This window comes from Aquarana catesbeiana, linkage group LG01, assembly GCF_042186555.1.
Source record: "Aquarana catesbeiana isolate 2022-GZ linkage group LG01, ASM4218655v1, whole genome shotgun sequence".
Taxonomy (NCBI): Eukaryota; Metazoa; Chordata; class Amphibia; order Anura; family Ranidae; genus Aquarana; species Aquarana catesbeiana.
The window spans coordinates 288,856,582-289,000,760 of NC_133324.1; the positions used below are offsets into that span (position 1 = coordinate 288,856,582).

A 144,179-nucleotide genomic window follows, 5' to 3' on the forward strand; every position below is an offset into this window, starting at 1 on the left:
GGAAACGCCGCCTTGTCATACATCAAAGACTGTAATGTTGTGACTACTATAGTTTACAGGTGTCTAGTCTCAGCTCTGGGCAGTAATTTATGTACTCACCTTTTATATGTGTTTTACATATGCTATTTTTAACGCGTATAATACATTTTTTTGTTTCTCTATCCTTTTTTTCTTTGCAAGTAAAGGATGTGGTACAGTGGTAGTCTAAGGAAAGTAATTTTTTTTTTTTTGTGAGTCAGAGTAAGCTACCCATCAATGCAAGAAAGCACTATACTGGCCTTCATTGTAAGGGTGCCCTTGTCCCACTGACCATCAATGTAAGATGGTGCCTTTCCACTGACTAGCAATGTAATGGGGTGCTTTTCCACTGACCAGCAATGTAATGGGGTGCTTTTCCACTGACCATCAATGTAATGGGGTGCTTTTCCACTGACCATCAATGTAATGGGGTGCTTTTCCACTGACCATCAATGTAATGGGGTGCTTTTCCACTGACCATCAATGTAATGGGGTGCTTTTCCACTGACCAACAATGTAATGGGGTGCTTTTCCACTGACCAACAATGTAATGGGGGTAAATTTCCACTGACCAGAAATGTAATAGGTTACGTTTCCACTAACCAGCAATGTAAGAGTGTACTCTTTCACTGACCAGCAATGTAATAGGGTCAGGGTGAATTTCCACTGACCAGAAATGTAAAGGGGTACACATTTCCACTATCCAGAAATGTAATGGGGTGCGTTTCCACTGACCTGCAATGTAATAGGATGTGTTTCCACTGACCAGCTGTGTTATCAGGTGCTTTTGCACTGATAAATGTAAAGGGGCACTATTATTTTTATTGTCTGTATTTGTTTTCTGGCTATTATTTTACAGTACATTGAAATGATTACTGAAAATAGTTTTGTCAGGTAAAGCAGAGGGTGTTAAAAATAATCACTTGTGGTTGTCAAATATGCTAGGAGTGCCACATTCCTTATATCTCACTATAGAACTGTATATTTTTATACTTAAGCGTAATCAATGGTATATTGATTATGTTTCTTACTTTGTCCAGTACAAGGCCTCATGCCTACTGGACGTTTAGGCCTGGTGCAGGAGACTTTGGGTTTAGGTACGGCGGAAGGCACAGGTCTTTGCCAGACAGTCCCTGGGAGCATACTGCCCTAAATGTGTTTGTAGCATTCAGTGCATCATTCTACAGCAGCTTTCAGCCTCTCATAGGAGTATTTACAGGTTGCTGGCAGCAGTGCGCCTGTGCCTTCCGCCCACACCTAAACACCGGAGTTTCATGCACCAGGGACAAAAAAAATATGGAGGAAGCATCTGTTGTGTAGATAAATGTTAAACTGCGCAGGGTAACTTGTTGAAGTTAGTGCCCCTAATGGTTAAAAAGTATAATATCAGAGAACAATGGCTTTTTTTTTTTTTTTTTTTTTTTTTTAAACCAAGTATCAACTAGTAGGCTTGAGCACAGCGGCAGCAATATCTGAAATATTGGTTTTGGGTTGACTTGTCCTTTACAAAAGGATCATGTATACTTTGTTATCCCCAACACAAGCCCCATTTGTAAGCCTAAATCCTTCAATAAAGCATTTTTGGTCACTGCATGACTGAAATATCTGATATCCAGCAGTTACACAGTGAAAGGTTATCTGGCAAGTTATACTATAGAAAAGATGCAGGCTTTATCATGTGAAATGCAGCAGGTGTGTCAGGAGTCATGGTTCTTTGCGAGCTGTGTGCGTAGTTAACCATGAGTCATGGTTCTTGAGACTTTTATTGTATTGCTTCCCAAGTTTGAGATTGACAGGCTTTTTGCACAGCTAGGATATAGATGGCTGAAGGGGCTTTTCAAGGTAAAAAAAAAAAAAAAAAAAAAAAAAAAAAACACCCAAGATTCAAAGTTTATGTCTGACAATGGCAAAGCACTCTGGCTCCCATTTATTAAATTGATGTGCTGTTCAGAGCAATAAAACAGATTCTCCAAATTTGGTAGAGGCAAACAAAAGAATAAGGCTGGGTTCACACCATTGCGAATTGGATGCAGGTTTTCCACATCCAATTCTGAATAGCAGGAGATTTTGACCGGATCTCTATGGAGCCGGTTCACACGTCTCCGGTGCGAATTAGCACAAGAGCCCTGTGGTCTTTAGGTCTGTTTCAGGTCTGACTTCAGCCAAAAATATGGGCTGAAATCGGACCTGAAACGGTGAACCAGGACGCACCGGACCCCTGCTGGGAGACGCATTCGGCGATGGTATGAACCCAGTCTTAATCTAATTGCTTGCTATATACAATACAGTTCAACAAATGGGTCGAATATCTATCATGTTTGTCATATTTAAGGACGTATGGCCAAAGCCTTTTTGGCCATACTTTTCCTATGGATCACAGGAGTGCAGCTCGTTCTGCACTCCTGTGACCCGTTTTCAGTCAACAGTGGGTAAAAGCCCTCTGCCGGCTGATGTCACTCAGCCGGTTTAGGTTGAGGAAAGATTCGGACTTTACAGTCGGGATTCACCCACATGCCTAGATCAGCAGCTGGCGCAGCCTCAGCGGTGCCGCTGGGAGACTGACCTGGCCGCTCCCTCCCCAGCCCAGTGCTCCAGTGAGTGTTGGAAGGGCAGAGCAGAGAGTTGTTGACTGACAGTCAAGAGACAGAGTGGAGGAGGAGAACTGAGCGATCAGCGGTCTTTGATCATTCAGTTTCCACTGCAGAGGCAGCGGGGGACAGATGCGGTATCAGATGGATGCTGCATGCACCTGAGTGAGTACAAGGTATTTTTTTTTTTTTTTTTTAAAAACACACAAATACTTCGCTTTTAAAATATACATTTGTTTAACAACCAGGAGATTATTTTTTGTAAAATGTAACATTAAAATAAAAATTCAATCACGAAAATCTTAAAATTAACATTTAATCACAGTATAGATTTAAAATCTCATAAAATTGAGGAATCAAAACCTTCCCATTCAACCCAAAGTTCAAAGCACAGAGAGAATATATACATATAGCCAAGATAGCATGGCATATCCAGTCCTCTGTGCACGTTCTCCAAAAATAATAATTCTCTCTGTACCCCAGCTTCTTGGCCCTTTGTCTTTACACATTTCTCTGGTGCCTTGGTGCTCCCTGGAACCCTAGGCATTTGGGATTTTATCTCTCAAGCTTCTTTAATCAAACAATGTAGATTTTTTTGCACTCTTGTGCCTAGCGTCATTTCATCGGTGCATTATGCACTGCTCTCAGCTCCCAGAACTCTTCTGTTGTGTCAAATGTTGGCAATTATCTGCAGTGCATTCTGCTTATAAGGTCCTTTCTTTGCATTCCCTACATATCATGTGCTTTTGATTCTTATTTTTCTGACCACATTGCTCATGTATCCAGTAAGTTCAGACAGCTCCCATTTAATCGTGCTACAATCACATTTATCAGGGCCAAATAAATGAATGCTTGCAATCATTTCTTGCGCTGGAACTGCTCCTCCATAGCCAATAATACTATTGTGCTTCTTATTCTGAGTTTTAAAACAGCCAACAGCTAGAAGACTATGACTGTAGAGTAGCACATCAGAGGCCAGAGGAGAATAGGGGATAAAGTCCAGGATAAGATATGTCAGGGATTGGGGTATATGTCATGAACGGCACCCAGTCTTAGTGCCACCCACCGGATGTTAAGAGATTTTCAAGCGATCAGAAGCCAAAACATTATGACCAAGGCAACAAAAAGGAAAAGCCGTGATAGGAATTGCTCATCAACGTACTGTGGTGTTCCAGGGACTGCTGTAAAACACAAAAAAAAAAAAAAGAGTTATACTTATAAAGACAAGATTAGCAAATGTAAGTTAGAGCCCTTGCACACTGGGGCGGTTTGCAGGCGCTATTGCGCCAATAATAGCGCCTGCAAACCGACCTGAAAGTGCCGCTGCTGTGTATCCAGTGTGAAAGCCCCGAGGGCTTTCACACTGGAGCGGTGCGCTGGCAGGACGGTAAAAAAAGTCCTGCCAGCAGCATCTTCGGAGCGGTGAAGGAGCGGAGTGTATACCGCTCCTTTACCGCTCCTGCCCATTGAAATCAATGGGACGGCGCGGCTATACCGCCGGCAAAGCGCCTCTGCAGCGGCCGAATACCGACGGTAAAACGCCGCTAATAATAGCGGCGTTTTACCGCCGACGCCGCCCCGGCCCCAGTGTGCAAGGGCTCTTACAGCATCAACTGGACTTACCAGTTTGTAGCAAACAAAACCTATTACAGTATATCCAAAATTGACTACTGTTTAGTAAACAAATACATTTGTTTACCCCTCCCCACCCCAAACAACTGCAAAATTCAGAAGGTATCTGGTAGGGCCATTTAACACTGCCACGCATCAAAAACATGCTATGCATTTTAAAAAAAACATATAGAGCAGTTTAAATGCGCTGTGTTAAATTTTAACTCAACGCCTATGTAGTAAATAGCTGGTTCTTAAAGAGGAACTGCAGTCTGCTCACATATTTTGTAATAAAAACATATTTGCCATTCTGAAGCTTCCCTCCAACCACTTTGCATATTTTTTTTTACATATACTGCGATTCTGTACTTGCCAAATATGCTGCAGAAATCTCCCTCCATGGAGTCTGGCTGCAGCCATTTTAACTGTGGGAAGCTGAAGCTGCTGCCTGTTCACTCCTGGATTTACACAGACACACCTCCAGCTCTGCAGCTCTCACTGGCCCTCTTATGACTCACACCCCTCTCCCTTCCTGGCAAACTCTCATGAGAGCAGAGGGAGCTGTGCATGATGTCATAAGCCTAGGCTAATGACCAGACAAGAAACAGAAAGTGTTTAAGGTATAAGGCTGTATGAGGTATTTACTGGCAGATAAAAAAAGGTTTTACTATCCAAAGTTAAAACAACAAGGGCAGAAGATTTAATAGATGGAAAGTTGAAAAAAATGACCGAAGGTCCACTTTAAGGATGCTGTTAGGTGCCGGTTCCTTAACAACCAGTAATTCGCTAGTTAAGCTAGTGCCAACTCTGCTATTCACTGGTTGTTAAGTAGCCAGCACCCACCGGCGTTCAGATAGCTCCACATACACTATATTACAATAAGTAATATTGTGTATTACACCTGCCTTTACAAGCACAAATTTTAATGGCACTCCAGTCTTAGTCTGTAGGATTCAATATTGAGTTGGCCCACCCTTTGCAGCTATAACAGCTTCAGTTTTTCTGGGAAGGCTGTTCACAAGGTTTAGGAGTGTGTCTATGGGAATGTTTGACCATTCTTCCAGAAGTGCTTTTGTGAGGTCAGGCACTGATGATGGACGACAAGGCCTGGCTTGCAGCCTCCTCTCCAATTCATCCCAAAGGTGGGGCTGAGGTCAGGATTCTGTGCAGGCCATTCAAGTTCCTCCACCCCAAACTCACTCATCCATGTCTTTATGAACCTTGCTTTGTGCACTGGTCCAAATCATTTGGTTGAAGGGGGGGGGGGGGGGGGGGTTATGATGCGGGGCTTGGCCCCTTAGTTCCAGTGAAGGGAACGCTTAAGGCATTAGCATGCCAAAAAACATTTTGGGCAATTCCAAGCTCCCAACTTTGTGGGAAGAGTGTGGGGATGGCCCCTTCCTGTTCCAACATGACTGCGCACAAGTGCATAAAGCAAGGTCCATAAGGACATGGATGAGCGAGTTTGGGGTTTGTGGCCTGAGTCCTGACATCAACCCGATAGAACACCTTTGGGATGAATTAGAGCGGAGACTGCGAGCGAGGCCTTCTCGTCCACATCAGTGCCTGACCTCAAATGCGCTTCTGGAAGAATGGTCAAATATTGCCACACACACTCCTAAACCTTGTGGACAGCCTTCCCAGAAATAACAGAAGAGGTTATAGCTGCAAAGGGTGGGCCAACTCAATATTGAACCCTACAGACCAAGACTGGGATGGCATTAAAGTTTGTGTGTGTAAAGGCAGGCGCCCCAATACTTTTGGTAATATAGTGTACATTGCTATCCCCCTCCAGTACCTCCATAGTGGTCACCAACTCAGTCTCTTGTGCAGGAACCGGTCTGGTCAGAGGTGCAGAGCTTGGACAGGCAGAGGGGTGAGGAGCCAGGAAGAATGGGTTTGGACAGATGGGAACAGCTCCAGCTACTTTGTAAATGTGATGGGAGGAGAAGGGGGCAGAGGGACCAACTTTCTCCACATGAAGCGACTAAGCAGAAAGGAGCTGGGGGTGACCACCAAGAAGGTAAAGGGGGGGGCAATGTGTCGGCTTCTTAACAACCAGCTATTCACTAGTGGGTGCTGGCTTACTAGCATCTTTAGAAAAAAAAAAAAACGCTCCTAAATGTGCAGTAGGAAACCAGCTGTGAAGCCACAAGGCTTTACTGCCAGTTCCCCTTAGCTAAGATGGCGGCGCCAGCACCTGAGAGCCGATTCAAGACTTGGCTCAGGTGAGGACACCATTGGATCCCTGGACAGGTACGTGCTCTAATAGTAAAAGTCAGCAGTTACAGTATTTGTAGCTGCTGACTTAATTTTTGGGGGGGAGGGGCTGGAACTCCTCTTTAAAGAGGAATCATTTTGATGCACTTTTGTCATGCTGGAAAGGTGCTTCCTAGCGCAGCAAAAGCACGTAAGTGTGGAAGTACCCGTAAACTACAAAATCATACTTACTAAAATTAAGTAAAAAGTTATAAATTATATTTTAACGTAAAAAAAAAAAAAAAAAAAAAAAAAAAAAAAAAAAAAAAAAATCGCAGTTACTAAGATTATATATGGATTTCAAGAGACTACCAAGAAAGTGTATATGATACTACTTTGAAGAACCATGCATCACAGCTTGGTGGAAAAGTAGTACCATGGGCAAAGCAAAAACACAAGTGGGGTAAGACCTGTGTCCCACCAATAGAATCCAATAAATAGATCTTAAAATAAGCACAAAATCTTTCCCTTTCTCGTCCTTTAAGGGACACATGAATCTGGATGGGAGACTGGCGTGTAGACCTATAAAAGAAGGGGTTGGGAACCATCTGCAACTCAGGACTACCTAAAGGATCAAAGCCCTTATCTGACCAACATGAGGTAAAAATCCCTGCAAGACAGGGAATACTGCCAATGACCAAGGAAAGGCAATAGAGGATTAAGCTGATGCTCAAAGACAAGGACAGAAGAGATCACCATCATGGGGAATGACTCTCCCTGAAGGAACACTAAGCCTGAACCAGCAAGAGGCTGCAAAACCAAAAACCCACCAAAACAGGTGGTCAAGGGAAAAAAAACAGTGAGACAAGTCTCCAGCAGAACAGGTCCCCAGAGGCTACCTTGGACAAAAACAGTTTTTAAACAACCTTCTATAAATATGCGTTAACGGCAGGAGATAGATTCAGGGTCTCAACAGTATGAGTCAGAGATAGTGACAGGGGCCACAGGCCTGGCTTGGTTTAGGGTTTCAGAGGGTCAGAGAATGACACCAGAGCACACTTAGTGCTTCTTCAAGCAGAGTGTGCCAATAACTGAGGATAAACAGCTAAAAAGTCTTAAGTGGACATGGAGTTCCCCATAGACATGGGGGAGGACTCTCCTGAGGAACACTCAGATGATGACAACCCTGTGGCAAAAGGGGTCTCAAGTTTCATTTTGCAGGTGTCAGTTTCCTCTGGGGATACTAACTAAATGCCCCCAGGATGAACTGAGGGAGCATGGGCTGACACCACCAAGTGCAGAGTGAGTACACGTTACTCCATCCAATGCATGATATCAGTGCTCAATCCTTCAGCCGTAAAGTGGTCGTAAATGCTCAGTGGCCCATCTCGATACAGCGATGTGCACCAGATCAGCAGCTCTCCTGGGTCTCTTGCTCCTGATTGGTTGAGATAATAGTGGGAGCCCTGTCAATCACAGCCAGTCAGCCATTGAGGAAGTCCCTCAATGGAAGAGAAAGAAATTATGCTTACCGAACTGGGCCATTAAAAAAACAAAAAAAAAAAAACCATAACTTGCCCATTTAAGTTTGTTTTATGTCCTGTTCCCCAGCAAAAAATAACTTCACTACTCCACTCTGCACAGCTACCAATAAAAAGAAGCTCCCATGTGACAGCAATGGGCCAATCATCAAGCATCGTGCTAACCCATACCCAGAAGAACCACCATTTATGCAATTCACTCCTAGTAGCTGTAACAGGGGATCAAGTGAAAGATATGTTGTTGCTGGGGAGTGGGGGCATTAAAGCAGACCTATCAATTTGCCATAAATAGGCAAAGCACAAGATTACCTTTTTTTTTTTTTTTTTACATAAAAAAGCAGGAAAGGAGGGATTCATTTTCTGGTAAACTTTCTTAGTTCTAGGACAAAACGGATACACCCTTGGGCACTCAAGAGATGGCTTGCAACTGTATCTCACAAACAATATCTGTGTTTCTTTTAGCCAACTTGGATCTGAGCATGTGCAGCTCCTAAAACACACTAACTGCACAGTCAAAGGGGGGAGAAATATGTGATACCTGGTGGGGGACGACCATCATTGATGTTGAACGCTGTGGCAAACATTCCAAAGGGAAATGCTCCTATTCCAAAAGACATCTGGAATCCACCATCTCCAAATCCAAAGCCTTGAAAACCCTGCAAAGTTTGAAACAGAACCAATTCAATTAAATGAACCCTCTAAATTGAGAGCTTAAAGGATAAGATCATTAGGTAAAAAAAAAATGTGCATTTATTATTTTTTGTGGTAGGAGCCTGTAAAGCATTGCACAAGTGATCAGCAGATCACTTGTGCAACGCAGGTCTCACGTACACTGTCAGTGTATCTGCTTACCCATACATTCTGTACGGGGAAGCTGATACTTTGCCGACAGGAAGACTCAATGAACTACAAGCCGACGGCCGCTAAGGATGTTGGGGCTTGTAGTTCATTCAGACACACAGGGCGCTGTTTTTTTTAAACAATGACAGCTGGTACAGAAGACCTCCCCCCATACTGCTGCCAGGGTTGGGGGGGGGGGGGATGCATGTTACATGTTCCAGCTAAAATTGGGTGGAACATGTAACATTTGTCCAAAGGTGAACTTATCCTTCAACAAAAAAAACCCAAATTCAAGTTCTAGAGACAGAGACATCAGTGTTTTCAAAACAGTCAAACAAGCATTCAAAGGATGCACGGGGAGCACTAATTTGTGGTGCCTGCTCAGGAACACTTTTTTTTTTACAGGGTTAAAATGTCTTCTAAGTTCATATGTATGATTTAAATGAGAAATATGGCCGACGTTTTCTTGGCTAAACTTCTCTTGCGGGTCACTGTAGTACCTTTACTTTTGTCCTCCCGTGACCCAGAGCCAGCCCATAGTGGCCTGCTGCTTGCCATCAGCTGATGCAGAGCCGTGCCAGGCTTGGAAAAGATTATTGTTGGGATCCACCCTGCTGCCTGATTGACAGCGGTCTCCACCTTTCAGCGTGTGGCTGACAGCCAGAGCCAGCAGCACCCGACACCTTGAGAAACGGTACTCTGGTTGCTTGCAGCCCATATAATTTAAATGCGGAATTCTGTGAGAATAAACTATTTTAAACCATTTGCTGTGTAAAAATAAATAACCTCTTTTGATGCTTGTGCCACATTTGACTGCTACTCTGTTCAGGAAAACTGACACTTTCATTTAGCTCCCACAGTACTGTAAGTGCTGAACCTCCAGAGCTGGAACGTGGTTCTGGTAGTAGTACACATTGGGATGCTGATTGTAAACTTTCTTATTTCAGAAAAAGAGTTATTCTTTTCAGCGAATTCAATGCTTTCTGTTATTAGAGTAGGGGAGATCATAATGTCCATCCATGCCTTGAATGAAAAGTAAAAGTTTTACAGCACGGAGCAGCAGCCAAACATGGGACAGGCATCATTAGAGGTCATTTATTTTTACAAAGCAAATGCCTCAAAACTTCCATAAGTTTCCCACTTTCCCAAAGCCTGTCAGGTTTTTACTGCAGTCTGCGATCCCATTATAGAAGTATTTCCCCTCCGTTGCTGGATTATGACTTGAAAATCTTTAGGTAAAGGTTTAAAAGAAGAAAAAAAAAAAAAAAAAAAAAACAAGAACAAAAATAACTGTAAAAAAGTTTAGTGTGTAAAATGTAGCAACTAGAGAAAGTTTTGTCTACCTGCATTAAACGAATGAAATGTGATCGGCATGACTGCATCTACTGAATATGATTTTCCTTACTACTTTTATTAATTAGGGTAAATTTGCAGCTGCTGGAGCACTTTACCTCTCTGGCAGCTGTTTGTTCCCACCTGCGGTAGGGGGCAGGATGGTGCGCAAATCAGCTATTTTGTACAAACGTACACTTTATTCATGGTGCTGCTGTACAGTGCACTGCGACAAAATGCAGTATGTCTGCATTGCAGCACAGCTCCAGGCTGTGTTGCAGTGTGAATGGGACACACAGAAAACAATTGTTGTTGTGTGTCCTTCCAGTGACAGGTGTTTTACAATGCAGTACCATATATGTGCTCCTACTATGGAGGCTCTCAAAATTTATATAAAGTTAGGACTGCAGATAATACTGGGTTGCCTTGTCATGACCTCTGCAACTTACGCATGTGTCCAAACTAAACTCCCGTTTTTAACGTGAACTGTTAGAACAATTTGGTTTGTTGCAGGCTGGTAAGTTGAGCTGTTAATTATTCTTTGTTTTTGTCTGACATGCGTTGCCCTTCCATATGCTCCTTGCTGTTAAGGCCAATTATAGGTTGGGGCAGTTGCCGTTTGTTTATACTGTTGGCTATTTGGTGAGGGGGGCACATTGGACACCTTCATTGCCATTGTGCCATTTGCTGGGTGTCCAGTGCACCCCTTGTGCCTTTATGGAGGAGTGGGTTCCCTCCAGGCAAACCTGCCCTCAATCTATCCATTACTACTCTAAACAGTATGTGCTCCTACTATGGAGGCTCTCAAAATGTATAGAGTTAGAACTGCAGATAATACTAGGGTGCCTTGTCGCAGCCTCTGCAACTTACGGCTGTATTTGCAAATATGTGCAAACTAAACCCCATGAACTGTTAGACAGGACAATTTTGGTTTGTTGCAGGCCGCTTGGTAAGCTGGGAATTTATTTTTTGTCATACAATGCAGTAAAATGCCTGTCACTGCACGTGTTAATTCGCCCTTAAAGCGATAGTAAACCGTGGCATTAGAAAAAAAAAAAAATCCTGGCATTAGAAAAAAAAAAAAATCCTGCTAAGCAATTACATGACGTGCTTGTTTGTATCACTTACTAGCATATTATGAAATACTTACCTTAGAATGAAGCCCTCCAGCGGTGCACTGGCACTGCTGACAGGGCTTCCATCTTCACCTGGTCTTCTTTCCGGGTTCGCGGGCTCCAACAGCTTGAATGGCCAAGCTGTGATGATCTCTCTCCCGCACATGCGCACGGGAGTCATGGCCACTGCACGGCGCTCTGAAGGAACAGCACGAGTATGCTGTTTCTTCGGAGCGCATTCGCCAGTGATGTCACCACCTGCCAGAAGAGCAAATAAACGTGCACCGTTTAGGAGATATTTATTTTACCTACAGGTAAGCTATGACAAGTTTACCTGTAGGTAAAAATCACAATGCAGACTTAACTATCACTTTACACTTGACATTTTTGCTAAAGAAACAAGAAGGTCTATATGAATTCTGCTTTCAAATTAAAAGACATTACAAATTATTTTATCTCAGATTTTTATATCAAACCTATGCAAAAGCAGAAAGTGACCAATCACAAATTTAAAAACATAACCGGAATGCCAGGAAGTGCTGTGTGGCCTGTGTCAGCTTGTTATTGTTAATTAGTTTTTCTCTTGGGAAGCGTGTTATGTGATAACTAGCAACCCTCGGGAGACCACAAAGAATTACAGGTCAGAAGCAATCGTTTCATCATGTGATGCATGCTGTACAGCCGTTATACCCTCATTCTCAACTCACTCCTCTGTTCTCTGGCTCTGGTCTCTGTCCTTGAGGTCGTGGGGGCGTTTTCTCACTATGGGGAAAATCGTATCACATTAGACTAGTGCCAGCTGAAATGCACCACCATATTAAATATACTCATGTGTATATTCATGCACCCTCCACACAAATATGGACAGCAAACCCCAACTTTAAAGTATGCTTACCGAGGGTCTTCTTGCCCCGTACTTCCTCTTCCATACAAAGGTATTACTTTATCACGGCTGATTCCAGCTTTACACACAGGACACACCTGACGATTAGGCCGAGTTTCCAACCACTATGGAGAAAACCACAAGGTGAACGTTATTTTACCTATAGCGCGGTCTACACTGAAAATCCCAAAACACATAGCTTGGCTTATTTATAAAAATAGAAACAGTGAGTCAGTCTCTTGAGAGTCTGTATGGCTACTGTATAGGGCAAAAAAAAAAAAAAAAAAAGAGCAAAGTTTGACTGACTAGTCGTGATTTTTCAGCTTGCTATGATGTAAAATTTGCACTAATTTCAACCAATGAAATGTAATTTACTGCTGGGGGGGTAAGAAAAATTTTTTTTTTGGCTGTAAACCAACTCCAGCATGTGTACAAGTACAGTCAACAACTCTGTGGTACGTAAAATTCATGCACTTATCCATTTATAGACCAATCATGAAAAGATCACCTACCTGATGTAAGCACGGCCAGCTAAAGAACAAAAGAGAAAATTACATATAAGAGTGCAAAATGTCACTTTACTTCCTTTATTTGCATACTGTCGGCATCAAACGTCAAATACATGACTCGAGGCTCATTTCTATACTGTCCGATGGTAAATGTGCATTTTAAAAATACTAAACCACTTCCATTTATAATTATTTGCAACAAGCAGGAAATGGATATTCTACTGGTATATAAACCTAACAGAATTAAAAAGCTAATTAGTTGTATAAACCCCAGCCACAATACTTCCAATATCTTCCTTTTTCATTTATTGAAAGTAAAAGCTCTGAAAACACATTAGCTGCTTATTTTTTTTTTTTTTTTAACTCGAATATGAAAAATCTGTAAGCCGCCATTGCTGACCTGCTGTTGAAAATGCTAGTTGCCTCAGACGTCTACACATTTCTGAATTACTGACCTGGAATAAGCAAGCAGCTTATAGAAGTGAAAATGAAGTTGGAACACTTGATAAGCAGGCATGTTCTATATATATATATATATATATATATATATATATATATATATATATATATATATATATATATATATATATATATATTTTAGAATAAAGAATTGTCAGCAACTGAAGCCTATGCCACTTAATACCATTTTGTTAGCTGTAGCAGGGATCCAGAGTTTTCTGACTCAAAATTCTCAGACTTCACTGGATGCATACTTGTTCTGGGTCAGCAATAGCATCTCCTGTACTTCACTTTCAATATTTTTTATTAGGTTTGAGCAAAGTTACAGAGGACATCATAAGTATATATTCAACTGCAAACTATAGACAGTAAAATGAGCATCTTGCATATTTCTCACATGCTTTATGATGTGTGCTGAAAAGGTTTTAAGCCAACTATACACTGGGGTTTACTTACTAAAACTGGAGAGTGCAAAATCTGGTGCAGCTCTGCATGGTAGCCAATTAACTTCAGCTTGTTCAATTAAGCTTTGACCACAAGCCCTCATTCCCACTGGAGCGAGAGGTCAAATCCCATAACAAGACGCACCCCTATTGTCGGCAATGGCCATGTTCAAATCGGTGCGACGCTGACTTTGCGGTGCCGCATCAATTTGCACTACCTGCACTACTTTTGGTGATTTCGGGTGCGACTTGCATAGACATTTGTGCACGAAGACGCACAGATGTCTTCAAAGTTGCACTGACATACAGCTTTGAAATCATGCGATTTCAAATGAAGATGCACGATTTTAAAGCCGCATTCAATGTGAACGAGGGCTAAGACCTAGAAGCCGATTGGTTTCTATGCACAGCTGCACCAGATTTTGCACTCTCCAGTTTTCTTAAATCAACTCTACAGTTTGAATTTTGTCAAAGGGCCGGTTTACACTGATGCAGTGCAGGAATCGCACCGCATTCCCGTTCAAATCACATGTGAATTCATTCTGTTTGGCGCAAATTGCACCGCATTCACACCAAAATAATGCAGGAACCTTTTTTTTGCCACACCAGAATCGGATCACATAGGTGTGAACACCCATGCGATCCGATTCTGCAAAACCCACTGCGTTTTGTGAACTGATTTCAGGGTGTCCTTAACATACACACCCACAGCGGTTCGCATGAACGGGTGCAATTTTGATGCAGTGTGGAAACCGCACAAAATTTGCTGCAGATTTTGCACTGCATCAGTGTGAACCGGGCCTGAATCCTACTGAATTGGACAAAACTGGATCTCTAGTTAGCCCTGTTGGCACCACAAGGCTCAATAAAAATGACATTTCAAAATTGACTGGCCCAGGTGAAACTCATCAGCCAAACAATGACTGTATTCTATCAGCTGTTTAGCTTTAAATTAATTTGATTTCTGTTATTCAGCCCGCAGGGCTGAATGAGAGAGATTTACACATGCATGACTAGCCTTTCTTATGTCAAGCAACAGGGAATGGCAAATTACATGTTGCAGAGTACACTACAGTATTATTCTGTTCTGTTCATTACTTACCAGAAAAGGTGGCCACACAAGCTTATTACTGCATCCTTGGCTGTATCCAGGCAGATGTTACATTCAAACGTGCTGTCCTGGCTGCTTCCCTCTCCATTGCTGCTTCCACTGGCTCCAGGGCTTGAATTCTCCGCAGCCGTAGAAGTAGCTGGACCTGCGCTTGCCATCTTACCCAAATAAAGGCGATCGCTAATCCAAAACAACAGACCTACCAAAAGGGAAAGATATAGTTATTGCAACAAACCACATTATCCCACCGATCACATGAATACCATAATCCTTGCAGACTCACCAATACCCTGTCTCTATTTGCTACTTTCAAGGTACTTGCCGCAAGGAGAGTCTCAGTCACTTAGTGTCAGAGGAAGAGCAGACTAAGCTATAAGTGTGCATTGCTTTTTCACTCCGTTACATCATGTCCCCAAAGAATAAACTGATGACACGAAAAAAAAAAAACAAGACGACACTGGGAATGACGCAAACAGTGAGTGGAGCCCAAATGGGCCTATAGAAGTGGGAAGAGGTGAGGCAGACACTAATTAAACAAGAGAAACCTGAGAATGCAGCAGAGAGTAGTACAGACAGGCAATCCCTGCTGTCAGTATAATCCCTCTCACCTGTCTGGACTGCCCCCCTGTGTCTACAGGTTACCCAACGAATCCCCAGTCCTTAGGGACCACCTATCCAGATGTCACATGAGTTCTCATTTAGAGGCAGCACACCGGTGGCATGGCTTTGGCACAAAAATGAGAAATACCAGTTTAACAAGTAAACATATGACACCAACATCTTGCCTCTGATTCAGGTCAAGCAGAACTATTTACATTGCGTGTTAAACACTGAACACCTGAAAGCGAATGGTGGATTAAAATGTGCATCTGAAAGAGCTAGCAGTTTTTTTTTTTTTTTTTCTGCAGGCAAATCTATTACTGTGTCCCTGGAAACTATGACGACATACCAGCTCAGGCAAATTGTGGATGGACTACCTATTGTGCTCAGTGTCCTGCTGTTCTGTACCATTAATATTGGGGCCATGCACTGTTAACCACTTGACCTCCGGGAAGATTTACCCCCCCTTATGACCAGGCCATTTTTTGAGCTACAGTACTGCGTTATTTTAATTGACAATTGCGCGGTCGAGCGACCTTGTACCCAAATAAAATTTTTGTCCCCCCCCCCCCCCCACAAATAGAGCTTTCTTTTGCCGGTATTTGATTACCTCTGTGGTTTTTATTTTTTGCGCTATAAAACAAAAAAAAAAAAAAAAAAAAAAAAAAAAAAAGACCGTCAATTTAAAAAAAAAAAAAAAAAAAACACCACACACACACACACACACACACACACACCAAAAAAATATTTTTTTACTTTCCGCTATAAAACGTATCCAATAAAAAAAAAATTGAAAAAAAAAAATCTAAAATTTCTTCATCAATTTAGGCCAATATGTATTCTGCTACATATTTTTGGTTTAAAAAAAAAAAAAAAATCCCAATAAGGGTATATTGGATTGGTTTGCGCAAAAGTTATCGCATCTACAAACTATGTTTTTTTTGGTTTTTTTTTAACTAGCTATGGCACCGATCAGCGACTCATAGCGGGACTGCGATATTGCGGCGGACAATTTGGACACTGACACTTTATGGGGACCAGTGACACTAATCAGTGCTAAAAATATGCACTGTCACTGTACTAATGACAGGGGCAAACATCAGGGGCAATCAGGGTACTGTGTGGGAGGTGCTTTTACTAGGGGAAGGCATTGATCCATGTTCCTGCTTTGCAGGAACACAGGATCAATGCCGTCCCTCCAGACAGAACGGAGATCTTCCTTGTTTACATAGGCAGACCGGTGTTCTGCCTGTGTGCCAAAGGATCGGTGGGTGCTACAATGTTAATAAGGATGGAGGCGCGGAGCTCAGCATGCCATGTGCCGCAATAAAGTCCCAAACCTCCCTCCTTTTTTCATTGGGTTCTCGCAGACATCGAGTCTGCGTTACCCACGGATCACCTCCCACTGTGTATAATCACAGCAGGAGTGGGCCAGCGGCGGCAGGGCGCCCCAGACCCGGAAGTGTTGGATCACATATTAGGTACATGATCCGGCACAGCAGTGCCACCTTGCCGCCGTATAAGTTATACTGGCGGCAAGTGGTTTAAAGAGAAGTATGGAAAAACAAAAAAAACATTCATTTATGCTCCCCTAGGTAGATGCAGCATTGATCCGATGCTGCATCTGTTCCCTGCCAGCATTGCAGTGAGAACGGAACGATCAAACATTACACCGCTGCTCCCTCAGATCTCCCCCTCTGCTCCGAGCAGAGAGCCGTGACTGTCAGTCACCAGCTCTGTGCTCTCACCTCCAGGACTCACTGGAGCGCTAGGCTGTGGAGGGGGTGGGAGGGTCTAGTTCAAGCTCTCAGTGGATCGCCGAGAGGCTGAGCCAGTTGCCAGTCCAGGAATCTAGGTGGATCTTTCCTGAGCCTGGACCGACTGTCGGCTGAAAACGGGTCACATAGGAGAATATGGGATCCATAGGAGAAGTTTGGGTAAAAAAAGCTTTGGCCATACTTCTCCTTTGACTTATTTTTTGTTCAAAATGTTTTTTTTCTTCCCCAAACAAACCGAACAGATTCCTCTGTTCACAAAAACAAGTTAAATGGAGGAATCCCCCCTGCCGAAACACTGTGTTCTGACACCAGTACCCACCACTGTCAGAGTACACCAATCAGTGGCTGCAGTCTCTGATGGAGGAAAATGTTCCAATATGTCTATCAAATGATCAGATTTCGATCAGTGTATGGTCAGTTTAACACTATTCATTTCTTTCTGAAAACACCATCTGCCTAAAGTCATGCTCATCTTCTGACTTTAATATTTTCAGTCAGTCTCTGGCTTCAGTACTCTGTGAGTAACCAATCTAGTACAAGCACTTAGCAAGTGAAGTCAGAATTCCTACTGTGCTTTCCCGGTTCAGCTCAAAGTCTCAAAGCTCTAAAGCCAATAGGTCAGCATGACAGCTACATGGACAGCACTTTTTAGAAAGAGAAGTAAGCAAAGGTAGTCTCCACCTCTATTTTCATCCAGGTTTCAGTTAAAAAAAAAAAAAAAAAAATTAAAAAAAAATTTGTGGAGCTACCAGTACAATCCAATAAACACAACAACCATGTTAAAGAGTAACTCCTTTTCTGTTGTGATAAAAACATTCCCCTCTGGGTGATCTAAGAGCATTGCATGGATTTGAACACACTTTGTTGCAGATTCCAAACAGTTTCTGCTCCAAAGAAAAATCTGTTTGATGTCTGCAGAGTGAATGGGACTGACTTGTATCTTAGTGCAGACTTCTGGGAAAATCATTGAGCCAATCACACAAGCATGACATTTCTGGGAGTTTCCCGAATGCCTCCAGGTTGCCACATTGCATTGAATTTTACAGAGCTGCAGATTGAAAAGGAAAATTGACAGTTACTTACCGGTAAGGCCCCTTTCACACTGAGGCGCTTCTAAACTGCCAGTAAAACATTTGAGTGCTTTTGAAGAGCTTTCCATTAATATCAATAGAGAGGGGCGTTTTTTCACCGCCCTGCCATCCCAGTGCCCCAGTGTGAAAGCATTCATTGATTTTAATGGAAATAGGCTTTTGTGAGCTTTTCAGTCGCTTTTTTTAACGTGAAAGCGCCTGAAAAGCACCTCAGTGTGAAAGGGGTCTGACTGCTTTTCTAGGATATCTTCCAGGACGGCACAACCTGAGAGATGACTGGTCCACCTGACAGGAAACAACCAACACACAAGGTTAAAAGACCCCTCCCTTCCCCCTGCACCTCAGTCCCCCCAAAGTAATAGGTTATCCGGGTGCCAGAGAGAAACTCTTCCCGTAGTACTTAAACCAGGGGTGGGAAGCAGGCCTGCCGTTCTGGAAAATATCCTAGAAAAGCAGTTACTGGTAAGTAACTGTCAATTTTCTCCAGTCATCTTCCAGGATGGTACAACCTGAGGAGGATGGACAAGGCGTTTAAGGCCTACCTTAGGGCGGGACCACCGCTTGTAAGACCTTTCTTCCAAATGTCAGATCCTGAGGAGACAGCAGTTCCACTCTATAATGCTTCAAGAAGGTGTCCTGCTTCGCCCATGTGGCTGTTCGACAGATCTATTCTATTGAGGCCCCAGCTCTTTCTGCCCAAGAGTCCACCAAAGATCTCGTTGAACGGACTTTAAGGTTAACTGGTACTGGGGAACCTGTCTGTTCATAGGCCATTCCTATTGTCTGTCTAATCCATCTAGCCACAGTAGGATCTAGATGCCTGCCCTCCCTTTCTAGGGCCGCTAAATAGAACCAAAAGGTGATTCGACTTCCTGAAGTCCTTCACTCTAAGTAGGTCAGCAAACACTTCCTGACATCTAATAAATTAAATTTTTCCTCTCTCTCATTTTTCGGGTTTTCACAAAAGGAGGGCAAAATGATTTCCTGAGATCTATGAAATTGTGATGCGACCTTGGGAAGATATAATGGGTCTTGTCTCAGAACCACTCTATCTTCCAGTACCAACAGAAAAGGCTCCTTAATTGACAGGGCCTGCAGGTCGCTTACCCTTCTGGTTGTAGTGATGGCCAGTAAAAAGGCTAACTTAAGCGTCAAAAATTTAACTGAGATCTCCTGAGCTGGTTCAAAAGGCGCTTTAGTCAATGCCTCCAGGACCAGCGTTAGATTCCATTGTGGGAATCTATTAATCTTTACGGGGGTTAACCTCTCCCTCGCTAGTAGAAAGCTCTTAATCAGGGGCTCTAGCATGAGCCTCTGGTCCAGAAATACAGACAGGGCAGCTATCTGTACCTTTAGGGCGATCCCCTGATCCACCCCAGTTTGTAAGAATTCAAGTACCACTGGTACCGAAGGATTAGAAACCTCTCTATCGTGGCACCAGTGTGAGAAAAAATTCCAGATCTTTGAGTAGATCCTCCTGGTGACCGGTTTCCGGCTACCTAGGAGGGTCTCAATTACTCTATCCCTTGTCTCTGAGAATCTCCCTCTCAAGAGCCATGTCGTCAACTTGAAGAACCCCGGATCAGGGTGAAGGACTGCCCCTTGTAGGAGGAGATCTCGCCTGGGTGGAAGACGGAATGGAGGAGAAACCGACCATTTTCTGAGACTAGCAAACCATGTCCTCTTTGGCCACCATGGGGCTCTCAGGATCAGCTTGCACTGTGAGTGGGCCAACTTCCAGTAGGACCCGAGGTATTAAAGCTAGTGGAGGAAAAGCATGTGCTAGGTGGCAATCCCAGTCCTGAGACAGAGCATCCACTCCCTGCGATCCCCCCGCTCGGGTGAGAGAGAAAAAAGGCTCCACCTTTCTGTTCCCTCTGTGGGCAAAAAGGTCTATCTCCGGAATTCTAAACATCTGACCTATCTGGAGGAAAATGTCCTGGTTTAGCTCCCATCCCCCCTGGTGGATGGGCTGTCGGCTTAAGAAATCTGCCACCACATCGGCGGTCCCTTTTATGTGGACAGTCGATATGGACTGATGGTTTCCTTTGGCCCAATTTAGAACATCCAAAGCCAGTTTCAGTAGCTTCCTGGACCTTGTGCCACCCTGACAGTTCAGATAAGAGACAGCTGTCACGTTGTCTGACAGGATTTAGACCTCTAGTCTCTGAATCCTGCCTCCGAAGGCCTTTAATGCCTGACCCACCACAAGGAGCTCCCTGTGGTTGGAGGAAGCCCTCACCTGGGTTGGAGTCCAGGCTCCCTGTGCTTGGAGGTCCCCCAAGTGAGCGCCCCAACCCCAAGCGCTTGCATTGGTAGTAATCAATGTACTGACCCAGCCAGCAATTTAGGAAGGCCCTTACATTTTCTGGAATGGACACCTTTTCATCCAATGACTCCCTCTTTTTGTCCCAGGAGGATATAAGGAAAAACTGCAACTCCCTGGAATGGAGCTGAGCCCAGGGAACCGCTGGAATACATGAGGTCATCAAACCTAGGACCCTCATAATCTGCCTGCGAGAGCAGTCCCTGGGTTCCATTAAAGAGGAGACTGCTGTAACCACTTTTAACCATTTTTCCTCTGGGAGAAAAAGTTTCTGAGCACCTGCATCCACCAGATATCTTAGGAAGGTTTTTATCTGGGATGGTACGAGAGATTTCTCTCGGTTCACTATTCAGCCCAAGGACTCGAGTGTGAGGATCACTCTGCCTACGTCTACTCTTGCTTGTTCCAGAGACTGCCCATAGACCAGGAGATCGTCTAGGTAGGGTATAAGAGATACCCCCTGTAGATGCAGGTAAGCTACAACCTCTGCCAGGACCTTTGTGAAAACCCTTGGGCTTGCAGTTAATCAAAAGGGAAGAACTCGGAAATTGCCAGTGTTGTATCCCTCTGCTCGCAAGGACTGCGAATCTCAACAGGGATTGGTGCTCCCGGGCAACAGGGATATGAAGATACGCGTCCCTTAGATCTATTGTGGCCATAAAAGCATCTTTTAATAGATCCTTGCGCACAGTGTATATACTCTCTATCCGGAAGCTCTTTTGTTGCAAAAACCTGTTCAGCTTTCTGAGGTTTAATATCAGGCGAAATTTCCCTGATGGTTTTTGGACGACGAAACCATGGGAGTAAAATCCCTGGTAAAGCTTTTCCGGTGGAACTGGGACGATCACCTCCTGGTTCGCCAATTCCTGCAAGTTGTCCAATAACCCTGCTGCCCTCGAAGTATCCTTGAGGAGATGGGTCAGAATAAAGTTTTGCGGGGGAGGGAAGAGAAGTTCCAGCCGATATCCCTCTGTCAAGATCTGTAAGATGTAGGGGCTTTCGGAGATCTTGCTCCACTGAGGGACAAAGCGAGAAAGTCTACCCCCTACCCTGACGCTGGCGTCACTTTGACTGCTTGGTGGTATCTTTAGGTCCAGAAGAGAGCAGGCCACCCTTTTGTCCGCTCTTTTCCTTCCCCCACTTTCTATTCGCGTCTTTCTTGGCTTTGAATTGGCCCTGGTTGGGGGGGGGGGGGGAATAAACTTCCTTCCCTTCTCTCTCTCCTGGCTTTTAAAGGAAACTTTTTCCCCTTTTCCGCTGATCGTGACCTGATCCAAGCCAGGCCGAAAAAGCTGGACATATGGTCCCCTTCCCACGACTTGACCCACAGGGCCCTCCTTGCGGAGTTAAGGAGGGCCGCTGATTTAGCCGTGGTCCTGAGTTTCCACTGCCGCATCTGCTAAATATGCCACAGCCTTGCTTATTATCTCTAGAGAGTCTGTGACTTCTTTGGAATTACTCCCTCTAGTAACATGGCCGGAGAGCATGCCCAACCATGCATCCACATTTCTTGCTACATAGGCTGATGCCAAGGCAGGAGCCATGGCTGCCACATTGGCATCCCACGCTCTTCGCTGTAGCGTTTCAGCCCTTCTATCCATTTGGTCTTTAAGGTTACCTGAATCCCCAAATGACAAATCAGATTTTTTAGAGACCTGTGACAGGGCTGCGTCTAATTTGGGGGTCTTGAAGAACTTCTCATCTTCTTCCTACACAAAGAGAAACCTCTTCTTCCAAGTTTTGAGCTTAAAGTGGATCTAAACCCGAAATTTTTTATTTTTTTTTATGTCATAATGTAGAGTATAAGATTTCCTAACATTTGAGCCCAGTCTTGCCACAAAGAGTTAATCCAGCTCCGAGCAATCCTCTTTTATTGTTCAGCAAGATAAAACTTGACAAACAGAGAAAAATCCTCCCCCTTGCTGTGAGTGACAGGTGATTTACATATCTCGTGTACTAGCCTAAGACATGCATTATTTTTTAATTCCCACCCCCACTCCTTTCTTCAGCAGCTCTGCAAGGTTTGGCTGTTCCACACCTCAGCATGATTTGGCATGCTGAAGTCATGTGGTTACTTTCCTGTCTTTTCACTGGATGTTAGAGATCATAGCAGAAGTTCAATGTAAGAAATACACAGGAGAAAATGCATATTGACAAGGGGAGTGTAGAGGTGGGCGGGGAGTCTACTGACATCACAACTCCACCCACCGAGCTCCAGACAACAGACCCACCCACAGAATCTGCAGTTTTTCGGGTCTCATAACAGACAGAGGGGAGACATTTGACAGGTAAAGATACATGCAGGAGGCATGTATATCCTTAAAGATAACCCCTATGGCAGTAGTTTAGAAAGGATGACATTGGATTTAAATCCACTTTAAGGACCTTTCTCTCCGAGTCCTTCCACTCTCTCAAAATTACCTCTTTCAAAGTTTGATGGACTGGGAATACCCTGGACTGAGGTTTACCCAACCCCCTATACATCTTATCCCGGGCTATCGTCTGAACTGGAGGTTCTGGCATATCCTCAGAGGCATAGATTGCCCTATGTTCTCAACGGGAAAAAGGTGTCTATTACGTCTAGGGCTGTCACTATCCTGGCTCTCAGAGTCTGAGTTTTCCCCCTCCTCTAATGAGCTTTCATCTGACTCCTCCGAGTCCTCAAACTCCTCTACTCCCAAAGTGAAAGAGGAGGTAGGCCCCTGCAGGGTTTTTGGACTTCTTTCGGAAGTACCTTCTTGGGAGGAAATACCTTCTCTAGAGGACAGAGTCTCTCTGCCACTAGTGCTAGGCCCTTCCTTAGATGCTATAACTGTCTTCAGAGATTGGAGAATAGAAAGCATCTCTGACAGTACTGTAAGGAAGTCCCTCATAACCTGTGAGTTTTCCTTTCCCAACAATTTATGTATGCATCTGTAACAAAAAGATTTTACATGATCTTGTGGGAGCTTTTTATTGCAATACCCACACCTTTTTGTTCTAGGGGGAGGAGGGTTTTTGCCCTTAGCCTTGTGGGCCCCTTGAGCAGATCTGAGTTCTAAGGAGACAAAAGACAGAACCCAAACTTTAACAGTCTATACTCCTTCTCCTGCCCCCCCCCCCCCCCCCCAAGGGGTGTGGGTAAGACCCCTCTTAACCAACCACCTGTGGCCTCCTCCTGGGTTGTAGCCACCAATGTGTCCTCCTCTCATTCCATACCTGGTCCCTGCTGGTTCCGTACCAATGAGCCCTGCTGTGAGGATCCAGAAGGTAAGAGGGCTTGTGGGGCCTCCACCTGGCTCCACCGGAGTCTTATAGCCAAGACGCCGCCGATCTGCGCCATTTTGCTGGAATCCTGCCCGTCGGAAGGAGAGTTTTGGCCTCTAGTGTCTCCGGATCGCCATCGCCAAGCGAAGCCGCCCAGAAGCAGCGCCATCTTGCTCCACCCAGCCAGAATGATCACTCCTATCTCAGGAGTGTTACCAGCGTCCCCTATGGAGCAGACGCCCTCCGCCCCATCCAGCAGCCTGGACTCCAGCTGACCCTCCGGCTCCTTCAGCCACCATGTACCTGGACTGGGTTGAAGGCAAGGGAGGAGGTATGTGCCCACAGGAGCTCCGGAATACCCCTCTGTGCCTGGGAGGCTCCTTGCCGGGGAGAACCCCGGCCATTTGGGCCCCCTGAGAAGGGACTGAGCCATGGCTGGACTCGTAGCCCTCCGTGGCTTTGACATCCAGCTACCAGGGGGGGACTGTCCGCTACTGGCTTGAGTTCTGACAAAAAAAATAACAAACGTTTCACTGCTGGGAAACACAATCAAGAACTGAGGTGCAGGGGGAAGGGAGGGGCCTTTTAACCTTATGTGTTGATTGTGTTTCCTGTCAGATGGACCAGTCATGTCTCAGGTTGTGCCGTCCGGGAAGATGACTAGAGAAAAAAATGCTTTTTGTAAATAACCAGGGGTATGATGGAACCTCTGCCAGCTCTTTATTGTTGTAAAATTATTTGTTGCATTGTTCAATTTTATTTCTGATTCTGATCTTATCCTATGCAGAATAGGCCTACACACCTCTTTACAGGACCAGTAGGACAGTGTTTCTCAACTCCAGTCCTCAAGGTGCCCCAACAGGTCGTGTTTTCAGGTTTCCATTATTTTGCACATGTGATTTGATCAGTTTCACTGCCTTAGTAATTACCACAGCTGTTTCATCTGAGGGAAATCCTGAAAACATGACCTGTTGGGGCGCCTTGAGGACTGCAGTTGAGAAACACTGGCCTAGGAGGTCAGTAGGGGCTTGGTAACTATTTCTCTCTGCCCTGTCCTCACCAATAACATTCACGATTCTAAAGCAGCTCTGAATCCGATTGGTGGCAGTGATAAACTTCTTAGTGTTGGCATATTTGTCACTGTTGAGAGGCAGAGAGGTGTTCCAGTATCACCACAGACCAAATAGATTGAGATTTACTTGTGCACTATAGAAATATCTACACCCCGGAAGAACAAGCTGCAGCCCAAGGGTGACCCTGTGCAGACACCATCAGTTGGCAGTAGAAGCATTTGTAAAAAAGGGGAAATAATGACAGTCTCATGTAGCATGTCCCCAGTCTATCTACTGAGGTATGCCTTCAGTGTCCAACCACCCCTGTTACATGTCAGAAATCTCTGATCATCCCCTCTAATATGTGTGAAGTCTCTCTCACAGATTTCCATCATATAATGAATAATATGGGTGGCCCTTTGGAGCTGACAGGGGCCACAGTTGAGGCCCCTACGGCCTCATGCACACGAGACGCTGTTAAACTCGTGTTCAGAGGCAGTTGGACACTTTTTTCAACTGCCCCTGAACCCATTCAATGTTATCCTATGCGTCCATGTACACAGTCTTGTTTTTAGGCAGTTGCGTTTAACCTAGTTTTTCCAGAAGCAAAAAAATGGGTTCAGACGCAAAAGTTTACCACGTTTCAGACGCCAAACGCGGCTAAACGCCGGTGCAGCGTTTGCAAGTGTTTTTTACAACCCAATTTTGGGGCCCCATATCTCGGTGCTAGGAACCCCCAAATGGTTTACTAACACAGTGGAACTAGCACTACAACATATCCAAATTTGGGGTTCCTAGCACTAAGTGGCCCCGAGATACGGGGCCCCAAAGTCGGGTCACAAAATGTGCAGAAAAGTGCTTGACATTTTGCGACCCGAATTTGGGGCCACTTAGTGCTAGGAACCCCAAATTTGGATATGTTGTAGTGCTAGTTCCACTGTGTTAGTAAACCTAGCACCAAGTGGCCCCCAAGATACGGGGCCCCAAAGTTGGGTCGCAAAATGTTATTCTCTGCTCTGCAGACGCTTCTAGACGCAAACGCGGTAAAACGCGGCATGCAAACACGGCAAAACGGGCGTTTCTAAACGCCGGTTTCAGCTTTTAAAAACATGTGTTCAGCAGAGTTTGCACCGGCGTCTCATGTGCATGAGGCCTACATCTTGACAACCACTGATCCATACAAAAAGATGACTGCAGAAAAACAGATACAACGTATGTAGGAGTGAGGATTTGTTTCAACTCTGTATCACCAGGGAAGCCAGTCACTTCACTAGGTATATGAAAGGGTTTACAATCACTTTAACAAAACTAACTAAAAAGGCAAAACTTTTTTTTTTTTTAGTTTTGGACAGATTGGAGAGATAAACCTATCAGTTTTAAATGCTGTCTGTGACCCAGTTAGGTAGATCCACCCCATTTGTCATCTTTACCATGACAAACTCCATCATCAAAAGTGAAAGCAAATCTCAAATTTGCAGTTCTTCCCAGAACAGCAATAGAGGGGAAATCTTCCAATGGGGACACTAGTTCTGGTGGCAATGGGGCAGGAAGTGAAGGGAAATCTCCCCAATGGGACAAGTAGGGCTAAAACAACTAATCGACATAGTCTATTATAATCCTTTGTGAAAATATTTTTCAAATCGATTAGTTGGTCAGCCGATTAGTTGACCTGCACACAGAATGCATGATTTGTTTACATATCAGCTCAGTACACCATCCTTAGATGTCAGTAAGTGCCTGAGAACTTGTAAATGTGTGAGGAGCAATGCCTCATGGGACACATAGTTCACATGGTTCTAAAGGCAGAAGTCTTTTTACCTTAATGCATTCTTATACTTATCTGAGCCCCATCTCGATCCAGCGATGTGTATAAGAGCAGAAGCTCTCCCAGGTCTCTCTCTCTCTCCTCATTGGCTCACACAGCAGCAGGAGACGTTGGCTCCTGCCAATCGCGAGAAAGCGGGGCCGAGCCATGCTCTGTGTGTGAATGGACGCCGTCCATTCACAAGAGCGTGGCTCCGCAATGAGCCTGCTCGAGTGCCCCCATAGGATGAGGCTAGCTATTGGGGGCACTCGGCAGGGGGAAAGGAGTGTACATCGCCAGTGGGGGACACACAAAAAGGAGGATCAGTGCTGCTCTGTGCAAAACCATAGTAATATTTTTTACCTTGCTATAGGGACACTCTGAAGGCAGGAGAAGCTGGAAACACTGGCGGTGGAACTCAGAAGAGGAGAATCAGGGCTGCTCTGTATCAGATCCAACCTCTATTTTGTTCCATAACTATATAGCCTGGAGATTTAGATTTACTAGGGGTGCACAGAATGGTTTTTTTTTTGGCGCTGAAACCGATACCGAAAATTAAAAATACACTAGGCCGAAAACCGAAACCGATATTGAAAATGACTGTTTTTAAAAAATATTTTTATACAGGAGATGGTCAGAGACTGCGGACACGGTACAGGAGATGGTCAGAGACTGGGGACACGGTACAGGAGATGGTCAGAGACTGCGGACACGGTACAGGAGATGGTCAGAGACTGCGGACACGGTACAGGAGATGGTCAGAGACTGCGGACACGGTACAGGAGATGGTCAGAGACTGCGGACACGGTACAGGAGATGGTCAGAGACTGCGGACACGGTACAGGAGATGGTCAGAGACTGCGGACACGGTACAGGAGATGGTCAGAGACTGCGGACACGGTACAGGAGATGGTCAGAGACTGCGGACACGGTACAGGAGATGGTCAGAGACTGCGGACACGGTACAGGAGATGGTCAGAGACTGCGGACACGGTACAGGAGATGGTCAGAGACTGCGGACACGGTACAGGAGATGGTCAGAGACTGCGGACACGGTACAGGAGATGGTCAGAGACTGCGGACACGGTACAGGAGATGGTCAGAGACTGCGGACACGGTACAGGAGATGGTCAGAGACTGCGGACACGGTACAGGAGATGGTCAGAGACTGCGGACACGGTACAGGAGATGGTCAGAGACTGCGGACACGGTACAGGAGATGGTCAGAGACTGCGGACACGGTACAGGAGATGGTCAGAGACTGCGGACACGGTACAGGAGATGGTCAGAGACTGCGGACACGGTACAGGAGATGGTCAGAGAATGCAGACATGATATAAGAGATCAGTGCAGCCTTGCCTGTGTGTCCCCAGTGCAGCCTTGCCTGTGCAGGGGAAGAGAGAGGAGAGCCGCCGCCAGGTTGATTACAGTGCCGGGAACATCACAGCTTTCATTAGCTGTGCGTTTCCCGCCGCGCGCCGTCACATACAGCCCCTCCCCCTTGTCCGGGGAACATTGATAGACAGATCACCCATGCCAGGATTGGCAGCAGCGGCTCTCCTCTCTCTTCTGCGCTATACAACACCCCAGTAATGGTTGGCACCAGGGGCGGGGGTAGAGCCCCGCCCCATTTTCGGCTCCATTATCTGCCTTTTTTCTCTTTCGGCAAATTGCGAAAAAAGCCCATTTTCGGCGTATCCCTAATATTTACCACCGCATATAGATATTCAAGAATATGTTTACGTTTTTTTATCCAACTAATCGATTAAGTGAAACAATATTCGGCCAACTAACTGATTAAGAAAATAATAGTTAGTTGCAGCCCTAGTTATAACCCTCCCTTAACCAAAATTATAATAATAAAAAAAAAAGTTTTGTCTTTAGTTGTACTTTAAAGTGATGCAAGTACCTGGATGTGGCTTGGCATCAGCCTCCTGTAGAGCAGCACTCAACCTGGGACAGGGCAGGCAGCACTATGAGCCAAGCAATACACTGACAGGAGAAGAGAGCAGTGGGCTTGTCTTGTCCTGGGGGAGGGGGTGACCAGGCTGTAAAACTAAACTGCAACAGAGAAAAGTCAGGTCACCAGTGTGGCAGCGCTGTGTGAAATCTAAGGACTGGATGGACAGAAGAAAACCTATGAAGTGTACAGAGCAGTCAGAGGAGACTGGGCCCTGGCCTGACTATTATGGACATTAGCAGGAATCCTGGCCCAGCTCCAGCAATTGTCTGCTCACTAAACCTCTAATGAGATTATCAGGCGATCATGGAGACGAAGGGGTCACCTGCCCATAGCTCTATGACAGCTGTCACCGGGGAACCTTCCTCCTACATTGGACCCAAACCATGGAGCTCAGCTATAAGCACTGCAATCCGCCTCACAGTCCCGGGATGGTGGGCGAGGCGTGCCCGATTAGTAGAGCCCTCTTCTAATGCTAGTTACCTTCTGCCACCCAACTCCTCCACACTCACGGCTCACCCAACTCACCTCACACACACAACGCTCCACCATCACCAGCCCCGAACACGTCACTGCCGGATCGCCGAGGACTCAGGAACACGTGACGTCTACAGAGCACGTGATCCGGGGAAGATGGCGGCGCCCAGGAGTCACCTGTCCGAGGATGGCTCTGACAGCAGTAGTAGTGATGAAGAGAGGGAACGGCTGAAGGAGGCGGCGTGGGAGCCCCCGGGTGAGAGGAGCAGAGTGTCTACTTCCGCTGTGAATTTACATGGCCGGGGGTCACGTGTTTACGTGAGGGAAGATGGGCTCTGGGGGCAAGGGGAACATGGGTTCGCTTCACCTTCTCATTCATTAGCTGACGTATGGTAAAGTCAGTTTAAGGCAGTTCTGTATTGTTTAAAGGCTGCAGGAAGCATCATGGGTGTTCCAATCTGAGGCCAACCTCGAGGCCCTTCCTCCGCAGGGCGATGCCAGCCCCATGTCCCTTCCTCCGCAGGGGCGACGCCAGCCCCATGTCCCTTCCTCCGCAGGGGCGACGCCAGCCCCATGTCCCTTCGTCCGCAGGGGCGACGCCAGCCCCATGTCCCTTCGTCCGCAGGGGCGACGCCAGCCCCATGTCCCTTCGTCCGCAGGGGCGACGCCAGCCCCATGTCCCTTCGTCCGCAGGGGCGACGCCAGCCCCATGTCCCTTCGTCCGCAGGGGCGACGCCAGCCCCATGTCCCTTCGTCCGCAGGGGCGACGCCAGCCCCATGTCCCTTCGTCCGCAGGGGCGACGCCAGCCCCATGTCCCTTCGTCCGCAGGGGCGACGCCAGCCCCATGTCCCTTCGTCCGCAGGGGCGACGCCAGCCCCATGTCCCTTCCTCCGCAGGGGCGACGCCAGCCCCATGTCCCTTCCTCCGCAGGGGCTACGCCAGCCCCATGTCCCTTCCTCCGCAGGGGCGACGCCAGCCCCATGTCCGTTCCTCCGCAGGGGCGACGCCAGCCCCATGGCTCTTCCTCCGCAGGGGCGACGCCAGCCCCTTGGCCCTTCCTCCGCAGGGGCGACGCCAGCCCCATGGCTTTTCCTCCGCAGGGGCGACGCCAGCCCCTTGGCTTTTCCTCCGCAGGGGCGACGCCAGCCCCTTTGCCCTTCCTCCGCAGGGGCGACGCCAGCCCCGCGGCTTTTCCTCCGCAGGGGCGACGCCAGCCCCGCGGCTTTTCCTCCGCAGGGGCGACGCCAGCCCCGCGGCTTTTCCTCCGCAGGGGCGACGCCAGCCCCGCGGCTTTTCCTCCGCAGGGGCGACGCCAGCCCCGCGGCTTTTCCTCCGCAGGGGCGACGCCAGCCCCGCGGCTTTTCCACCGCAGGGGCGACGCCAGCCCCGCGGCTTTTCCACCGCAGGGGCGACGCCAGCCCCGCGGCTTTTCCTCCGCAGGGGCGACGCCAGCCCCGCGGCTTTTCCTCCGCAGGGGCGACACCAGCCCCATGGCTCTTCCTCCGCAGGGGCGACGGCCAGCGCTTGGCTCTTCCTCCGCAGGAAGATGCCAGCTTCAAGGCCCTCCCTCCACGGGGCGATAGCCAGCCCCTTGGCTCTTCCTTAGTAGGGCAACCGCCAGCCCCGGCAGACCACCCTGCATATACCAGCTGCTGCATTAGAATTAGCCCTTAGAGTACAGCAGACATGCACTGAGTTCAGGTGGTGCTGACAATCCCTTTTACACCTAAGTTTTCTAATGTTAATCGGGTATTCCCTTACCAGCCTGTAGGGCACTTCCTCTTTCTCACATACAGAAAGCTTGACAGCAAACTGTAGTTGCTAATAAGCCCATAATACGTTTCTGTCATCCTGCAATTCGACTCAAAGCTCTCTTAGAAGGTGGAATTTGGTTAGTGGAACATGAAACAGAAGTGTACATAAAAGACAGCTCAGAAAGCAGACCTATTAGTCTGGCTGCAGAGGTTTACATGGACAACAGCTAAGCCTGAATTTATTTTCTAGCTTTAGCACTGTTGAATTTTTGGCTGGGTGCCATTTGCAGGTCACCAATTCATTTCACATGTTTCCTGGACTAACTCTTTAAAGTGTTGTCTAAATACACAGGCAATTCCTTCTTCCTTCTATAATGAATGCTGCTGCCAGACTTGTCCACCTTAGAAACCACTCAGATTCTGCCGATCGGTCCACTGGCTTACCCAATGAATAAAATTCAAAATACTGATAACATGCAAAGCCAGCTACAACTCTGCATCCAGCTACACCAGCAACCTTGCTACAAAATATCACCCAAACTGTCCTCTTCACTCCTCCCACATTCTGCTCTCTATTGCTTTCTTGCCCCCACCTCACATGCTTCGGTTCAAGACTTTTCAGAGCCTTTCCCATCCTCTGGAATTTCCTACCCCAGACTGTCCTGCTATCTCCTACGCCATTCGCCTTTAGGCATTCCCATAAAACTCATATCTTCAGGAAAGCCTTATCCCGCTTATATTTAATAAACTGTGCTTTCTCCAGCAACTCATCTCTCACAGTTATTACCTTTTGTTTCACTTGCCTTCCTCTATTAGGCCTCTCGCACACTGGACATTTTTGATGCTGCTGTAGGGGTGCCAGGAGTAGCGGTGTTTTGGCAGGAAAAAAATGCATAACACTAGGCGCCATTAGCATTTGAGTGTTAATTCATTTCACTGACCAGAATAAATTCATATTCTGGCCAGTGAAATTAGTTAATGCCCTAGCATTTGTGATGTGCCTAAACGCGTTACATGCATTTACAAGCATCAAGCATTTTTTCTGCCAAAACACCGCTGCCAGGAAGAAAGGCGTCTAGGAGAGAGAAAATCTGTCCAGTGTGCTAAAAGCCTTATGCCGTGTACACACAGGCGGACTTTTCGACCGGACTGGTCCAACAGACTTTCCGGTGGACTTTCGACGGACTTTTGTTGGACTTCCGACTGACTTTTTAACGAACGGTCTTGCCTACACACGATCACACCAAAGTCAGACGGATTCGTACGTGATGACATACACCGGACTAAAATAAGGAAGTTGATAGCCAGTAGCCAATAGCTGCCCTAGCGTCGGTTTTTGTCCGTCGGACTAGCATACAGACGAGCGGATTTCTGGGTCCGGCGGAGTTACGACGTAAAGATTTGAAGCATGTTCCAAATCTAAAGTCCGTCAAATTTTCAACTGGAAAAGTCCGCTGAAGGTCCAATGAAGCCCACACATGATCGGATTGTCCGTTGGACCAGTCTGGTCGAAAAGTCCGCTCGTGTGTTGGATTGTAAGCTCTACTGAGCAGGAGGACCTTCTTAAACCTTCTGTCTTGAATTGTTTTGTACTGTCTACCTTTATTATCTCATTATTTTGTAAAGCATTGCTACATTTATTTTGAAAACTTTGTAATGACCAGTTTAGTAATAATGAACAGCTGGTTAATGTCCATTTTTTTCGCCTTCTTTAAGTGTCATTTGAGCTTATGCTAGCATTTCCATTTATCAGATTTGTAACCTTTTATGTTACAGGTGTCAAGAAATGTGTTCAGCATCAGCAGGATTCTGTTGCAACAGTCATGCCAAGTCTACGGTACATATTTTCTTTGCAATTATGACACTGACATATTCCTCAGCACATTAAGTGCATTGGTCCATGCTATGGCCATCCAGATACACAATACACACTCTAAAGCAGTGTTTTTCAACCTTTTTTTCAGTCAAAGCACCCTTTAAAATTCTGCATAATCTCAAGGCACCCCATTTTAAAATATAAAAAACTAAACTAATAGTTTTACATAATGCAACATCCACTTACAAGGGCACCAAACCTTAGAGATGAATTATTCTTCCAGAGCAAATACATCTTTGCACACTGGCACTGACTAGTATTCCAATATTTCTCTTCTTCAATTTCTCTCCCTAACTCGGCTAATGTGACCCCAGTGCTGATGGAGAGGAGCAAATAAGGATGCTGTACAGACGCCTGACGTCCTCCTCATCAACCGATTATGTCACTGGTTGTTAGAACTGTATTGTTATGTAGTGTATTTATGCGTGGAATGTATCCTGTTGAAGTTTTTGTTTTTTGTATATTTTTATGCAAAATAAAGTTTACATTTTCAATCAGAAACTGGTTGTTAGAACACCTGCGGCTAGAAGGCTGTAATGGTGGACAAAGAAAGCCTGTGGCTTTGTGTAACTAAAGGGCAGGCTAGGTCCACCCGCTGGCTCGTATACAGTTTTTTGCAATTTTTAGGCACTTTACCAAGGCACCTCTAAAGAAACCTGAAGGCACCCTGTTTGAAAAAGGCTGCTCTAGAGTCAGTTTTTTTATTCGGTTGCCAAATAGCATACTTTTACATTTTTAGAGGAAGAAACCCACACAGACACGGGAGTATAATATACTGTACATTCTGTGGAGATCTTGACCTGGTGGGTATTGAATTAAGGTCCTCAGTATAAATCACTAAACTACTCTGGTGCCATGTTGCTTCATGTATTGTAAATGGTTATTAGACAGTAAGGGCTCATTCATACCAATGCTCGCAAGCTAGTATCTTTGTGTAGGAGTGGTGCTTTGCATTGTTACAACGCAAGGCACTGTTAAAGTGGATGTAAACCCACTCTCATCCTTTCTAAACTAATGCCATAGTGGTTATCTATAAGGATATACATACCTCCTGCATGTATCCTTACCTGTAAAATGTCTTCCCTCTGTCTGTTATGAGACCCGAAAAACTGCAGATTCTGTGGGTTGGGTCTGTTGTCTTGAGCTCGGTGGGTGGAGTCGTGATGTCAGTAGACTCCCCGCCCACCTCTACACTCCCCTTGTCAACATGCATTTTCTCCTGTGTATTTCTTACCCTGAACTTCTGCTATGATTACTAACATCCAGTCAAAACCCAGAAAACTCACCACATTACTTCAGCATGCCCAATCATGCTGAGGTGTGGAGCAGCCAATCCTGGGATAGCTGGAGAAAAAAAGAGGAGGGGATCTGAAGTACACAGAATGCCTCTCTCAGACTTGTGCATGAGATATGTAAATCACCTGTCATTTACAGCAAGGGGGAGAAACAGACTCCTATTTCTCTGTCTGCCTGTTTTTATCTCACTGAAAAAAGATAAGAGGACTGCTCAGGGTTGGATTAACTCTTCGTGGCAAGACTGGGCACAGATGACATGAAATTCTATACTGTACAAGGTGCAAGCCTTAATTAAAACATTTTTTTTGGGGGGGTTACATCCACTTTAAAAGAGAAGTATGTTTTTTTTTTTTTTTTTTTTGTTTTTTTTTTTGCTAATCATACTTACCTCGGTGAATGGAGTATCAGACCAATGCTGCAGCTGTCCCCCGGCACCTCTGCACTGAGAACTGAGCCACCGAACACTGCCGATGACTCGGTTCTCACTCCTCACCGAGCAGAGTGGTGCTGACTGTCAGTCAGCATCGCTTCTGGTCTGCTTCTCCACGCTCATTGGAGCGATGAGCTGTGGAGGGTCGGGGAGAGGCCGTCTCAGCGCCTCGCTGAGACTGCCATCAATCAAGGCAGCTGGAGGATCCAGACTTGGGATGACGCGGTGCCTCGAATTATGGCAGTGACGTCAATGGAGAGCGGACTGCAGACTGCTCTCCGCTGAAAACGTGTCACAGGAGTGCAAAACTAATTGCACTCCTGTGACCCTTAGGAGAAGCCTAGCCTAAAAAGCTCAGGCTGGACTCCTCTAACTTTTTTTTCCTGTTATCATTAAAGTCTCACATAATTCCACTTTGTCCAAGTCTATGTACCATGGTGAGTTGCACTGCGTAAAATGTATCCATACAACCCCCCCTCAGGGCAGTGTTGGGATGTGAACAGGACACATACAAAAGAACCATTTCCTTGCATTGAGCCTGCATTGATTAATACAGATCAACGCCTCTCAGTGGCTGTAGTGTGAACAAGACCTAATGGGCGTTTATGTAATCCTGTGCTCTTTTTAAAGGGTTCGTCCTGACAACCATGAGCATGATGGGAATGAACTACAAACTACACCTGAATTTCGTGCACATGTGGCCAAGAAGCTTGCTTCCATATTGGACAGGTAAATTAAGTATTTTTTTTTATTATTCTTTATTTACAAATATGAAAGATAGAGAAACAATACATTTATCAGGGGATACCCCATTCCAGATAGTCAAAAACTAACAACTAAAAAAAAAAATTACCCTAAGCTTATAAGAGTGAGGAGCACTTTTGATATTCTGACATAGGCCACCTCACCATATGCCCTTTATGTTTATAATCTTTTCTTGTGAATTTCAGTTGCATTAAAGAAATTCCAGGAAGCAGCAGTCTACAAGAGCCTAAAGAAGAAACTGAACCAGAGGAAGAAGGTAAGTTAAAGTATATGTAAGGACCAACATTTTTTTTTCACTTTGTGTAGAGAAGAGAATGATCAAAACACTTTTTATTGCTATCTCGGTCCCATTGGGGTAATTTCTGCTTACTTCATAACCTAAAGACACAAGAGGGGAAAAAGGATTGAAACAGATGTCCCCAGTAGCTTTCCCTTGGATTCCTGATCTGGTGACAACTCTTTCTGTCTTAAAGTAATACTAAAGCTTCATTTTTTTTAAAATAGCAAACATGTCATACTTACCTGCCCCCTCGAGCAGTGCCCCCAGAGAAATCTGCTTTCCCTGGGGGCACCGCTACATGCTCGCTTCCGAGCCACTGCTCTATGCATCCATAAGTTCCACTTTAATGTCAATATAGACTGGTAGTTCAAACTATTTACAAGGGAATCGATTGCATTATCCTTTTTCAAGAATAAACATTCCAGTTAGTGCCAGGCTTTAATGACAGTGACCACTGGGATAGATAGAGTAAGTCACCCTAGTGGAGTCACAGGGAGAATAAGCTTGCACAATTCTTCTAAATGTTTAACATGAAGCATATGCTGCTACTGATTAACAAAGGAGTGCAAGCTTCTTTGTTAATTAGGAGCGATCTGTTCTGTGGTTGTGACAGGCAGCACAAAGGACATAGACCGGATGGTTATGCAGTAATCTTTCTCTGTCAGCTTACCTTCTCCTCATGTGTTCAGACTAAGAAGCCATCCACTCACACCTGGCTGGTTTTATAACCTCTCCTTTAAGCATGGCCCCACCCCAGGCCCTATCAGGGAACCCTATATTAACCTGTGCACTGCAAGCCAGCAGTGCTGATCAACCATTGTGTGTTTCCTACATCTGATTCCAGTTACCGTCTTTGGCCTGTTCTTGACTTTTCCTGTCTGCTCGTGAGCTTGACCTTTGGCGTGTCCCCGACTATCTCTGTTTGCCTGTGACCCTGAACCTTGGCGTGAACTCTGTTGTCCTTGTCTGCTTGTGGCCCCGACCTTGGCTTATTCCCTTACTATCCCTATCCTCCTGTTGCCTACTGTGGGTGTGAGCTGGGGAACCCTGGGGGTCGCGACCTGGAGATAGTTGCAGCCCAGTCCATCCTCACCACTAGAGGCTCTGGTGAACACCTGCTGGCTCTTAGACTCCGCCCCCCAGGGAATCTTACGCTCTAACCCCGGTGGGGTCCGTGCTGGTGTTCCAGCGGCCCTGCCTTCCTTACCACCCTGGCTCCCATCCGCAGCAGTCAGCCATAGGGTCCACTACCTTGCGGTGCACTCCTGATCCCAACGGTGTGCATCGGTCACCTAGCCTCAAGGTGACCTGACAGTTTGATCAGCCATGGACCCGGCTGATGTGCCGCTACCCGCAGATGATCAATGGCTTAGTTCGCAGACTTGAGACCCAGGAATCGCATCAGACCCAAGTGATGCGATTCCTTCAGGATTTGGCATCCCGTTTTGAACAGGTTCAGGCCTCATTAAGACCCCCTGTTCAACAACCTCAACCGCTATCTGCTGCTGCACCTATCGCACCAGTCGCAGCCACACATTCATTACAACTGCCAGCTCCGTTTCTCTGGGGACTCCAAGGCTTGCAGGGGGTTGTCTTCTCCTGAAGAACGCACTAGGAGAATGAACTCTGGGCCTGTGCCTCTATTGTGGGGCCAAAGGTAATTTTTGTGACACTTGTTCTCTTCGTCTGGAAAAAAGATCGGGGCTAATACATCTGGAAGGTGGAGTATAAGACCCTGAAATATCACCTTCACCTTCTCGTCTTCTTCTTTCTGTGTTCCTTTATGTCGGTGCTTCCTCTCATTCAGTCTCGGCATCTGGATTCCGGAGCAGCTGGCAATTTCATGGATTGGGAAACTGCATCTTCCATGAGACCATTTTGCCCCTTTCAACGCCATTGGTGGTCTTGGCGATTGATGGCACTGTTCTCCCAGGGGGTCCTATCCGTTTCCAGACCCTTCCTGTTAAGATGTCGGTAGGGACACTCCACCAGGAGTGGATATCCTTCCTTGTCTTACCTAAGGCTTCATCTCCTATCATATTAGGTCTTCCTTGGTTACGGTTCCATTCTCCACACATTGACAGGACTGCCGGACGGATCCTGGCTTGGGGTTCCTCCTGTTCCTCTTCCTGCCTACTCAAGGTTACCCCAAAAGAGAAACTTCCTGTTGCCACTATCCCAGTATCTTCTGCTCTTTCCGCTGCATATAGCGATTTCTGGAATGTCTCCTGCAATAGTCAGGCTGAGGCACTCTCTGGGTCATGTGGCACTCTGGATGAGGAGCACACCTGTGAACTTGAGCCGATCCTTCACTCCAGTTTGCATGGTCATTTGCCTTGGCCTGTTTCTGGATCCCCTTGGACGCACACCCAGGCTGACTCGTCTATCTGTTCCACAGTCGCTATGCCCTGTGATGCGATTCTGGCGGTCGCTGAACCTGGCAATGCTGTTCAGTTGGCCTCTGCACCAGTTCAGCCTATGCACAGTGAAGCTATCCAGCTTGACTTCTGTGACACATCACTTTCTAACCAACCTATTCTCAGGGATCCACTGACTTCTGCCCAGTCTGATGATCCTGTGCTGGATGTCCAGCTCATCTTTAAGGGTCTGGGGGACCCTGCTCAGATTTCTGACCCTTACGCCTTTACCCATTCCTAAGAAGCCTTTAGCCCTCAATAAGTCCTCTTGTCCTCTCCCTACCTCGGTTTTGGTCTCTGAGGATAATCTTAAGTACGAGGTTAGTCAAGTTCTGGATTCCCGTCGCCGTAGAGGCATTCTTCAGTACATCGTACATTGGGAAGGGTTTGGTCCTGAGGAGAGGTCTTGGATCACTGCATCTGAGATCTTTGCGCCTCGTCTGTTGAGGAGGTTTCATCTGGAGTTTCCCTTTAAGCCAGGGCCCAGGTGGGGGAGGGGGAGGCCTCATAAGAGGGGGGGGTACTGTCATGGTTATGCAGTAATCTTTCTCTGTCAGCTTACCTTCTCCTCATGTGTTTAGACTAAGAGGCCAGCCACTCACACCTGGCTGGTTTTATAACCTCTCCTCTAAGCATGGCCCCACCCCAGGCCCTATCAGGGAACCCTATATTAACCTGTGCACTGCAAGCCAGCAGTGCTGATCAACCATTGTGTGTTCGCTTTCGTGTGTACATGCTGTGTTTCCTACGTCTGATTCCAGTTACCGACTTTGGCCTGTTCTCGACTATTCCTGTCTGCTCGTGACCCTGACCTTTGGCGTGTCCCCTACTATCCCTGTTTGCCTGTGACCCTGAACCTTGGCGTGAACTCTGTTGTCCTTGTGTGCTTGTGGCCCCGACCTTTGCTTATTCCCTTACTATCCCTATCCTCCTGTTGCCTACTGTGGGTGTGAGCTGGGGAACCCTGGGGGTCGCGACCTGGAGACAGTTGCAGCCCAGTCCATCCTCACCACTAGAGGCTCTGGTGAACACCTGCTGGCTCTTAGACTCCGCCCCCAGGGAATCTTACGCTCTAACCCCGGTGGGATCTGTGCTTGTGTTCCAGCAGCCCTGCCTTCCTTACCACCCTGACTCCCGTCCGCAGCAGTCAGCCGTAGGGTCCACTACCTTGCGGTGCACTCCTGATCCCAACGGTGTGCATCTGTCACCTAGCCTCAAGGTGACCTGACCTGAGTTGCAAGCTCTGATCTCACAGCTCTCTTTGCTCCTGCTTGGCCCAGAGAGGAGGGAGAAGAAGCTTGTTAACCCTTTGCAGTCTCTGCTTGTGTGGTGTAATCACTGCATGGGCAGAGAGAGGGATGTGTCCTGTCTGCTGACAGGTCACATCCCGTATGACAGGGTCACACCTGGCCGGGATCTACCGCAGTTTTCTAAACTGCATCTAGGGTTCTTTACTGTAAGAGTGGCAAGTATGTGGAATACCCTTCCACAGGCGATGGTTTCAGCGGGGGGCATCGATAGTTATAAAACGCTATTAGATAAGATTAGATATTATACAATGTAATACTGACTTATAATCACACACATAGATTAAACTTGATGGACTTGTGTCTTTTTTCAACCTCACCTACTATGTAACTATATGAAAAACTGCTGTATTCCCTCTGTTAATCAGGCGCACATTAGAGCTGCACAATTCTGGCCAAAATGAAAATCACGTTTTTTTTGCTGAGAATAAAGATCACGATTCTCCCGGCGTAACATCATCTTTCACATTACACAAAAAAAATTGGGCTAACTTTACTGTTTCATTTTTTTTAAATTAAAGGATAACTAAAGGTTCATTAAAAAAAAAAAAAAAAAAAAAAAACTGAAAAAAACCCAAACATGTCATACTTACCTTTTCTGTGCAGTTGGTTTTGCACAGAGTGGCCCCGATCCTCCTCTTCTAGGGTCCCTCAGCGGCGCTCCTGGCTCCTCCACTTCTCGAATGCCCCGTTGAAGAGCCGCTCTCCCTCGGGGCACCTGTGCGGGTACGCTTCTGTGTCCTGCTGCTTCGTGTATTGACACAGACAGCAGGACTCGGCCCCGCCCCCCGGCTCCCACGTCATTAGACTTGATTGACAGCAGCAGGAGCCAATGGCTGCGCTGCTATCAATCTGTCCAATCAGGGCCAGAGACACTGGCTGAAGCTGGTATGCTCGTCCCTGTGGCTGGAAAGACCAGGTTCAGGTAAGTACAAGGGGGAGCTCTGGGGGGCAGCTGCATCACAGGAGGTTTTTCGCCTTAATGCATAGAATGCAATAAGGTAAAAGACCTCAAGGGTTTACAACCCCTTTTTAAAATGTGTATTTTTTCCCAAAGAATTGCGTTTGAAAGACCGCTGCGCAAATACCGTGTGACATAAAGTATTGCTACAACCGCCATTTTATTCTCTAGGGTCTCTGCTAATATATATATATATATATATATATAATCTATCTATCTATTTTATATATATCTATATATTATATATTTTATTTTATATATATATATATATATATATATATATATATATATATATATAATGTTTGGGGTTCTAAGTAATCTACTTTCTAGCAAAAAATACTGATTTTAACTTGTAAGCAACAAGTGTCAGAAAATTTCTTGTGAAAAAAAAAAAAAAAAAAAACAAGTGTCAGGAAAAAGGTTTAGACCCCTTTCACACTGAAGGTGCTTTTCAGGCGTCTTAGCTCTAAAAAAAGAGCATGAAAAGTGCCTCTCAAGCCTCCCCAAGTGCTTTCACACTGGGGTGGTACGCTTGCAGTATCGAAAAAAAAAGTCCTGCAAGCAGCGTCTTTGGGGCGGTGCGCAAAGGATGTTGGCTGTTGGAGCTTGTAGTTCATTCACACACACAGAGCTCCACCCACACGGCCATGCTGATTTCAAAAAGTGCAAGCTAGTATGGGAGGGGAGTCACGGGAGGGGAGTGAAATTGCACAGCGGCTGCAGCGTTGGGAACATGTTACACCCTAAAAACGGGTGGAACATGTAACATGTTCCCAAAGGTGAACTTATCCTTTAAATCACAACTTAAAAAGGGGCATCTGCTTTTATTTTTCTGCAGTATACTTTATACATTCGATAGAGAGAGAAAAAGTGGAGTTGCCTATAATGTATTTTTGTAGTTGCCCGTTTGCTATGTTGTATTTTTGCTTTTATCACTATAGGCCCAGTTTACCCACAGTATAAAGATATTTGTTTTAGTTGTAAAAAGCATCAACATTTGCTTTTTTTTCTGTAAAAATAACCTGTTATACGTACCTGCTCTGTGCAGTGGGTTTGCACAGAGCATCCTCTGATCCTCCTCTTCTCGGGTTCCCTGATGGGGGCATTTGTGCATGCTTGCACTGCAACCGGCTCTGTGTGTTATAAAACACACAGAGTACGGCTCAACCCCGCCCCCTCTTCCTCCTCACTGGCTGTGAGGTGATAGCAATGGCTTCCGCTGCTATACCTGAGCCAATGAGGCGGGAGAGAGCCTCTGCTCTCGTGCACATTGCTGGATCGAGATCAGGCTCAGGTAAGGGGGGGGTGCGGTGGCTGCATACCAAAGGTTTTTTACTTTAATGCAGAGAATGCATAAAGGTTAGGAAAGCCTGCAGCCTTTGTAACCGCTTTAGGATTCTTATCCTGGTGTGAAAGCTTTGTGAATTCAGCTTTATGGATAGTTTATAACGTAAAGGTTATTTGATTTTTTTGTCACTCTGCTGCCTTTTTAAATATACCTGTTCTCGTTTTTAATGTATTTTGTACTTGGCGATTTAGGTCAAGTTACACTCTCTCACTTTTCTGTTGTTGAAAGGTTTTCGGTTATTAAGCACGTCCATTCCCGGGGATCCTGGCACTGTGGCACCTTCTACCCTTCCAAAGCGCAGGGCAGCACATTCTAGCAGGTGAGGTGGCAAGGTTTTCCCTGCATGAACCAAAATTATTTACGTAGATTATCTGTATAAGTTATAAAATGTGATAGCTGCCAAATGTATAGATTAAATTATGTGGCTCCACAACAATATGGCCAAAGCAACTTTTGTTTTTTATCAACTACCTCATTTTAAAGCTCTTTATTATAAAAAAAAAAGTATTAGTTTGTGTCTCCTGGTATAAAAATAATATACTCAATACCTGATAAATAAGAACATTTTGACAATAAATCCTTGGTTCTCCATATTACAGAACACATATTGTTTTAAACTTTTAATGTGTTTTAGATAAGAATGATGTAATAATCAGGCATTAAATAAAAAAGTACTCAAGCTGAAGTTAGTCCCATGTTACAAGTATTTTACCAAGTCTTAGCCTGGGTTTACACTTGTCCGATGTAGACACCACATGTGATTGGCACAGAAATTACATTGCATTCCTGTGCACATCACATGTGATGTCTGTGCGGTGCGATTTCAGTCATTGTATGGCTGATATCGCATTCGCACCAAAATTGTGCAAGACCACTCCCCCCCCCCTCCCCATGCAATGAGATCCTGGCAATCGCACTGCGTTTTGCAATCTGTTTCGGCACGTCCTTAAAGTATTTGTTACCCCAACACTTCATATTCCTGATATGTGCCTGCTGTCTCATGTACTTGTATGAGAAAGTATCCTGTTCTCTCTGTATTGCTTCCTTTGTGTGAAATCCCTGGTGTTCCTGCCAGTCCCTCTGCTTTCCTATTAAAAAAATGACCACACTAGGCAGGAGAGCACACCGTGGTCAGTTCTATAGCTATGGTGGGAACTCGGTGTGCTCTCCTCCAATGATCAGATTTGTCTTGACATGCCCCTGCAGCAAAGCCACTCATTGAGAAGCTCAAACTGCTGCTGCTTCTACTCCCCCCAGCTCTTATGCAGCTGAGAACAGAGGGAATGTTTATATTTAAATTTATATTAAAAAAAGGGGGAAAATTGTATTTATATATTTTTTTTTTTACTATACAAAAATGTTTTGCCTTTAATTTCTATTTTAAACTGAATGGTTTGTTTTAAAAGGTGACCGTTTACAATCATTTTAAGATAACATTGACACATGCAGCAGATCGCATGGACGCATCGCATAAGTGTGGACCAAGGCTAAAGAAAAAAAGGTTTTCAAATTACAGTGGAACCTCGGATTGCGAGTAACGCAGTTAACGAGCGTTTCGCAATATGAGCTATTATTTTTTTTAACTTCTGACTCGGTTTTTGAGTGTTGTCTCGCAAAACAAGCAGGATTCAAGCCTCTGCGGGGTGCAGTACCGCATTTGGCCAGAGGTGCGGGGGCGCCGGTGACACTCGGAGCTGTTTGGAAATGCACAGAAATACTCTGTTTCCGAGGGTTTCCGAGTCCGTTCGAGTGGTCTCCGAGTATTTCTGAGTCTCTCCCGCGCCCCCCCCACCTCTGGCCACATGCGGTATTGCATGCAATAGAAATCAATGAGGAACGAATTATCTTTGTTTCCATTGACTTCTATGGGGAAACTCGCTTTGATATGCGAGTGCTTTGGATTACAAGCATTCTCCTGGAACGGATTATGCTTGTAATCCAAGGTTCCACTGTAGTTGGACTTAAGTGGGGAATAGCTAAAGCTGTTTTGAGGTTTATTTTTTTTTCCTTTATTGATATCTGTGTCGCATTTAGAAGATTTCAGTTCACTTCCTGTTGTGGGAACACAACAGGAAGTGAGAGTAAGTCTCTCTAAAATAAAAAATAATAAAAAAAAGTGCAACGTAATTGGAGAGGGACAAAAAAGAAGCTTGTTTTTCTAAAAGGGCAGCAGAGATATTCATCTTCATTCGTTTTTATTCATTTTAACTGCTTGCCGACCGGCTCGCACCGATATACATCGGCAGAAGGGCACGTACAGGTAGATTAACGTACCGGTACATTGCCCTTTAAGAAGCGGTTTCCGGTCACGCACGCTCACTGCGACCTCCGTGAGTGTGATCGCGGGTCCCGCGGACTCAATGTCCGCGGGGGTACCCGCGATCGTCTCACGGAGAGAAAGAACGGGGAAATGCTATTGTAAACAAGCATTTCCCTGTGACAGGACACTGATCACTGCTCCCTGTAATCGGGAGTGGTGATCAGTGTTGTGTCACACATAGCCACGCCCCCCCACAGTTAGAATCACTCCCTAGGACACACTTAACCCCTTCACCGCCCCCTAGTGGTTAACCCCTTCACTGCCAGTCACATTTACACAGTAATCAATGCATTTTTAATTGCACTGATCGCTGTATAAATGTGAATGGTGCCAAAATCGCACCAAAAGTGTCTGATCTGTCCGCCATAATGTCGCAGTCACGATAAAAATCGCTGATTGTCGCCATTACTAGTGAAAAAAAATTATTAATAAAACTATCCCCTATTTTGTAGATGCTATAACTTTGGCGCAAACCAATCAATAAACGCTTATTGCGTTTTTTGGGGTTTTTTTTACCAAAAATATGTAGAAGAATACATATCAGCCTAAACTGAGGGAAAAAACAGTTTTTTTTAATATCTTTTATTATAGAAAAAAGTAAAAAATAATGCGTTTTTTTTTTCAAAATTGTCGGTCTTTTTTTGTTTATAGCGCAACAAATAAAAACCGCAGAGGTGATCAAATACCACCAAAAGAAAGCTTTATTTGTGGGGAAAAAAGACGTCAATTTTGTTTGGGAGCCACGTCGCACGACGCACAATTGTCAGTTAAAGCGACGCAGTGCCAAATCGCAAAAAGTGCTCTGGTCTTTGGGCAGCAAAATGGTCCGGGGCTTAAGAGGTCAATTACCCATCCAAGCACGACTATTAACATATCTTGAGATTCACATTTGGTATCAGTCTGTTTTATCCACTTGCCTACTGTGCACTTTCACCCACTTCTTGCCCAGGCCAATTTTAAGCTTTCAATGCTGTCACAGCATTGTTTTTGAGACAGATAGAGCTTTCTTTTGGTGGTATTTAATCACCACTGTGTTTTTTATTTTATGCTAAACAAACGAAAAAAGACAGAAAATTTTGAAAAAAAAAAAAGATTTTCTTAGTTTCTGTTATAAAATTTTCTAAATAAGTAATTTTTCTCAGCACACTGATGGGCACTGATGAGGCTGCACTGACAGGCAGCACTGGTGGGCACTGATTGGCAGCACTGATGGGTACAGATTGGCAGCATTTGTGGGCACTGTTGGGACTGCACTGATAATCAGTGCCCTGATTATCAGTGTAGATAACCTCTGTGTGGATTTGCCGATTATCGGCTCTCCTCTCCTCACGCGTTGTCAGCGTGAGGAGAGGATTACTGATAACTGGCAAATCCTATTTACACTGTGATCAGCTGTGGTTGGACACAGCTGGTCACATGATAAAGAGCCGCTGTGATTGGCTCTTTACCCCAATCTGTGATGAGTTGTTTCCTAAGGACACAGTAATCACCGATCCCTGCCGATGTGCGCCACAGAGGGGGGAGCGCGGGCAGTGCGATCACGGGAGGACGTCCATAGACGCCCTCCTAGCAATGTGAGCCCGCGCTGTAGCCATCTTTCGGCTATAGCACAGGTGGAAAGAGGTTAAAGGATAATTTCACTATCGTAAAAAAATAGATTCACCCCTGGCCTCTGTGGCTAAAACCTAAATACAGCTAGGTACCTCCATCCTAATAAAAGGTAATATCCATTGCACAGTGTTTTTCATCTCCAGTACTCATAGATCCCATAACAATCCTGTGCATGTGCTGAGCTGGGAATAATGGGCAGTTTTCAAATTCCCATGTGCCAAGCAGGCTGCCATTATTTCCGATGGCCAATAAATAAAGGCTCATGTAGCTTTCTGTGTAATTGCCATCATCCCTTTGAAATACTAATTGTGCCTAACCTCTTACCTGGGATTTTTAAGGCAATTTGAAGAAGGAAATTTGGTATTATGGTTTAAAATTAAGCATTTATTTTTCATGTTGAATAAAATTAAGTTGGTAATGATAAAAAAACTGTCGACAATGTAAACATAGTATTACAAAATTGTATCCATTACATGATAATGTACAAAGATTAATAGTCCTGAAGTGGTATTCCCCCAACTACTTGCTGTTCCACCATCTATGTACAAGTGCCAATGGTTGTTTAGTAGATTGGGACCTCCAACGTGTTTCAAAATGTATAAGCAAAAGCAAAATCTTCTTCAGGGGTTAATACCACTTCTGAAATATGGAATAATTGCGTTTTAAAATCAATATTTGTGAATTCCATACATAGCACATATATTTGGGTGCATTGCATATATACTTACATTCTTTAAACATTCTTGGTAAGAGCACTTCTAAAAAGAGGGAACCAACAATTTGTCTGTGTTACTTGCCCTACGTGATATACAAGGATCGCTGGATCATATCCAAAGGTGTGACACCAAAAAAGGGGAGGTATTTAGGCTGTGAAAGAGAAGAGAGGAGGAAATATATCCACTAGGTGATAATGGTACATATCCACCCAGTAGAAGACTTGATCCATTAAGGTGATAATTATCTCGATGGAATCAGCCAGGGGTATTCTATTAGACAGCCCGGCGGAGTTAACATATGAACAAGGGGAATACTTACTAGCAAGCCACCTATAGGTCTCCCACATCCGAGCTGTCCAACCGTAAACAAGTTCCTCATTGATGTCTGGCCTCCTGCTGCCCTTCTGTGTAGCACGGCTCGGCTGAAATATTTGTCCACATAAGGGGATGTGGAGGAGAGAATGGCACCAGCTGTGATCCCCGGTGTCCCTCTATATCGCGCATGTGCGTTGTGCTGATGTCTTGCGTTGCCGCGTCATATCCGGTCTCCGTGATGACACTATCTGGAGTGGCGGCCATATTGGGGACAAAAAAACGCCACTGACACAGAGTATCTCCAGTGATTGGGATGGAAAAAATTTCCATTGGACCAAATACATTTAGTGAGAGAAAACGCCCCTAATAGGAATACAGAGGTCTTTCTGTGCCAGGTATATACACGAGAGCACACAGACAGAGAGGTCCCTATGCATAGCAGTGCTTCCACCATTACAAAGAATGTTGAAACAACACATAATAAACAATATATAGTAAACAATATATATTCAAATAGGTTAGAATGCATATCAAAAAACACAAAGGTGTGGCATCTAAATCTACACCATAAACATCCAAAATGCAAAGCATCCACTGCAGGGATGTATATGGGGGAGTTCCTGTCCAGTAGTATGTTATTAGCTACCTATCCAAGTTTATCCTAGTTTGTAGATCAAAGGGGACTTTTAAGAAAGGAGATTGAATTTCACGTTTCCCTTACCAAATTTATCAGTTTCTAAGGATTTGTCTAGAATGAACAAATCTGTTTTACCCAAATTAAAGGCCTCAAGGAAAGGTCTAAAGCTTTCAACCTCATTTAGACCTGGAGGGGTTGTTGCCTTAAGATACCTGATCCAGCACATTTTGCGCTGGAGCAGGGTCTTATTCCAATCACCTCCTCTAGGTGGAATGTGGACTCGGTCCAATACTGTAAATTTGACATTGGGCATTCTATATTTATGCTTCTTGGCCACATGTCGGCCCAAAGGCAAATATAGATTGCCAATTCGCATACTATGCATACTATGCATATGTTTGTTGATGCGTTGCCCTAGTTCTGTCTAATAGAATACCCCTGGCTAATTCCATCTGGATAATTATCACCCCAATGGATCAAGTCTTCTACTGGGTGGATATGTACCATTATCACCTAGTGAATTTATTTCCTCCTCTCTTCTCTTTCACAGCCTAAATACCTCCCCTTTTTTGGCGTCACACCTTTGGATATGATCCAGCAGTCCTTGTATCTCATGAAGGGAAAGTAACACAGACAAATTGTTGGTTCCCCCTTTTTAGGAGTGCTCTTACCAAGAATGTTTAAAGAATGTAAGTGTATATGCAATGCAACCAAATATATGCGCTATATATGGAATTCACAAATATTGATTTTAAAACGCAATTATTCTATATTTCAGAAGTGGTATTAATCCCTGAAGAAGATTTTGCTTTTGCTTATACATTTTGACACGCGTTGGATGTCCCAATCCACTAAACGACCATCTGCACTTGTACATTGATGGTGGAACAGCAAATAGTTGGGGAATACCACTTCAGGACTATAAACCTTTGTACATTTTCATGTAATGGATGCAATTTTGGAATACTATGTTTACATTGTCAATCGTTTTTTATCATAACCAACTTCATTTTATTTAATATGAAAAACAAACACTTATTTTAAACTATAATACCAAATTTCCTTCTTTAAATTGTCTTAAAAATCTCAGTTAAGAGGTTAATCACAATTATTTCCGATGGCCTACTCTTTCTCTTAGCCAGGCGCCTATAGAACTTGCACAAAAAGAGATTTTAAACACTGTGCTAGTCCTAGGCAGGCCAGATAGTGGAAAATACCTTTTCATCTAGCAGGTGATACAGAAAAAAACGTTTTTTTTCTAGTGTTTGGCTACAGACACAATTGTTGTGAGTGTATTTTTGCTTTATGTGACAAATGTATAATAAATTCCTTAACCCACAACCCACCTTTTTTTTTTTTTTTTTATCTCACCTACGCTAACTGGGCTTATTTACCTCTGCACTGTTTGCTTCCCTTTGGCAGAAACACTCTCCAGTTTAGGCCACACCTATGCACTCCACCCCAATAGGCTTATATGAGGCCATACTATAAGCCGAAGCTGGGGTGCAATCTTGGGGGTCTTTTGCCCTGATCTTGGCTTGAGTATCTAGCATGTCACTGACTCGGAATAAGCATGTAGCCAATGGCAGCAGAAAAGCTTGATTTCCTACACTTACTGGATGCCTAATCCAGGTCAGTAATTCAATTGATTATGCAGACAGGATCAGGATGACAGCTCTGGAGGCTGCACCCTTTAAAGAGGAAAAAAAACCTTCATCTTTAAATTTTACCTATAGGTAAGCCTATAATAAGGCTTACCTATAGGTAGTGTAAATATCTCCTAAACATGCACCGTTTAGGAGATATGTGCTGTACGTGCAGCCAGTGACATCACTGGTATATGCGCTCTGAAGGAACGGCCACCTGTGCTGTTCCATCACAGCCCTGTGCCATGACCGGCGGCTCCCGGGTGCATAGTGACGTCATTGCGGCTCCGGCCAGTCACAGAGCCGGAGTCCGCAAGATGGGTGGAGATGGAAGCGGCCTCCAGTGATGACATTGCATCACTGGAAGGCTTCGTTTTCAGGTAAGTTTCACATAACGTGCTAGTATGCGATGCATACTAGCACATTATGCCTTTGCCTTGCAGGTAAGAAAAAAAAAAACGTGCAGCAGTTTACAACCGCTTTAAAAACAAGCCAACAATGGCAACTTTTTTACCCCCACTGATTTTTCTCAGAAGGCTCAGAAATCATAGCACTACCTTGTTTTTATAGTCCTTTTAGTATAAGTTTTTTTTTCTGTGCTACACTATACCAGTGTTAAAGGGTAACTCCACTTTCGTAGGGAAAAAAATAGCAAATAAAAAAAAATAATATAGCATATACAATTGCGACACAAGTCATATTGTAATTGAATGTTATTAAAAATTACCTTTCCTTTTCAATCTGCAGCGCAGTAATTTTCTGTACATGCAATGCAATATGGCTACCTGGAGGGGTTCTATACACATAATCACTGAACAAAAATGTTATTCTCTTTATTGTTCGGTTGTTATACTGTAGAAGTATAAAGTGCAGCATACAATGTAACACTATATAAATAGTAATATATTTACAGATTATTTTCTCAGTTATGTGGGGTATATTTGTATGCTGAACAACATTCTGTAATGAGAGAATGTTTAATTTTGTTTCCAATATTCTTTAAAATCCGTAGATAATTCCACCTACGCTGAAATTTTAGTGAGCTGAAAAATATGAGACTCACTGAAGGAAGAGCTTGGCAAAAGTCTAGAATGTACTGTACATTAGTGGATTTAGCCAGTAATGTGGAACTGTTTCAGACACACAGTAGAAATGAACTTTATCCTGGTATGCAATGCTTACAGCTACAGCTCTTCAGTTTTCTTAAAAGTCCCCCTACCAATATGCATGATGTTACCAGCTTAACTGGCAGTAGTCCATGTACTGGTACACCGCAAGCTAGAATTCTGAGAGTTTGATTAGCATTTCCGCACCTGCGTCCAGGCTAGTTTTAATTGGTCATATGCACCTTTGTGTATGTCATGACAGTAAATGTGCAAAATAGACCACTGTTAACTTAAGATGGAGTAATGATGGAGTCATCAGCTTTCATTTTGCTTTAAGCACTCACAATTCCTGCTTAGAAGTATGATGTTTTCTATGTATATTTCACCTGAATTTTTATAGAGTTGAAGGGCTTCACGATATTTCCCATTCTGTGTTTGGCAGTGAGGACAGCGAAGAGGAAAATGAACGTCGGTGCCGTGAAGCAGCTGTGTCAGGGTTAGACATTTTAAAACATAGTGCTCTATATCCAGTTGCGGTTCAGAGTTCAGACACACCCAGTAATCATCAACTTACAAAGAAACACAAAAAGAAGAAGAAGAAGACAAAGGACAGGGGGCTGAAGGAAGGGTCTGATATTGACCATCAATGTTCAAGGCAAGATCATGAATCTAGAAAAGACAACAAGATGGACACTGAAAGTCAATCAAACCCACAGGACTTAAGGCAGGAGCATGAAACCAATGGCTTTAAAATGAAGAAAAAGAAGAAGAGGAAGAACAAACAGTTTGTTAATGAGACTAAACCAGACTATTAGAACTTAAGTCAGGAATAGGAATAAAGCAGTTTGTAAAAGGACAAACAAGCAGGGTAAAGAGTTAGAATCAGACCAGGACACAAGTCAGCAGCATGAATCCATTGGTTACAACAAAAAAAAGATAACTTTGGATAATTGTGATGAACTGTCCAGCAGATCAAAACAGAACTGCGGTCTTCTTGACAGATAGTTCAGTATCTTCCCCTGTGACTGACATATACAAAAAGTGTTTATATCTATTACTGAAGTGTTCTGCCATTGTGTACTTTCAGGCTACGTGCTCATTTCACAAAATGGTTCATTGCAGGCTTAACTGGTGCAAGTCTCTTCATCTGAAGGTGATAATCTTCATAATGTCCACTCTGTCTTTGAATAAAGCTGTTCAGCTCTGACCACATCATATGGAGTCCAGGAATGCTGTTTGCAAGTGTATATCTGTGCCAGAGCTGAAGTCTTTTCATTGTGAGGAAGATGTCATCTGCGTGGACATGTAATTGTCTATGGTGCTGTGTGATGGGGACAGAAGGTGGCTGTGGCCGTGACTGTGGCTGTGACTGTCGGGGGTGCTGGAATTCTGGTAGTGTACCAAACCGGCTGAGGATACTGTGCAGGAAAGAAGGTCACAAAATCAACACGTTTGTCTTCTTTCATTTCAGCAGTTACAGATACTTTTCAAAATGCATTTTGGAGTTAAATTGGGTACTTTAGTTTTCCAAGCTCTCAAATTTCATTGTGCCACTCAACCTTAAAGGCTAAGTTCACTTTTTTTTCTTCTAAATTACAGCTCCCCATGTACCAATACACCATTAATGTACCTCTGCTGCAAAAATAAAGCTTTCTTTGATTTTTAGAACAAGGCCTTAACTTAGCCCCTGCTGTATTTCTTAGAAAGCTTCATCGCTTCCTGGTATGTAGATTTGGGATGGAGAAATCCGGTAAGACAAAGGAAGGAGTTTACCAGCTGACCCCATTAGTGCTCAACGGCCTGCCCTATGCCTGTCATGGGAAAAACTAACCAAAAAACATACGCTCCCACTACTCTAAGTGTGAATGGGACCTAAAAGTGAAATTTGGTGTGTTTACATAAGAACAATGAGGCTCCCATTCACAACTGTGTGTTTTTCCAAATGCATGCCAAACTGCACAGAAAAAGAACGCTTTGCTGTGCGTTTCAGAAAACCGCTTCAAATGAACCAAAAAGCACGATAAAAAACGCACCAAGCTCCACTCAAAGAAAAAAAAAAGTCCTGGAGCTTCTTTGGGTGTTCCAAAACTCCCCCCAAAAAGAAAGTGTGCGGAAATGTGAGTTCTAGCTATGTGAACGAGGCCCGACAACTGAGTGTGTCCCACCCACTCCTTCCTATGTGCTTGTATAAAGATGGCCATACACTATGCAGTCTGATTGTACAATCTCTGTACAATTTCCTTTAGATTTTGCTAGAACTATGGAACAGGAGAATCGCCTCAACAATCTATAAATTTGTACCAAATCAGGCAGGCCCTTGCACTACATAGCTATTGGGAGATCTAAAGGAGATTGTACAATCAGATTGTAATGTGCATAATCATCTTAAAGGGGTTGTAAACTCTAAACGTTTATTTACCTAATGCATTCCTTGCATTAAAGGAGTTGTAAAGGCAGAGGGTTTTTTATCTTAATGCATTCTACGCATTAAGATAAAAAACCTTCTGTGTATAGCAGCACCCTCCCCCCCCCAATGACCTACCTGAGCCCCTTCTCTCTACGGCAATGTCCACGATCCCCTCAGCCATCCAGGACACTCCTCCTGATTGGCTGAGACAGAGCATCGGTGCCATTGGCTCCCGCGGCTGTCAATCAAAGTCAGTCAGCCAATCAGGGAGGAGAGGGGGCTAGGCCAGGTCAGGGCTCCGTGTCTGAATGGATGACCCACTGTAGCAAGCTGCTGGCTGAGGGGCACTAAAAGGAGGGAGGGGCCAGGAGAGCAGAAGAGAGACCCGAGAAAAGGAGGATCCAGGCTTCTCTGTGCAAAACCAACTGCACAGAGGAGGTAAGTGTAACATGTTTGTTATTTAAAAAAAAAGGCCTTTACAATCACTTTAAGGTAAAAAAATGTTTAGGTGTCAGCATCGCCCCCTCAGCCCCCCTTTACTTACCTGAGACCTCACGTAATCTATCGCCGTGCAAGTCTGCAGATCTTTTCTCCCCTCACTTGCGGGTCTTGCTGGCTTTGCTGGGACCCCGGGAGCCACTGGCTCCCAGTGCTGTCAATCAAAGCCACTGACGAGGAAGCGAGGGGCGGGGCTGAGTCCCGATGTCTGTGTCAATGGACGCAGCAGAGGGACTCAGGTGTGAGCACGCACAAGTGCCCCCATGGGAAGCCGCTTCTGGCCAGAGAGGAGAGACTAGGAGCGCCGGCGGGTGACCCGAAAAGAGGAGGTTCCCGCCTGCTCTGTGCGATTCCATTGCACAGAGTAGGTAAGTATAGACATGTTTGTTGTTTAAAAAAAAAAAAAAAAAATTACCTTTACAACCCCTTTAAGGGAAGAAGTAGGTGGTGGTATAGTAATGAGGGAGGTGTGGTCCAGACTGGTAATGCACGCCCTATCACACCCTTTTCTGTGATGCAAAAACACAGAATGATGGGAGATGACCTACAGGAAGTGATGCAAGCAGAAGGAATTTTTTTAAGACAGAAACCTGAAATTTCAAACCTTTTGTGGATGAGGTAAGTGAGAGATAAGAACATAGGGATGGCTGGGCCAGACATGATATTACAAAAGGATTCTATTTATTAGGGAAAGTAAAATTGTGCCCAAAAGATGAACTTAGCCTTTAAGCCTTGTGTACACGGCCTGAATATTGGCCCGGTTCAACAGAAACCGTCCGACATTCGGCCCATGCAACAGCAGCCTGTCAGACAGAAGCTGGCCGATCTTCTGGCTTCTGTCGAAGGGCATGCCCGAAAAACATCTGCCAATGGCTGCGAGCACTGACCGGAGTGTTCTAGGGGGAGAGGACAATCCCCCTGTCAGAACACAATAGCTCAATGGGGAGATCGCTGTACTAACATTGGATAGTTAGTACAGCAAGCTCTTCTCGAGCTCCTCAGTTTTTTTTTTTTTTCGTTCAGCCCGCGGGATGAAAAAAAACTGATAGTGTGTTCCTAGCATTAGTTTTAACGCAAACCTGTGGGCGTATCATGGGAATTAATCTTTAATTTGAAGTAGACAGCAGGAGCTATCAGTACATGCTTTTTTTTCTCTTTTTTTTTTTTTTTTTTTTTTTAAGCTCTTGTTTACATGCCACCACATGAAGCTTCATTCATTAGGTGGACTTCACTGGCAAGGTATTTCTGAGACTTTGAAGGGGGCTATAAGAAAACTATAAGGCCCGGCCATACATGGTTTAAATTCGAACCGTTAACTTTGGTCAACTTTGGTACAACCAGCCTACTAGATTCTCTTGCGATTTTTGCCAGCGGCTGCTATAGACAATTGTCTTCTCCTCATTGAGAAGACAGTTGCTCGGCAGAAGGGATCCCCCCGTCAGGACTATCTGTGTTGATGGGGGAATTGTGTGGTTGCAGGAAAGAAATTTGCACCGTGTATGGCCAGCCGAAGTGCAGATACGCTTATAATTAGGTGAAGCACATTTTTTCTTAAAGCTGAATTCCAGGGTTACTTTCACTTTAAAGAGTTCATTTGGGCCAAGCTGCCCCAAACTATCTATTTTCTTTATTAACCGATGCGGCCTCTGTCAGCACTGTTTAAAGCGTTTGTTACCCCAAAACTTCATATTCCTGATGTGTGCCTGTTGTACCATGTACTTGTATGAGAAAGTCTCCTGTTCTCTTTGTATTGCTTCCTTTATGTGAAATCCCTGGTATTCCTGCCAGTCCCTCTGCTTTCCAATTAAACACTGACCACACTAAGCAGGAGAACGCACCATGGTCAGTTCTCTAGTTATGCTGGGAACTTGGTGTACTCTCCTCCAATGATCAAACTTGTCTTGACATGCCCCCACTGCACAGTCATTCCCTGGGAAGCTCAGTTTGCTGCTGTTTCTCCTCCCCCCAGCTCTTACAGAGGGAATGTGATCCCTTATAAAAAAGGCAAAACATTTATTTATAATGTATTTTTATATCTGTACAAAAATGTTTTGCTTTTCATTTCTATTTTAAACTGAATGGGTTGTTTTACAAGGTGATCGTTTACAATCACTTTAAAGTGGAGTTCCAGGCAAAAATTGAACTTTTTTGAAATCATATGTACTACCCACCCAACAGCCTCCACTCCCCCCCCCCCTCGTTTTTGAATAGTTTTTTTCTTTTTCTTTTCATACCTTTTTGGTATGTTTCTCCAGGACTTCCCATGGCGCCGCTGCGAGGTACGTCACTTCTGCGGTTTTGCTGGCGCCCTCCTCCTTCCCCCGTTGCCTTCTGGGACCTGTGTGTGCTCCAGAAGACGACGGGACCATTCACGCATGCGCAGTAGTAAGGATGCCGGCGCTTGGAGCCGACAGATGGGTCGACTTCGGGAGCCGACAGACGGGTCGACTTCGGGTGCCGACATTGCGGGCTCCCCGGACAGGTAAGTGTCCTTGTATTAAAAGTCAACAGCTTCAGTATTTGTAGGTGCTGACTTTTCATTTTTTTTCTCCCCCAGGCTGGAACTCCTTTTTAAGCTGTATGTAGCATCAGCTACATACAGTATACAGCACTATATTCCGGCAGTGTTACAGGACTTCCTGTCTGTGGCCAGGACAGCATTGTGTCTGGAAGAGTGCTCCTAAGCCAGTGATTGTTAACCATGGCACCCAAGATGTTTTGCAACTACATTTCCCATGATGCCCCTGCACTCTGCAGTGTAGTGGAGCATCATGGGGAATGTAGTTCCAAAACATCTGGGGTGCCAAGGTTCGTCATCACTGTCCTAAGCTATTCACAAGAAGGCTTGTATTTTATCAATAAATACTAGGCTTCCTCTGGCCGAGATGAAAAGGAGGATGGACGATGTCCCAATCTCCACCTCAGCCAATCAGAGGCAGCCTTATATTCATTGATAAAAATACAAGGCTTCCTGTGAATGGCTGAGAAGCACTCATCCTGACTGGCAGCAGACAGGAAGTCACTGTACCACTGCCTGGAACACAGAGCTGTATACTGCGCTGACAGCAGCTGCATCAATTAATAAAGAAAATGGTTCACTTGGGCCAAATAAACTAATGTGATTGTAAACCTGAAATTCAGTTTATTGAGAGGTCATAGTTCCACTGTGAACTTTTTTTAGCAGCCACTCATTGCCTGCATGCTATAATTAATGTCCCTCTAATGGGATAATTGTCAACAAGTAGTTAAAGCGGCGTTCCACCCAAAAGTGGAACTTCCGCTTTAAGACCTCCTCCCTAGCTCCCACCGTCAGGTGCCCATAGTAGAGATGCTGCGGCTGCCGAGGGAGGACATAGGGAGAACACAGCGCAGGTGAGTGCACTGCTGGACCTTGGGACAGGAGAGTGCCTGTTTATTAAAAGTCAGCAGCTACACTTTTTGTAGCTGCTGACTTTTAATAAACGAAAATATGATTGGAACTCCACTTTAAACCTGTCAATGGCAAAAGAGATTTACCCGTCTGTGTAACCCTAGGCTACCTTGCCATCCCAATACCATTCTACAATATAGTTAAAGTGTTAGCATGCTATTGAAACATTTGTTTGTTGCTTTAAAGCCTTTAAATCTTGGGATTGATTCATCTGAATGGAGTGTATTTTTCCCTGTTGCTATAGATTGGTGAGTCCACTCTTGTCTCCTCCTTTACCAAGTGACTCACTTTCCAGTTCAATTGGTCCTAGAGCATGTGCGCTATTGACATTAGCTTGTACTCTGGATGGAGAACTAATAGAAAGCTTTGTAAATACAGTAAAACCTTGGTTTGAGAGCGTTTTGCAAGACAAGCAAAATTTTTAAATACATTTTGACTTGATATACAAGTGATGTCTTGATATAAGAGTAGCGTCATGTCACAACTGAGTATAAAAAAGAAGAGAGGAGCCTCTAAGTGTAGCAATATGGTTACATTTAATGAAGGTACAACATTTAGCAACATATTGCTACACTTAGAGGCGCCTCTCTTCTCTTTTATATTCTGTAGCTCCTGCTGGATTTTGCTTCTAATCCCCTTGTGGAGGATTCCATTTGTGGATGGAAATTTTACGGATACACAACCTATCACATTACTATATTTTTTTTTTTTTATATGGACTATAAACTGAAGAACCTATGAATAAATGGTTGCGGAACGAATCATCCGAGTTTCCATTATTTCTTATTGGGAAATTCGCTTTGATATACAAGTGCTTTGGATTACAAGCATGTTTCCGGAACGAATTATGCTCGCAATCCAAGGTTTTACTGTAATTGATGTTTGTATTGGCATTGTATGAGTAAACAAAATATCTTTCAGTATGTCACATACAGTATATGTTTATTTTATTGATAAACATATCAATAAGTACTTCATTGGAGACTCTAACTGCAACATGATTCTTACCTGTTGGACTGGGGGAGAGGCGGTGGCTTGAAGTGAGGTGCAGGATATTGGAGTCTTGGCTCTGGAGCTGGGAGCCCTGAGAGTCTTCCTGTGCACTACTGTGCAAGGAGTGGACCTGATGACAGAATACATTCAACAATGTAGGCGCTGGTTTCCTCTCCCAACACATGATATAACTTAGTGCTATTTTTCTCATGATTAGTTGTTTGTTCTGACAATGATAGGACAAGCTTTTTGACCGCATATGGTTCCTGGCTCTTTATTCTTATCTGCTGTGTATATTACCAGCAGTGTCTCTAGCTCTTCTACTGCCTGGGGCGAACACTGAAATGGAAACCCCCACAACCACATAAAATAAACTTGTATAAAGCAGACAGATATGTTGCTGCAGCTTTTTAATTAAATCACACACAAACACCCACCCCATACCCCTTCTCCATCTCTGCATACCTCCCAATATTAGAACCTGGGAAAGAGGGACACTTTTTTTTGCATTAGGTCAAAAAAATATGCATGGGTACACTGTGCTGAATACTGGGTGTGGTTTAACCTCTTCACTTCCATGTGCCCTACGTTTCATGGCATTGAAAGAGTAGGGCAGCAAAACTCCTGTGCTTAGCTTTGAAGCAGTTAAGAACCGTATGAACGATCTCATGGTAAACGAGAAACTCTGACGGCCTTTGCTTTGGATACCCATGATATATTCCTCAGGGTCTGGCAGCCGTGGATAACATACACCCAGCCTTCCAGGTTCGATCAAAAGCTCCTTTCAATTTGAGTGATCTCCCGCTGCACACCCCGTTGGACTCCTCCCCCTCTTTCCCCTCTTCTCTTGGCTCCTTTCCTTTTCCTTTTCATTCAATTTTGCAGCTTTCCCCTAGCTCTTCTCTTATTATGTATAAATGTCTTTAATATTCACCAGGAAATGGGCATGGGTTTGGTGAGGATTGTTATGGCGTGTACACACGATCAGATTTTCCTACGGGAAATGTTAGACGTGAGCTTGTTGTCGGAAAGCCCGACCGTGTGTGTGTTCCATCGGACATTTGTTGTCGGACTTTCCGCCAACAAATGTTGGCTAGCAGGTTCTCAAATGTTCCGCCAACAAATGTTTGTTGTCGGACTTTCCGATCGTGTGTACACAAGTCCGTCGCACAAAAGTCCACGCATGCTCGGAATCAAGTACGAGCCGGAAGCGCTCGGTCTGGTAAAACTAGCGCTCATAATGGAGATATCACGTACGTCTTGTACGTCACTACGTTCGTAATTGTTGGCCAACATTTGTGTGACCCTGTGTATGCAAGACAAGTTGGAGCCAACACCCTTCGAACAAAAATCCACGGTTTTGTTGTCGGAAAGTCCGATCGTGTGTACGGGGCATTACAGTGATCACATCTTATGATTTGTATATCGTATACTTATTTACATAGGCACCCACTCTCTACCAGCTGAACTGTTTTGTGTTCCCTATTAACAAGATTGAGAGTCTAGGTTTAGTCCACCGTGCACTATAGTCTGATGTATTAAGCTTTCTTCATCAAGGATTTAAAGAGGAGGTCTTCCCGCCCCTTTAAAAGTCAGCAGCTACACATACTGTAGCTGCTGACTTTCAACATTAGGACACTTACCTGTCCTGGAGTCCAGCGATGTGGGCATCACAGGCAATCTTCGGATCAGCTGGTCGGGTGCTGCCGTGGCCATTGCTACTAATGGAACCCAGCAGTGTAGCCTTTCGGCTTCACGGCCGGGCCCCTACTGTGCGTGTGCGAAATGTGCTGCGCTCTTTTACTGGCCGGCAGAAGAGGAGGGGGGGACCGAGCTGCTGACATAGATCGCCGTGGCCCAGTCTCCCGGAAATGGGACAGGATACCTGTCCCAATTACGGGACAGATATGCGCTCCCCCCTACCCCCGGAAAGGTGCCAAACGTGGCAACAGAGGGGGGGGGGGGGGGGAAATCAGATGAGCAGAAGTTCCACTGTTGGGTGGAACTCCGCTTTAGGGACCACTGTCAATATGTTATATTGCATTTGAGAATTATGTATAACATTCCTTTTTGCGTCCCTCTGTCAGGATTTTTCCCTTAAGCTATGTTTGATGTAACCATCTCATTGTTGAACTAATCTGTTGAATTTCTTTGCAATAAAATTATTTTGTAAAAGAAAGAGTAGGGCAGCAATGTGGCACTTCTGCCTTGCAGCACTGGGGTTCTCAGTTTGAATCCCAACTAGGAAACTATCTCACAAGGAGTTTGCAGAGGGTTCTTTGGGTACTTTTGTTTTCTCACACACTCCAAAGACATGCTAGTAGATCAATAAGGTACTGTCTAAGTTGTCCCTAATGTGTGTGCTTGTATGTATGCATGCGATAAAGGGCCCTTAGATTGTAAACTCCTTGAGAGCAAGGACTAATGTGAATTTAGAGTATGTAAGGTAAATGGATGTGGAGTTTTCACTGCAGCGGCAGGTACACAATAAATGGCTTCCTCTCCAGAACATTAGTAGGCCTGACAAAGGTGCGAGGCTGCCCCAAAAAGCGCATAACAACGCCCACCCCCCCCTACATATGTCGCCTGTGATGTCATCAGTTGCCACGGAGCCCCAGACGCTTCTCTGTGTTGCTCTGCCTGTTACAGCTGTAGGAGACCAAGAGAACTGCATTCCACCTAGTTAGTTTCTTTGCTCTACTCTGTCCAGCCTGGCCGCCTCTCTGCCAAACTCTGCATACAGACACCAGTCTTTTTCCTCAAGCAGACAATCAGTTCCAGGGTGGACATACTGAACCCAGGCCACTTGATATGCCAGTGTTTTACTGATCACAGTGAGGGCATACATATGTGTCTTTATTAATAAAATCTACACTTAAGTGGTGGCTCCCTCCCTCCCTCTCTCTCTCTCTCTTTTGGCATAAATCCATATAGGCACAGGGAGAACAAAGTCCAAAACTGCAAACTCCATGCAGACAAAGTCCTGTTTGAGAGCTGAATCCAGGATCCCAGGGCTAACCACTAAGTCACTGTAAAAATGTGTGTCCTTGGGACCGAAGATCTCTCCATTTTACAGTGCAGCTCATATGTGGTGCTGCAACAGGGCCAGGATTCATGGTACATGTACCAGAACAGTCTTGAAGGATCTGGGACAGTTGAGGAGGTAAAGAATGCCATCCTCTACTGTCTGGGTTCTACCTGAGGTGAGGTTCTCCCCCTACCGTTTGGTGAGTGTGCCTTCGTATATTATGCACATCCATACATTTTTTCAAATGTAAATATTATTTCTGCATGTGACTGACATGGAATTACCTGTTTGGTGGGTGTTAGACTAGTGAATGTTCCCAAGTTTGATGTGTCTGTGATGACCATGGTCTGTGGGAAGAAACTAGCAGATGCATACTGGGCAACATCTGATTTGTGGCTGTACAGAGCTGCAGAGATAAGATAACAGTTAAGACATGTCTGATTTAGGTTAATATTCTTATTTTCACAGGGCTAAACTCTTACCATGTGGAGACTGGAGCTGAGCCATTGTGGCCATGAAGGGGTTTTGTGTCATGTGACCTTGAACCTGTTGTACTAATGGCTGCTGGTGTGGAGTATGGATTTGCTGGGAGAACTGGACAGGCTGTAATGTTGTCAGACTGCTGCCTACACTGTTGATCACAGGAACACTTTGAGACTGGGATGTAAGACCTGGAACACAAAGCGGATGTGAAGTTAGACCACATTAAACATGATTCAATAATGATATTCTTGAATATGCCATAGGCAGATGTCAGGCAGGTGACTGCCACAAGAGATCCTGGTCTCTAGAAAGGGGAACAGTTAAAGTGTTACTAAACCCAGGATCCTGCATTCACTATATTGGGTCTCCCACAGTACACAGAACATAGAAATGCAATTACTTTATTAAATATAAACTGCTAAATACCTTTTATCATCAGCAGTATATAGCAGTCTTGTGACTTCTATCAGTGTCTGGTTAAAGCTTGTAGGAGGAGTTTTCATTCTACCCTGACTGCCCTAGGAGGCTGCAGGACCCCTGACCCTCTGTCTGGACAGTGCTGGTTGGGCCTGCGCCATTCACATACACCCTCCCAAGAAAAAAAAAACTTTCTAGCAATACACACCAAACTGAACATGTGCAGAGTGCCCCCAAGGCTCTGTTCTATCACCAGATGGATTGGAGACTGTGGAAGAAAGGGAGATTCAGAGAAGACAGGATCAAACAGCCTTTTTACACATTGCAGAGGATTAACCCCTTAGGTTCCACAGTGAGTATAACAAGCATGCTTTACTGCATATACAGACTGATTTTACTGTGCTTACTACATATACAGACTGATTTTACTTAGCTTACTACATATATAGACTGATTTTACTGTTGTGGGTTTAGTAACACTTTAAAGTGCTTGGAAACCTCAGACATGAAATATGAACAAAGCATAAGTATCATTTCTGTCTGCTGCCTCGTTCCTCTGCTATCAGCAATAGTCACTTCTGACAAGATTTCCAGACACCAAGAGAAAAGTGGTGATGGGAGGGATCTCCAGATAAATGACAGCCTCAGCTCTGGTCATGTGTGCTGTGTAAAGGGAGTGTGTCCCTTCCTCCAATCAGCACTCAGAGCTCTCCTCACTGAGCTCTGCAGTATTTAGTTTCAGCTCCCCGCCCCCTTTTTTCTGACAACTCAGACAAGCTTTATGAATTCTGCACTTTGAACAGATGTAGAGACAAGAAGGCTGCAAATAAACAGGTACAACTTATGTAGCAGGACATGTTAATCTCTGTGTATCATCTGAGGATAGTCACTTCACTGGGTACATGGAAAGGTTTACGACCACTTTAATACACAAGTTGGCAAATTTTTAAATTTTAATTAAGACTGAGAGATGCCTGCCTGCCCTTGTTTCTACGTGTCCTATCACTTTAGCCAAAAGATTTCACTAGACCAGAATTTCCTCATCCGTGGTACTCACTCCCACAGTTAAGCCGGCCATAGAATGGATCGTGTCTCAGCCAGTTCAACAGAGACTGGCCAAGATTCGATCCATCTATGGGCAGGCTGGTTGTATCAAAGACGATCCATTGATCTACTTGGGTACAACCAGCCTGTTGTATTTGTATGAAGATGTTTTTTTGCTGTGGAATGCACCTTCCTATTAAAACACCGCTCTGCGCCTTAGGCTGTAGGCTTCCTATGAAAATCAACTAACAATGCATATAAAGTATACAATATATCATGAAATTAATTAATAGATCAAAAAGCAGCTGCTTAAAAAATCCCGTCAACAATCAAGGCAATATGTAAAACTTAAACTCTAAAGTCTCTGTCACTATTGCAGCAGCACTCAAACTGTTCAAAATCAGCAGGTTCAGCATATACAGTTCATGCATGAAGTGATGTGGATAGCGGAGAAGATGACACTTTCACTGTATTCTGTGTAGGGTACTTCCACCTTATGTGAATACCACGTGTGGGGTGACTCCCCCTATGGGAATGTTCTCACCAGAAGTATGGTTACAATGAGCCCTGGTATAAAGCAAGTCTCTCCACCGCTCCACCTCGAACGTCCACCAGGTGTCAGTCACGTTATTGGATGCTCAATTTGAGCCATAAGGGAGAAATGGAATGTCCACATAATATAAAATTGTTTAAAATATAAACCTTTATTCCAAAGAAAGAGATTCCCCCTATTCAAATATGCGTACTAAAATACAATAGTTATAAAGCAATAAAGGACTGGATGATATTTCAATATCATAAAGATGGATGCATTACAACAATCGGAAGTATATGTGGTGACGCTCGCTCGTTGGAGACAGTAGATCTGTTTACACGGTGCGACTAGGTGATTACATCCTCCCACTGCATTTTCTGATTGGTTGCGGTCCTTGTCAGTTCTTTTAAATAGCGCCCCCTTACGTAGTAGATCACGCCCTCAGACGAAGTCCGGAAGTGACGAAACGTGTCAGAGACGTGATCTACGGGAAGTGACGTATGCGTTCCACAAGTTTAAAAACCAGGAAACACACCGCTGCTGTACACAGCGGAGGTCCTCTTCGTTCGAACTGACGGTTGGAACCACATACAGGCACAGTCCTTTATTGCTTTATAACTATTGTATTTTGGTACGCATATTTGAATAGGGGGAATCTCTTTCTTTGGAATAAAGGTTTATATTTTAAACAGTTTTACACTATGTGGACATTCCGTTTCTCCCTTATGGCTCAAATTGAGCATCCAATAGCGTGACTGACACCTGGTGGACGTTCGAGGTGGAGCGGTGGAGGGACTTGCTTTATACCAGGGCTCATTGTAACCATACTTCTGGTGAGTACATTCCCATAGGGGGAGTCACCCCACACGTGGTATTCACATATGGTGGAAGTACCCTACACAGAATACAGTGAAAGTGTCATCTTCTCCGCTATCCACATCACTTCATGCATGAATTGTATATGCTGAACCTGCTGATTTTGAACAGTTTGAGTGCTGCTGCAATAGTGACAGAGACTTTAGAGTTTAAGTTTTACATATTGCCTTGATTGTCAGCCTGTTGTATTATTGACAAGCAATTACTGCTGGCGGCTATAGCCACTAGCAGTAATCATTGTGCTCTGCTGGCCAGGATAATCATTGCCAATAAAGTCAACAATACAGGTACTTTTGTAACCTGCTTTTCCCTCCTCAAGTTTAATTTTTTTATTTTTGCACAAAAGAGTTGTGTCCTTTATTTCTCATACTGGGTCATAATGAGAGTTTCTACAAGGCATTGGTTATATTTTTACCTATTACTAATGTTGATGGTCCAGAGTTGCCGAATGCTTGTCCAAGTGATGCATCTGTGCCGATTGTCATGACACTGGGGAGTGAAGCCATGATGAGGTTCTGTGTCTGTCCAATTGTGTGCTGTCCATGGTCCAGGCTGTGCAGAGCAGTAAGCGTGCTGACGGGTGGAAGGGAGCCTCCTGCTGCTGGAATTAATTTGCTTTCACTGCTCATGAGAGCGTGGCTGTGTTCCAAGTTGGTTGGAGACAGACCATTTTGGTTGCTCACCATGGAGGGTCCTCGCTCACTGGAGGAGTCTTGGGTGTACCGAATGCCTATTGTGAGATAACGTGTTACCATTAATACAAAGCAATTAACTACCACTTTCCCCATTTGTATCAGCTGCAGTGTGTCTCAGTGCATTTCCTTTACAATCATTAGATGTTATTAGAAAACAGAAGAATATGTAAATAATAATTTTGGGAACTACTAATTGGTAGCACTATGACATAAAAACAGAAAAAAAAATATGTGCATTGCTTTCTTCCATAGTAGTTCAAAATCCAATGATAAAGATTATGGTGGTATTGAAAGAAACATGTACTGAGAGCTATCTGCAGTTTGCCATTGAAGAACTCCTTCTGCAAATGCTAGTCACCTGCCTCTCATTCAGTTACTTCAATACTTTCAATTGCTGACCTGAAACATGTATGCAGATTAGGTATCCTGATTTCACTTACTTGGCCTTCTGAAAATGTTATCAACTCTATAATGTAGGTAATGGAATGCATAACTGGTACCACATCAACAAGAACAGAGCGAATTTATGAATGATTAAGACTGTATAATGACCTTTTGAGGTACCATACTTAAAACTTTTTGGAATAAAAAATACTTTTTTGTTTAACATGCACATATACCGTATTTATCGTCGTATAACACGCACCCCAAGTTTAGGGGGGAATTTTAAGGAAAAAAACTTTTAGGAGGGAAGTTTAAGGAAAAAAAAACTTACATTTAAATGCCCATCAATGCAGCCTTATCGTGTCCATCTGCAGCCTTGTCAGTGTCAGTGCAGCCTTGCCCCAGTGTCCATTGCAGCCTTGTCAGTGCAGCTTTGCCCCTAGACCGCTGATGAAGTCCGGATGTGGACGATACACGTGCGGGAGTTCCTTGGACATCACTGCAGCCACCATTACTACTTGACGTTATCCTTTGATGCCATTTTACCTTTATCCCAGCACTAGGGTGTAGTGCTGTGTATGTGAGTACTTGACTTTTAATAAATGTGATCTTCTTAGCCACACAGTGTGCACTATGTACTCTTATTTTTATTGCATGTGAACATGATCATCAATTACTGAGTGCTGCCTTTATATCGTGTGACCATCTGCCCACGCAAGTCTCCATCTTTATCCACTGAGAGTGGTAAATGCTGTTTTGACCCGTCTGTTAGCTCAGGGGTCCATATGCTGAGGTGAGCGGTTTGGCTAGCTGGTGGTGGAATCACGGATGTATAGCACTGCATGGACTGTCATGAGCACTTAGACCACTACAGAGGAGACCTTTTTTCTATCAACTTTTGGATTTAAATCTAAAGGGACTTTTATTAGTAATATTTGAACTTCTGGGTATAGCGCTGCACTGCTTTATTCATCCTTTGCCCCAGTGCAGCCTTGTCAGTGCAGCTTTGCCCCAGTGCAGCCTTGTCAGTGCAGCTTTGCCCCAGTGCAGAATTGTCAGTGCAGCTTTGCCCCAGTGCAGCCTTGTCAGTGCAGCCTTGTCAGTGCAGCTTTGCCCCAGTGCAGCCTTGTCAGTGCAGCTTTGCCCCAGTGCAGCCTTGTCAGTGCAGCCTTGTCAGTGCAGCTTTGCCCCAGTGCAGCCTTGTCAGTGCAGCTTTGCCCCAGTGCAGCCTTGTCAGTGCAGCTTTGCCCCAGTGCAGCTTTGCCCCAGTGCAGCCTTGTCAGTGCAGCTTTGCCCCAGTGCAGAATTGTCAGTGCAGCTTTGCCCCAGTGCAGAATTGTCAGTGCAGCTTTGCCCCAGTGCAGCCTTGTCAGTGCAGCTTTGCCCCAGTGCAGCCTTGCCCCCGTGGTCAGTGCAGCCTTGCCCCCAGTGTCCATTACATGCTTGCCTTGGACAGATCGCCGCCGACATACACAAAGCGTGTAGTTTTAAATATGGCGCCGCGGAGTTCGGAGGGACTCTGTAACTGGGCGGAGCCGAGATACACATAGCTGAGTGTACTCGGCTCTTCTCGTTGCCGCTCACAGTCCCGCCCTATGATGGACATAACATAGGTCCAATGGCGGGACTGGGCGTGACTGTGAGCAGCGCCAGAAAGAGCCGAGAACACTCGGCTATGTGTATCTCGGCTCCGCCCAGTCACTGTGATCTCGGCAGCGCTCGTTCAGCTCCGCCGAGTCCCTCCGAACTCCGCGGCACCATATTTAAAACTACACGCTATGTGAATGTCGGCGGCGATCGCAGCGATCGCTCCGATAGATCGGCGTGTAACACGCACCCACGATTTTCCCCTGATTTTAAGGGGAAAAAAGTGCGTGTTATACGCCGATAAATACGGTAACTAAACAATCCCATTGGGGCCTATTAGTACATAACAACCCAAATCTATTAGTGATTAGTACTAGACTCAAATCTATCCATAACCATACCAGCTTTTACTACAATTTTAAAGTCTTACATTGAACATCTAGAAATGTCAATTTTCCCTAAGCAATACTTTAAAATGTTCAACTTTTTGTCTTGAATCCATCCTGAAAATTAGCAGGACTCCTGTGCATAGAGCCTCATAGCTATAATACTGTAGTGTGCACTGTAAGGCATTCTTGTCTCTGACTGCTAGTCTCACGATATGAATGTCACTACTATGTTGCATATTGTTCTCCTTGCTGGAGAGGAAGCTGTACCTGAGGACCTGCAGAGCAAGGATCTCCCTACTTTTGCTTCATCCATTCTGTGTATCGATGTTTCCTCCACCTCTCTTGCTGCTTTTTGAGTATTCCCCTACCAGTCATCAGGTTTCAACTCTGACATGAAAAATTAAAGTCCTGCCTCTACTGCCATTTTCACACAGAGGGGTTTATTTATTAAAGGCAAATTCACTGTGTACTGCAAGTGCACTTGGAAGGTTGGTGTAGATCTGAGGGGAACATGCAAGGAAAATAAAAACAGCATTTTTTGCTTGTACATGATTGGATGATAAAATCAGCAGAGCTTCCCCTTATTTTAGAATTTCCCCTCAGATTTACAGCGACTGCACTTCCAAGTGCACTTGCAGTGCAGAGTGGATTTGCCTTTTGTAAATCAACCCCAGAGACAAAGTACAGGAATAGGCATGGTAAGCCAAAAATGAGGAAAGGATCATCTGCATGGAGTCTATGGGCAAACCTTTGCCCTCTGCTTGCCTTTTTTGGGACCCAGTTCAGGCCTACTTACACAGATCAGCCATAATTTTAATAAACACTGACAGGGAAAATGAATAACATTGATTATTTCATTACAATGGCATCTGAAAGTGGGTGGGATATATTAGGCGGCAAGTAAACATGTTGTCCCTGAATTTGATGTGTTGAAAGTAGAAAAAATGGGAAAGTGTAAGGATTTGAGGGTCTTTGATAAGGGACAAACTGTAATGGCTAGAGTCAGAGCAACTCAAAAACTACAACTGTTTTGGAAAATCCCTAGTCTGCAGTGGTCAGGACACACCAAAAAAGGTCCAAGGAAGGAAGACCGGTGACAGGGTCATGGGCAGTTAAGGCTTATTAAGGGCACATGGGGAGCAAAGGCTGTCCCATGTAGTCCAATCCAATAGAGGAGCTACTGTAGCTCAAATTGCTGAAAAATGTCATGCTGGTTCGAATACAAAGGTGTCAAAACACACAATGGATCACAGTTTGTTGTGTAAGGGGCTGCGTAGCCGCAGACCAATCAGGATGCCCATGCTGACCTGTGTCCACAGCCAAAAGCAACTACAATGGGCATGTGAGCATCAGAAATGGACCACAGAGCAATGGAAGAAGGTGGCCTGGTTTGAAGAATCATGTTTTCTTTTATCATGGCTAGGTGTGTGTGTGCCACTTACCTGGGGCATTGATGGCACCAGGATGCACTATGGGAAGAAGGCACGCCAACAGAGGCAGTGTGATGCTTTGGTCAATATTCTACTGGGAAACCTTGGCCCTGCCATTGATGTGGATGTTACTTACATCTACCTAACCATTGGTGCTGATCATGGAAACCGTATTCAATTATGGCAATGGCCACTTTCAGCAGGATAATGTTCCCTGCCACACTGCAAAAATGATTCAAGAATGGTTTAAGGAACACAACAATGAGTCTGAGGTGTTGACTTGGCCTCCAAATTCTCCATATCTCCAACTGAACAGCTAATAAACAGTTAAGATCCATAGAGGCCCCACCTAGCAAGATCTGCTACTAATGACTTGGTGCCAGATACCACAGCATACCTTGAGAGGTCTAATGAAATCCATGCCTTGATGGTTTAAGGCTGTTTTGGCAGAAAAAGGGGAACCTACTTAAGATTAAGTGTGTGGTCATAAAGTTATGGCTGATTGGTGTATTTCTCACGGTACAGGTTTCCTTAAAGAAAAGCATAGCTGATAAGGAGGTCTAGCTATCTGCCACAGCAAAAGTGTTGCAGCCCCAAAAAAGACATTATTAAGAAAAGGGTGAACAAATCTTGTAGTGATAGATGTCAATTAAACTCACTGCAGTTTGGTCACATGGCTGCTCTTTTTCAGTAACTTCTACTTAAACCAGTGAAGATACATAGCAGCTGAACGATATGAGGAAAGCCTCATACATATAGATAAGCAAAGGCTGCAAGTACCTGTTGTCTTGGCTGAAGGCAAATCATGTGCCGTTAGGGCAGTTGTGGAGCTCTGCTGACCATTGTAGGTGTCCATTGCTAATTTGTGCCGGAATGCCTCTTCCTTGCGCCTGTTAGCAAACCAATTATAAACTCTCACTTCTGTCACTAAGTTAGAGCCCAGTCCTTGTGCTTGTGATGGCGATACTCCTCTCTGTATGCACTCTGCCCTGGAATAGAGAGACCTTTTTTAAATTAACAAAAATTATATAAAATACTTTTCTTTGTTTAAATAATATATCTGTATTATTAGGCTCTGACGGAAGCAGTCAGTTTCGGGTCAGTGACTTGGTGAATATGTTGACAGGTATGCTCATGGTATAGAGAAAGGCTGTTCCAGAAAAGCCTAATTACCCATGCAATTTATTTTATGACAGATTATCTTTAAAGTGGTTGTAAACCCTTGCACACCACTTTTACCTACAGGTAAGTCTATAATAAGGCTTACCTGTAGGTACAGTGAATATCTCCTAAACTTGCACCGTTTAGAAGATATTCACTGTAACAGCATGTGCCGACGTCATCGGCACATGCGCATTGAAGAAACGGCTTGCTCGTGCCGTTTCTCCAGCTGCTGTTCCGTTACCGGCGGCTCCCGCGTGCATGCCTGGGAATGACGTCATCACGTTTTCAGCCAAGCGCAGCGCTGGAGCCCGTGATACCCGGAAATAACTCCGGGAGACATGTCGCCGGCCACATCGGTGTGCCGGGACCGCTGTGGGGGCTTGGATCTAAGGTAAGTATTTCATAATGTGCTAGTATGCTATGCATACTATTACTATTATTATTATTATTATACAGGATTTATATAGTGGATTTATATTTATTTATATAGTGCCAACAGTGGATTTATATAGTGCCAACAGTTTGCACAACGCCTAACAAAATGAAGGCAGACATTACAGTTACATTACAATTTGGTACAAGAGGAATCAGAGGGCCCTGCTCACTAGAGCTTACAATCAAGGAGGGAGGGTCAATTGATACAAAAGGTAATAACTGTGGGGGATGAGCTGATGGAGAAAGTAAAACAGTGTATTAGTTAAAAGCAGGATAAGCTTCTTTAAAGAGAAGGGTTTTCAGGGATCGTCTAAAGATGGATAGATTAGGGGACAGTCGGACTGATTGGGGTAGGGAGTTCCAAAGGATGGGAGAAGCTCTGGAGAAATCCTGTAGGCAAGCATGGGAGGAGGTGACAAGGGAGCTAGAGAGCAGGAGGTCTTGGGAGGACCGAAGAGAGCGGCTTGGTTGATATTTTGAGACTAGGTTAGTGATGTAGCTTGGGGCAGAGTTATGGATGGCTTTGTAAATTATTGTTAGTACTTAGAATTGTATTCGTTGGGTGAGTGGAAGCCAGTGGATGAATTGGCAGAGAGGGGTGGAGAACACTGAATGGTTGGTAAGGTGAAGGAGTCTTGCAGCAGCATTCATTATGGACTGAAGGGGGGGATAGTGTATGTAAAAGTAGTCCAATGAGGAGTGAGTGACAGTAGTTGAGGCGAGAGATGACCCGGGAGTGAATACTAGCTCATTATGCCTTTGTCTTGCAGGGTTTTTTTTTTCGTGGGTTTACAACCACTTTAATGCCCCGTACACACGGTCGGATTTTCAGACGGAAAATGTGTGATAGGACCTTGTTGTCGGAAATTCCGACCGTGTGTAGGCTCCATTACACATTTTCCATCTGATTTTCCGACACACAAAGTTTGAGAGCAGGCTATAAAATTTTCCGACAACAAAATCCGTTGTCGGAATTTCCGATCGTGTGTACACAAATCCGAAGCACAAAGTGCCACGCATGCTTAGAATAAATAAAGAGATGAAAGCTATTGGCTACTGCCCCGTTTATAGTCCCGACGTATGTGTTTTTTACGTCACCGCGTTCAGAATGATCGGATTTTCCGACAACTTTGTGTGACCGTGTGTATGCAAGACAAGTTTGAGCCAACATCCGTCGGAAAAAATCCTAGGATTTTGTTGTCGGAATGTCCGATCAATGTCCGACCGCGTGTACAGGGCATTAGTAGTTTATTATCTCTCTGTATAAGTTTATTAAGAGGGAGAAAGTTCAAGTTATGCTTTAACTCAGCGGTTCTTAATTGATCAGCAACTCAAGCCGGGTACACACTATAGTTTATTTTTTTGTGCAATCCAGTGGGTTGCATGAAAAAAAACTGACAGCTCTGGCTGGAGTCACTGTACTAACCATGCAAGGTTAGTCCAGCAATCTACCCCACTGAGCTGCTGTGTTCTGACAGGGAGACAGCTACCCCGCCAGAACACTCTGATCAGTGCTCTCTGCCATTGGCTGAGAGTGCTGATAGGGAGTTGGTCGGCTGCTGGTTTTTCAGCATGCAGGTCTGACAGAAGCCGGCCAGACCGACATAAACATGGGCAGAATGTCGGCTGTTTTTTGTCTCCCGGCGTTCTGCTCATGTGTACAGGGCTTTACTCTGTATGTTTGCTCATGGGCTGTATATTGTCAACATCAGTGAGGATTAAATCATGTAACATCCCTTACTATATGTTATTCTCCCCATATATTTCCTATAGACTTAATGGCCAATAGGCATATTTCATAAATTGTCCAGATATGAGAATCAGAAGTCCAAGCTGCTATCACTTGCCCAAAATTACCTAAATGACCCACTCTGTCTCCAAAACATAAAGCACTGTTGTAAGAATCATAAGGTATAACTGTGAGAGGCATTATAAGGAACCATAGGATTGCAGAAAGATCATGTAATAAGAAAAACATGTGGCCTGGCATTGTTGATCTCCTGTAATTTCTAGCTGCATGGTTGTTATGCTGATCACCTGTCTCCATGGAGTTTAGCATGTGGACCAGACCTGTCTGGAGGAACGCTGGGGATGCCATGCAAGCATAGCAGCTGTGGCAACCTACACTGACAAGCCAGGCAAACGCACGCCTGGAGGGATGCTGAGGATGCTGTGCAACAGTTGATGGGTGCAGGATGTGTGTGCTGGTGAACGGCTTCCTGTGTCTTACTGGCTTTATATCCTAATTTACATACCAGGAAGTCATGAACTTCCTATGAAACACACAAGGGGCTAAGGTAAGGCCTTGTTCTAAAAATCAAAGAAAGCTTTTATTTTTCTGCAACAGAGGTACATTAATGGTATATCATAGCTCACAACTGCCCCTGATTTTGAACAAAGTTCCTCTGTCCCTCTTTCTCAGTCATTTGTCACTCATTTTGGTCTGATTTATATAGTTGTATTAAAAAAAATGCACTTTTTATCTTTCAAAAAGTATTTCCCAGTGCTAAACCTTTCATCCAATTTCTAAATTGCTGCATTTGTAAATTTAAAAAGCCAATATAAATGAAGACTAGTGATAAAAAAAAAAACACTTGTGGGTTTAACCATTTTTTTAATGTATAATTCTCCTTTAAGGGGGCGTGAGGTGGGTGTGTCCTATACCTACATACTTTTGCTAATAGGTGTCTCTTATTCCCATCTCAAAACATTGGGGGGTATGGTATATAGGTACATAAGGAATTTAGAAAAAAAGGGAGGGGGAATTAGCATTTAAAGTGGCTTAAAAGGTCATTTTAGAATTAAAATAATAAAAGTGTGATAGTTATACTCACCTGCTCTGTGCAATCGTATTGCACAGAGCGGCCCCAAACCTCCTCTTCTGGGGTTTCCCACCAAGCACTCTTGACTCCTCCTCTTCTGTGTCTGCCCCCCTAGCGAGAGCTTGCTAGGGGAGCAGATGTGCAGGCTCGAGCCCAGTTACATAGTGCTTTGTTGCACCATGAAAATATGAGATGTATCCTGTCTAAAGAAGTTTGAATTATATTTTCACTATTGCAAACATTTTTGTTTCATTTGTAGCATAGAACTAATTTATGAAGTAAGTTACATCATAAAATACATAGAACTCCCAGGATAGTTGATGTACACATATTCAAGTGCATTTAATCTTCCTATTTTAAAGCAACAGGGTGAGCAGTATTCCAATAGGTGATGGCACATGGATGGGGATTTGACCTTTTTCCTTTTGGATGGGAAAAAGCTATGTATTAACTGGACATTTCATGGACTTTCAGTAGAACTTTTTTTCAGTTTAAATAATTATACATACAATTTATGAAATTGTATTTATATATAATTTTTAACACTGAGTGCTTCCTTACATTTGCATATATAGACCTAATCAATGGCAAAGAAATGTGCCTAGACTTTTGCACACATCAACTTGATGAAACTACCTACTAACACAGGTTCTTTTAGAAGCTTCTGCACTGATTTCAAATAGGATGACTGTACAAGGTTAAATGACTAGGCATCTTTAAGGTTTCTACTATGAAGCTTTTGGTATAGTTTACTAAGTTTGAGGAATATTAGGGATATGTTGCAACCTTTTACCTATTACATTCCTCTACAAGTGCTTCACGCTCCTCTTTGCTGGGATTTTTCTGTCTTTCATATGCCTGAAAAAGGATGTGCTGTGAAGCTGGCCCCCACTTGAAGCGGTTCCTTCTCATTTTTTTATTTGGCACTTCATCACAGGAGATGTCATCAGTCATCAAAGTGTGTCCTGCATGTGTGAACTCTAAAAAAAAAAGAAAGAAAGAAATGGATATGAGAGCTTGAATATCATTATATCGCCTAAACAAGGTGACTTTTACATTGTATTATGTGTACCAGTGTCACAGACACATGGATAAAGGTATACTTACGCCTTGCTACTTCTCGCTGTTTTGCCACATACCAAGTGTACAGTGCCGCTCTTTTCTGCGTTTTCATGGGAGTACCTTTGTTAAGGTGCTGGGATAGATGAGACTGGTTGAGTCCTGTGGTGTCTACCACCTCCCGTTGTGGAATATTGTGCTGTTGCAAGTAAGATTTCACTAGCTTGGCTACATGCCATGAATCCTCCCTGCAAGGTAGCAATCATACTGGTTAGTATAGAAGTAGTAGTGGTAGAGATGGTTAGGAAAGTAGTATTAACAGCCAGATTACATATTAGAACAGGGGTTAACAGGCAAAAATTTAATGAGGGTAAAAGTCCACTTTAAAGAGAACTAGCAAAAGTGTATCCATTTGCATTCACTGGCATAGTCCCTTCTTTACCCAATCTCTGGTTGAGTGAGGGCAGAAACAGAGGGCGGTACATACTTCTAGGATAGAATGTATACAGTGGAGACAGGTGCACTATAACATGTCAAAATGTATGGAATGTAGAGCAATGTGTACAGGGTGGAGCGGGATGTGTGTCTGGGAGTCATTAGTGTACAAAGTAATGCTGAGTGCAGTACAGCATATTTGTGGCGGCCAGTAATGCAGGGCGCAGGGGCGCCGCCCCCCCTCTTAATGCATCCAGCCCCCCAATCTACATGCGGGGGGGCAGACACATGTATAGGGAGGGGGGCGCCCCGAGCTCATCCAGTTGTGTGACAATAGCGAATGAATTGCCATTTTCTTCCTGATTCTCCTCCTGGCAAGTCATGAGACCTGTCACTCGATTGGCTGAAAGGAGAAGGGCTCCTAGGAGGAGGAGGAAGCAGACATATGGTGGAAGCCACCGTAAAACGGAGGAAGAGGAGACGCAGGGGAAGCCATCGCCCAGAGGAATCGCTGCCCGATAGATGGGGTAAGTGCAGGGTGGCTGTGCGTGCATTGTTTGCTAGACATGTGCATTCGTTTTCGTCCGAATGCATTTTAGTCCGAATTTCAGGTATTTTCGTTATCGTTTTAAGAAACGATAACGAAAGTGCAGAGTCCGAAAAACGAAAGATCCGACATAAACAAATGCTTTATTTTCGTTTTCGTTGCTACAACAGTTCGATATAGATAGGAGATTTGACATGATGATGACAATAACAATCTGTGTCCATCAAACCTGTGGTCGAATGTGCCTAACCTTAGCTCTATTAGTCCAAGATTATTCTACATAGAGAGAAAAGATTTGACGTAGAGAGAAAAGATTCGACGTAGGGGAGGAAAGATTCGACGTAGGGAAGGAAAGATAAATAAAAATAATGATGATGATGAATGTTATTGGCTGATTGTAACCAAAGAGGTGGAGCAGTAAAATAGCTAGAACTAAGTACACATGTACTTTGGCTTATGGTGTCTGTTGAAAGTTCTAAGAAGATTCGACGGAGCAGGTAAACTATACGGCATTGTACAGTTTAGCTGCTCCGTCGAATCTTCTTTGAACATTCGACAGACACCATAAGCCTTCAATGACAGATTCGACCTTAATTTGGATTTTCGGATGAATGCAATTTTTAACGAAAAACGAAATTAAATAAAAACGAATTTCGGGAGTAACTAAATAAATTTATTTTTCAGACGAAAACGAAATTCCGAAACGAAATATTTCAGTGTGCACATTTCTATTGTTTGCCGCCCCCCCCCCCCCCCCAAAAAAAATATATACTACCAGCCACCACTGCAAGCATAGTGTAGAACTGGGAAGTGGAGATTATTTAATATGCGTCACAGTGTACAGCAGCACAGTGTACTGAAGGGAGTAATGTGCAGTATAGAAAATATAACACAATGCTGGGAGTGAAGCGATGTGAAATATAGAATGGACTTCATGGTGTGGAGGAACAAATGCGTTGTACAGTGTATATGAGGGAGAGAGGTACAGATTATGAAATGTACATCACAGTGTACAGAGTGGAGCTGTATGGAGTATAGAAAATACAGATCAGCATGTAACAATAATACGTTTCTCGGCACAAAAATTGGCCTAACTGTGGCAATGAAATGTTTATCTAAAGTTCTGTACACAAGATCAGAAAATCATACGAAAAATATCGCTTTTGAAGCGAACATACCATAATATGGTCGTTAGTACACAGCTTTCGAGAGCCGACCCCGACAATTCATGCCAAATATCCGATGGGACAAGCACGAAAATTTTTTACGTACGATACCAGATCGTACGATTTGAGTTTAATCAGCACAGTTATCGTTCAAAAACACAATACAAATACACTACCACATTACATCACTTCCAAATTTTATTCTGTCGTACCAGAATTTTTGAAACTGTAGTAACCTCTTAATTTTCGACATGGACTAGCATGCAAAAAAAAACGTCCGATAATATCATCATGTGTACCAGGCATAATTTATGGGGTTTTTTGTCCTGAAACCAGAAATCAGGTCTATCTGCTTGTAAGGGTAGGGTGATAGGGTGGTCATCACATCCTCCATATTTCCCTCATTGGGCGCCAAGTAAAGGTCACATGAGAGGGCTTTCCTGAGGTGGGTTCTTCTAGGCTACGCTATGCACTTTGTACAAGGTCTCTGCCTGACACAGGGGGTACCTTTCTTTAAACAGACAATTAAGCTTGATTAGACGATCTTGGTGTACTAAACATCATCACTGTTACTTGTGCATTTGGGAGGGACACGCAGAGCCCTTGCCCTCTCCACCTGTATCACCACTACCTCACTCCCAGTAATGGTATGGAGCCATGCTGTGCACGTAGCGCTGACTCCATATATGCACTCACTTAACCCTTTCTCTTCCGTACCTTTGTACCGAATGAGGGCCTCGGCGATGCAGATCTGCTCCCATTGCTATGAAAGGCAGATCACTGCCAAAGGACTGCCAACAACATCTTCCTCGCTGCAAGAAGGTATCTCACCTGCTACATGTATACACTTAACAACAGGCTGCTAGAGAAACCTTAGATACCCCCTGGTAACCACTTGTATCTTCACACTGTATGAACTCTTGTACCGTTATCTTCATACCCCAGTGTGTTTAGTGACCCGAGCTGTTGACTATATGTACTGGTTACTTGCATTGCACCCTTTTAGTAACTTCAGACTAGGCAAAGGTTCAAAAGCTTTACTTCAATAAATTAACATGATGACAAAGTCAGATGACAGTCCAAAATAAAGTGCAAACATTTCCCTAATGATCCTATTCCCTAACTCTGGCTTGTGGCTTCCCCAGCATACCTGCATAGGAAAGAGTCCATTCTTGGCAAAGTCCATATTTGGTGTGTTCAGGAGGGAGTACAAGCTCCAGTGTTACTCCTGGGTGATGGGAACTCTGTCATCGGCACATCACTGGATTTCCAGACTCCGGCAGAACAGCAGCAAGAACCCCCTAGGCCCCCAGTCTGCTTTTTATAGCACACAGGACCGGGAGGTCGGACGCAGAAAAACTCACCAAAAAGAATTCCCTTTCCGGAAGAGGGGGGTCATTAACTATTACCTGCCTACATGCTGAAGTCTGCAAGTAGCCAGGGGCAAGTTGATCAGCCAATTCTGCTGAAAAGTGTAGGAAGGATCTAGAGAAGATCTGCTAAATTTTATTTGTTGACTACTGTAAACCATGATCATGTCTAAAGGAATCCAGACCAGACATATAACCCTGAGTACTCCACAAAGACTCAAGGACTGAGCTGAAGACCATTTACAGTACATGTTTGTGGTGCATTGCCACGTGAATGTTATGCCACACGGTAGGACAGTCCATTCAATGGTAATGGGCTGCCAACACAAAACAATAGACCTTTGTTTTTATAATCAGGAACATAGGAAGTATTAAACTTTTGTGGTATACTGCTGCCTACAGGAAGATTTGGCACTGGCAAACAAAGCAATGTAGGCCAGCCCAGGATAACGCCCTCCTACTACTAGCATGCCTCCATTTTTTGCTAATGCCCTAGAAGGATGATGCCTTTCTTCAGCTTGTAAAGGCTAACCTATTATTTTACAAGCACTTTTTTCTTCTTCAATCAAGACACACCATTGCTGCAGGCTTCTTCTTAGTTTTCAAAGATCTGGTGCTGTCACTCTAAACCATATTTGGATTGCAACACATCTGGACCCTGCTGGACTGGATGTTGCAAGGTTAGACTGGAACTGAACTGCTGGCACTGGGTTTTGCATGGGTTTTCCAGAATTACGAGGGACGCTTTCCACGTCCAGAGCCACTGGCATTGCCACTGCACTTGATCTGTCTTTTAAGACTCAGTTCAGTGAGTAGGCCAAGCATCGGGAGTTCCCTCATTTGTATTAGATGCTGGGTGTCATTATTTCTTGTCAGTTTTGGTGCAGAAGAGGTTAACACTGTGGGACTGATGTTATTCACTGAGTGTATTGGTGAAAACATTCTCTCCATGCTCTTTTTCCAACCATACAGTGCTGCGAGGAAGCATCTTCCTGGTGCTTTACCTGCTTGCAAGAGTCAAATGGAACTTAAATCTTAAATCTGTTCCCGTTGCCCACCTATAGTGACTTTGGTCACCTACTTCTATATGACCCTGTTGTCACTGACCCTCATCTGCTACCAGCTGTCTGTGTTTCGTAACTACTCAAGGCCTTGCCTCTTACCCTGGGCCTGTATGTTGCCTATATCAACTGCAACACGTCTGATTCTAGACAGTGGAGGGACAGTCATTGCACAAGGTGATCCCGATTTACTATCCACTTATAGGTCAGAGGATGCTTGCAGTGTGCTTACTGATGGTGTCAATAGCTTTTTGAGTCTCTCCCCTCTTTGGAGTTCTTGGGTTCTGTTGGATGTGGCTGGCTCCTCTGTTTTTTTACCACAGTTTGCATGACTTTATCACCCAGATTACTAATTTGCTGTCTCTAATCGCAGAAGCCACAAGCTCGCTACCACTCCCTTTCCAGCAGATTCTGTGTCTTACAGGCTGCTTTAGTGGTTTCTGAGCCATCAGCTGCAGGGACATCCCTGTTTTTTCTACTAGTGCTGTTTCAAGTCTTGGGTCAGCTAAAACTAAAGCCACAAAGACTTTGCTTTTGCACCTTATTTTACATCTTTTTTTTTTTTTGTGGCCGATGGAAGCACCCTAATATGTTGTTGTTCCCCCTAAGTGTTTATTGGCTTTGTATCTGTTTTGTAAAGAAATTGTTCAGAAATGGTCTATTATCACCAAGGGGTCTTGCCTTAACAGACTACCGCACCAGTGGAGAATGCTCCTGCTTTTAAAGACCAAACCAATAAACAGTCGGGAGCCCTTTTCACAGCTCTGTTTTCACTGGCTGGTCCCCCCTTACCCCTGATTTTGGATGTGATTTTACTTTGTCAAACCAAGTCTGACTGCTCAAAACCCCTTTAAAAGGATCTATCCACTGCTGTGGTTGATATGCATGGCACAGACGGCTGTAGCATTACGTTTCAGCTGTGAAAGGTTTGCTAGAAGCCTTCTGTTTTATCTCTCGCATATGCCTGCTGTCAGTGCATATGCTAAGGGAACTTTGACTACAGTGCTGGATTAAGGCCCTTTCTTGTAAGAAGGTGTTTGATCTGCATGGCCTTTGAGGGACAACGCCCCTTCTGAACAGAGCTGGATAATATCATTAAGTATGTTACTGGCAGCAAGAGCACACATCTGCCCCAATGGGAGAAGCCAGAGGTGTAGGCGTTGATGTCTTCTCCCTCACTGCCTGTCAAGAAATGGCTCTTTCAATTTTCCACCCCCTCGATTTTAACATTCTGTTTCCGAGATCATTGGCCTCATTTTCTTTGATTAAAGCAGTAGTAAACCACAAAAAAAAACCTTCTCCCTGCAAATAATGTCATAATGTGCTAGTATGCATCGCATGCTTGCATATTAATGAAAGACTTACTTGAAAACGAAGCCGTGCAGCGGCGTGCTGTCACCGTTGACAGGGCTTTTAATTTTACTCGGTCTTCCATCCAGGTTCACAGGCTGCAGCCGTTTAACTGGCCAAGCCACGATGACGTTACTCCCGCGCATCAGCATGGGAGTCGTGGCCGTGGCATGGCTCTCTCTATGGACGTCATTGCGCATACACCGGTGACATCATTGGTGATTCTAAAGTAAATATCTCCTAAACGGTTTATGTTTAGGAGATATTTACTGTACCTACAGGTAAACCTTATTATAGGCTTACCTGAAGGTATAAAAATACATTTTAAAAAATTACATTACTACCACTTTAAGATGTTTTGTCTAGCAGTCCCTCACCTGTTGGTGTTGAGGCCTGAGACTTCCTTCATGCCTAAGCTAGTTTTTGCTTTTCACCTAAACCAGGGCCTATACCAGATGTTTTTCTGTTCTTCTCTGATTTAGCAAAAGGAAATTACCCCCATTGTCTGTATGTGGTCCAGGCTATGGGATGCTGTCTCTGAAACACTGCTTCTTTCAGAAAAGACTAATTCCCTTTTTTCCATCCTGGATGGGCATTGGAAAGGTTCCCTGTTTAACAATTTCTATGTGTCTGAGACAGATCATCATTCAAGACCGATCTTAAGGATTTGCTTCCCCCTTTTTCTGTTAAGGCTTACTCTACTAGATCAGTGAGTGCCTCTTGGGCTTTTCAGCATCACGCAACTGTTACCCAGATTTGTAAGGCTGCCACCTGGTCTTCAGTTCACACAATATCTAAGTTTTACCAGGTGGACTATGAGCTGTGGGCAGTTCTCAGTTCTTTTTGCTTACGTTGGGCAGCCAGACTAATATCAATGAAAAAAAACTTCTAGTGTGTACCAGGCTTTACCCTTGTCTGGCCCACAATTTTTTGTTTGTGACATGGAAATTTATAGATAGGCAACTCCTATCCTCATATTGATTAGTGGTTCCAAATTAATAATAACTACTGAAGTAGGGAATAGACATAAAAGATACACTCCACATATTTCCAAATAATTATTCCCTACTGCAGTAGACTGTAAAGGAAATTTGTAAGTTCTGTATATAATAGTATTCTATTTTGTATGTATTGCACACTGCCCTCACTGTGCACACGGCACTAATAATGTTTTCATTACATGTTTGCATTCTTTCGAGTCTTGATTAGAATGAGTCTGCCTATGTTACGCCCCTTGTTACCATAAATGTACAACTGTAATATTAATGTGATACCTACCTAATCATGTGTATAAAAACCTTCAATTGCATCATAACCACTAATCAATATGTTGCTGATCTTTTAAGGTTTTTGACAAACTCATTTATGTGTTTTCTCCCCAATTCCAGATCCTAAAAGTTTGGAAGGATCTAAAACTAAAGCCAGGTGTTAAGAGACATGTATGTTTGGAGACTCAATACAGCATCTATTTCATGTACAGTTGTGCAAAACTTGAAGGAAAAGTCACCTAGATCCACACCAGACACTGCAAAAATGACTAAATTAAAGAAATCTCTGTGTATGATTTGTTTCCCTCTTGGAATCACAGTCTAGGGTACTATTTATTCAAATACTTTAATTGTAAGGATTATATATATAATGTGATTTGAAAAGTAGTTTAGCCATGTTGAAGTCATATTTGTCTTTTGTACATCTTCCATTTTATGTAGCATTGTCTGTGTTTACTTATGCTGATAAGTCAGCATGCCAACAATAAAGCTAGAAGGCCATTCTGGCCACAGGAGTGTGCAGCCAGTACTCTGTAAATATGTCTTATCAATCATTTGATTTTCGCAATGAAAAGTCATTTTGTAATGAAAAAAGCTGCTTAGCTATTATATTCTCCACAATGGAGTTTTGCCTCTTTGGCCAAGACTATCTTCACCTAAGCGTGTGAAGGTTCCAGGTTAAAGGTGATAGCAGGTATGGTTAGTGATCAAAATATTGATCAAAAGAGATGAAACTGTAAAGGAAAGTTGTAAGTTCTGTATATAATTGTATTCTATTTTGCATGTATTGCACACTGCCCTCAATGTGCACACGGCACTAATAATGTTTTCATTACATGTTTGCATTCTTTCGAGTCCTGATTAGAATTAGTCTGCCTATGTTACGCCCCTTGTTACCATAAACATACAATTGTAATATTAATGTGATACCTACGTAATCATGTGTATAAAAACCTTCAATTGCGTCATAACCACTAATCAATATGAGGATAGGAGTTGCCTATCTATAAATTTTCATGTCATTTGCCTATGTCCAGGTGCACACATGGTCCACAACTGTGCATTGTGGAGCACTATAATGCAGGTTTATTGTGGTGCCTTTGGAATGTAATGCCTTTGCGCTGTGGTACACACATTACCATGCATTTCTGTAATCCATGGTAAAACATGTGCATTACTACAACTCAAATAAGCAAATAAGATAATCACTTCTGACTATAGATGTTCCACAAGGAAACCACCTCCCAAAATATCAGTCTAGTGCCTGGGTCCGAACAGATGCAAGGAAATTTATTATTCACTCGATTGGTCACACGATATTCAGTGGCATTCTTTCAGAGAGTTAAAGATGTCCTGGAGTGCCTCTGGTAGAGTTCTTGGTTCCCACTTACCATTCTCCAGGATTCCACACATCCCACTGGGGTTTAAATTACTCTGACATCTCTCCACTTTCGGGTGAGCTTGAGGGACCCCTCACCTTGGGGATGCCAAATATAAAGGGGATGCCAAATATCACAGCCTCTGCTTCCCATGCATTAGGACCTCCAATCAGACTTTCAAGGGTCTAAATTACTGAAGAATCAAGGCAGGCAGCAAACAGGGATTGTCATATCCACTTTCACTTAGAAAATGTAAATAGCTTTCCCAGACATGACATTAGAGAAAGTATACAGCTGCACTTCTAAATGTGAACCAGTAGAGGGAGTGCAGGATTTGTTAAACACACAGATAGACTAAGCCTTGGCACATGTTTTCAGGAAAGACTAAATCCCCAGCGCAGATAAAAATAAACAGAAATCAAGCATTAGTCCTAGCTAAGAAATAGCATAGTTTAGACTTTTGGTGGTGCAGAGAGTAGAACCTGGAGCTTGGGAAATGGGGGTCATGAAATTCAGCATCCCCATAATAATTGTCATCTCTAGTTTTGAGGGAGCTCTAGAGTGGGGGTTCTTAGCCTTAACTGGGGGAAGAATAATTCACTTAGAGTTAGACCACAAAAAGGTGGAAGTTCTGGAGCATGGGGAAGGGAGGTCATACATGTAGCACCCTCTACCAGAAGGTAGGTGCTAGAATAGGATTTTTCTGGGTTCAAGATATCAGTGTAGGCAAATTTAGACAGGCCTGTGCTGTAGGTTAGGCCTGTTTGTTTTGAAGATTGGGAGTGTTTAGTGTAGTGGTGGGTGTGACCACCTGTGCTCTGACTCAGAAGCGCCTCCCCTGCTTTCAGGAAGATTGTTGTGGAACAGAGATTGGACCTGAGGTAGGACATTGTAATGGAGAAACTTCCTGTGTTAATGGTGACCGCTGCAAAGTTTGCCTGCTTTCAGTCCGCTATGTGACGCAGTTTCAAAACTAAACTTGGACAGTGCCTGCAATTCGACAGTGCCTGCCACCAGGTGTCACTCTGGCGCACACTGAAAATGTATGCTTACAGTTCCAAGCACGCTGAACCAACAAGTGAGTGGGCGGAGTTACGCCCCAGCGGAGAGCTAACAAATATCCAACGTGTTACGCGCCAGACACGAGGCAGAGCAATATGGCGGAAGGTGGTCGGAAGACTTCCGCTATGCAGTGGTCACCTGATGTGCAGGATAGGGTGCTGGTTGACGATGGCATTCGGCTGGAACTTACTGGAGGACTTGTCTTGGGTGTAGTCGGAGGAGTGGATCGGCTGTGTATGATATGTCCTGGGTGTCATCGACCTACGGCTGGAGTTAGCGCCTAGGCCCGGTGGGGACATTGTGGGGATCCATTTACCTGCTTAGAGCCAGTGCAGCAAGAGACAAATTACTACTCCACGAGTCTACTCACCGGACTATGTATGCCACAGCTGCAGGTGACCCGGCAGGCCAGAGAGGGCCATGTGTCACCTACCCCAGCAGTGAAGGAACTTTCACCGGGCTCATCCATTTCTGAGTTCCAGGATGTCAATGGAGAAGAACATGTCGGGAAGACCTGTGGCCTGGCCAGGGGCCTGGAGGTTGCAAATGTTAGTGTGCAGGCCTCCGGTTGATCTCCCTGAAGAGCCGGCTCCAAGTAAGATCCTTGCTGTGCCCGTCCTTAAGGAGGCCATGCTGCAGGAGGGGGATACCTCAGGTGAGCCGGACGAGGTGAGCGAGGGCCAGGTCGTGGACTGGGGTTCGCCCAGAATGCTGGACGAATTTGGATCTGTGAAGAAGCTGTTTGATTGGTCTTTCCCAGAGGAGGCTTCTTCTAGTGATGAGGAGCCATGGTGCACAGAGAACTATCCATCCATCGGAACCCCAGTGGAGGAACCACAGCACCCAGCGCAACCCCAGCATCAATCTTACCGACTCTTCACCAGTTCACCCTCTACTACTAAAACCAAAGTGATTACTTACCGCCAATGGGTGAGTAAGGCCTCTGACTCGTGTGTCCTGCCTGGTCGGGGGAAGCCTAAGGAGTTGCCCAGGTTTTCCCGGTTTCATCGAGAAGTGCAGAGGTGGGTCGCTTTGGAGTGGGGCCTGAATTTTCCATATGTCTTGTCCCAGATTATGGATGTTGAGGACTCCCGGGAGCAATGGGAGAATTACCAAATCTGGGACTACTTGCATGTCCCCAAGCCAAAACTGGTGCCTGAGAGTGAGGTTTGGGCCTGTTTTAAGGACATCAATCAGGAGTGGAGGCTTGGTCGTGCCATATACAGAGACAAGTTTCTGGTTGTCAAAGCAGGTCAGAACACTAGAAGTTACTCTGTGTCTTTTAGAGGGGAAGGGGATAGCAGGAGGAGGTTGCCGGACCCACGCTATTACATGTAAGTTGGACTGCTGTGTTGTGTAGCCTCAGGTAAGAGCACCCATCAGGACTGCTGGATTGGGTGGGTTTCCCCAATGACAATCATTATTGCAGTCTGCCACCCAGGGTGCCTGATAAGGACAATATCATGGACACTAGGGTGTGCTGTCCTTGCTAAAAACCTTTGCTAATCACTTTTCCAAGGAAGGACTCCTTTGTCTAGGAGCCAAAAACTAGTTTTCAAGAAGGACTCCTTTGTTTAGGAGCCAAACAGAAAGTTTATCTGCCTACGGGCATATGTGTTTAATTGTGCTTACCGAGAGACATTTTTACATGTCACTTTTGAAAAAGTTTGAAAAGATTATGTTTGTTTCTGTCACCAAGTAGAGGATTATAACCCCCTCTGCCTGGTGAAGTGTTAATATACAGTTAGTGTTTGTTTGTGTCTTCTTTTAGGAAACCTTGAGATGTGACGGCTGTCCATCCCCACCGTTGGAACAGATGAAGACCTGTGGTAAGCAGAGTATTCCTCCCAAGGGAGCAGTGCTCTGGTTACGCTTGTATGTATGTCTAGCTGCAGGGACCTGTAGTTAGGATGTATAAAGTGTGCAAATGTATGTATATGGTCACAGTGTACATGTTTCATTTTGTACTTTTATACAATGTTTCCCCATCCTAGTTTGTGTTTTTTCCCTTCCCTATCCAACTAATTGATATAGGATGCCTTTCCTCCTTGGTTCAGTAGGTATTTCCAAGTGTATTCCTCCACAGCTGAGGACAGCTGTGATTTTAGTGGGGGGTGAATGTAGCCAGAAGGTAGGTGCTAGAATAGAATTTTTCTGGGTTCACGATATCAGTGTAGGCAAATTTAGACAGGCTTGTGCTGTAGGTCGGGCCTGTTTGTTTTGATTTGAGATTGGGAGTGTTTAGTGTTGTGGTGTGTGTGACCACCTGTGCTCTGACTCAGAAGTGCCTCCTCTGCTTTCAGGAAGATTGTTCTGGAACAGAGGTTGGACCTGAGATTTGAGTGGCAAGCAGCTCATGTGAGGAGCTCTGGCCAATTAGCATTCGGTATTGGTAGGGGGCAGGCCTCCCATTTAAGCTGGGGTCACATGCTGCCAGGGAGTTTTTTTCTGACGGTGCAGGAGAAAAGGAGAATGGAATATTTAGGTAGCTGCCGCAGGGTGTCCCCACGTGTGGGGGGCACGCTGAGTGCGGAGGAGGGATGGAGGAGCTGCTAGGATGTGTTCCTGGATAAAGATCTTCATCATGGAGTTGGTGTCAAGCTGCTGTGACCAGGGAACACAGGACATGCACACAGGAGAAGATCGGTAAAGGAGAAGCAACAGTAGGACTGAGTAGAACAAAGTTTTGTAACCGGGGAACACAGAAGGTCAGTGTTAAAGTGTTAAAGAAGCAAAAGTAAAATTGTTGAGAGTGGTGCAGAATGCTGTGGCCGGGGAACGCAGCATTTGCAGTTATGGACTGGCTGGGAACAGTAGTCCGCTTGTTACCGTGTGCTAGGCCATCGGGGAGAGGTACCGAGTATCTCTGGCCTGGTAAAGCACTCTGGTAATACCTTCCAAGAGACTGTGTAGCTACCAAATTTCCTGAGCCACCGGGGAGAGGTACTGTATGCCTCTGGCTTATTTATTTGCTGAAGCAACACCATTCAAGTACAGCCAGCAAACTGGGGTTATTCAGAGTGATCCCTTTTTGTCTTACTGATAGTGAAGCAACAGGAATCTAACAGTTTTACAGTAGAGGATTTGTACAAGAAGCAAGGAATCTAGAGGAGTGATAATCTGCAGGTGTGAGTGCAGAGGAAGAGGAGCAATAGTCTGCACTGGAGATATGCAGAGGAAATAGACTGTGACTGTTAGAAGTGCATCATTTTCAGGGCTAAAGCTGCTAATCAATGTTCTACAAATGTGATGACAATTCAATACGTGCTATGGGCATCCCCTATCTTCCTTTACCCCAACCAAGTTGTATCAAAGTTGCAAGTTGCAACAAAACTACACAAATGACTGCTCATTGTCTCAGAGGTGATAGATGGGGGTCTGGCAGCAGGGTGATTTGGTGGATGTTAGTAACTAGTGGTAACCAACCGTTACATACATTTTGGCATTCCTTCCATGATATTTGGTATCCCAGGTGTGGGGGTCCTCTAGATGGGTAAGGGGGTAAGAGAAGGCTGTTGGAGTAATTTAAACTCCCAGAGGGCAAGGGGAGGTCCTAAACGTGGAAAGGGGAGACTTTCACATTTGACATCTCCTCCGTGATATTTGCTATTTGTGGTGTGGGAGGTCCCTAAGTGACTGAGGAGATTCTGGGACATATCCTGAAGTAAAGGGAGGATCTAGTGCGGTTGAAATCTCCAGATGGCTGCATGGATGTGAAATCTGGCATTCCCTCCATGAGGGTTGTTGTGGGTGCCACAGTTGGCTGAGCGAGTTCTAGGGCTTCCTTCTGAGATGGAGGGGGAAGACTGTCAAAGCAGTTTAGACCCCCAGAGGGCATAAGAAAGGTCCTGGAATAAGGAAAAATGAGTGTCATGAAATCTGGCATTCCCTCTATTATATATAAAATTCTTGGTTTTAAAGGTCCCAAAGGTGGGTAACCTGGGAAAATCATGAAAAAAGCATGGGGAGGGTCAGTAACAAGAGGTTCTTTTTGTTGTGTAAAATCATATGAAAAACACAAGTATATAGAATCATTCGATAAATAGTGCAACAGGCAAGGAGAAAAACATTATGAATCAGAGCTTCTGTAATTCATTAACATACTTCTTAGGTATGCAATAGTCAGTGTACCTGAGTATGGTGTCCGTTTATGAAGCAGTGAAAAAAATTCACTCGAGTGCCAGTTTATGAAACTTTGTAGATCGCTTCTCCTTCGGAGGAGTGAAGCGATCTACAAACGCTTCAAACAGTGGAGAACGGCCCCTAATACTGGAATCTTGTGAGACTTTATGAGATTACAGTACCAGAAATTCACCGAAACACAGAGATGTCAGTTTATTAAGCAGTGATACATTATCACTGCTCAATACACAGACAGACAGCGTGGTTAATGCTCATAAAATAAAGAGTCCCCCTACATTATATATATATATATATACACACACATATGTTATATATATATATACATATATATACACACACACACACACACACACACATGGACTGTGATCAGTGGCGATCCTCTGGATCACCACTGTTCACTGCTTCATAAATGGACACCTATATCCCTACATGGTTAGATGAACTTGAGAAGGATCTCTAAGTAGAAGGGACATAGTTCAGTTAACACAGTTGCAATTTGTTGGGTGAAAACAGGCAATAGGAGATCGACAAGAGGGAAAGGGAAAAGGGGGCATTAAGGAGAAGAAGGGAAGCTAAAGAAGGAAAAGTAGACTGGGCAGGAGCACAAATCAGGTCTGCACCCCCCCGAGGGACATTAAGTAAAAAGAGCTTGTGTATATATTCAGGGAAGGATGTGAAAGAAATGCAGTAGAACCAGGTTTTATGGAATTTCACTTTTCAATGTAAAGAGAGACTGTGAGGTCCTCCAGTCTCCTAAACTCCTCAACCCTGGATATCCACATACCCACAGAGAGGGGATAGTGACCTCCACGATTGATTGCCCTTGCACCTATGCAGGCACTATAACTGCTTTTGCTTAGTTTACGTCTTACAAGGTCAAAAAGTCTGTTATGAGACCTTGCGTGTGGAGTGGCTGAATTGATGCCAGGGAAATACTCTTGAACTCTGCACTTTGTAAGCAGGGTTGTACGTTACATATGCATATACTCTGTACACTGGGAGAACAGTAGTTAGGAGTTTGCAACATACAGCACAGCATACAGAGTGCAGCAGTTCCCTTTTAACCCCAGCATTAAAATAACTCCAAATGTGATATCTTTGGAAGGACACTAACTCGTTACTCGTAACTTGTTACCTCACGTAATAGATTCCCGTAAACTAACAGGAAATTTAAGGTACCTATATTATTATTCTTCATTCAGGCAACTGCAGATGAATAATAAGTCAGAGCTGCCTTGTATTACAGATAGCACTGACAAGGAAACCCTAATGACTGCAATCTGGTTTATGTTGCATAATTTTAAAGGATAACTAAAGCCAAGGACAAAAATGTAATATATTGCAACTTACAGTCCTAAGATGTTGCTGTATTAGGTCTTTTTTTTTTTTAATAACATTTTTATAAAATACAGAAAATACTTGTTGTAACAGCCCGAAAGGCAGTGTCACTTGTCACTGCCTGTGAGCTGCACCAAGGAATATCTTCATACTTAGCTATCTACTGTAAACTACTAACTCATCTCCATCTCCATGGAGATGAAGAGATACAGACATGTTTGTAGTTCATATCAGGACAGCAGCCTTGGGTGACAACCATGTGTAGAGATACCCCCGAAGGAGCTGCTAGTTAAAATGGGTCCTCTGTTGTTGGCCTTGACCTCCTCAAAGACCCCAGCCCCTCTGACACATTAGGCTGAGTACACAAATACACACACTTTTACGGAAAGATGAACAGTGACCTTAGTACCCAGCTAATATGCTATTTTAAAGAACACAAGCACCAGACTAAATTAGTCAGACAAACTTGATACATAAAAGAAGTAGATAAAGGCATGCAAGAATAAAAGATGAAATGAATAACAATAGTAACAGAGTCACCTAGGGTATACCAAGGGCAGCCAGGAATGGATACAATAAACACCTGGAGGCTACGCTGTCTTAGGCCCTGGAGTGGCTCCTCTAAGTCCAAGTCCAAGTCTGCCTGCAGGATCTCAGTGTTCAGGAAGGTGAAAAATTGCCAAAGTCTATACAAATGCTATGAAACAGGGAGGAAAAATCTCCAGAAAATGAGAGGACAAAAATTGTTATTTCTGCCGGTGTGGTTGGGGCCCTTTCAATGGTGCACTAACGGTGATTACAAGTGACTTCTAGATACTCTCAGTTCAAGAAGATGAGGATTTGAGGAAAAGCTCTTGTAGGAATAACTTGAACATTGCTTAGCAGCAATGAAAAGAGCAAGCAACAAGTGCAGGGAGGGGTTAAGTTGATCTGAGCTACTAGTGTAATCCAGAACAGACGAGGTGGCACTTCTTAGTGGTATGCTGTATAAATGCAGTAATGTCTAAGGCAACAGATGACAACTGTTTTAGCTAGAATTTTGCTGGATTTTGTGGTCCAGAGTGTTTGGTGAGCTTCAGAGGTGGGTTCTGACAGTTAAGGGGCCCCGCATGGATCAGTGGCTTGAGCTCCAGCAAACCCACTCTGTACTGCGGCAGCCTTGATTAGGACTTAGGAATCCCGGCCAATCGGGTCTCAGTCAGGACCCACTTCCTATTCGACCTGGAGAAGAAGCGATGGCCCCGGAGCAAGATCGCTGCAGCCCGGATCCATGTGTGCCTGATCTGCCTCCTTCCTAAGGTAAGGAGGCCTCTGATCGGCGCATTTTATCTTGAGCTTTTCAGGTGCTTTTTTTTTTAACACAAACGTGCTTGAAAAACTCCCCAGTGTAAAAGAGGCTCTTAGACCCCTTTCACACTGGGGCCGCGTTAGCTTTTGAGCCGCTTGCGGGTCGCTTTTAACCCTAAAGAAGGGGTTAAAAACTCCCGCGTTGCGTACTTCTGAATCACTTTTCAGGCGCTTCGGAAGCACTGCCCATTCATTCCAATGGGCGGGGCATTTTGGGAGAGCTAAATACAGCGCTCCCAAACCGCCCCAAAGATACTGCTTGCAGGACTTTTCGGAATGTCCCGCAAGCGCACCGCCCCAGTGTGAAAAGTCACACTTGAATGAATGGGAGGCGGTTTTCAGGCGCCTAGCAGAGGCTATTTCCAGCGCTAAGGCAGCTGAAAACTGCCCCAGTGTGAAAGGGGTCTTATGCCCTGTACACACGACCGGTTTTGCCGTCTGAATAAACTCCAAAGGTGTCTCTGATGGAATTCCATTCAAGCGGTCTTGCCTACACATGGTCAAAGCAAAGTCTGACCAAAGTCCGACCGTCCAGAACGCTGTGACCTACAGCACGTACGACGGGACTAGAAAAAGGAAGTTTAATAGCCAGTAGTCAATAGCTTCTGTCTCGTACTTGCTTCAGAGCATGTGTTGTTTTTGGTCCGTTGGAACAGCATACAGACGAGCGGTTTTCCCCGATAGGAATTGGTTCTGTTGGAAATATTTAGAACATGTTCTGTTTCTAGGTCCGTCAGAATTTTTGAAAAAAAAAGTCAGATGAGGCACACACACGATCGGAATATACGATGAAAAGCTTCCATCTGACTTTTTCTGTCGGACATTCCGCTCGTGTGTACGCGGCTTTAGAGATACTGCATTGACAGTTTGTGTCTAACCTTGATCTAGATATGACATATGGCGCAATGCTGATTGTATCTCTGATAGAGAAACTAAATGAAACATTGTAGCAGGTGCTCTCAACCTTAGTTACAGAAAAAATACCTAATTTCACACTGGAATGTAAAGAGGTCAGTCAAATGTTCAGCAGATGTAAGTTAATACCACATTCATCAGTCTGCAGTAGCACTTTAATAAGGATGTTGAAAAACAACATACAAGTGATTTTTTTTGGGCAAAGGTTTCCTTTTATAGGGCTGCAGCTGCATGTGATCTCATAAAAAGGATAACAAAGGTGAAACTACACTAGAAAAACCTGATATTCATAGAAAAACCTATGGGGATTTTTTTGTTTTTGTTATGATGAAAGGATTTTTTTTTCACCTACAATTTGCTTTTGACCTAGGATATATTTGCAAATTGTAGAATTTTTACTGGAAATACATTTGTACCATCTCCATGTTACGGGAGACATCTCATTTGCTGCCATATTAATAGAGACTGCTGCATGGTAAGACAGAATAACATTGCAAGAGACTATCATGTTAAAGACTTGTCAGTTTACATGAAAAATCCATGGAATCAGCTGCCATATTACAACAGACTGTTTCTAAATGATAGAAGACTGCTATTGTGTCACAAGAGACTACTGCCATGGTATAGTTACTAATAGGGGCACAGGGAGAACAGGGACCACGGGCGACACCCCCCAGGTTGGTCAGTCAGTAGGTCGGGGCCCCGCACTCACCCATCTCGTGGGCAGCGCGGCGGGTGGCATCGGCTTCTCTCTGGGCTGTTCTCTCCGGCTGCTTCCTCACTTCCCCTGCGTCTCTTCCCTTCTCCTCCTGGTCGCCAATTTGTTTGGATCTCCTTTCGGCCAATCGGGTGATGGGTCTCACGACCCACTTGCTGATTGGCCGGGAGGAGAATCGGTGTTACATTAGCGAATATTCATTTGCTATTGTCACACAACTGGGTAGGCTCAGAAGCTAAGTGCACTGCGCCCCGAGCCCACCCTTTTTTCAAACCTATTAGAGCCTCTGGCTCTAATCACATTCTTCAAAAAAAAAAGCATCCCCCATTGGAATCCATGCGTGTAGATAAGGGGGCCGGACACATGGATGGGGGGAGCGGCACCCGTGCGCCCCTAATGGACGGTCCGCCACTGTTTGCAGAGAAAAGAAAATGACAGTAAAAGCCCATGTTTACTTTGAATATTTATTCATATGCAATTAAAACAACAGGAATTTTTGTCTAAAAGAAAGGGAACACATCTTTATCTTTTTTACTAAGCTCAGTGAATATTCCCTTTCCAAAGAAACAATTAACTTTGTAGAGTGAACAGCTGCCATTTCATTTTTTTAACAACAAATATGTTATACTTACCTGCTCTGTGTAATGATTTTGCACAGATCAGCCCCAATCCTCGTCTCCTCTGGTCTCCACTGGCCCCTCCCCCAGCCGAATGTCCACCATAGAAAGTTGCTTGCTATGGGGGCACTTGTGCAGGCTCGCTCCCAAGCCAGCTCTGTGTGCTTATAGATACACACAACCCTTAAAACCACTTTAAATGATAAATACATTTAAAAACTAAAATGTAGTATGTTGCAGATTGTAGTCCTTGGATATTGTGGCCTTTTTTCAAGTTCAGTACATTTTTAACACATACAGGAAATACTGGTTGATCTTGCTAGAAATGCAGTGTCCATGTCACTTCCTGTGGGCTGCACCAATGAATAGTTTCCTTGCTAGGTATTTTCTGTAAACTACAAATTTCCCCGCCCTCCATGTAATGGAGATGAAAAGGTACAGACATGTTCGTAGTCCATATCAGGTGAGCTGTGTAAAATATACATATAAATTGAATGTACTGATATGCAAATCTCATAAGCCCATATTTTATTCACAACAGAAAATAGAAAACATATCAAATGTTTAAACTGAGAAAATGTACCATTTTAAGAAAAAAATAAGGTAATTTCTAAATTTATGTCAGCAACACGTCTCTAAAAAGTTGGGACAGGGCAACAAAAAGCTGGCAAAGTAAGTGGTATTAATAAAGAAGAGCTGGAAGAACATGTTGCAACTAATAAGGTTGATTGGCAACAGGTCAGTAACATGATTTGGTATAAAAAAAGCATCTTAGAGAGTCATGTGTCTCAGAAGTAAAGATGGGCAGAGGTTCACCAATCTGAAAAGCTGCATCTAAAAATTTTCAAACTATTTCGGAATAATTACTACATGTAAAATTGCAAAGACTTCAATTATATAATCATCTACAGTACATAGTATTAAAAGATTCTGAGAATCTGGAGAAATCTCTGTGCGCAAGTGACAGGGCCGAAACACAATACTGGATGCCTGTAACCTCAAACCCTCAGACGGCGCTGCCAGTGTTGCCAACCTTTTTAATGTATGTTTCCCATAATTTTCTACATTAAAGTTACTATTTTTCTATATTGTGTTTTGTCGTACCTAAAAAGTCCAAGCTCTCTATGCAATTTTTTTCCTTCAATCCAAATAAGACGTGGCACTTTTTACTATATGGAGTATCTACAGTACCACTCTGTGATGATACATATTTTGTTCAAGTGTTGCCAACCTACCAGATTGAAATTTACTGACACGACACCCAAAATTTACTGGCTCAGTCACATAGGTGTGCGCAGCCTGTTGCATTAGGGTGTGCACCCTAAAGCTCAAACACACATGCATGTGTGTGTGTCTACATATATATGACCATGGCAAATTGATCTCTCTGCTGCCAGAGTGAAAGAGAAGAGCATAGACACTTCTCTTATGGCAGAGCCAGTAAGAGGTAGATCTTTCACAAGTTCCTGCTGCTACACAGAGCGTTAATACTAATGTGCATGGGGTGATTAGGGTGTGCCTGGGCACACCCGGCATACCCTGTGCGCACGCCTATGCTCAGTCACGTTTTTACTGGCATTTAACAAAAGTTATAAAATTACAGTTTTAAGTGCAAATTTCAGTATTTAAGCTGCATGGAAGTACAATATGCAAATAGCAATGTGATTAAAGATAAAAAAAAACTTATTTCTGTTATTTTCCATATAATAAGGGCGGATTATTTAGCCCATCAGTTTTTCTTACTATGTCAAACTGGAGAGATTGCCCCTTAATTTCTGTTCCATAGCCACCAGAATGTGAGGAGAAATCCCTGGTAGCTGCTAGGATCACCAGAATGTATATGTCCCCAATTCTAAAGACCTCCTGTCTCCATTAAACCATCACCTCCTGTCTCCATCCCTCCATTACCTCTCGTCTCCATCACACCATCCCTCCATCACCTCCTGTCTCCATCCCTCCATTACCTCTCGTCTCCATCACACCATCCCTCCATCACCTCCTGTCTCCATCACACCATCCCTCCATCACCTCTCGTCTTCATCACACCATCCATTTATCATAGCAAAGCATCACAAAATAATCTAGAGCGGTTGACTGGGGACAAAGAGAAGGCAAATTTATTAAATACCTTCTTCAGCTCTGTGTATACAAATGAGCATGGGGGAGCTCATGTCCATAATGGGGGTGGTAGTGACACAGCCCCGAATGATCCACAATGACTCAAAAGGGATATGATCCAGAAATATTTAGACAGAATAAAGGTGAATAAAGCACCTGGAGCAGATGGCATATACCCATGAATCCTAAAAGAATTGAGTTCTGTCATTTCAAAGCCATTGTTTCTATTTTTATGGACTTTTTAATGACTGGAATAGTACCACTGGATTGGCGTAAGGCCAATGCGGTGCCTATATTTAACAAGGGATCAAAGTCTTTACCAAGTAACTATAGACCTGTCAGTTTAACTTTTATAGTTGGGAAGATACTAAAGAGTGAATTTGGTAAAAGACCACATAGATGAGTTCTTGCTGGAAAAAAATATTTTAACCACTTCAGGAAGGATTTGCCCCCTTCCTGACCAGGCAATTTTTTGTGCGATACAGCACTGCGTCACTTTAACTGACAATTGCGTGGTCGTGCGACATTGTACCCAAACAAAATTTATGTATTTTTTTCCCCATAAATAGTGCTTTCTTTTGGTAGTATTTGATCACCTCTGCGGTTTTTACTTTTTGCGCTATTAACAAAAAAAGAGCGACAATTTTGAAAAAACACAATATTTTGTACTTTTTGCTATAATAAATATCCCCCAAAAATTTAAAAAATTTCTTCATCAGTTTATGTATTCTTCTACATATTTTTCATTAAAAAAAAATCGCAATAAGCGTATATTGATTGATTTGCGCAAAAGTTATAATGTTTACAAAATAGGGGACAGATTTATGTAATTTTTATTATTATTTTTTTTTTTTACTAGTAATGATGGCGATCTGTGACATTGCGGTGGACAGATCGGACACTTTTGACACTTTGACATTTATACAGCCATCAGAGCTAAAAATAGCCACTGATTACTGTATAAATGTCACTAGCAGGGAAGGGGTTAACACTAGGGGGCAATCAAGGGGTTAAATGTGTTCCCTCACTGTGTGTTCTAACTGTGGGGGGGGTGGGAGTGACTAGAGGAGGAGACAGAGCGTGTGTTCCTACTTAGTAGGAACACACGCTCTATCTCCTTTCCCCTGACAGAACCGGGATGTGTATGTTTACACACACACATCCCCATTCTCGTTCTCTCATGAGCGATTGCAGGTGCCTGGTGGACATCGCGGCCACCGGGAACGCGCATCGGCTCCAGGGACACGCTGCGGGCGCGCGTCTGCAATAGCGTCTTAAAGAGCCATCGTACACCTATGGCGATTTGTGCAGTTTTGCCAACCTGCCGCAGTATAACTGTGGCGGCTGATCGGCTAGCGGTTAAGTAACAGACAGCATGGATTCATGAAAGACAGAAGTTGTCAAACAAATATGATTTCTTTTTATGAGGAGGCGAGCAAAACTTTGGACATAGGGGTGGCTGTGAACGTAGTATATTTAGTTTGCTAAAGCATTTCACACAGTGTTCCACACACCGCTAATGTGTAAGGTAAAGTCTAAAGGCTTGGAAAAATCAGTTTGTAAATGGATAGAAAACTATCTAAAAGACCGTATTCAGAGAGTAGTGGTTAATGATTCATACTATGAACGGTCTAAGGTTATTAGTGGTGTACTCCAAGGATCAGTGTTGGGACCCTTACTTTTTAATATATTTATAAATGATATAGGGTCTGGGATTAAAAGTACCTTTTCAGTGTTTGCGGATGACACCAAGTAACGCAGTGGAATAACGTCCTTACAGGATGTCTCCAACTTACAAGCCAACCTCAATGCACTGTTTAATTGGACAATTATATGGCAAATTAGGTTTTATGTTGAAAAATGTAAAGTTATGCTCTTGGGGGCTACAAACATGCATGCATCGTCAATGGTGGAGAAGGATCTTGGTGTTCTGGTAGATCATAAGCTTAATAATAGCATGCAATGCCAAGCTGCGGTTTCCAAAGCGAGTAAAATTCTTGTATTAAGAGAGGCATGGACTGCAGAGAGAGAGATATAATTTTGTCATGAACAAATCATTAGTAAGGCCTCATCTGGTATATGCAGTTCAGTTTTGGGCACCACTTTATAAAAAGGATATTGGAGAACTGGAGAAAATGCAGAGAAGGGCAACCAAACTGATCAGAGGCATGGAGGAACTCCGCTACGAGGAACGATTAGCTAAACTGAATTTATTCTCTCTTCAGAAGAGGAGATTAAGGGGGGATTGTCAGGGCTGGCTCAGCGCTTCTTTCTCTGAGCTGGCCGCTCAGCTGTCAGCTAATTGCCAGCTCTCATCTTTCTCCACAGTTACCCAGCTGTTCCTGATCCTGCTCATCTGACCCACCTACTTAAAGCTGTCCAGCTCACTTCATCTCTGCCTTCGCCTTGGTCACATCACAAGAAACCATCTCCTGCTTTCCTGTTTAAAGACTGGCTTTGCTGACATCCCTTCTGGCTCCTTTGCCTGCTTGCTGCTCCACTACTTGGATCTCTGACTTCTGGCCTGGCTGATTACTAGATCCGGTTACTGAACTCTGGCTATGCTTTGATTACGCTTACTCTATTTACCTTTATATTTTTATTAATAAACAAGTGTGATTAAACTGTACTTCTGTCTCGGTCTGATTCATGGTCTCTGACAGTAGGCGAAGGCCATGAATTCAGAAGATACAGTCAATCCACTTGTTGGTAATATTTTTTCCAGATTGGATGAGCAAGATCACCGCATGGATCAGTTTGCCATGGCGTTACAAATGCTCCTGAGTCGCACGGCTCACCTGGAATCCCCCACTGTGGCTTCTCCGGTACAATCTGAGTCGCAGACTGTCCCAGCTGCTGCGCCAGTCTCTGTGCAGGCACCCGCCTTGAGTATTACCTCTATAAGAGATATGTCTGGTTCCGCTCCCCTTCCCCAGCGATTTGGGGGCAATTCAGTTCAATGCAGAGGGTTTTTCAATCAGGTTGACATATACTTCGAGATGCTGCCCCAGGTGTTTCCCACGGACAGAAGCAAATTAGGTTTTTTGTGATATCTTTGCTTTGTGAGAGAGCCTTGGCCTGGGCTAACCCTCTATGGGAGACGCAAAAACCTGTTGTCTTGAGTTACCCTGAGTTTGTGGCCTCCTTTAAAAGGGTATTTGACGTTCCCGCACGCTCCGCTTCTGCTGCCAAGTGCATCATGTCCATCAAACAGAGTACGAGAACTGTTGCCGACTATGCCATTGAATTACATACTCTGGCAGCAGAGGTTGCTTGGAACAATGAGGCCCTCGTGGCTGCTTTTTCTCATGGTCTCTCGGATTCCATCAAGGATGAGATAGCAGCCCGAGATATACCCACTGAGCTGGAGAGCTTGATCTCGTTTGCCATCCTCATTGACTCCTGACTCAGAGAAAGACTTTATTTTAAGGAGCGCTTGCGGAAGCCTGCTGTACGTTTGCCTCCGAGCTGTGCAGTCCCACCGTGCCTCCCTCACCTCCCATGCCTCCTGGTACCTAGTCAGTCAGCGAAGAAGAACCCATGCACTTGGGCCTCACGCGTCTCTCTGGGGATGAGAGAGCCTTTAGGAGGAGGGAGAGATTGTGCCTTTAGTGTGGCCAGGCAGGTTACTTTTTGAAGTCTTGTCCTACCCGTCCTGGGAACACCTGAACCTTGAGGTCCTGTCATGGACAGACCTTAGGTGGCATTGTGTCATCCCCAGTTATCCAGAAGGATAAGCCCCTGGTTTCGATCACCCTTTCTTGGGCTAAGTCGTCTATTGTGATCAACTCTGGGGCTGCAGGCCTGTTTATCGATGCTGCCTTTTTATCAAAGCACTCTATTCCACTGCAGCTGCGTGACACTCCACTTGCCATTGAGGCTCTTGATGGGAGACCTCTACAGCCTGCCCATGTGACTCATGAGACGGTTCCGTTGTCCATGGCCATAGGGGCGCTTCACCATGAGATAATCCAATTCCAAATTATTTCCTCACCTAAATTTCCGCTGGTTATTGGTTATCCTTGGTTACAGAGGCACAACCCCTCTTTTGATTGGCTCCATGCTGAGGTTCTGTCCTGGTCACCACAATGCAGTAAGACATGCTTCCGGAAGGTAGCCAAGGTCCTGTGCACCTCTTCACTCTCCTCCCTGCCAGAGGAGTACCGTGATTTTAGAGATGTCTTTGACAAAGGTCAAGCCGATAGTTTGCCTCCACACCGGCCGTATCATTGCGCAATTGACCTTCAACCTGGTGCCATACCCCCTCGTGCCCGGGTTTACCCTTTGTCAGTCTTGGAGGATAAAGCCATGGAGGAGTATGTTGCAGATGCACTTTCTTGAGGTTTCATCCGCAAATCCTCGTCTCCTGCTGGTGCCGGTTTCTTCTTTGTAAAGAAGAAGAGCAGTGAACTGAGACCTTGTTTTGATTATAGGGGTCTCAATCATTTCACATTTAAGAATGCCTACCCGATTCCATTGATTACTGAGTTATTTGACTGCCTCAAGGGAGCAACGGTTTTCACAAAGCTTGATTTAAGAAGGGCTTACAATCTCGTGAGGATTAAGGAGGGCGACGAGTGGAAAACTGCGTTTAATACCAGAACAGGCCATTATGAGTACCTCGTAATGCCTTTTGGCCTTTGTAACACCCTGGCAGTTTTCCAGGAATTTATTAACAATATCCTCCGAGATTTGTTGCAGTTATGTGTGGTGGTTTATCTTGATGATATCCTCATATTTTCCAAGTCCCTGGAGAGCCACCACACAGATGTCTGTCGTGTGCTTCAGAAACTAAGAGAGAACAATCTCTATTGTAAACTGGAGAAGTGCGAGTTCCATCGTGAGCAGACTAAATTCCTGGGCTATGTCATTTCCACTGCTGGTTTTTCGATGGGAAACTTTCGACACCCTCCAGTGGGCCTCCTACAACCTATACCCAATGGAGAGAGGCCCTGGACCCACCTGTCTATGGATTTCATTGTGGAGTTGTCCAACTCCCGAGGCAACACTGTTATCCTTATGGTGGTTGACCGGTTCTCAAAGTTGTGTCATTGTATTCCACTTAAGAAGTTGCCTACTTCTAAGGAACTGGCTTCCATTTTTGCTCGGGAGATCTTTCGCTTACATGGGCTACCCAAGGTGATTGTCTCAGACAGGGGCAGTCAGTTTGTCTCTCGGTTCTGGCTAGCTTTTTTTGCACAGTTGGGAATTCAGCTTCTTTTCTCCTTTGCGTATCACCCGCAGTCTAATGGGGCCGCCGAGCGAGCTAATCAGTCCTTGGAGCAATTCCTACGTTGCTATATTTCTGACCATCATAACAACCGGTCAGACCTATTACCATGGGCAGAATTTGCTCACAACAGTGCCTTGAATTCTGCCTCTCGATTGTCTCAGTTTATGGCGAATTATGGTTTCCAACCTTCCATGTTGCCTGACTCGTTTGTTCTGCAGAGTATTCCTGCATTAGAGAAGCATCTCCGTGGTCTTTGTTCCACTTGAGCACAAGTCCAGGAGGCTTTGCGTCATGCTAATGATAGGTACAGACTCCATGCTGACCGCAGACGCCTGCCTGCGCCTTCCTACCTGGTTGGGGACAGGGTCTGGCTGTCATCTCGCAACCTCCAACTTCGTGTTCCGTCACTGAAGTTCGCACCTCGGTTTATTGGGCCTTTCCATATCCTTCGCCGGATTAACCCAGTGGCTTACGCGTTGGACCTTCCTCCTAGTATGCGCATCTCAAATGTGTTTCATGTCTCCTTATTGAAACTGTTGGTCTGCAACCGATTTACCACCTCGGTGCCACGTCCTCACCCTATACAGGTTGAGAACCATGAGGAGTATGAGGTACAATCCATTGTTGACTCCCGTAGGTTTCGTGGGTGCATACAGTACCTGGTGCATTGGAAGGGGTAAGGTCCGGAGGAACGCTCCTGGGTCTCATCCTCTAATGTACATGCCCCTGCCCTCCTCCGCAATTTCCATAAACGTTTTCCCCTCAATCCTCCGAGGGGGAGGGGTCATTGAAGAGGGGGTACTGTCAGGGCTGGCTGGCTCAGCCCTTCCCTCTCTGAGCTGGCCGCTCAGCTGTCGGCTAATTGCCAGCTCTCATCTCTCTCCACAGTTACCCAGCTGTTCCTGATCCTGCTCGTCTGACCTGCCTATTTAAAGCTGTCCAGCTCACTTCATCTCTGCCTTCTCCTTGGTCACATCACAAGAAACCATCTCCTGCGTTCCTGTTTAAAGACTGGCTTTGCTGACATCCCTTCTGGCTCCTTTGCCTGCTTGCTGTTCCACTACTTGGATCCCTGACTTCTGGCCTGGCTGATTACCCGATTACTGAACTCTGGCAATGCTTTGACTACACTTACTCTATTTACCTTTTTATTTTTATTAATAAACAAGTGTGATTAAACTGTACTTTTGTCTTGGTCTGATTCATGGTCTCTGACAGGGATATGCTCAACATGTATAAATACATAAGTGGTCCATATAGTGAACTTGGTGTTGAGTTATTCACTTTAGGGTCATCACAGAGGACAAGGGGCACTCTTTTTACATCTGGAGGAAAGAAGATTTATTCTCCAAATACGGAAAGGCACAGTAAAATCTGTGAAAATGTGGAATAGACTCCCTCAAGAGGTGCTTCTGGCCAGCTCAGTAGATTGTTTTAAGAAAGGCCTGGATTCTTTTCTAGAGACACATAATATAAATGAATACTAATATTTATAAGTAAATTTGATCCAGAGAACATTAGATCCTCTTGGGGGATCGTGAAGGGATTTTTTCCCCCGCTGGAGCAAATTGGATCATGCTTTATTGGGGTTCTTTGCCTTCCTCTGGATCAACTGTGGGTATAGGATTGTGTAATTTTTTTTCTCTTCTATTGGTTGAACTGGATGGACTTGTGTCTTTCTTCAACCAAACGAACTATGTAACTATTAGTGTAAGATGTATCCAGGTTTTAGAGCAGCATATGTTCCCATCCAGATTACAGGAAAGTCTTGCATATTTCAGCAGGACAATGCTAAAACATATACTGCATCGGTGACAACAGCATGGCATCATAGTACAAGAGTCCAGGTGCTTAACTGGCCTTCCTGCAGTCTAGACCTTTCATCAACTGAAAATATTTGGTGCATCTTGAAACGAAAAATACGTCAAAGAAGACCCAGGACCATTGAGCAGTTAGAATCCTATATCAGGCAAGAATGGGACAACATTCCTCTCCCAAAACTCCAGCAACTCTCCTCAGTTTCCAGATGTATACAGAGTGTTGTTAACAGAAGAGAGGATGCTACACTGTGGTAAACCTGGCCCTGTCACAACTTCTTTATGACATGTTGCTGCCATTATTTCAAAATTACCTATTTTGTTTCTTAAAATGGTACATTTTCTCAGTTTAAACATTTGGTATGTTTTTTATTTTCCATTGTGAATAAAATATGGGTTTATGAGATTTGCAAATCATTCCATTCTGTTTTTATGTGGAGTTAACACAGCGTCCCAACTTTATTGGAATTTGGATTGTATGTTTCTCATAATGGGCTTTTATATATTAATTTTGCATTCTGGTAATGTATTTGTATATTGTTTGCACAACGAAAAAAAAGAAGAGAAGTGGGTATGTACACAAGAGATTTAGCAAATGTATATTTTTTTTATTTTGTTCTCTATGAAAATCATTAAAATAATTGTAATGATTTTATTTCTATTTTTTTTGTTAAGGACTACATTTATGCCTGTGTGTGTTTCTATAACCCACATCATGTAGAAATACACACCTGTATACACACTGCAGACCCTCCCCCAACACCAAATGGTGATTCACTCGGCTACTGATACCAGCTTATCTGAGCACAAAGTCCAATCTGCAAGCAAACAGTAACGGCTGTGTACCAGGGACAGGAATATATGCATAGAACCAAGGGGCCACCTGTGATCATTGGGGTCCTTTTGCAAAATACAAGTATGGTGCCAAGTGTTAATTAAGATTAATGATCCACTTAGCCTCCAAGTATACAGATTGTCCAAATCATTACTGCACAAAAACAGGCCTCTATATTAGAATATAGGCTCTTGGCTTAGGTGACAGGGTGATTTAGGTGCTGGGTGATACAGATTTACTACAGGTCATACTCCGATATACAAGGCTGATAGTGTCCTGGGTGGGTCAAACCTACCACCCGAGGTAATTTTCACATTCGCTTATCCACTTCTCCCTCTGGGCACAGGTGATGCCCCTCAACCCCTTTTATCCATTCTTAGAGGTCATTTCTAAGGGCGTTTTCACCTCCCTTTTGTTCCGTGAACAATAAGTAACCCAGTTAGTTAGTTATCAACTCAGAGGAAACAAGAGTCTGGTTGATAATTTATAGCGCCTTAACCAATTTAAATGGAAAGTTCATATGAAGAGATTTCTATCTCGGTAGATCCAAAACGGACAGACACCATCTCTTAGCACAGTCTGTTTCTGTTGCCGATGTGGAGCTGAACTACAATATTTTTCTGCTGTGCCAGACAGAAAAGGGATCACAAGTGGAGTAATGCTAGGAGTGCAGGCTTGGCATGGAGAGAGGTAAGAGTGGGCATCTGACAACGTATTCCTCGAGTACAGAAATATGGGGATTTAGTTTAGGAGCAAGAAAGAACTATCTGCCAGCTGTGACGTTTTTAAAGCCACCAGCTAGCAAATTGCTGACTGATTCTTTCAAATGTTTCTGCCCAGCTCAGTCTTTTTTTCCCTTACAAGCAGTCAAGCAGAACAGTTTTATTCTGCCGTCTGTTGCAGCACTATCGCAGCAATCTCAGTCCAAAGTAGCAGTAGAATGGTTAATCATCAAAGTTAATCATCACAAAAGGTAGAGGCCATTTGGTTTATAAATGCACAAATTATGGAGGGCCTGGATAATTAGTAACCAGCTCAGGCCCCCTGAGACCCAGCAATTAGGAGGACCCACAGTACCCTGAGGAGATTCAGAACAGGACCCACAGCACCATAAGGAGAGAGGGAGACTGGGAACTAGACTATGGGGAACAAGAGCTGAGTAACTAGGAAAGAAAGAGTATAACATTGTACTGAGTTAGAGGAGGAAACCCCAAGTGAAGAACACTTTTCATTGGATCTGATGGAACTACTTCACCAAAAAGATGAAAATGTGGGGATAAAGCCATTTGGACATTTTCTATTTAACACCATGGAGAAATCACAATGATCTTTTCTGTATGGACAGCAAGAGCTACACACACACATCACAGGGATTGTAATACAACTTCAAAACCAAAAAGAAGCAAGGGTCATCACAAACAAGAATGAATATGAGTATTTTTTCTTCAAGTCATGTCATTTTAAAGACTGCAATTCACCTGTGGATCTATTGTGTGCATTGCTTACTCTTTGGTTATGTACTATAACTTTTATTAAATATATAGCAAACAATATTATATATGTTAGTGATCACAAATCAATTGCTATAATTGTCATACTTGCCACCCCACTTTATATAAGTGTAGGAGTAACATATCATAGTCTGGATATATGTGATTTAATGAGAACAGAGAATATTGGGAGGACAAGAGAAGTCAAACTGGAAAAAAAGTGTACAGGTAAGTTAAAAACAAACAAATGTGAATGCGGAGTATATCAGAAAGTTTTATAGAGTATATAGAAAAGGACAGTGTACAAGGTTCTTACTGCAGCAATCGTTCCACCACAGCCTTCTGATGGGCAGCCTCCTCCGGGCTTAGTCTCTCCAAATCCTTTATAATCGGTGGCGTAAAGTCCCCACCATCTTCAGAACTGTCATCTTCCGTTACATGGGGTTCCGTAAGACCATTGGGTAGCTGCACACAATGCTCCCCATCTTCCAGGCTACTTATGTCATCCAGGGGATCCCTGGGATACTGGTAACCATCGCCATCACTCAAGGCTCTGGTAATAGTCTCTTTAGTGACACCTGACTCTAGCAATGCCCTTAGCAGCTCCTGCTGCAAGTAGCTAAGCTGAGACGCCATCCTCGCTGTTACCTGCTACCAGTTCACCATCCTGCGGTTAGAATAGGGATCAGCAGGCGGGAGCCCATGCTCTACCCACCTTCTGTCTCCTCCTCCCCCCAAAAATGCTTTCTGTGCGGCCACAACCTGTATGTAGTCACCCCCTGGACAGTCTTCAGTGAGACATAGCAGATAAGGGACCCTTGTCTCTCTCTGTTTACATCAGAGCAGAACAAATCCTCCAAGGTTCATATTTATCCCTGTGCTTCACAAGTTACTGAACTTTGGACCCCCAACTCTGCACAAAGTGCATGTGTGAGAGGGGAGGGAGAGTAAGGGAAGAGCTAGTAAGAGGAAATAAAGAAATGAGAGTTAGGAAAGACTAGAGAGTAAAGAAGACGAGAGTCAACAGCACAGAGATATTAGAGAATATATATATATATATATACATGATAGTAAGTATGCAGTGGGGCGTGTCTAAAGAGCATACATTCCCACCACGTAAAAAGAAAGATGACAAAAGCCAATACTGTACCAAAGTATCTAAATCAGCGTGAAACAAATGTCAGTTAAAAAGGGTCTTTCTATAGTGCAAACTGCAGCCATACAATTGGGTAGAGGAAATAACAAGCTAGCCTTTGTGGCGTTATGAATTAAGATGTCCGATAATTACCCTTTGTACAATTTTAGTAATCAAAAATGTAATTTAAAGATATTCAATTCTAATAGAATGTTTTGCATTTTAGAAATGGAGAGACACAATGGTTAAAGCATTAGGATTGCATAGTGCTCATTCCACTTACATTTAATTCAAGCGAATTACTGGCAAAAGTAACAATGTAACTGTACAATATTTCCTTCGAAACAACTGCCAAGGAACGGTGATAAAACTGACACACATCATAAAAAAAATGCATTATAATATAATCAAAATGATTATTTTACCTTCTGTGGTTTGTAAATACCTATCAGTTGCATTAAATATGCATTAAATAAATATATCTGCTGGCAAGGTGACAGTTTTAGCAGTACAGGCGTAAGGGGATCTGTTGTTTCAATAGTAATATTGTTTCAAATAAATATCCTTCCTTCATAAAATATGACAGTACTTATGGTACGATAACAAAGTGCAGAAAGCGTTTGCTGTAAACAATCTAGAACACACCTCCAGCAGCACAAGGGTTAATACCGGAGGCCGAGGTGTCTCACTGTTAGGCAGTTCCTGTTTGCTGTTTCTAGCTCTGCCTTAGAATGTACCAACAAGGTCAATGGCACTAAGTGGTTAGCTGTGTACCTGTGACAACTGCAATACCAAGCCCAAGTACCCTAACATAAAACTTTTATTCTACCTTATTATGTATCGGTAATTTCTCTTGAGCTCATTCTTTGTGTTGTAAACTCTATATGGTCCTATTCATTTTAAAATAGAACATTTATAAACCTGTAACATGTAAAACAAGATAATTATATCAGTCTTTTTTCTTTTTAAATTCATGTCTAGCAGAAGATAAAGAGTGCGTTTCAGAACTTTTACATTTTTTTTCTCTTTTAATATGTTTATTGAGTTTTTGAAAAGTTATACTTTTCAAAAACTCAATAATTTAGTGGTGGGTAACCTTTCATTTACAGAGGGCCTCAAGTGGATCGCACAATGCTAGCGCATTTTCACGCATTGAGGTGCATTGCATCAAGTTAGGCAGCCCATTCAAAATGAATGGGTTGTAGTATACCTGAATGCCCAAAACAATCTTTCATCTGCATTTTTGCAGTGTATTGCAATGCACCCGGAAGAACAAGTGGGAGTAAAATAAGCCCCATTATTGGTGTCAGTGTCCGCAATCAAAACCCCTAGCATAGGTTTCAGTGGACGCATTAATGATCCACAGTAATGTTGTCAATGACCACAATATTACCCCCCCCCCCCCCCAGCATTGGTGGTCAGTGGCAGTAATTATACCCCCCCTCCAAGCACTGGTGGTTGCAGTGCTAAATAAAGTCTAATTTAACCTCCACATAAGAATTAAAAAATGGCCCTTAGTGAGAATGCTCCTTTTCACAACGGTGTCCACCAGGGATAGACTCATCCAGTTTACAATCCTGCATAGAGTCTACCGAACCACCATGCTTCTGCATATGATATACCCATCTGTCCCAGCCAACTGCTAAAGGTGTGTGTGAGTCTCAGTGGTTCATCCATGTCTTCTGGCAGTGTCCCCAAATCCAGATGTTCTGGACGGCCGTGACTTAATTAGTTCTCTATGTCACCACCATTCAGGTGCCCCTTAGGATTGAGGTGTGTCTTCTGAGACTGATAGACCCTCTAGCCCCTCCTAGGACCTCCAAAACTCTTTTGGGTTTATTACTTTACTATGCCCGTAAAGCTATCATCAAGGCTTTTTTTCTCAGAGAATAGGTACTCCCCCCTTTCTTTCGAGTCACCCCTTGTCTCCACCCCTACCCACCTTTGAACACATCCCTTGGTACCACTCCTAGCCACTTCCCAGTCCACCCCTTTTAGAATATACAGAACCAAGTATCTTTTTTTTTGGTGCCAAGTAATTTATATGGAATGTGTTAATTATTACAAGAAAAGCAGTAAAATAGATATCTCCAGCAATTACAGACTCCAACATCAACAATAGATGCCCCCACTAAAACAATAGACCCACTTCAGCAACAATAGACCCCCTCCAGCAAAAAGATATCTCCTAGCAGCCAACATCAATAAACCATTCAGCAGCCAGCAACAATAGACCCCTCCAACAGTAGATCCATCACAGCAACAATACACCCTTCCATCAACAGTAGTTCCCCCCCCCAAGCAGCAATAGACACCTCACTCAACAATAGATCCCCCACCAGCAAAAACAGACCCTCCCAACTATAGACCCCTTCCAGCAGCTAGCATCAATAGATCCTCCAGTATATCCCAACACCCCTTGCCATTACATATATCCAGTGTTAGAGGTGCCGGAACTGCCTTCCCCCTCGTTCCCACTGAAAAAAAGCCCTGGCTATCATACTTAGGTGCAAAGCGTCCTCAGCTCCTTCGCTAAACTATTAGGAAAATTTGGTTAATTTAGCTTCACCACTCTATAAGGCTACCTAAAGCCAAAAAGAGACACACTGCTTCTAGGCTGACTTCGGATGCAAAGACGGGTACCAGGTGCAGACCTCGGCTCACCACCATTCACAATGAATAAGAAAACGAATTGGTCGCACACTGGAAATCCAAAACTTGCTTGTGTAATCTTTATTATCAAAAGTTGCCAGACAGATACAGGGATTGCAGGTCACGCGTTTCACAAGCGTGTAGCTTGCTTGTTCACAACATCGATAGTGCTCACCAAACCAGGCATTTAAGGTGATCACCTAAATTGGGCTACACACAAAAAACACCTGTTTCAGGCAGCACCACGTACAAAAATGGGAACATTTCAACTGACATGTTTAAAAACATTGCATGAATTAAATATATATATGTGTGTATATATATATATATATATATATATATATATATATATATATATATATATACATAATCACTAGAATAAAAATAAAAACAAAATATCAATAAGTCAATTTATCAAATTAACTGAAAAAGAAAGAAAAAAAGAAAGAAAACAAAAACGTATATAAAGAATATAATATGTTTTTTGGGTGTAGCCTAATTTGGGTGATCACCTTAAATGCCTGGTTTGGTGAGCATTATCGATGTTGTGAACAAGCAAAGCTACACGCTTGTAAAAACGCGTCAACTGCAATCCCTGTATCTGTCTGGCAACTTTTGACAATAAAGATTACACAAGCAAGTTTTGGATTTCCAGTGTGTGACCAATTCGTTTTCTTATCTATAAGGCTACTTACCTTTCTTGTGGCTGCGCCACAAAGTTCCACAAAGTATGGGATATTTGGGTAGAATCCCAGTCTATGAATCCTGATTCCAATATGCCTGATTAACACATATACCAGTGTAATTAATGTGTTCCAGAGAATGGTATTCTGTGATATTGTTCTTTGTGATATAGTACTTAGCTAAGTGATTACACCTGGAAAGGCGCCTTGTTTATCATCCTCCTTTGTCCCTAAGCCCTGATTTCAGGTATGAATTCACTGTGATTTCAATTCGTTTCTGTTGCCCGAGCATACTTTTTAGTTTTTGTGTTGTTTCGTTTTTTTTAAACTTTTTTTTATTTTTGATGTTGGTTTGTTCCACAAGCCTGGGTATGCCCAATAGGCTCTGTATTGTACTAAACTTTTGAAACGTACAATAAAAAGAATTTTCAAAAAAACAAAAATGACCCCAGGAGCTTTATGCCATAATGCACTAGTATGCAGAACATATTATCCCAGTATGGCAAACGTATCTTCCAAGAGATCTCCTCCAGCACTGTGGTGTCAGTACTCCTGGCAGTCAATGACACTTCCATCTCCTCCCAGTCTTCCTTCCGCGTTCTGACTCTTCGGCTACTTGATTGGCCGGGTGAGGATGAGGTCACGCATTAGAGTCACATCCTTACAGCACAGAGCCTTGCTGTAAATGTATGCTGAGCTGCCCATGCGTGGCTCATTGTACAAAAATGCTGACAGACAGAGATGAAGGTTTATGACGGACGAGACCAATAGGGTGAAATGAAAGGTCCACCTCCTCCATTCATAGAGCCCTTTTCATTGATGGAAGTTATAGCACAGCTTCTATAAATGGAGAAAGGGGGCTTAAAAGGTGGGCGTAGTCTGCACTCTTGACGAGTGCTTATGACAGGTTCAGCGGGGGGCGAGACAGAGGACAGAAGATTTCAACTAGAACAGCTACCACTGTTACCAGCTAGTACTGCCCTGCGAGAAAAAATGTAAGTACTGGCACTGGTTCTGATTTTTTTTTTTTTAACCCAAATTTAGGCCTTAAGGATATTGTTAACTGTGAGACAAGAAAATCCAATACATTTTAGTTGTTAATTCTGCATATAATGTTTTATTACCTATGTACATGGCAGCAATCTCTCTCTCTCTTTATATATATATATATATATATATACACACACACACTATATTAGCAAAAGTATTGGGACGCCTGCTTCTACACGTACATAACCTTTAATGGCATCCCAGTCTTAGTCTGTAGGGTTCAATATTGAGTTGGTCCACCTTTTGTAGATATAACAGCTTCAACTCTTCTGGGAAGGCTGTCCACAAGGTTAAAGAGAGTGTCTATGGGAATGTTTGACCGTTCTTCCAGATGCGCATTGTGAGGTCAGGCACTGATATGGACGAGAAGGCCTGGCTCGCAGTTTCCACTTTAATTCATCCCAAAGGTGTTCTATCGGGTTGAGGTCAGGACTCTGTGCAGGCCAGTCGAGTTCCTAAACCCCAAACTTCATTGTCTTTTTGAATCTTGCTTTGTGCACTGGTGTGCAGTCATGTTGGATCAGGAAGGGGCCATCCCCAAACTGTTCCCACAAAGTTGTCCAAAATGTCTTGGTATGCTGACCCCTTAGGTGTTCCCTTCACTAGAACTAAGGGGCCAAGCCCAACCCCTGAAAAACAATTCCACACCATAATCCTCCCTCCACCAAATGATTTGGACTAGTGCACAAAACAAGATCCATAAAGATATGGATGAGCGAGTTTGGGGTGGAAGAACTTGACTGGCCTGCACTCAACCTGATAGAACACCTTTGGGGTGATTTAGAGTGGAGACTGCGAGCCAGGCCTTCTCATCCACATCAGTGCCTGACCTCAGAAATGCACTTCTGGAAGAATAGACACAATTCTATAACCTTGTGGACAGACTTCCCAGAAGAGTTGAAGCTGTTACGGACTAATGCCCCGTACACACGGTCGGACTTTGTTCGGACATTCCGACAACAAAATCCTAGGATTTTTTCCGACGGATGTTGGCTCAAACTTGTCTTGCATACACACGGTCACACAAAGTTGTCGGAAAATCCGATCGTTCTATACGCGGTGACGTAAAACACGTATGTCGGGACTATAAATGGGGCAGTGGCCAATAGCTTTCATCTCTTTATTTATTCTGAGCATGCGTGGCACTTTGTCCGTCGGATTTGTGTACACACGATTGGAATTTCCGACAACGGATTTTGTTGTCGGAAAATTTTATCTCCTGCTCTCCAACTTTGTGTGTCGTAAAATCCGATGGAAAATGTCCGATGGAGCCCACACACGGTCGGAATTTCCGACAACACGCTCCGATCGGACATTTTCCATCGAAAAATCCGACCGTGTGTACGGGGCATTAGACTGGGATGCCACTAAAGTTCACGTGCATGTAAAGAAAGGTGTCCCAATACTTTTGGTAATATAGTGTGTATATAATGTATATATTTAAATCTTTCTGCTATGGGGAAAATGACCACCTTGTTGACAGTTATCTGTTGACAGTTATCTCAGTAGCAACACATTGATTTTAGTATTCTGCTAATGAGATGTTGGGCTACAATATTGTAAATCTCTCAGTAGCACAAAGACTATCCTGGGTTCACATTAGCGTGTGCGGATCATTGCATTTGATTCACACAGGAATCGCACCGCATTCCCGTACACATCACCTGCGATGTCTGTGCGGTGCAGTGTTGCCAACCTATCAGATTTAAATTTACTGACACAACACCCAAAATTTACTGGCACAGCCACGTTTTTGCTCACATTTCCAAAAGTTACAAAATGACAGTTTTAAATGCAAATGTCAGTATTTAGGCTAAAACAAGTACAATATGCAATTAGCAATGTGATTTAAGGTAGATAGATTTTTAAGGAAAAAAACATATTTCTTATATTATTTTGTCTATAGTAAGTAAGTAGCTCAGGGACAGGACTCAGGAGGGCAAGAAATTAAAATGGGTAGGCACACACATGAAAAAGACTCTCACGATGACACAGACAGCAGTGTGCAGCAGCACAGATGACAGCCTAACGAAATGACACGTCCCCTCCTGAGTCACAGTGAAAGTCTCTCTCCATGCCAGGTGGTCCCTTCAGTCCCCTTCAGTCCAAACAGCACTGATATTCCCGCTCCCGGCTTGCCTTGCTTCCGACCTGCACACGAGGCTCCGCCGATTCGCTCGGCTCCCTTGGACCATTAAATCACATGACGCACTCAGGCATGGCCTCCGCCAGACCTGCCCCCCCACCGGCGCCACCTGAACACACTATAGCAGGCACTCAGGTTGGTCTCGGCCAGCTCCAGACTGGAACTGTACATGCGCAGTTCACTGGCATTTACTGGCTAGAGAAAAGTACCCGTTTTTTACCGGCTGCCAGTAAAAATACTGACGGTTGGCAACACTGGTGCGCTGTTATTTGAGCCATACACTCTGTATGGCTCAAATCGCATTGCATCCAAACCAAAATGGTGCAGGAGCATTTTTTTGCCTCATAATCGACATCTTTAGAATACATGGATAAAAAATTCAGCCAGTCCCTGCTGAACCAGCCAAATTTTGATTCACGTATCCACATATGGCCACCCTTACAGTTGTGGCTCTAGTACAATGATGATAGTGGGTCACTCTCTCTTCACCTTGTCCATTTGCATATTTTCTTGTATGCTTTTCACAGAATACAAGGCATTCTCCGAATGGATGGGGGAAAAGGAGGGTCAGATGAACATTATGTTCACCCCTCATCCATTCACACAACATCTTGTATTCTTTTCTGCGAAAGACTATCAAATGTTTTATGAATAGACAAGGTGGACAGCAAGCAACATGCTATCACTGTACTGAAGCCGGAACTGCATGTTTCAGTACTGGAGGTTTGACATTTAAAGGGGTTGTAAACCCTCATAGTTTTTCACCTTAATGCATTCCATGCATTAAGGTGAAAAACCTTCTGTATTGCTTTAGCCCCCCTCCGCCCCCGTTTTACTTACCTGAACCCGATCTTTCTCCGGCTGGGAACAAGCACACCAGCTCTAGCTGGTGTCTCGTTTTGGATAGATTGATAGCAGCGCGGCCATTGGCTCCCGCTGCTGTCAATCAAATCCAATGACACCCGAGTCCTGCATTCTGTGAATGGACACAAAAGCAGGACTCGGGAGTGCGCCCACACAGGTGTCCACCTTAGGAGAGCGCTTCTCCAACGTGGGCACTCAATACGGTGAGGAGCCACCAGTGCCGTCGGGGGACCCCAGAAGAGGAGGATCGAGGCCACTCTGTGCAAAACGAACTGCACAGTGGAGGTAAGTATGACTTGTTTGTTATTTAAAAAAAAAAAAAAAAACGGGGGTTTACAAACCCTTTAAAGTATTATTTGGGATGAGTGAGATGAAGAGTTTTACTTATTGCAACAGTGTCCACATATAGGAAACCAATCATTATATGTAATTTAAAAGACACATTTTTATGTTTTTATGGAGCTCTGTCACCCTAAAAATACTAAAAACAATGTTTTTGGACAATATTCATAGTAAGTTCCAAAACCAAATTACATTACATGTGCTTGCTATATAAAAACGAGTGATAATGAAATATTAAAATTCAATGTTATTTTCTAAAACTTTAATTTTAAGGTTAATGGTGAAAATATATGAATATATGTGAATTGAATAGACTGAGAGGACTGCTGCCTGAAACTAATAATCTATCCAGGTGGGATATAGTGTACTGTAAACTATGCAAAAAGACCTTATCACAGTGCACTGTCCTAAAAATATATGCACAGCCGTGGCAAAAAGTTTTGAGAATGACACAAATAATAATTGTCACAAAGTCTGCTGCTTCATCTCTTTGTCAGATTTTATTATGGTATACTGAAGTATAATTACAAGCATTTCATAGGTGTTAAAGGCTTTTATTGACAATTACATGAAGTTAATGCACAGAGTCAATATTTGCAGTGTTGGCCCTTCTTTTTCAAGGCCGCCCTGACATGCTATCAATCAACTTCTGGGCCACATCCTGACCGATGGCAGCTTATTCTTGCCTAATCAATGTTTGGAGTTTGTCAGAATTTGTGGGGTTTTTTTTTTTGTTCACCAGCCTCTCGAGGATTGACCACAAATTCACTTTGTATAGAATACCCAATCATACGCTAGAAAATAATGCTTGCACATGATTGGATGATTGAAGACAGCACAGTTTCACATTATTCACTAAGGTAAGTAAAAATTCACTTTGCAAAAAAGTGAACATGCTCTTCTCCTTTACTACATAAACAACACTGCCTCCAACGTCAGCATACAACGCAATCCTTATTGTGTTTTCTATGGTGATAAATAGAGATGCACCGAAATTTCGGTGGCCGAAACATATCGGCAGAAAATGGTGTTTTTGCCATTTTTGCCAATGGAGAAAAATGTGCTGATAATGGCGCCGAAAACGCATGCGATTTTGCAGCGATTTGACCACGATTTTACTGTGTTTATTGTATGGTGTGTTATTTCAAAGGTCATGTGACTCAAAAACCGCATCAAAAACGTAACACGGGTGCGTTACTAATGCTTTCTTGCTGCGTTTTCAATGCATTTCAATGGGGAGGTGTGTTTTTGGTGCATTTTTTTTTAACAGACCAAACATGCAGCAACATGCAGTAAGCAAGATTTTTAACACCACAGTGGACCAGTGTAAAGACATACATTTGATTTAAAGGGATGCATTTTTCTTGACCTTTTCTTGTGCTTAAAGCGGAGCTCCGCCAAAATTTTTTTTTTAAAAGTCAGCAGCTACAAATACTGCAGCTGCTAACTTTTAATACATGGACACTTACCTGTCCAGAGCACCCGCGATGTCCTCACCCGAAGCCGAACCGTCTCTCGGTCCTCGGGTGCTGCCGCCTCCATCTTCGGTATGGGTATCAGGAAGTGAAGGCTTGCGCCTTCACTTCCCAGTTCCCTACTGCGCAATACGGATGGTCCCTGCTGGCTCTGAGACCCGTAGACGGGGGGGGGGGGGTCGGGGGGAAGTGGCGTAAATACCCGCAGATTCTGAGGATATTTATGCCAGAAGTGGGTGAAAATACCTGTATTATACAGGTATCTGCACCCCCTCCCCCCTGAAAGGTGCCAATTGTGACACCGGAGGGGGTTAGGAATCTGATGAGTGGAAGTTCCACTTTTGGGTGGAACTGCTCTTTAAGGTGCCGATAGTGGCCGACAATAAATTCATTTTTATTTAAATTCATGATATTAAATTAAAAAGTTGAATATAATACAATTATATATAAAAATATATATATATATTTTTTAAACTGTCATTTTCGGCCAAATGCATCCTGAATTTTCAGTTTCGACACCAAAATTTCCATTTGGTTCACCTCTAGTGATAAATATTACATATACAAATTGTAATGTTAAATGTCAATAAATGTGATATTTCTTTTTGTATGTACATTGAGTTGTTAATAAAAATAGTTTATTTAAAAATTGAGGTTACCATTTTCCGCCTTTTATTTCTCAAACGAATCATATCGTTCATAAATATGTATGCAATTTTCTGAATAGTTTACGAACAAGACTTAAATACTATAGAAAAATAGTTCCACCTCATGAAAGCATATTTATCTCAAATGTTTTTTTTTTTTTTTCAGTTTTCACTTTTCTTTCAGTTCTGCAGAGTCCTGGGTCCTGCTATTACTTATGTATCCAACTTGTTATTTTTTTTTCTTTTCATTTTAAGGAAAACATTATTGAAACATGTACAGAACTTACACCTAAAACTTAACTTAACATCCATACTGTCACATGACATATAAAAGAAAACATGCTACAAACAAAGAATAAATTTAGATAAATGAGTTTCCAATAAGACATGGGTATAAAATATCTAGAAATCCCCCTTTAATATCATACAGAGCATAATGTTTGAGAGTGGGTGCTGTAAAACCCTCAAAAGAATGTACATAAAAGTTTATAACTACAAGTTCAATATAGTCGACGCTGTACTTACAGTATAACTAAAGGCAAAACTTTTTTTTTTTGTTTTGGATAGAGAGGAGAGGGATTAGAACACCTGTCTGTTTTTTATTGTTATTTCTGCCCTTGGTAGGGAGATTCACCCTCTCTATTAGTTCACCATTATCACTGAAAGTAAAAGAAAATGACAGATTTTTTGGTTGTCCCTGGCACAGAAATTGTAACTGTATTTTCCTATGGGAACATTAGTTCAGTTTCCCTGATGACAACCAGGGATTATATCTCATTTAGAGGGATAGTTTTCTCAATCCCTGTTATGTCTATGGGACAGGAAGTGAAAGGAAATCTCCCCAAATGGATACAGATGCCAAAAAACCTTATGAGGGTATAATTCTCCCTTCCTATATCCAAAATGGAAAAAATAAAAAAAATAAAAGTGCTTCCCAGGTGTGGTTTGCTTTATAGTGGAGGGGAAGAAAAGGGGGGGGGATCTGTTGCACTTATGTGCATTCTCCATGATCACCCTTTGATGAAGTCATGTGTGCAGTGATGCAACGCGTCAGTGAGGAGCCAGGTGTCGTCACTTCCGGTCACGGCCGGGACCAGAAGTACTCTTATTGCAGTCGGATTGTTGGAACTTTAAATGTAAGTTACTACATTTGTTTATTAATACATTTTTTATGAAATACTGCACGATGGAGCCATCCCTCTTTATTCCATGCCGTCACCGCATCTGATGAGCCTGAAGCCTGAAGCCATCTTCCAAATATACCACTGCTGTGGCTATCACTGGAGGTCGATTGTGGGGATCTTGCTTCTACTCCATACTAAAGCTCAATTTGACCCGTAGGGGTCTTCATTTGAGGTGAGAGGCTAGGGGAAACGAGTGGCGCACTTCGGATGGTGATAGCTATTGGATGAAGTGAACACCGATCGATTATATTGCACATGCACTTTTTATATGTATGAACTGTTATATGGAGATCTGCTCCCTTCTCATTGGAGTTTAATTGCACCTTTTGGACATTGCACCTTATTATGTTACATGCACTTTATGAGATAATTGGACGTTATTAGAGGTTTTTTATCACATTTGTGTTATCTATTTGCACTTTATGAATTCTATTGCACTTTATATTGCTATCATGTATGCTTTATTGAAGATTTGTCACACTTAATGGTCTCACACTTGTTGTTGCAGCACATCCCTATCAGTTGCTGACAGTTAGTGTGTTGCATACATATTTACTTCTATTTTGCTTATTCAGTCTTTAGTTAGCGCCACATACCTTCTTATTTACAATTCTTATTTCTGTGTGGGAACACTTATATATGTTGATGGCTTCTCACATCCTTTATATTTACATTTATTTTTACCATTCGTAGTGAGTTTTGGTTTTGCGCATTAGTTCACCATCCTTTTTCATGTTCTCCAGGTTTACCACCCGCCAGAGAAGAGGAGGTTAGTCTAAGTGGTTGAAAGTGAGGGGAGCAATCTACCCCAGATTTTATTATATTTGGTGGGACAGCCTCCACTATTGTATGTGTAGATTATTTTCTTGAATTGTAGAGCATCATTAATATTTGTCAACTATAATGTCAATGCAGGAGAAAGGACCTACACCCACAAGCTCTAGCAATCATCTTTTTGGCATGAGCAGAAAACCCTTGGTGTATTGTTCCAGATTAAGATGTTTGTTGCTGCCAAGCAGGCATACTTTGGGGTCTAGTCCCACTAGGGAGCCCAATATATCATGAAGGAATTCTATTATTTAAGGCTGGGTTCACACGCTCCGGCTCAAAGTAGGAGTCCGGTGCGTCTTCATTCACAGTTTAAGGTCCGATTTCAGACCAAATTTTTGGTTGAATTCAGACCTGAAACAGACCAAAAGACGCCTAGGACTTCTATGCAATTCGCATCGGTGCCACTGCGGAGATGTGTGAACCGGCTCCATAGAGAGCCAGGCACAATTTCCTGCTATGCAAATTGGATGTAGAGAAAGTCGCATCCAATTCACATAGGTGTGAACCCAGCCCGATTCTAGTATCACTGAATTCACTGGGCACATCCATATCACATGATAGAACATACCTGCAAATTGTTGACACTTGGGACACTGTGAGTGATGCCGCGTACACACGATTGGATAATTCAGCCAGCAAAAGACCGATGAGAGCTTTTGGTCGGAAAATGCGACCGTGTGTATGCTCCATCGGACTTTTGCTGGCCGAATTCCAGCCAGCAAAAGATTGAGAGCATGTTCTCAATTTTTCAGTCGGATAAAGTTCCTATCCGAAAATGCAGTCTGTAGCAATTCCGACGCGCAAAATTCCTACGCATGCTCGGAAACAATTCGGTGCATGCATTGAACTTCATTTTCTCGGCTCGTCGTACTGTTGTACGTCACCGCATTCTTGACAGTCGAAAGTTCAGCGAACTGTGTATGCAAGGTAAGCTTGAGCGGAATCCCGTCGGAAAAGCAATCATATCTTTTTCGAACGAGAAGGCCAATCGTGTGTACGCAACATAAGGCTGTGGCTCATATGCACTGGGGTTAAATTGGCTCTATGTAGGATCTACAGCTAAGTAAGTTTGTCAGAAATCTTCAGTGAGCCCACTTATGAACCAGAGGGGCCTCATCCCACTCATCATTATATAAATTGCCTTTATCACTGCTCAATAAGCTTTTTTTAGGATGCATCTGAGCTAGTACTTGAGCAGTAAATAAATACTTGTAAATACTAAAGATCATTTAATTGGAAAGTGGGTCAGCTAGGGTGTCAAAGATAGGTTTCTCTAGCCAATCCTCTTACGAATCACAAAATTGTGCTTGGGCAGCATGGCAAAACTGGATGTATCAGAACATAAGCAAAAAAATGTAATTTATTTTTAGTGGTGTGGTACTTTATTATCTGTGCCCTCCTCATCAGTCTGATTTGATCCAGGCTGGTGGGGGTGGCAAGCCAATTCTCTCAGAAGGAACAGATAAACAGCTAAATATTTCTCAATCATCCATAGTAGATAAAATCAATGATAGCAGATATAAAGTATTTGTTTTGAATAAATTACATTTTAGAACTAGCATTATCAAGTTACTTTAGAAGTGGTCATTTTCTGCTACTTGCTAGTTTATTGACTGGGCAAGAGTTGCTTGTTCACCAGCAGTATGTCATTCTGCTATTTGCCAAGTGGTTAACCCCTGGTAGTTTTCTGACCCCTGACCTGCTGCTTCCTTAGCTGCTGTTGGGCCTCCTGTTCAGATACTTTTCCTGTGAACTCCTTTCCTCACTTTTTCCACCTGTTGCTGCTATTCCTGCTGCCTCCTCTGGATACCTCCACTCCAGACTCTTCTTCTTCTGTCCCTAAATGTGTACTTGACGTCTATTCATGCTCTTACATATGCAATGCATGTGGGAACGGTGGCCATGCAGCCCATCCTAACTGGTCTAAGCTGCCTTAACAGAATTTTATTCCATACTTTTCAAATTCTGTATATAGCCTCCCCTGTTCTTGGTGTTCCTCAATAACCCCATTCTACCCCAGCTCCAGTACTCACTTTTTCTTTTTCCCTTCTAATCTAATCTTCTAATGCGCTGTTTCCTATATTCTACTGTAGCTTTGTCTGTGCTCAAATGTGTCTCCTGTGCCATGCTAGAGTGCTGTTTGTGTTTAATGGTCTTGTTGGATCTGGCCTTTGACCAAGTCCCTGGAGCATACTTCACCGGCCACAACTACTGCTACTACTTTGGACTCATCTGCAATCTCTCTGTTCCATGATCTGAAGACTGGGTAATGAAATTTTGAAAATTGCTCTTGGCTTGACCTCATCTATTCTTATGCTTAATTTTTTGTTTACCCTTTCTAGTTATGCCCTTGACTTGTCTGACTTTTCTCACAGTTCCTAATTGGCTCTCACCAGGGAATAGCCAACTTTTCATAGACCATATAATCCAGCGTTTATACCCAGGGGGTACCTGAGTAACTGGCCATGTACACAGGATGTACCCTTAAAGCGGGGGTCCACCTATCTATCGTTTTTTTTTTTTTTGAGTTAATTCACAAACTTTTCTTCTCAGCATTACATACTCACATATTGTGTGTAATATGTCCGCCTGTGTCAGATTTCGTCGGAAAGAATAACTTATATTATTCACTGCAGGCGGTTTCCATCTTCATTGTGGGCATTTGAAGCCCACAAGCATTTATTTCCTGGATGTGGTGAATGCTGTGCTCCCAGCATTCACCGCTCGTTCCCGCACATGCTCAGTGGCATCCTGGGAAGCCTGAGACTAGCTCCCAGGAGTCTGGGAGAGGCTAGAAACACGCCTACTCCCACGGGAGGAGAACCAGGAAGTGCAAAGAAGAATAGAAAAATAAACGGTAATTATGGCGATTTAAATTTTTTTAAACGGCATGTCAGCATCTAGGCAAGGAAGAGAATACATACAGATATTGTTCAAAATTTGGGTGGAACCCCGCTTTAAGTTAGCTGCTCTGTGTGAGATCAGTCATTTGATTTCAATAATGGCCAAGCCATTACATGAATTAAAAGATGTACAGTGTTTTTCCTTTTATTTGAATACTTCATCTGTTGCGGAATGTTCATTTACCCATATCCTTCGCCAAGGCGGACAAGGGAGAACATTTGCTCTGTCTACTACTTATTTAGAGGGGTGCTCCACACCCGCTGCGGATGTGAAACCCCTGCAAGAACTGACCTTTTGGTTAACCGGGAGTTTCCACTGCCTTACCCCCCCCCCCACATCTGTTGTGTGGGAACAGCTAGTTTTACAGCCAATTTGGCTGCGAGCCCTGTTGGCTCTTCAAGTTACTCTATATGGTATGTCTACCTTTGATCTCAAGGTTTACTACTCTCTATGCCTGTACCCTGACCTACTAGAATCTCAGCCTATGCCATACATACAGATGACCTGTGTACGAATTCCTTCTTGTATTCATGGTAATTACTTTATGCATGTCACGGTATGCTCTCCTTATGCTACGCTCGTATACATCATATACGTGGGGGCTTTTCTGATCCTGACACTGATCCAGATACACCACCGTGGCAGTTAAATTAACTATTCTGACGTGGAATGTCCGAGGACTGGGCACTCCGGTAAAAAGGATGGCAGTCCTTAGACATATCAGATCAATGGACGCTGGTATAGTCTGCCTACAGGAGACCCATTTCTCTGCAGACTCAACCCCTAGTTTTAGCCCGTGTTTGTATGCAAACCCATTTCATGCGACTTACTCAACATACTCTAGGGGAACGAGCATACTAATAAGGAGGGATATCCAGTTTCATTGCTCCAAAAAAATTATAGACCCGGCAGCTAGATATATATTCCTGTTGTGTACAATCTATGGTTTAACATGCATATTGGCCAGTATATATGTACCGCCACCGTACTCCTCAGAGGTTCTCAGGCACTTGGAAAGATTTATGGCACAGTACCCAGAGGTACCTCTGCTGGCAGTTGGGGATTATAATAATTACTCGAATTGTCTTAAAGATAAACTACCTATCCCCAATGCTGCTATGTATCAAGCTGAGGGTAATACCCCTTTTCCCAGAGTGGTTGAGGAAATGGGACTGATGGATGTGTGGAGGTGTAAACACTCAGATGACAAAAAATACTTAGCCTCATATGGGGGATTGTCCAGGATAGATCTGGGATTAGGCAATGATACAACTAGTCTCAGACTCAGGATACGCAGATAGACATATTTCCGACCACTCCTCGTTCTGGATGACCATTTCATTGCTGAGTAGGGTCAGGCGACCGATCTGGAAACGTAACCCTTTCTGGTTGTCGCTGTTCACCGAGCCAGACCCCATAGGGAATTCACTTAAACTCTTCCTGCAAGATAATATTGGCACTGCTAAATTGGGAATAGTATGGGATGCAGCGAAGGCCTTTCTGAGGGGACAGCTTATTAAAACGATAACACGCATTAAAACAGACACTAAAGCCTGGGAAGCAACGGTGAGGGGAATGGTCACTGAAACGGAGGACAACTATACTAATAACCCCACAGAGGACACCAAGAGGGCGTGGCTAAGTGCACAGTCAATGTCTAGGCAACTTGCGTTGCAGCTGGCGGAGAATAAACGTTTTTTTCTGCAACAATCGCATTTTGAGGTGGGGGAAACGACTGGGCACATGCTTGCAGTAATGGCGCATGCACAACAGTCCTCATCCCTTATCTCCGCAATCTGCGATGATCAAGGGACATTGAGATACTCCACCTCAGACATAACTAAAGTTTTCAGCAAATTTTATGCTGATTTATACACTTCCAATGTGGCACCCACTGACACAGCAATCGAAGACTTCTTAGAGAGTTGTGAACTCCCCAGCCTGCCAGAGGAGGATAGGGCCATGCTTAATGCACCTTTGACAGAAGAGGAATTAGCTATTGCTCTATCTCAGACTCAAAATAATAAATCACCAGGTATGGATAGCCTTCCTTCTGAGGTTTATAAGAGTTATGCCAGTACCTTACTACCCACATTACTGAAAGTTTATACTGAGGCGCTTGGGGAGGGATCTCTGCCTGATTCAATGAATGAGGCGATTATCATTGTTATACTAAAACCGGGCAAGGATGCAAGCTCCCCTGGCTCATACAGACCCATATCATTGTTGACGTCTGATATTAAATTACTAGCCCGGATGTTAGCAAACAGACTAGCCAAAGTAATCCACAAGATAGTACACAGGGACCAGTCAGAGTTCATCCCCACGACATCCACGGCCCAAAATATTAGAAGATTATTTCTGAATTTACAGCTCCCAGTGGACAACACAGGTAACAGAGCGATCTTCTTGCTAGATGCAGCTAAGGCCTTCGACAGTGTCGAGTGGCCTTACCTGTGGAAGGCGTTGCAATGCTTGGGGCTAGGTGACACTTTTATCCGCTGGGTTAGACTCTTGTATGCTGCGCCCACTGCCAGGATAAGAATTAATGGGGAACGTTCGGAGCCCTTCCCATTGTTTAGGGGCACCAGACAGGGGTGCCCTTTGTCACCCCTGCTGTTTGCTCTGGAACTTTTGGCAGCAAAAATTCGGGGGGAGGCTAGAATTGGATATTGTGTCATTGTACGCAGATGACACTCTACTCTATTTGGGAGACACACAGGATACTTTGCAGACAGTTATGACCCTAATCAAAGACTTTGGGGAATTATCTAGTTTTTCTATCAATTGGGACAAGTCGGTGCTGATGCCACTTGACCCCCTGGACGTCCCACTGCCTTCCTGTGCAGCGACAGTACAGATAGTGAAATTGTTTCGCTATCTGGGTGTTCAGGTGACTTCAGACCCATCTACCTATATTGACCTGAATCTGGTACCCCTCCTGAACAAGTTTCGGGAAAAATGCAAGGCCTGGTGTAAACTGCCTTTATCTGTAGTTGGTGGAATTAACCTTATCAAAATGGTATGGGCACCACAATTGCTATATATATTCAATAACTCCCCAGTATGGATACCTAAGAGATGGTTTGACAGAATTGAGTCCCAATTTAGAGAAGTAATATGGCGCAAAAAAATAGCTATATGATAAGATTGTCAACACTACAATACAGTAAGGAAGAAGGGGGGCTTGCGGTCCCTCATCCCAGGACATATTACCTTGCATCCCAGCTACAACAATTGGGAGGATGGGGACTATTAGACCCGAATGACCCTATCCATAGATTACTGGGAGTAGAGGGTGAGAACGTATCAGCACTGACAGGTTTGGAAGCAGGGTACTTACATCTAGATCCTGAGGCCCCCACGGTTAAATTACTGATTATGTTGTGGCCCTTCGTTAAAAAATTGTTGGGTATAAAAGGTTTCTTAACCCACACACCCCTTTGGCGTAACAGACAATTTAAGGAAATACTGAAACTTAAAGGATTTTAGAACTGGGAAGATGCAGGCATAAATTACATCTCACAACTATACCATGACAATACTTTCAAATCGTTCAATGAGCTTCAAGTAGAGTTTGGGATTCCACATAACAATTTTTATAAATATCTGCAGCTACGCCATGCCATACGAATACAGGGAAAAACTGCTTCAACAAACAGACCATACGATCATACATAATATTCTCATGGATGATATTAAGAAGGGTATGATCTCCAGATGTTACAATACCCTTCTTGCCCAGATACAGGATCCCTTTAAACTGCCATGTAGACAAAGGTGGGAGTCAGATATAGGAGGGCAGTTTGCCTATTGGGTGCGATAAATGATGAGACGCTGCCCACGCCCACTCGTACAGCGGTCGTACGGTTATTGTACATATCACGAAAACTGATTGCCCAATGGTGGATTACGCTGCGAGTACCCAACAGGGGACAATGGGTAGACAGTGTCAATGAACTTTTAATCAAAGAAAAACTTGCCTACCAACATAGGAAGGTCCCACAAAAATTTTATTCAATATGGCAAGCATGGTTAGACGTCCCTGGCTTGGCCCCTCACCAATTGATCAAGAATAGATTACTTTTAGTCCAACTGTCACATAATAACTATTTTACACTGAGAATATAAAATACACAGGGTGACACTGATATGCTTGAAGGTCAGAGTATATTATATTATACTAACTGCAATAAACCTAGAGATGAGATGTGAAAGGGTACCAGTACTGTATGGGCAAAAGGGTCTGAATACTTAGGAGCATGTGATATTTCAGTTTTTCTTCTTTAATAAATCTGCAAAAATGTCAACAATTCTGTGTTTTTCTGTCAATATGGGGTGCTGTGTGTACATTTATGAGGGAGAAGAATGAACTTAAATATTTTAGCAAATGGCTGCAATATAACAAAGAGTGAAAAATTTAAGGGGGTCTGAATACTTTCCGTCCTCACTGTATTTTATTTTATTTTAAACATAAAAGCAGCATCTAGATGGTTATAGATTTTTGACAAAAAGTATATAATTATTTTGCATGAAGAATATAATGCAGCTGTTCATTTGAACAATCTTTTTCTATGAATTCGTTTTTGGATCCTACATTGAAAACAACGCTCCCATTTGAAAGGGTTGCATTTTATTACCTTAAAATAGGCTTAATATTCACTCAGCCAGATCAGCACTGTATGCATCCCTGCACAAGCCACCCTGAATGTGATTAGTTTGACCTCATCGTTTGTTAATGATTTTAGGAAAAATTCCTTTTAAGTCTCATCTCTACCTGATGTGTCACTAAGTTCAGCAACAAAGAAATTATCATCTACGCTGAACAATAAAAATGTACCTGATCAACTATAATGCAAATGAACATTTGCTATGGTCTATTTATATAACCGTGAACATAACTTTCACCAAACATTTCCTGTTGTAAAATCAATCACTGTCATTTAAAACACATGTACCTGAATACTTCTACAAACAATGTTTTCTGAATGTCAGATTCATTGACTTATAGATATTACTCTTATTACCTGCCTATTACAGCTACATACAGTATATCACAAAAATGAGTACACCACTCACATTTTTGTAAATTTTTTATTATATCTTTTCATGTGACAACACTGAAGAAATTACACTTTGTTACAATGTAAAGTAGTGAGTGTACAGCTTGTATAACAGTGTAAATTTGCTGTCCCCTCAAAATAACTCAACACAAAGCCAATAATGTCTAAACCGCTCTCAACAAAAGTGAGTACACCCCTAAATGAAAATGTCCTAATTGGGCCCAAAGTGTCAATATTTTGTGTGACCTCCATTATTTTCCAGCAGTGCCTTAACCCTTTTGGGAGTTCACCAGAGCTTCACAGGTTGCCACTGGAGTCCTCTTCCACTCCTCCATGATGACATCACAGAGCTGGTGGATGTTAGAGACCTTGCGCTCCTCCACCTTTTGTTTGAGGATGCCCCACAGATGCTCAATAGGGTTTAGGTCTGGAGACATGCTTGGCCAGTCCATCACCTTTACCCTCAGCTTCTTTAGCAAGGCAGTGGTCATCTTGGAGGTGTGTTTGGGGTCATTATCATGTTGGAATACTGCCTTGTGGTCCAGTCTCCAAAGGGAGGGGATCATGCTCTGCTTCAGTATGTCACAGTACATGTTGGTATTCATGGTACCCTCAATAAACTGTAGCTCCCAAGTGCTGACAGCACTCATGCAGCCCCAGACCATGACACTCCCACAACCATGCTTGACTGTAGGCAAGACACACTTGTCTTTGTACTCCTTACCTGGTTGGCACCACACACGCTTGGCACCATCTGAACCAAATAAGTTTATCTTGGTCTCATCATACCACAGGACATGGTTCCAGTAATCCATGTCCTTAGTCGGCTTGTCTTCAGCAAACTGTTTGCGGTGTATGGTCTGAGCACAGACAGGCTGACCCCACACCCCTTCAACCTCTGCAGCAATGCTGGCAGCACTCATACATCTATTTCCCAAAGACAACCTCTGGATATGATGCTGAGCACGTGCACTCAACTTCTTTGGTCGACCATGGCAAGGCCTGTTCTGTGGAACCTGTCCTGTTAAACCGCTGTATGGTCTTGGCCACCATGCTGCACCTCAGTTTCAGGTGTCTTGGCAATCTTCTTATAGCCTAGGCCATCTTTATGTAGAGCAACAATTCTTTTTTCAGATCCTCAGAGAGTTCTTTGCCATGAGGTGCCATGTTGAACTTCCAGTGACCAGTATGAGAAAGTGAGAGCGATAACACCAAATTTAACACACTTGCTCCCCATTCACACCTGAGACCTTGTAACATTAAGGAGTCACATGACATCGGGGAGAGAAAATGGCTAATTGGGCCCTATTTGGACATTTTCAATTAGGGGTGTACTCACTTTTGTTGCCAGTGGTTTTTGACATTAATGGCTGTGTGTTGAGTTATTTTGAGGGGACAGCAAATTTACGCTGTTATACAAGCTGTACACTCAGTACTTTACACTGCAGCAAAGTGTAATTTCTTCAGTGTTGTCACATGTGAGATACTGTAAATGCTTCATTAAGTCTAGGTTCACATCTATGTGGTTGCAGTTAATGTGTTTTTCAAACACGTATTCAAACCCGCTATTTTGGTGCATTTTTGCATGCATTTTGTGTTTTGTGGGTTTTTTTATGTCCCTTTAAAAACACTGTATATAGCTGATTGCTAAGCAGCGGCCCGGGAAGCTGTTGATAACTGATGTTAAGGACGCAGTGGCCGGCTTCCTGGCCCGCTCCTTAGCAACCAGCTATATACAGTGCTTTTAAAAGGAAAAACAAAAAAATTGCAAAATGCATTAAAAACTGCATCAAAAACGCAACACTTGCATTTTTGGTATGACTCAATTGAAATCTATTACACGCAAAACGCAATCAGCTGTGGGAAAAGAAAGTCCCCAACCTTTTCTAAAAACGAACCGGCTGAAAAACGCATAGATCTGAACGTGTACCATAGGAAATCATGATGGGCTGTGGTGCACTCCTTAAAAATGGAAAACGCACAAAAAAGCACATAGCTGTGAACACGGGGAAAGAATACTATTTCTCCCTTCTAGAAAAGTCAAGCCAGGAGCTCACCAGTCTGCTCACTTTTGTTCTCCTCTCACTATAAGCATAAACATGAATAGTTGGCCAAGAAGTGTATTCTTGTTTTTATGTAATGCCCTTTACACACGATTGGACATTGATCAGAGATTCCGACAACAAAATCCATGTTTTTTTTCCGACGGATGTTGGCTCAAACTTGTCTTGCATACACACGGTCACACAAAGTTGTCGGAAAATCCGATCGTTCTAAACGTGGTGACGTAAAACACATATGTCGGGACTATAAACAGGGCAGTAGCCAATAGCTTTCGTCTCTTAATTCATTCTGAGCATGCGTGGCACTTTGTGCGTCGGATTTGTGTACACACGATCGGAATTTCCGACAACAGATTTTGTTGTCGGAAAATTTTATAGCAAGCTCTCAAACTTTGTGTGTTGGAAATTCCGATGGAAAATGTGTGATGGAGCCCACACATGGTCGGAATTTCCGACAACAAGGTCCTATCACACATTTTCCGTTAGAAAATCCGACCGTGTGTACAGGGCATAAGTCAGCTAAAAGACGTGCCTGAGGCAGGGCTGGACCATTCTCCTAGGCTACATTCACATCAGCAATTTAGACTGGTGCAAGTTTTAGTGGCAGGATTCAGAGGTTCCTGCTACACCTCTGAGCGGCTAGGTGTGGCAGGTCACTGGCGCCCACAGCTATTCACAGCTCCCTACACAGACAGCGACTACCCGTGGTAATCACCACGGGTAAGCACTGGCTGTGTAGACAGCAGCGATTAGCTGTGGCCGTCAGCAACCTGTCATTACCGTCAACGAGGTCGGTGGCCACACCCAGACACTAAGAGCAGAAACAGGAATCTAATTTCTGCCACTACAGCGCCTTGAAAAATAATTCATACCCCTTGCAATCTTCCACATTTTGTCATGTTACAACCAAAAACGTAAATCTATTTTATTGGGATTTTATGTGATAGACCAACATAGAGTGGCACATAATTGTGAAGTGAAAGGAAAATGATAAATGGTTTTCAAAAATGTTAACAAATAAATATCTGAAAAGTTTGGTGTGTATTCTTATTTAGCCTCCTTTACTCTGATACCCCTAACTAAAATCTAGTGGAACCAATTTCTTTCAGAAGTCACCTAATTCGTAAATAGAGTCCACCTGTCTGTAATTTAATCTCAGTATAAATATAGCTGTTCTGTGAAGCCCTCAGATGTTTGTTAGAGAACCTTAGTAAACAAACAGTATCATGAAGGCCAAGGAACACACCAGACAGGTCAGGGATAATTTTGTGGAGAAGTTTAAAGCAGGGTTAGGTTATAAAAAATATCCCAAGCTTTGAACATCCCACAGAGCACTGTTCAATCCATCTTCCGAAAATGGAAAGAGTATGGCACAACTGCAAACCTACCAATACATGGCTGTCCACCTAAACTGACAGCTCGGAGAAGGAGAGCATTAATCAGAGAAGCAGCCAAAAGGCCACACAGCAAACATGTGGAAGAAGGTGCTCTAGTCAGATGAGACCAAAATTGAACTTTTTAGCCTAAAAGCAAAATGCTATGTGTGGCGGAAAACTAACACTGCACATCACCCTGAACACACCACTCCCACCGTGAAACATGGTGGTGGCAGCATCAAGATGTGGGAATGCTTTTCTTCAGCGGGGACAGTGAAGCTGATTGGAGTTGATGGGAAGATGGATGGAGCCAAATACAGGGCAATCTTAGAAGAAAAACTGTTAAGCCACGTACACACAAGCGGAATGTCCGACAGAAAAACTCTGACGGAAGCTTTTTATCGTATATTCCGATCGTGTGTGTGCCTCATTGGACTTTTCTTTTCGAAAATTCTGACGGACCTAGAAATGGAACATGTTCTAAATATTTCCGATGGAACCAATTCCTATCGGGAAAACCGATCGTCTGTATGCTGTTCCGACAGACCAAAAACGACGCCTGCTCTGAAGCAAGTACGAGACGGAAGCTATTGGCTACTGGCTATTGAGCTTCCTTTTTCTAGTCCTGTCGTACATGCTGTACGTCACCTCATTCTGGATGGTCGGACTTTGGTCGGACTTTGGTTTGACCGTGTGTAGGCAAGACCGCTTGAATGGAATTCTGTCGGAGTTCCGTCAGAGAAACCAGAGTTTATTCCGACGGCAAAACCGGTTGTGTGTACAGGGCATTAGAGGCTGCAAAAGACTTGAGACTGGGGTGGAGGTTCAACTTCCAACAGGACAACGATCCTAAACATACAGCCAGACCTACAATGGAATGGTTTAGATCAAAGCATATTCATGTGTTAGAATGGCCCATTCAAAGTCAGGACTGAAATTCAATTGAGAATCTGTGGCAAGACTTGAAAATTGCTGTTCACAGACACTCTCCATCCAATCTGACAGAGCTTGAGCTGTTTTGCAAAGATTCATGGGCAAAAATGTCACTCTCTAGATGTGCAAAGCTGGTAGAGACATCCCCAAAAAGACTTGCAGCTGTAATTACAGCAAAAGGTGGTTCTACAAAGTATTGACTGAGGGGGGCTGAATACAAATGCACGCCACACTTTTCAGATATTTATTTGTAAAACATTTTGAAAACCATTTATCATTTTCCTTCCACTTCACAATTATGTGCCACTTTGTGTTGGTCTATCACATAAAATTCCAATAAAATACATTCACGTTTTTGGCTGTAACCTGACAAAATATGGAATATTTCAAGAGATATGAATACTTTTTCAAGGCACCGTACATCTTTCTTACAAAGGTTAGTTAGCATAGGTGTTAAGAGGGGGAGAGAGCATTTTTCAGATTAGCTAGGCATAGCCTCAAATTTCACCTTAAGCTGGCCATACACTGAAAAAATTTTGTTGGAAAACTTTCATTTCAAGAAAGTCGATTCAAATTTCAAAGTGGGGGTCAAAGTGACATTAGTTTTTGACCTCAGTGTCAAGAAAATTCAAAGGAACAGGCTGATATCCACCCCACCCCCAAATGACTAGATCCACTGCTAAGACATTATATGACTCTTGCCTGTACATAGTACCTTTGTTCCTTTAGGGCCCATTCACACTGTCATATTGCAGTAACAGGCAATAAAATGTACCTTTCATTGTGCACTTGTGCGAAACATGAAATATAGTGTGGTGCATCAAGGTGCTATTTATCTTGAACGGAACCCCAATGCTTTTAGGCACTGCAATACAACACGTGTTTTAGTGCATCACAACACAGTGATGTGAACCAGCTGTACTTTGCTAAAAATGCTGTATATCCATTAAAATATGCAATGTGTTGGCATGCTATTCAAAATAAAAAGGCTGTCTTAAAGTGATGCACGTTAACGTGCAAAATGCCACATGTTAATGTGCTTGTGGTAACACATTGCGACAGTCTGAATAGGCCCCAAATCTTACCCAAAGAAGAAAATACTTCTGTGGAATTAATTATAGTTCTTTCAATGCTTGAAGAAACCTGGAGATGTTTCTGGGCCATTATGGCTCCCTTAAAGTAGAATGACCATGTGTCCCGGATTGCCCGGGACAGTTCCGCATTGTGGAGGTCTGTCCCAGGTCCAGGGCACCTTCATTCTGGGACAATACAATGTTCTGGAATTAAACTGACACAGCCAATGCAGAGAACGGCTGCATTAATTGCCAATGACGTCATCCCGGTGCGGCGCCCTGCCTCTCCTGGAGAAACACATCAAGAGGTGGATAAAGCTCCCTTCCCTTCTTAGTTGGGCACGTCAACAAAGGAGGAGCTGTGGACATTAGCCAGCCCTGTTTTCCTGCCTCCTACCGCTGATGTCACCCCCAGCCGCCGGTGTTCAGTGTGTCATACAGCCATGGAGCCCTGAGCGTCCCGACTCCTGAACAGAATACTGGACGATGCAGTGCTCAGTCCTTCTCCTCAGCATGTTACAGACATCAGGTACATTAAGTACTAGTACTTCCCTATGGCTGAATTTAGTTTTGTGCATTCACTGCATTGTGCATGGATTTGTACATATCAAGTAGAGGAAGCTCATTTTAGATTCGTCTTGAGGCTTCATTTTTTCCAGTTTTTACTCCACATCCCTCAGGTCATTTGTATTCCTTCTGTAGTCTAAAGAATGTTGTTTTTTTTTTTTGTTTTTTTTTATATGCAACTTTAGTGCCTTAGATATAAAGAGCATTTGTTTAATGTATGTTAGCCTAACATGGAAAGAACAGTTACACTCTTTGAATCTAAGTGGCTGCCTGCAACTGCAATGTTAGGCTACAATACATTAAACAAATGCTTTTTTCTATCTAAGGCACTAAAGTATAGTATATATAAACCCTGCTCTGCTCTCAAACACGGTCACCCACTAATTGCATTGTAGGCTGAGTGACATTTCTGAAATAGGTAAGGGGATGGTGTCCCTAAATGGCAGTTTGGAAATGTGGTCACCCTACCTCAAAGTGATCTGATAGAAGAGATGTTTGATGTGAAGTTTTACAATGGGAGATTGCACCTGAGATAAGTATTATTATTATTTTTATACAGGATTTATATAGTGCCAACAGTTTGCGCAGCGCTTTACAATATGAGGGCAGACAGTACACTTACAATACAATACAGGAGAAATATATTATAAACAGCTCAAGCCATCCTCCTAAAACATCTGGATGCAGTTATCTGGGCTTTTGGACCATCTACGAGCAACCTGTGCCTATATAATTGCTGAGGAACTATCTTGATAGCTTCTTGTAAAATTGCATAAAGGGCTTTATTCATCATTGTGCCTAAAACAGGAACTATAATGTAATGACTAAAAGCCACCAATCAAAGTGGTTGTAAACTTGTACATATACCCAGTGAAGTGATAAATTAAAACATGCACTGGGAAATAACAGAGAGTTGACGTCTGAGCTTTTAGCTTGACTCGTGGCCTTGTGTTAGAAAATAAGTTTTATTTCTCTGAAAAGCAGGTCCTTGTGTAGCTCTAAACTAAATAACTACAAATAACAATATTTTACCACTTCAAATCAGGAAAAGTTTTTCCATATTGCTACAATATTTTAAGCCAGGCACCAATCAGGAAATGTTCTGACAAAAATGGTGAGCTCAGCTAAGAGGTTGTGTGCCTACAGGCTCCAGTAAAGGAGATCTGGCCCTGAAGTGTATGATATCTAAACTAAAAAATAAGCAAAAAAAGAGTCCTTCTCTACAAATATGATCCACTCATAACAGCCATCATCAAGGCTATGAGTGAGGCTAAAGCCTCATACACACGGTACGATTGTGATTGTCTGTTGACAAACTGTTGTCCTAAAATCTTACCGTTAGTACGCTCCTTTTGACAATTGTTGTCCAACTTTCGTTCAACAAATGTTGGATGACAGGCTAGTAAATTTTCGGGGGACAACGATTTGACGTCAGATTTTCGTATGGTCAGTACACAAATCCGTCACACAAAAGTAAAAAGTACAAACACGCATGCTCGGAATCAATGCTCTCCAAACACGAAATTAGCAGAAGGGGCCCAAAGGATGGCGCTCAAGAGCTGAAATTCCTTGTAGTACGTCACTAGGTTCACGTTTGTGGCGCAACAATTGTGTACCGTTAGTATGCAAGACAAGATCCTTTGCCCTTTTGACAAAAATCAGACGCTCGGTTGGCCAACAATCGTACTGTGTGTACGAGGCTTAAGAGTACTCAAACAAATCTCTTTTACAATGGCAGACTGTACAAAAGTAGCAGCAGTAAGAAGTTTAGACTTATTTGTTTCCAGAAAAAACAGAACTTATCTTACATGAACAGTTTAGGTAAAACCTAATTTTACTAAAATTAAAGAGACTGACGTCAAGAGATTAAACATGTGACAGTGCAGGAGGCTGTAGCTCTGGCAGAAGGCCAGTCATCAGAAGACTTTCAACTTGCTTGTGGGTGGGTGTAGAATGGTGCTGCCGCAATAACACGCACACAGTCCAAGTGCAATTAGTAGAAATTGTATTATAGTAAATGCAAAATAGTTCTCAACAAACCAGGTAGGAGAAGGTCCAACCCGGAACACTTACGAATGCCAACAGCGTGTAGCAGAGCAGGTATCAGACGAACTGACAGCGTCTGTCTGGAGCGGCAGAATGTGGCCTAGCCATCTTGTACTCAAACAGGAAGATGTCCAAGCACATTGCCACTCTAGCTTTCCCTTCTTGCCTGGGACCTTTCCCTGCCGCTAATACTGTCCCTGACGGAGGGGAGACCAGTGGCATCTCCAGCTTTCATATTTAGGGGGGCACATTGGGGGACAGGGACAAAAGTAGGGGGGCAACTATTATATATATATATTTTACTATGATCCCACAATGGGCCCTTTCACATGTTCTGCAGTGAGCTCCCTTCCTACTGTATTGGGGCACCCCAGGGTGGCAGCGCTGGTCTGGCATCTCTTGGAATTTACAGGCTGGTTCTCCTGTCCTAAGGACGGGAGAAATCAATCTGTTTTTTCAGTAACTGAGAGTACTGGTGGAGTCCTTCCTGCAACTCGCTCTTCTCCCTGCCAATGAGGATGCAGGGGAAGGAGCAGATCGGGCAGCCATGGTTGTGTGAGCGCTCGCATTATGCAGTGTCAGCGAGCAGAGGGAGGGGGGAGCAATCACCCGCAGGAGCTGACTGGGGACACTCTCCCTCTCAATAGAGACTGTGTTACTCCAGCGGCGGCCCGAGTAAGATGCGGCTCATCCGCTATGAATGCAAATAAAAAGACTGCCTTTTTGTAAAAAAAAAAAAAAATTTAATTGGGAGGGCACATGGTGGGGCACAGCATAATGTTGGGGGGGTCCCCAACCCCCCCCCCCCAGGGACGCCATTGGGGGAGACCTGTCCCTACACTACCCACATGTGAATGTGCAGCAAAACTTGGGGGCAGGGACTTATAAAGATTCTGCTGACCCAAAGTTGGCCGCCAAGGGTCACCTGGATGCAGCACAGCCAACTGGAACACTGCCTTCAGGAACCAGGAAACCACAGAGAAACAGGCTGTGTTCCCGCTCTGTTTGTGTTACATTTTTCCAGGTTCTTCATGTTTTAAAAACTGTGTTTCATTGTACTGTATATTACTTATGTGCTGTACATCTATGGGTGCAACTATATTTGCTCATGACATATTCAGGCTCTGCTTACTACTTTGCAGTGCCACCAAATGGTTTTGCTTTGCTGTTTCTTCTCATATTGCATATCTATGTCTAGTTCTTATGGTAATCAATGCCCTTTCTACGTAGCTAATACTGTATATTATCCTTCCTGTTTGGTGAAGTAGATAACAGAGTAATTGCACCAAACCATTTAGAATTCCCTCTTACGTATTGCGGTTGGCAAGTCGCTATTCCACATTTTTACAGCTCTTACTATGAATAACTCTTTCTGTACATGGAGGTTAAAATTATTTTCCACCAGAAGTAACAAGTGTCTCCTTGTCCTTTGTAATGACTTTAAAGTGAATAGTTTTCACTAAATTTACTATATGGACCACTTATGTATTTATACAAAGTGATCATATCTTCCCTTAATCATCTCTTCTCAAGAAGATGAGAAATACATTCAGTTAATCTTTCCTCATAGCTGAGTTCCTCCATGTATCTTATCAGTTTGATTGACCTTCTCTGCACTCACTCCAGTTCCCAAATATCCTTTTTTATGAACTCCGTGCAACATAAAGCATGTAGGGTTCAGGAGTGTGCTACGTACAGAGTGCAGAGTTCAGGAGTACACTGCATACAGAGTGTGGAGAGTTCAGGGGTGAGCTACATACAAATTGCAGAGATAAGGGGTGCCCTACATACAGAGTGCAGTGTTATGGGGGGTGCACTACATACAGAGTGAAGAGTTCAGCTCACTTTCACTTTCCACTCCTTTCTTCTGCTTCTCCATCCACCCCTCCTCAACTCTGACCTATGCAATCACCCCCCTTCACTGTCCTCACCCCCCCCCCCCCTTTAAAAGCTCCACCATCCTCCACATGTCTTTTCATTGTTGTATTAATCTGAACATCCGCCCACCTCTAGCCCACCTCTGACCAGAGCACTTTTTGCGATTCGGCACTGCGTCATTTTAACTGACAATTGCACAGTCGTGTGACGTTGCACCCAACACAAAATTGACGTCCTTTTTTTCCCACAAATAGAGCTTTCTGTTTGTGGTATTTGATCACCTCTGCAGTTTTTATTTTTTGCGCTATAAACAATAAAAGAGCGACAATTTTGAAAAAAACCCAATTTTTTTAACTTTTTGCTATAAAAAATATATAAAAAACTATTTTTTTCCTCAGTTTAGGCCAATATGCATTCTTCTACATATTTTTGGTAAAAAAAAACAAAAATGCAATAAGCGTATATTGATTCGTTTGCGAAAAAGTTGTAGCGTCTACAAAATAGGGGATAGTTTTATGGCATTTTTATTATTAATTTTTTTCTTTTACTAGTATTGGCGGCGATCTGCAATTTTTATCGGGACTGCGACATTATGGCGGACACGTCGGACAATTTTCACACATTTTTGGGACCATTGGCATTTATTAAGCGATCAGTGCTATAAAAATGCATTGATTGCTCTAAAAATGTCACTGGCAGGGAATGGGTTAACACTAGGGGGCGATCAAGGGGTTAATTGTGTTCCCTAGTGTGTGTTCTAACTAAAGGGGAGAGGGGACTGTGTAGGGGAGATGACAAATCGCCGTTCATACTCTGTATGAACAGATGATCTGTCTCTTTTCCCCTCAGGGAACCAGAAACTGTGTGTTTACACACACAGATCCCGGTTCTTGTTGTGCCCCGAGCGGTCGTAGGAGCCCGGCGGTGATCGTGACTGCACGCATCGGCTCCGTGGGCGATCAGGGGGTGCCCCTAGTGGCCACAGGGTGAAGCGACGTTACATAAAGTCGTTTTGCCCAGCCATGCCATTCTGCCGCAGTACAACTGCGGCGGCTGGTTGGCAAGTGGTTAAAGTGATTGTAAAGTCTCCTTTTTTTTTTCTCTAAAAATAATAAACATGTTATACTTACTTGCTCTGTGTAATGGTTTTGCACAGAGCAGCCTGGATCCTCCTCTTCTTGGGTCCCTATTCTGTGCTCCTGGCCCCTCCCTCCTATTCAGTGCCCCCACAGCAAGCAGCTGGCTATGGGGGCACCCAAGCCAAGTCACAGCTTCCTGTTTCATTCAGACACGGAGCCTCGATTTGGCCCCGCCCCTCTCTCTCCTGATTGCCTAACTGACTTTGTCAGCAGTGGGAGCCAATGGCGCCGCTGCTGTGTCTCAGCTAATCAGGAGGAGATTCCCAGACAGCTGAGGAACTTGTGGATATCGCTGGACAGAGATGGGGCTCAGGGAAGTATAAAGGGGTGCTTGGAGGGGGGGGGGTGGCTGCTGCGGGGCTTAATGCATAGAATGCATTAAGATAAAAAAAAAAAAACTTCTGTCCCTACAACCCCTTTAAGGCTAGCAATACACAGGCTGAATATTCTCTTTGTTAGTGAACGATTTAACCACTTGCCAGTTACCCCATGTTTAGTACACTAAAATCAATGTGATTTAATTGCCCATGTAGCCCCAGGCAGGGGCGTAACTACCACCATAGCGACCCATGCGGGCGCTATGGGGCCCGCAGCCAAGTGGGGCCCAGTGAGGATGAGAGCACCGGCGGCACAGTCTCCCAGCCAGGGGAAGAGAGAGCAAAGGAAGAGGCGAGCTGTCCGTATCAGCAGAGAGCTGAATTGCCCGATGTAAGAGCTTTCATTAGAACTTCCAGTGTTCCCGGGGCTCACCTCACATAGCTCCACCTTTTAGCCCGGTGCCTTTGATAGACAGAACGCCGATCCAATACGGGACATGTGACGTCATCAAAGGCGTCGGGCCAAGAGGGCTATGTGACGATGAGCTCCGGGAAGGCAGGAAATTCAAATGAAAGCTATTACAGCGGGCAATCCCGCTCTCTGCTGATCCGGGTGGCTTGCCTCTTCCTCTGCATAGGTGGGGCTGTATGGGGCACAGGCAGACCAGGCTGTATTGGGCACAGGTCAAGCTGCATTGGGCACAGGTCACGCTGTATGTGGCACAGGTCACGCTGCATTGACACTAGGGCAGCTGTGGGGGGGGGGGGGGCTGTTTGCAGGGGGACCCCATACAACATTTTGCTATGGGGCCCTGCTATTTCTAGTTACGGCCCTGGCCCCAGGCTTAGGCTGTTCATAGATCCAACCTTCTTTAGGGCAGCAAAATGCTGCAGAGTACTCCATAAATGTGCAAGGTTTATCGACAACTACAGTCATTGGTTTGAATCCCAAACACAGCATTGCCTGCTTGGAGTTTGCATGATCTCCTCTGCTTGCGTGGGTTTCCTCTGGGTACTCAGGTCTCCTCCACACTCCAAAGACATGCTGGTAGTTTAATTGGCCCCTGTGTAAATTGGCCCTAGGATGTGTATGAAAGAATATGAGTTAGGGACTGATGTGAATGTACAATATACTGTATATAGTGTGTGCAAAGTGCTGTGTAAATGTTCAGCACTAAATACCTGCAATAAATAAAAATAGATAGACTCAGCCAATCCAGTAAGTTTATATCAGAGCAGGGGGGAAAAGGCTGCCAGCATGTCTTCTCTCAGGAGGAAGATAACAGTGATCATGAAAAGAGTTCTAATCTGCTTGTTCTTCAAAAGAGGTGCTGGGTACCTGCCTGGCACCCTAGATATTAAATTGTTAATTAATATGAATGAAAATAGATTAGATAGGAAAACAATTATCTTATCACTCTGGGCCACTCGCCATGGGTCTCATGGACATGGACTTTTACCAGCACCTGTATACAAGCAAATGGCTGAACTCAGCTGTGCTCGGGTAGGTGTTGATGGCTTGTGCATCATTGTTTACCTGTGCATGCACATATGGCGCTTCTCCCCAACACAAAAGTAGCAAGTTTAGTGGGAAGTGAAGTATGCGCATTTGCAGGTAAACTTTGATGCAGAAACCATCAAATTTTACAATCAAACATGCAGAAGAGGCGATATCACTCATCCTGAGGTGCCTGCAAAGAACATTTGACTCTCACCCAACCCTATCCATGTAAATGTATTGGTAAGGGCCTCAGCAAGCGTCGCTCCACTAACTACATCCTAGACGCGTTTTGCCCCGCCCTATGTCTAAACCCTGTCAGGGAGGGCTAAACTCGCCAAGGGGCGTGTTTAGTGGAGCAATGCTGGCTGGGGCTGTTACACATTCACTCACATGGATCAGGTTGGGCAAGCGGCGTCTCAAGTGTTCTTTTCACCTCAGGATGAGTGTACAGATCTTTGCAACAGGCCTAAAAGGGGGACAGGTGTGCAGGAAAGAGAAACAGGGGGATTGAGAATTTTTATTTGATTTGTTGCACATTGAGCAGCACCTTTATACTGGAACAGTGCTTGTGCCATGTATGGAGATTTATAGTGGCTCTCTGGCTGTTAAGAGAGGAACAAATAACATATGGGCAGTATAGAGTTGTGACCAGGCTGGAAACAGGAGCTGTGGTGTGTTGGGCTTTAGGGAGGTCAAGCAAGCCCTCAGAAGCCATTCACTCCTTTTAGCATCTAGTCCAAACATGTAGATAGCAAGGTAGGTTGCAAGGGCTCCCGCTGTGTTTAAAGGGGACCCCAAGGCAATGACAGACGACATATCGAGGGCATCTTTCCCTTTAGGATCCAAAATACCGGCTGACTCTTTTCCCTATATGGTCTGGAGGATTGATACCAGACAAGTGTATATTTGTAAATGTGATTTTCCTGTATGTTACTGGCACTTCCCTACAAGTATACTGACACATGGTAAATAGTAACTGTCAGAGAGGTTACCTGGTTGGGTGCCGGGGCACGCCGGGGCGCGTTGGTGCGCGTGTTCCTGTACTAATGGGGCGCATGTTCCTGGGGGCACCAGCGTGTCTGGTCCGACCAACCATGGTGTGCAGGGTGGCGTCCGGACGTGCGTGCATTTGCGCTAGCGCGCGTCCGCCTATGGGCGTGCCTGGTGGTGTTGGCGTGCACGCCGGTGTTCGGGGGCGCGCTCGGGCGCGTGCAGGTGCGCGGGCGTCTGGGCGTATCGGCGCACGCACGAGCGCGGCGTTTGGCGCCAATCTGCCTATTTAGGTCTGCCTCAACCCCTGATTGGTGCTGCCTGATCAACAGCTCTGTGCCAAATCCTCTCTGTGTTCCGTATCTCTGAAGTTCTGACCTGTTACGACCCGGCTTGCCTTTTGGACCTTCCTGACTGCTGCCTGAACCCGACCCCGGCTTGTTTGACCCCGCTTTTGCCTGCTCCTTTTGTACTTCTGCTGCCAGCCCGTTGCCGACCTCTGCCTGTGTGTGACCAGCCTAGTAAGCTCCTGCTCAGCATCAGTTCCAGTGTTCCTGAGTTCTACCTGCTGCTAGAAAGACCACCTTTCTCCAGGATCTATATACCAGGCCCTCATTCCACTCCGTACTCGCGGGCTTCCTGTCTGCGTATCAGGAGCCCCGAGTCGGATACGTAAGGGAGCCTACCCTCTGCGCAAAGCGGACTCATCTGTCTGGTAAGTGTGGGACCTGACAGCAACTTTGGCATTTTATTCAATATTATTAAAGGTTGTGATTTAGGCCAGAGTGGGTTTGATGTGTGGGTGGAGCGATTTCCCATTGTGTATTTGTTAAAAGTTTTTGAGAAAATTGAGTACTGTCACAATTGCACTAATACGGCTACAATCAAATCAAGTTAAAAGTTTTTCAAATCCAGCTAATTTTACCAAAGATATATTCAGTTTCCTGCTAGATTAGGTTATTCTTATAAAATAACACTCTCTGGTTCTTCACATTTATGAAGGAGATGCATATAATAGACAAAAGAAGTGTGTATTTAATAAACGTATCATAATTACACTTATAGGACCCGTTGGTTCTCAATCTGGACAAACTTGGATAATCTGGCTCAGCAGCAAAGTGCTCTAGAAAATTATTTTATTGATACGGCACAATGTAGAATTAGAAAATGTTCATTTAGTAAATACAGCTACCTCTTTGTCTTTACATTTCCCTCTTTCCATAAAAAATAAATAAAAAACAGAGCAGTCTTCGTGAGTTATTAGGTGCTGCCACCTCTTGGCTACAGATAGTATAAAAACAATTCTCATCCAAACTCTACACCACTGTAGCTCAACTTCATTGTACGTGTGTACCCAGGTATGGAAACTGTCCTACACCTACCTAGGAGGAGGTTTACCTGCAGAGAATGTGTGGTGAATGTCGGATACCCTGCCCCCAAATATTGCTCTCAAACGCTCACTAGTGTGGGGTCAAATAAGGTTACATTTATACATTTTGTACCTCCAGATGACCCCTTGTTTTTTACTGTATTATAGGGGAATGCAATACACAAACATGAAGACCGCAAGATTTAGCTAGAGAAAGATGGCAAAATTTAGCATTTATGGTGAGAAATCTTATAGTTGGCAAGTAAAAACGTCAAGCTGTACTCACATAGCAACATAAAAAAAACATGAGTCGTGTTCCAGCAGTTAAAGAAAAAATAAATCTATTCTATAACTAGCCCAATAAGTAAGCTTAAATAATAAACATGCTATACTTACCTGCTCTGTGCAATGCTATTGCACAGAGCGGCCACAAACTTCTTCTGGGGTCCCTTGCCAGCACTATTGGCTCCTCCTTTTCTTTGTGTGCCCCCATAGCAAGCCAGCTGCTATGGGGGCACACCTGCGGGCTCACTCCCGAGCCACGCAGTGTGTGTCAGCAGACACACACAGGGCCACTTGGCCCCCACCCACTGCTCTCTGCTCACAGTATTTAATTGGCAGCAGCAAGAGCCGATGGCTCCCACTGCTGCCTTTGTGGGCAGAAAGAGATGAGAGAGCCGCTGCAGACAGGTACAGCACTGGATCCAGATTATTTAGGGAGGTGAGGGGGGTAATACAAATACTGGGACTTAAACTACATATACTGTATATTTGATCAAACTCGAACAGGCCCGTACGGAACTTAATAGCTGCCTTACCACAAAGGCAGAGAAACATGTACGCTGGACCAATCATAAGTTCTTCACCTGGCGTGATCGATCAGGTTTGTTGTTAGCACATAAGCTTACCCCTAAAAAAATTAGACTCTTAGGAGGCAACTTTTCCCAAAATCCCCAAAAGGTTCTCCAGGAATTTCAAGATTTCTACACTAAACTATACAACCCATCACAGGGTTACATTCTTGTTTCCATTAGTGACTTCCTGAACACCTTATCTCTGCCATCTCTCACGGAGTCTCATAGGGAACTTATGGACCAACCCATTACATGTGAGGAAATACATAATATTATTAAGACATTGTCATTACATAAATCACCAAGCCCTGATGGCAGGGGCATCAGCAGTGGGGGGCTGGAGCCCCGAGTGGTCCCCCAATTAAGCATTCATAATTGCATTGTTAGCCCCGAGCCCGAGTGGCCGTATACAAAGAGAAAGAGTCAGAGTCAGACTGCCACATGACTCAGTGCAGCCAGCTGGACCAATGCCTGTGATTTTGACAGAATATCTGAACCGTGGGATGTGTGACGTCCATCATAGGCTGACACTGTGGCTGCACTGAGCACTGAGATCCCCGCTCGCGGGCAGCGGCTCTCCTATCCTGGCTCTCTGGCTGCCTCGTGCGTGCAGCCTGCTGTCTCTGAGTGGTGAATCAGATGGGCTACATTACACAGGTAAGGCTGAGCTGCAGGAGTGTCAAGAGGTCACCTGTCAGAGGGGTCAGTGTAGGTGTCAGAGGGGTCCGTGCATGTGTCAGGGGGATCGGTGTAGGTGTCAGGGGGGTCAGTGCAGGTGTCAGTGTGTGTGTCAGGGAGGTCAGTGCATATGTCAGGGGGGTCAGTGCAGGTGTCGGGGGGGTCAGTGCAGGTGTCAGGGGTGGTCAGTGTAGGTGTCAAGGGGGTCAGTGTAGGTGTCAGGGGGGTCAGTGCATGTGTCGAGGGGGGGTCAGTGCATGTGTCGAGGGTCAGTGCAGGTGTCACGGGTGTCAGTGTAGATGTCGGGGGGGTAAGTGTAGGGGTCTGGTAGGTCAGTTTAATGGTCAGCATGGATGGGCACTGGTGAGCCAGGCAGCAACCAGCAAGTGAGCCTAACCCCCCCCCCGCCGAGCAGTCAATCTCCCCCCCCCGCCACCGCTGGGCTTGGACTTTGGGCTGAAGCCTCTGTTCTTTTTCCCACCTAGCAACGCCCCTGCCTGATGGCCTCTCTAATAAATACTATAAGAAGTTTTCTGAACAGTTGGCTCCTCATATGTCTCTCTACTTTAATTTCTTGCGAGATGGCGGAGAAGTCCCTTTAGATGAAAATAGGGCATACATCAGCGTTATACCCAAACTACACAAAGACTCCACGGACATCCTTAACTACCGTCCTATATCATGGATTAATTGTGAACTCTTTGAAATTTTGACAAAACTCCTAGCTTTACATCTTACATTTTTAGCGCAATATATTCACAAAGATCAATCAGGTTTTATGACCGATCGCCAAAAGTTAGATCAGATTCGTCGGTCCATAGCATTGATTTCTGTGGTATGTTACAAATGGGATGCCCCTTTGTCTAGGGAACTATTACTTCTTTCATTGGACCTTCATAAGGCCTTTGATAGCTTAAATTGGGACTATTTATTTACCATTCTGGAGGCCTTTGGATTTGGTTCTACTTTTATTTTATTACTTAAAATGCTTTATAGTAACCTGTTGGCCCAGGTTTCCATTCGGGGTCATAGATCAGTATAGTTTCCTATCCAACGTGGAACAAGACAAGGTTGCCCACTTTCCCCATTGCTGTTTGCCCTAGCAATTGAACCCCTAGCTGTATCAATTCGACCTCATCCTAATATACATGGCATATGTTGTGGACAACAAGAGCATAAATGTTCCTTGTTTGCTGACAACATCCTCATGTATGTCACTAATCCTCAAATTACCCTACCTAATCTGCTGACTATGTTACATCAATTTTTCCAGCTCTCAGGGCTTTCTTTAAATAGCCAAAAAACGACATCCCTTAATGTTTCTTTATCTCCCTCAATGGTACTGACCTTATGAAATACTTATAACTTTCAATGGCCGCAAAGCTCCCTCCCATATTTAGGCATCCAGCTGACACCCTCAATCATCACTCTATACCGGGCTAATTATCCTCCACTCTTCCGTAGAATCCAGTAAGATCTTCAACGATGGGCAGACTATCCCTTGTCTTGGTTTGGCAGAATCACCTCTATTAACCACTTAAAGACAAGCAGCCGCAGTTGTACTGCGGCAGGTTGGCTCTTCTGGGCGAATCGCCGTTATTGTACGTCGGCCGCTTTAAGAGCACTAGGGGGCACACATGCGCGCCCACGGCATGACACCGGAGCCGATGTGCGTGACCAGTGGTGCGATGTCCGCCGGCCACCCGCGATCGCTCCTGAGATAGACAGAACAGGGATCTGTCAATGTAAACTGACAGATCCCCATTTTGTCAGGGAAGGATAGACAGATCTGCTGTTCCTAGTGATTAGTGATCCTAGTGATTAGGATCAGCAATCTGCTTCCTCCTCCAGTGACTACACTGCCCCCACAGTTAGAAACATCTCCCTAGGTAACACTTAACCCCTTGATCGCCCCCTAGTGTTAACCCCTTCTCTGCCAGTGACATTTATACAGTAATCAGTGGCTATTTTTAGCACTGATCGCTGTATAAATGTCAGTGGTCCCAAAAAGTGTCAAAAGTGTCCAATCTGTCCGCCGCAATGTAGCAGTCCCACTAAAAATCGCTAATCACTGCCATTACTAGTAAAAAAAAAAAAAAAAAATGCTATAAATCTATCCCCTATTTTGTAGACGCTATAGCTTTTGCGCAAACCAATCGATATACGCTTACTTTACATAGTTACATAGTAGGTGAGGTTGAAAAAAGACACAAGTCCATCAAGTCCAACCTATGTGTGTGATTATGTGTCAGTATTACATTACATATCCCTGTATATTGCGGTCATTCAGGTGATTATCTAATAGTTTCTTGAAGCTATCAATGCTCCCCGCTGAGACCACCGCCTGTGGAAGGGAATTCCACATCCTTGCCGCTCTTACAGTAAAGAACCCTCTACGTAGTTTAAGGTTAAACCTCTTTTCTTCTAATTGTAATGAGTGGCCACGAGTCTTATTAAACTCTCTTCTGCGAAAAAGTTTTATCCCTATTGTGGGGTCACCAGTATAGTATTTGTAAATTGAAATCATATCCCCTCTCAAGCGTCTCTTCTCCAGAGAGAATAAGTTCAGTGCTCACAACCTTTCCTCATAACTAAGATCCTCCAGACCCTTTATTAGCTTTGTTGCCCTTCTTTGTACTCGCTCCATTTCCAGTACATCCCTCCTGAGGACTGGTGCCCAGAACTGGACAGCATACTCCAGGTGCGGGCGGACCAGAGTCTTGTAGAGCGGGAGAATTATCGTTTTATCTCTGCAGTTGATCCCC

General features: G+C 43.9%; 3 protein-coding genes across 4 annotated transcripts; 1 reads left to right on the forward strand and 2 right to left on the reverse strand.

The window, feature by feature from the left end:
• Nucleotides 1–2,908: 2,908 nt before the first annotated feature.
• Nucleotides 2,909–29,186, reverse strand: RNF185 (ring finger protein 185). Its single transcript, XM_073629284.1, has 7 exons — nucleotides 29,035–29,186; nucleotides 14,641–14,848; nucleotides 12,640–12,658; nucleotides 12,140–12,252; nucleotides 11,952–12,006; nucleotides 8,496–8,613; nucleotides 2,909–3,787 (listed from the first exon to the last, which is right to left on the reverse strand). Exons 2-7 carry the CDS (start codon nucleotides 14,805–14,807, stop codon nucleotides 3,690–3,692), a joined length of 570 nt encoding a protein of 189 aa, XP_073485385.1. The 5' UTR covers nucleotides 14,808–14,848; nucleotides 29,035–29,186; the 3' UTR covers nucleotides 2,909–3,689.
• Nucleotides 29,089–50,981, forward strand: LG01H12orf43 (linkage group 01 C12orf43 homolog). Its single transcript, XM_073629283.1, has 6 exons — nucleotides 29,089–29,239; nucleotides 32,515–32,575; nucleotides 34,971–35,069; nucleotides 35,291–35,361; nucleotides 41,647–41,737; nucleotides 50,212–50,981. Exons 1-6 carry the CDS (start codon nucleotides 29,140–29,142, stop codon nucleotides 50,582–50,584), a joined length of 795 nt encoding a protein of 264 aa, XP_073485384.1. The 5' UTR covers nucleotides 29,089–29,139; the 3' UTR covers nucleotides 50,585–50,981.
• HNF1A (HNF1 homeobox A) lies at nucleotides 49,481–104,555 on the reverse strand. Of its 2 annotated transcripts, XM_073629280.1 has the most exons (10): nucleotides 103,971–104,555; nucleotides 73,494–73,693; nucleotides 73,180–73,366; nucleotides 68,746–68,954; nucleotides 63,896–64,210; nucleotides 61,234–61,293; nucleotides 60,608–60,796; nucleotides 60,410–60,531; nucleotides 57,113–57,227; nucleotides 49,481–51,187 (listed from the first exon to the last, which is right to left on the reverse strand). In XM_073629280.1, exons 1-10 carry the CDS (start codon nucleotides 104,288–104,290, stop codon nucleotides 51,042–51,044), a joined length of 1,863 nt encoding a protein of 620 aa, XP_073485381.1. In that variant the 5' UTR covers nucleotides 104,291–104,555; the 3' UTR covers nucleotides 49,481–51,041. The 2 variants fall into 2 exon arrangements, with proteins under 2 accessions (XP_073485381.1, XP_073485383.1); XM_073629282.1 differs by lacking the exon at nucleotides 61,234–61,293 and having other exon boundaries at nucleotides 103,971–104,553.
• Between the last annotated feature and the right edge of the window lie 39,624 nt (nucleotides 104,556–144,179).

Coding starts and splice junctions, on each gene's coding strand:
- RNF185 (XM_073629284.1), bottom strand. CDS start 14,807: ATGGCAAGCGCAGGTCCAGCTACTTCTACGGCTGCGGAGAATTCAAGC. Junction 12,007..12,139: donor ACGGGGCAAGAAGACCCTCG/GTAAGCATACTT, acceptor TTTTCCCCATAG/TGAGAAAACGCCCCCACGAC. Junction 8,614..11,951: donor CAGAGCCAGAGAACAGAGGA/GTGAGTTGAGAA, acceptor CAAACTTTGCAG/GGTTTTCAAGGCTTTGGATT.
- LG01H12orf43 (XM_073629283.1), top strand. CDS start 29,140: ATGGCGGCGCCCAGGAGTCACCTGTCCGAGGATGGCTCTGACAGCAGT. Junction 29,240..32,514: donor GGCGGCGTGGGAGCCCCCGG/GTGAGAGGAGCA, acceptor TTTATGTTACAG/GTGTCAAGAAATGTGTTCAG. Junction 35,362..41,646: donor AACTGAACCAGAGGAAGAAG/GTAAGTTAAAGT, acceptor TGTTGTTGAAAG/GTTTTCGGTTATTAAGCACG.
- HNF1A (XM_073629280.1), bottom strand. CDS start 104,290: ATGGCGTCTCAGCTTAGCTACTTGCAGCAGGAGCTGCTAAGGGCATTG. Junction 73,367..73,493: donor ACAGCGAGAAGTAGCAAGGC/GTAAGTATACCT, acceptor TTTTTTTTTTAG/AGTTCACACATGCAGGACAC. Junction 51,188..57,112: donor CCTCTCCCCCAGTCCAACAG/GTAAGAATCATG, acceptor TTTCCTGCACAG/TATCCTCAGCCGGTTTGGTA.